The following is a 141,783-nucleotide window of genomic DNA, read 5'->3' as shown; positions in this document are numbered from 1 at the left end:
CTAAACCTATGTTTTAACTGCAAAATTAGGGGGTCGTCTTATACGCCGGCAAATACGGTAGATCTCTAAATTGCCAAAAGATTTTTTTTTAAATTATCTTTATTTAAACACCATGATTACAAATATGATCGTAGTTGTATGATTACAGTCATGTAAAGAACACCCCCTTTACCAGTGCAAGATTCCCACCACCAATTTCCCAGATCTCCCTCCTCCCCACCCCACCCACACCTGTACTCGAGACAGGCTTTCTATTTCCCTCATTCATTCACATTGTTATGATAGTTTTTAGTGTAGTTATTTCTCTAACTGCACTCATCACTCTTTGTGATGAGCTTCATGTCATGAGCTGCACCTACATGAGTAAATGGGGGAAAATAATGGTTGGGACTGAGACAGTAAAAGATTAGAAATGAGCTTTGTAGGGCAGTATCAAGGTCACAATGCAAAATGGATATTATGCATATATAAACTATATGTATATAATACTATCAATATATATTGTACGCGTGGGGGCACTAGGCCCGCGTGGTATTTGAAATGGAGACCAAGGAGAAAAAATTTCCAGTGACTGTCCTAACAGAAACCAGTGCTGCAACGGCCCGCCCTCCTCCCAAAGCGTATTCCCATTAGTGTATGGAGAGAGAGGGGGAAAGCCTATTGACTCCTACAGAGTCCACCTGGTCCAGCACCCAGGGAAGGCCTGGAGTCCAGAGGAGAAAGAGGGACGGCTGGGGGCCTGCCAGGCCTCCCAGCACTCACCAGGCTAGGGAGAAGGCCTCGGGCATGGGGACTCCCCAAACCCCATACCTGTCAATTGCCAAAAGATTTTATAAGTTTGTTGCTAGTTCTCTTACTTTTGTTCCTGAACATTAGGTGGCTTCAGATACACTTTGGCATCTAAATTGGCATGTTCCTACAGGATGACAGTACGAAAATTGTAGTTGTGTGTTCCTGCGCAGTGCTCAGGAATTCCGAGCATTGTTGCTGATATCAAGGCCTATGTGGGGTGGGTTTTCAGCTGCTAGGGCTTCCGGAAGTATGAGAGGGGCAAGTTAGGGTTCCCTCACTTACTCCAAAAAAGTCCTGGTGATGTCAGCCTGAATACCAGTACACCTGGAATTTTGGTCAGATTGGTGTCTGCAGAGCCACAGATGAGTAGCAAGACAAGGCCATTGGCAAAGAGGCAGTTGTGGGTGATGTGTGCAGCAGCTGTGGCTTCACAAAGAAGGGACTTGACTCACTTTTCCTAAGAGTGCCAGTTTTCAGCTACGTGGCTGGTGTGGCCATCAGTGTTCATGGCTTGGTTTGCATCTCGTTTGAGAACAGAGTGAGTCTGTTGGGCTGGCAGAATGCATGGCAATTGCTTTTAACATTATTTTTTATTTTATTGTTGTTCTTTTAAATAATATATTTAAGCATCATGGTTCCAAACCTGTTTGTAGTTGGGTTTCAGTCATAAAAAGAACACCCCCTTCACCAGTGCAACCTTCCTGCCACCAAGGCTCTCCATCTCCCTCTCTTCCACCCTTAAGCCTGTTAACAGTTTTTGTTTGTTTTTTGGTTTTGGGGCTCAAGGGTTACTACTGGCTGCTACTGGCTCTGTGCTCAGAAGTCGCTCCTGGGAGGCTCAGGGACCATAGGGTTTGCCGGGAATCGAACTGAGTTCTGTCTGGGGGTTGGCCACATGCAAGGCAAATGCCCTACCACCACTGTGCTATTGCTCTGGCCCCCTGTTAACAGGTTTTTTTGTTTTGTTTTGTTTTGTTTTGATTTTTGGGTCGTCATACCTGGCAGCGATCAAGGGTTACTCTATGCTTAGAAATCGCTCCTGGCAAGCTCGGGGGACCATATGGGTTACCAGGATTCGAACCACTGTCCTTCCACATGCAAGGCAAACGCCCTACCTCCATACTATCTCTCCAGCCCCCTGTTTTTTTTGTTTTTTTTTTTTTTTAAATATGGAATGCTTCATGAATTTGGCGTGTCATCCTTGCTCAGGGGCCATGCTAATTTTCTTTGTACCATTCCAGTTTTAGTATATGTGCTGCAGAAGTGAGCACTCCCTAACTGTTTTTTGTTTGTTTGTTTGTTTGTTTGTTTTTGGGTCACACCCGGCAGCGCTCAGGGGTTACTCCTGGTTCTATGCTCAGAAATCGCCTCTTGTAGGCATAGGGGACCATATGGGATGCCGGGATTCGAAACACCGTCCTTCTGCATGAAAGGCAAATGCCTTACCTCCATGCTATCTCTCCGGCCCCCCCTAATTATTTTTTAATGGTAGTAGGGAACTTTACATTTTTCTTTTTTATGAAATGGGAATGTAGTATTTAAGTTTCCCCACCACTTGAAATATTCTCTATGGCTAAAGTAGCATTTAGATTAAAGGAGGGGCTGGAGCAATAACACAGCAGTAGGGCGTTTGCCTTGCATGTGGCCAACCCAGGACAGACCTGAGTTTAATCCCCAGTATCCAAAATGGTTCCCTGACCCTCTTGGAGCAATTTCTTAGTTTCTCCGGGTGTGGCCCCAAAACCAAGAAAAAAAAATAGATCTTAAGGGAAACATGGGTTTAGCTGTACATGTTTATACTCTGTAGTATAGCTTAGAGTGAAAAACTCTGAAGGGACTTGGACACATTGAAAGTTTTAGAGGAGGCACTCCTTGCCCTGCTCATTTCTCTGTGTCCACCTCACTCGAGCATCTGTCTCCTGAAGGACACACAGATCCTTCTCTAGACTTGTGTCAGCATGTTAGGTCTGGGAATGATGTAGAGCTGACAGGTGGTGTTAAAATAGTCTGAGTAAGATCTTTATTTATTTATTTATTTATTTATTTATTTATTTATTTATTTTTGACGGGGGTCACACCTGGCTCTGCACTCAGAAATTGCTCCTGGCAGGCTCAGGGGACCACATGGGATGCGGAGACTCGAACTGGGGTCCTTTGGGGTTGCTGCGTTCAAGACAAATGCCCTGCCGCCATGCTATCTCTCCGGCCCCTGAGCAAGATCTTGATTGGCTGCACACACGAATGAAGGGTGTTGAAATGCCTACTTATCCTTTTCTTTCAGGTGGTAGCAAAGGAAGCCTGGGAGAACCACAGATTGAGGAATGACTCTGTGATTGTGGACACCTTCCATGGCCTCTTCAAATCTACTCTGGTTTGCCCAGAATGTTCGAAGGTGTCAGTGACCTTTGACCCTTTTTGCTATCTAACTCTCCCATTGCCCTTGAAGAAAGATCGAGTTATAGAGGTCTTCCTGGTTACTGCTGATCCTCGCTGCAGACCTACTCAGGTGAGAGACTCTGACACTCTCTTGCCACCCCTGGCAAGACCCTCTGGTGAGATGGCTTCCATCTGTGGCATGGGAAACCCTGCACTCAGCTCCTTCTCTGCTTTTCACTTGCCAAAGTCTTTGTCTTAAATCATTCAAGACATTGTACCTGTCTTCATCCTCCCTCTGAAGTAACTTGCTTGGCTAAGGGTCCTTAAATCTTTGTGGGTTGGTTTTGGGGGACCACACACAGTGGTGCTCAGGGCCTTACCCCAGGCTCTGCACTTAGAAATTATACCTGGTGCTCAGGGAGCCATCTTGGGTGCTGGGGATTGAACCCAAGTCAACTGTGTGCCAGGCAAGTTCCCTACCTGCTGTATTATCCTTCTGGCCCTAGGTCCTTGAGTCTGAATGTTGGGGAACCAGAACTTTGGTCTGATTCTCTGCTTAATAAACAAGGAATACCTGGTGAGGAAAAAAGGCCAGATTAGAGTACTGACTAGCAGCTCTTAGTATCCAGTCCTGCTAATGCTCATTACATGACAATATTGATTAGCTTTCTCTTATTGGGTTTTTTTTTCTCCAATTTTTTTTTTTTTTTTGGCCCACACCCAGCAGCACTCAGAAATCACTCCTGGCAGGCTGAGGGATCATATGGGATGCTGGGGATCGAATCTGGGTCTGTCCAGGGTAAGCAGCATGCAAGGCAAATGCCCTATCGCTGTGCTATCACTCTGGCCCCCTGTTTTTTCAAATATTTTTGGTGCTAGGCATCAACTCCAGGGCTTCTCATCTTTGTGAAACATGTCAAATATGAACCACCTACCTTGGCATTATTTTCCTTCTTTCTTTTTTTTTTTTTTTTTTTTTTTTTTTTTTTGTGGTTTTTGGGTCACACCCGGCAGTGCTCAGGGGTTATTCCTGGCTTCATGCTCAGAAATTGCTCCTGGCAGGCACGGGGGACCATATGGGACGCCAGGATTCAAACCGATGACCTTCTGCATGAAAGGCAAATGCCTTACCTCCATGCTATCTCTTCGGCCCTAGTTTCCTTCTTTCTGAAGAAGCAGCACATGTGAACTGTTTCGCAATTTGTACAATTTTTAAAATTTTAACATTCCTTCAAAGGAATTTGTGAAGAATTTCAAATTTCTTTTTTTTTTTCGGTTATTTTTTTTGTTTTTGTTTTTGTTTTTTGATTTTGAGTCACCCCAGCAGCGCTCAGGGGTTACTCCTGGCTTTACACTCAGATATTGCCCCCGGCAGGCCCCGGGGGACCATATGGGATGCCAGGATTCGAACCACCATCCTCCATGCAAGGCAAACGCCTTACCACTGTGCTATCTCTCCGGCCCTGGATTTCAAATTTCTAAACAAAAAAAAAATTATTATTTTGTTTTTGCCACTACACCTAGGGGCAAAACCAGGGATTTTGATTTTTGGGATTATTACTGGGCTTTGCACTCAGGAATTACTCGTGCAAGCTCAGGGGACCATACGGGGTGCTGGGATCGAACCCGGATCAGCTGAGTGCGAGGCAAATGCTCAGGTTCCAGATTCCAATTCTTGTTTTGGTTTTTGGGCCACACACGGCAGTGCTCAGGGGTTACTTCTGGCTGTCTGCTTAGAAATAGCTCCTGGCAGGCACGGGGGACCAAATGGGACACTGGGATTCGAACCAACCACCTTAGGTCCTGGATTGGCTGCTTGCAAGGCAAATGCCGCTGTGCTATCTCTCTGGGCCCCAGATTCCAATTCCAATTCTTTTTTTTTTTTTTTTTTTTTTTTTGGTTTTTGGGCCACACCCGTTTGATGCTCAGGGGTTACTCCTGGCTATGTGCTCAGAAATCGCCCCTGGCTTGGGGGGACCATATGGGACGCCGGGGGATCGAACCGCGGTCCTTCCTTGGCTAGCGCTTGCAAGGCAGACACCTTATCTCCAGCGCCACCTACCCGGCCCCGCGATTCCAATTCTTTAAACAAAAATAAATGGGTCTTTTGGAGGAAAAGAGATGATTTACCCAGAATAGACTAAGTGTTCTAATTTAAAAGACTTGTCGATTTTTTATTTTATTTTATTTTTTTTTGGTTTTTGGGCCATACCTGCCGGTGCTCAGGGGTTACTCCGGGCTGGCTGCTCAGAAATAGCTCCTGGCAGGCACGGGGGACCATATGGGACACCGGGATTCGAACCAACCACCTTTGGTCCTGGATCGGCTGCTTGCAAGGCAAGCGCCGCTGTGCTATCTCTCCGGGCCCGACTTGTCGATTTTTTTGGGGGGTGTTTGGGTTTTTGGATCACACCTGGCGGTGCTCAGGGGTTACTCCTGGCTCTACACTCAGAAATTGCTCCTGGCAGGCTCGGGGGACCCTCTGGGATGCCGGGATTCGAACCATCGTCTTTCTGCATGCAAGGCAAACACCCTGCCTCCAGGCTTGTCGATTTGTTGGTGACTCATCTGCACTCTGCCCTCCCTTACTGTGCCCTGCTTCTGGGAGGTCACTTCTGCCTCCTGTGATTCCTCCAGCGCATCTTCCCCCTTTGCAGAGCATCCTGTCACCCTGCCAATTTCTCTTTGTAGTACCGCCTGGTGGTGCCGCTGATGGGTGCTGTGTCCGATCTCTGCGAGGCGCTCTCCAGGCTGTCTGGCATCGCTGTAGAAAATGTAAGCCAGGGCGGTAGGTGGCACTTCGCCTAATGGATAAGCGCTATATTCCTATCTATCCATCCATCCATCCATCTACCCATCCACCCATCCACCCATCCACCCATCCACCCATCCATCCATCCATCCACTCACCCACCCTACCAACCAACCAACCAACCAACCAACCAACCAACCAACCAACCAACCAACCAACCAACCAATCTGGTAGCGCTCGGGTTACTCCTGGCTTAGAAATTACCCCTGGCCTGTTCGGGGGACCATATGGGAAGCCGGAAATCGAATCGTCATCTGTCCTGGGTCGGCTGCATGCAAGGCAAACGCCCTACTGCTGTGCCACATCTCTGGCCCCTGGGGTGGTTTTTTTTTTTTTTTTTTTGGTTTTTGGTTTTTGGGTCACACCCGGTGACACTCAGGGGTTACTCCTGGCTATGCGCTCAGAAGTCGCTCCTGGCTTGGGGGACCATATGGGACGCCAGGGGATCGAACCGCGGTCCGTCCTAGGCTAGCGCAGGCAAGGCAGGCACCTTACCTCTAGCGCCACCGCCTGGCTCTGGGGTGGTTTTTAACTTTGATTTTGTTTTGTTTTCTTGGGCCAAACCCAGCAATGTTGGGGATGGAGTAAAGTGGGACGGGGGTGGCTACTCATTCAGGAATTATTCGTGGAGGAATGTGGGGGGAATCCAATGGGATGCCAGAGATTGAAGTCGGGTTGGCTATGTGCAAGGCAAGCGTTTTACCTGCTGTACTATTTCTCTGGCTCCTTAAATTTGACTCTTAGCTCTCTTCCATAGGCCTTCTGACACTCACTGTGCACATTGTAACTAGGACCGTTTTTCTCTCAGTCCCAGGAAATACTGTATTTTCTCCAATGAGCTCGCTTTAGTCATAATCACTACCAGCCAGCAGTAGGGGATGAGGGATGTGCTCTCAGCAAGCCGCATTGCCCACAGCACCTCTTCTGTTAGATGAGAAGCTGGAGGTTTTTTCCTTCCTTAAACTCCAGGAGTGACAATATGACTGGATCTATTTTATTTATTTATTTTTTATATCTGGACCACACCAGGTGGTACTCAACTTTCTTCTGGCTCTGTGCTCAGGAATGAACTTTTAGAGGGCTCCAGGGGCTCTATGAGATGCCTAGAATTGAACTCAGGTACAAGACATGCAAGACAAGTGTCCTAGCTATTATACTACCTATCCAGCCCCCCAATACAAACTTGTTTTAAAACAGTTGCCTATCCTGAACTTCTTGCTGAGTCTGGCTTTTTTTCCTAAGTCTGGGCAAAGCAAAGACTTTTCCTTATGTGAGATTAATATGCTCTAAACCCTTCAGTTCCCTTGCTGGTCCTCCCAACTCCTTTTAGACCCACTGCTTTTTTTTTTTTTAGGAAGTCATGGTTTGGTCTGTTTTATTTTATGCTAAGGGTTTTTTTTTTTTTTTTTTTTGGGTCTTTGGGCCACAGCTGGTGACGCTCAGGAGTTACTTCTGCCTGGCTCTGCACTCAGAAATTGCTCCTGGCTTGGGGGACCATATGGGATGCCAGGGGATCAAACCTCAATTCATCCTAGGTTAGCACATGCAAGGCAAATGCTTGTGCCACTGCTCCGGCCCCTGCTAAGGAAATTCCAAAACCTTTCCTTCCCAAGGCCCCTCCCAGAGGCTCTGTATGGCCACAGTTTCTGGTCTACATGCAGTTCCTACCCTTCCATTCATTCAAGGTCAGGTTCCAGCATAAAATTCAGACCCATGAACACCTTGTTTTTTTTGGTGGTAGTTGTGTTGCTCTCCATGTGCCTAAAAAATCTTTGCTATTCTGAATTCTTAGATGGTGGTCGCCGATGTGTATAACCATCGATTTCACAAAATTTTCCAAATGGATGAAGGTTTAAACCACATCTTGCCTCGGGATGACATCTTTGTGTGAGTACTTCGCAGTTTTTGCTGTGGAGGTCAAGGGATCTATGATAAAGGTACCTCCATGTTGGTGTCTCCCACGCGGGAGTTCTGGTAGTTGGTGCTTGGGTGAATTTGCTCTGGTCTTTGGGTATAAGATGTGGGAAGCCATTGGTGCCAGGCACCTACTTGCTTCTTTGTTTTTTTGTTTTTTCTGGGTCACACCAGCAGCACTGAGGGGTTCCTCCTGGCTCTACGTTCAGAAATTACTCCCCCAAGCTCGGGGGACCATATGGGAAGCCGGATTCAAACCACTGACCTTCTGCATGCAAGGCAAATGCCTTACCTCCAAGCTATCACTCCGGCCCAGGCACCTGCTCATACTAGTTAGATATTTAAGATGACTCCTCATTGTGGACACAGCCTTTTCTCTGTAGTGATGACCAATTTAAGCCTGTCCCATGCTTCTGTCAGAAACGTCTTTCTCTGGGCCTGGAGAGATAGCACAGTGGCGTTTGCCTTGCGAGCAGCCGATCCAGGACCAAAGGTGGTTGGTTCAAATCCCGGTGTCCCATATGGTCCCCTGTGCCTGCCAGGAGCTATTTCTGAGCAGACAGCCAGGAGTAACCCCTGAGCACCGCTGGGTGTGGCCCAACAAAACAAAACAATACAAAACAAAACAAAACAAAACAAAAAAAAGAAATGTCTTTCTCTAGAAGAGACACATGGGGCCTGCGAGGTGGCACTAGAGGTAAGGTGTCTGCCTTGCAAGCGCTAGCCAAGGAAGGACCCCACAGTTCAATCCCCTGGTGTCCCATATGGTCCCCCCAAGCCAGGGGCGATTTCTGAGCACTTAGCCAGGAGTAACCCCTGAGCATCAAATGGTGTGGCCCAAAAAACAAACAAAAAAGAAAGAAGAGACACAGTTGTGTGAGGAAAGAGGGGGACAGAAGACATGTTGTAGTGGGAGGGTCTGAGCTTTTTTTTTTTTTTTTTTGCACAAGCAGTTATTCCTCAGGCTTGTGCCTGACACCATCGATCTCCTTAGAAATGTCAGGGAGAGGGGCCGGGCGGTGGCGCTGGAGGTAAGGTGCCTGCCTTGCCTGCGCTAGCCTAGGACGGACCGCGGTTCGATCCCCCGGCGTCCCATATGGTCCCCCAAGAAGCCAGGAACAACTTCTGAGCGCATAGCCAGGAGTAACCCCTGAGCGTCACCGGGTGTGGCCCAAAAACCAAAAAAAAAAAAAAAAAAAAAAAAAAAAAAAAGAAATGTCAGGGAGAATTGATTTAAATAGCATTTCTCTCTTCCCTCCTTTCCTTATTCCCCCCTCCTTCCTTCCTTCCCTTTCTTTTTCCTTTCCTCCCTTTTCTACCTCTCTCCTTCCCTGCTTCCTTTATTTCTTTTTTCTCACTTCCTTGTTTCTTTTTCCTCCCTTTCTCCTGCCTTCTTCCTTTTTTCTCCCTTCTTCCAACTCCTCTTCCTCCTTTTTTCCCTCCATCTTTTCCTCCTTTCTTCTCTCCTTTCTTTCTTCCCTCTCTTAAAGAGAAAAAAATAGCATTTCTCATGTGCTGCATTTTCTCACTTCTTTTTTGTTTGTTTTTGTTTTGGGGCCATACCTGGCTGCGCTCAGGGATATCTCCTGGCTCTGTACTCAGAAATTGCTCCTGACAGGCTCGGGACCATATGGGATGCCAGGGATCATCGAACCAAGGTCCTTCCCAAGTCACCCACCTGTAAAGCAAACACCCTACCGCTGTGCTATTGCTCTGGCCCTGAAAGATTACATTTTCTTCTTTTGTTTTGGGTGGTCCACACCCAGCGTACTCAGGGCTTACTTCTGGCTCTGCACATGGAATCACTTGTGGCAGTACTCTTCACCATAGGGGATGCTGGGATTGAACTCAGGTCAGCCACATGCAAGGCAAGTGCCCTACCTGCTGTGTTATCTTTCCGGGCCTACAAGCTAGAGCAACATTTGTATTAACGTTGGCCTAAGCCTGTCCCAGTCCTTTATTTCCGAGGCCACTGAATTTAGTTGTGTGCTTCTTTTTCCTTGTGGGACTGGGTGGAATGTGATCTTTCTGTCCAGAGAAACTTGAATGTGGTATTTTGTTTTGTTTTGTTTTTGGGCCACACCCAGTGACGCTCAGGGGTCACTCCTGGCTCTGCACTCAGAAATCGCTCCTGGCAGGCACCATATGGGATGTGGGAGATTGTCCATCCCAGGTCGGCATTGTACACGGCAAGTGCCCTATCATTGTGCTGTCACTGTGGTCCCTAGCTCTTGATCTTTATGCTGAACCACATGGTCCTTCCTTAGTGCATAGCTTAACTTTTTGTTTGTTTTTTTTGTTTTTGGCTCACACCCAGCAGCTCTCAGGGGTTCCTCCTGACTCTATGCTCAGAAATCGCTCCTGGCTCAGGGGACCATATGGAATGCCGGGATTTGAACCATTGTCCTTCATGCAAGGCAAATGCCTTATCTCCATGCTATCTCTCCAGCCCCAACTCTTTTTGTGTTTTTCCTAGCACTCTCCCTACATATACTAAAGTCAGAACTGCTTGTCAAGTATCTGGTGATCGGTGTATGTTTGGATATATATATATTATTTCTTTTGCTTTTTTATTTTCTTTTGGGTCACATCCAGTAATGCTTAGGGCTTATCTTGGGTCTGCACTCAGGGATTACTCCTGGACAACTTGGGGGACCATATGGGATGCTGGGAATTGGACCCCGGTCAGCTGTGTGCAAGGCAAGTGTACCCACTGTACTGTCTTTCTGACCCCCCAATTGCCAGCAATTTTGGTAACAGTTGTTCCAGGATAAAATGGCTATAAATCATCTCAGTCCCATCTCTTCACTAAGGCACTTCTTTCCTGATCAGATTTTTATTTAGCAGTTTCTTTCTCTCTCTCTCTTTCTCTCTTTCTTTCTTTCTTTCTTTCTTTCTTTCTTTCTTTCTTTCTTTCTTTCTTTCTTTCTTTCTTTCTTTCTTTCTTTCTTTCTTTCTTTCTTTCTTCCTTCCTTCCTTCCTTCCTTCCTTCCTTCCTTCCTTCCTTCCTTCCTTCCTTCCTCTCTCCTTCCTTCCTTCCTCTCTCCTTCCTTCCTTCCTCTCTCCTTCCTTCCTTCCTCTCTCCTTCCTTCCTTCCTTCCTTCCTTCCTTCCTTCCTTCCTTCCTTCCTTCCTTCCTTCCTTCCTTCCTTCCTTCCTTCCTCTCTCCTTCCTTCCTTCCTTCCTTCCTTCCTTCCTTCCTTCCTTCCTTCCTTCCTTCCTTCCTTCCTTCCCTTCCCTTCCCTTCCCTTCCCTTCCCTTCCCTTCCCTTCCCTTCCCTTCCCTCCCCTCCCCTCCCCTTCCCCTCCCTCCCCTCCCCTCCCCTCCCCCCCTCCCTCCCTCTCTCTTTCTTTCTTGGTCACACCTGGCAGCACTCAGGAGTTCCTCCTGGCTCTATGCTCAGAAATCACCCCTGCAGGCTCGGGGGACCATATGGGATGCCAGCATTCGAATCACCGTCCTTCTGTATGCAAGGCAAATGCCTTACCTCCATGCATCTCTTCGGCCCCAGTTTATTTCTGATCCTTCAAATACTGGATGTTTAAAACTCGTTTATTTGTTCTTGAAGAATGATGCCAGCCAGTTAGTGCTAAAATCTTGTTTCCACATTTGAAATAGTCTGAATGATTTTTTGGGCAAACATTCTTCTGCAGTATTTGGTTTTAACAATGAGCCAGGCACTGAGAATGGTTAATTTTGCTTGTTTATTTTTGGATCAATACCTGTCAGAGCTCAGGGGTTACTCCTGGCTCTGCACTCAGGAATTTTTCCTGGTGGTGCTGAGGTGACCATATGGGATGTCAGGGATCAAGTCCCCATTGATCTTGTGCAAGGCAAGTTCCCTACCTCTGTATTTTCTCTCCAGCCCCTGAGAAGGGCTTTTTTTTTTCTTCTTTTTTTTTTTTTTTTTGGGTGAGGTGGGTTACACCTGGCAGCACTCAGGGACTACTCCTGGCTCTACGCCCAGAAATCGCCCTGGCAGGCTCAGGGGACTGTATGGGATGCCAGGATTCAAACCACCGTCCTTCTGCATCTAAGGCAAATGCCCTACCGCTGTGCTATCTCTCCAGTCCCAGAGAAGGGCTTTTTAAAAGTTGTCCTTAGTGGCAAAAGATGAACTTGGTAGATAGGACACCTCCTCTGTGCCTGGAGTGATGGTATTGGTGATGCCCATTGTCTGGGACCCACTTCTGTTTCTGAATGAGGGAAGGATCACTGAGTCTTAAGACGTAGGATGTGTTGTGTTACTCTGTTTGGGATTCCTGACCTCTAGAATTGACCTGGAAGTGGGTTACCCACCTTTTCTGCTCGAGAGCACTCTATAGTATCTCTATAGGAGTGCACTCCTATAGTATCTAGGCGGCCTGGTCTCAAGTACCTGAAGGTCTTCTTTCAGGCCCTTATGCAGAGCTGCTGTTGAATGCTATGTCTTTTGTTTGTTTATTTTGGGGCCTCACCCAGCAGCGCTCAGGGCTTACTCCTGACTCTGAGCTCAGGAATCACTCCTGGAAGGCTCAAGGGACTATATGGGATGCCGGGATCAAAGCCTGGTCAGCCACGTGCTAGGCAAATGCTTGCAAAACCCGCTTGCTATCACTCCAGCCCTGAATGCTCTGTCTTTTGGTTGACACAGGTACGAAGTCTACAGCACCTCCACTGATGGCACCGAGTATGTGACGCTTCCAGTCTATTTCAGGGAAAGAAAGTCAAACCCTCCGAGCACCTCTTCTGGAGTGGTACTTTATGGACAGCCAGTGATGGTTTCTGTCCCCAAGCATAAGCTAACCCTCGAGGCTTTGTACCAGGCTGTCTGTGAGCGTATCAGGTTAGTCCTGGGGAATGTGATTTGCAAAAACGAAGACCAAGGATGAAAGATATGACTCAGAACGTGTCATGATATGTGTCAAGATATGACTTGTATGTGTGTGGCACTGTGTTGATCCATGACTGTGCATAGAACCTCCTCCCATTACCAACCCCAGAACCTCTGCATGTAGCTCAGATGGCCACAGAGCATTGCCCTATGCCAGTGGACCTATACACTCAATCATCAGGGCTGTATCCAAACTGGCTATGGCAGATTTCAGATTCTCCCCCCCCCCCCCCCCACTTTCCCCAAGAGTTCTGGGGATTGAACTAGTGCCTCAGATATGCAAGGCCATTTGCTTGACTACTTGACCACTGAGTTTAAGACCTGCCTCTAATCTGGCCTGGAGTTTCTCCATGTTTCTTATCTACCAATTTTACTTTCTTTTGGGTGGGGGTCCACACCCGGTGGCATTCAGGGGTTATTCCTGGCTTTGCGCTCAGAAATCACTCCTGGCAGTAATCGGGAGAACATATGGGATGCCCGGATTTGAACCACCATTGGTCCTGAGACTGCTGCTTGCAAGGCAAACACCCTACCACTGTGCTATCATTCTGGCCCCTCATTTTTACTTTTAATTTGGTGGTCCCTGGTATTGCAAACCTAGGTCCTTAATAGCTGAGCCAAATAGTATGGTGGTTTCTTTTGGGGAAATACAAAACAAAAATATTTCCCAGAACTCCCCAGAAATAATCAGTTGCCTCGCATTTTGAGTGCTTCTTGGATCTCTGGTGTGTAAGCGAGGGATCAACAGGGGCACTCTCTTAAGATCCCTGGTTGCTCTTAGAATGCAGTAGTGGACTAGGGACATAGTTCAGAGGTCTTTTTTGTTTGTTTGTTTTATTTTTGGGCCACACCCAGTGACACTCAGGGGTTACGCCTAGCTATGCGCTCAGAAATCGCTTCTGGCTTGGGAGACCATATGGGATGCCCAGGATCGAACCACGGTTCATCCTAGGCTAATGCGGGCAAGGCAGAGGCCTTACCGCTTGCACCACAGCTACGGCCCCAAGGTTCAGAGGTCTTAAATGCATGCTTTGCTTATGAGCACTCTAGGTGTGTTCCCCTCTCCCCACAAAAACAAAAAACAAGGAAGCAGAAACAGTCCTATAATTTTAAGCACAGTACCGTTTGGATGGAACAGGTCTTACGGTAAGCACTGTGACAGGAATCATTCTCTATTTCCTTGGGTATTGCATCTTTCACACCCAGTGTGACAGTTTATTTTAGACAGTCTAGTGCTTTGTGGTTTTGTTTCTTTGGGTCACACCCTCTGGTGTTCATCCATTTATTGCACCATGGAGCTAAGCTGCTCCTGGTTTATTCCTCGGGTTGTTCCTGAAGGTGCTCAAGAGATCATATTATGTTGAGGGTTGAATCTGGGCCTCCTGTATGCAAAGCCTGTGCTTAGCCTCATTTCCTCCTTGAGGAAATTTTTGAGGGGAGAAGGAAACACTGATTCTTATTTAGAAATTCAAAGGGGGGAGATGTGCTTGGTCACCTAGTATCCAGGCAACTCATGTGCCCGGGAGAATTTTTTTGAGGGGGACACACCTTGTGTGCTCAGGGATTTCTCTTCACTCTGAGCTCAGGAATCATTCCTGGTGGGGCGTGGGGAATCATGGGATCCAAGAGATGGAACCCAGGTCAACTGTGTGCAAGGCAAGCATCTTACCAGCTGCACTATTGCTTTGGCCCCTGCGGAAATATATTTTTAAATGATAGTGCCACGTGGTAGTCTTTTAAGGATCATCGGTAACTTGATAGATGGATACTCTTAGGAACTTTCAGTTTTCTTTCTTTATTGGGAAGATTTTGGGCCAGATCCAGACACGCTCAGGGTCTCCAGGCACATATTATCTGGGATTGGCCACCTGCAAGTTCAGCACCTTTTACCTCTTGCACCATCTCTCCAACCCCCTTCAGTTTCTTGAAATGATGAATCAGCAGATGATTTAAAAAAAAACACTTTTAGGTAGATTAGTTGCTTTGCAAGTAGCTGAGCATGTAATTTTATGAACGATTTTTTCCCTACTTGGAAGTAGGGAGAAAAACAGATCAATGTTCCAACTAACCTTTTTTTTTCCTTTTTTTCTTTTTTTTTCAAGCCGCTATATAAAACAACCTTTGCCTGATGAATCTGGCAGCTCGCCCTTGGAGCCCGGGTCCTGCAATGGCTCCAGGGGCAGCTGTGAAGGTGAGCGCACGCCACACTATGGGCTGTGACTGACCAAATCCCTCCTGTCTTCCCTCTTCCAAAGGTGGTGTACATGTGGGCGAGGGGGGGGGCTCTGAGGCTGGGTTGGGGGCGCTGCCTAGAGAGCAGACTTGGGAGCTTTGATGGCATCGCTCAGACAGTTCCCATTGCCCCGATTTTTTTTCCACACCCTCTGCAACCCTCCTTTGGTTTCTCATCTAATATTCTTGAATACATAGGCTGAGTTTTGTGTCTCAGACAGTCTGAACCTCGCAGTCTAGAAGAAATGGCCCAGGGTCCTGAGGGAGGGTCACAACTTGTTTCTGATCTGCTGAGATGACACAGTGGCCACCAATTCAGGATTTCCTTCTTAGTCAGGCCTCTGTTAGCTGAGCTGTTAGCTTGGCCCTTTCCAGCCAGTCAGAGTTTTCTCTTAGGAATTTGTGTCTTTGGACCTGGGAAACTGGGTCCAAACTGCCAAGTGTTGAACTCACTCTAGGCAGCTCTTCCTATGTGAGAAGAAAATCACAGTCCAAAAAGCAGTGAGGGGTTGGAGAGATGGGACAAGGGGGAAGGTACTCACTAGCCTTGTATGTGGCTGACCCTGTTTGGTTCAATCCCTGGCTTCCCATATGGTTCCTCAAGAGTGATCTGAGCACAGAGCTAGGAACAAGCCCTGAGTAATGCCAGGTGTGGTCCAAAAACTAAAAGCCTTAAGAAGGGCTGGTAGATGAGAGGCTTGAGTTAGGGCCATAGAACTTCCTGGCCTTGCTCTGGGAGAAGCCTACAATCAGGAACAATTGTTCCTGAGCTCCTCCAGGCATAACCCCCCCCCCAAGGCAAATTAAAAAAAACAAGATGGGGGGGCCGGAGAGATAGCATGGAAGTAAGGCGTTTGCCTTGCATGCAGGATGGTGGTTCAAATCCCGGCATCCCATATGGTCCCTGAGCCTGCCAGGAGCGATTTCTGAGTGCAGAGCCAGGAGTAACCCCTGAGCGCTACTGGGTGGGACCCAAAAACCAAAATAAAACAAGATAGGGGCCAGAGAGATAGCATAATGGTAGGGCCTCAGAAGTGGGTGACCCAGGACCAATGGTGGTTCGAATCCCAGCATCCCATATGGTCCCTGAGCCTGCCAGGAGTGATTTCTGAGTGCAGAGCCAGGAGCAACCTGCTGAGTGCCGCTGGATGTGGCCCAAAAACCAAAAAGGAAAATGAAAAAAAGTTGACTTTAATATATGTTATTTTATTTTATTTAGAAACTTGGGGGCTGGAGAAATAGTAAACGGGTAAAGCACTTGCTTTCCATACAGCTGACCTGGCACTACATGTCATTTAAACCTGCTAGAATGATCCCTTTTGGGTATGGCCCCCAAACCAAAAATAAAGAAAAAGAAGTTCTTTCAAGGGTTTTAGTTTGTTTCTTTTATGGGCGTGGACACACCCAGCCCCATGGCTTGCTCCCGGTAGTGCTTCGGGGACCAATTGGGATGCTGAGGATTGAGCCTGGTCAGCCACATGCAAGGCAGGTGTCCCCCGCTGCACTGTTTCAAGCCCCTGAAATGTAGTTTTTAATGTCGAAATCCCAGCAGATCGTATTCATATTGTTTTTTACTTGTGTGCCAGGAGAAGATGAAGAAATGGAGCATCAGGAAGAAGGTAAAGAGCAGCTCTCAGAAACCGAAGGAAGTGGCGAGGAGGAACTGGGAAACAACCACAGTGAGACCACCCAGAAGAGCCGAGGCCAGCGCTGTCCTAGGAGGCTTTTTACCTTCAGCCTGGTCAACTCCTATGGAACAGCCGACATTAATTCACTGGCCACAGATGGAAAACTACTTAAACTCAACTGTAAGTGCTTTTCTCGAACCATCCACCTTGGACTGTCAGGGACCTAAAACTGTTTTGAAATCCTTGCTCATAGTAATCACTTTCTTTTTTTTGTTTGTTGGTTTGGTTTTTTTGGGGGGTCACATCTGGCAGCACTCAGGGGTTACTCTTGGCTATCTGCTCAGAAATCAGTGCTGGCAGGCTCGGGGACCAAATGGAATGCCGGGATTTGAACCACCATCCTTCTGCTTGCAAGGCAATGCCTTTCCTCTGTGCTATCTCTCTGGCCCCAGTAACCACTTTCTTAAATTTAGTGATCTCTGTGTTGCTCCATGAACGACGCACATGTCTGAACCTTGGCGTGGAGTCCCCTAAGGATTCTGAGGTCTGGTTTTCCGTCTCCACTCCACTTTATGTACCTTTATTCAGCTTTTTTTCTCCTCTGTTTTTGTGCAAGGCAAATACCTTACCATTGTGCTATCACTCTGGCCCTTCTTAACTCGTTTTGACATGGAAACTAAAAGCATTTTTGGGGCTGGAGTGAAACACTGTGGTGGGGCATTTGCCTTGCATGCAGCCGACCCTGGAGGGACCTGGTTCAAATCCAGGCACTCCATATGGTCCTTTGAGCCTGCCAGGAGCGATTTCTGAGCACAGAGCCAGAAATAACTCCTGAGTGCCTCTGGATGTGGCCCCCAAACCAAAAACCAAAAGAAAAAAAAAGAAAGTAAATGCATTTCTATTGTGCAAAGAGCTTTCATGTGGGGTCACAGATATAGTATAGTAGGTAATGCACTGGCCTTGCACGGTGCTCACCTGGATTCATCTCCGCACTCCATATGGTTCTGAGCACAGTGAGAAATGAACCAGAGCGCAGAGCCAGGAATAAGACACCCCACCTCCCCAAAAAGCAGCAACAACAATTATGAGTAGTCAAGAAATAGAATTCATGGGGCTGGAGCCATAGCACAATGGGAGTGCGTTTGGCTTGCACGTGACCAACCCAGGTTCTATCCCATCTTGTGCCCTAAGCCTGCCAAGAGTGATTCCTGAGTGCAGAGCCAGGAAGAAGTAACCCCTGAGCACCACTGGGTGTGGCCCCCTATAACTCTTGGTCACGTATTTCATTGACTGCTTGTCAGGTGGTTCCATTTACTGAGGATTGCTCTGTAGTCGAGAGGAGGGAATCCTACAGAATACTGTGAATTGGGAGTAAGAATGGACAATGAGGGGCTGGAGAGATCCACAGCAAGCAGTAGGGCATTTGCCTTGTAAGCGGCAAACCCAGGGATTTGAATCCCGGCGCCCCCTATGGTCCCCCGAGCATTCCAGCAGCGATTCCTGAGTGCAGAGCCAAGAGTTGACCCCTGAGCGCTGCTGGTTTGTGACCCAAAAACTAAAAGAAAAGGGGCCGGAGAGATAGCATGGAGGTAAGGCGTTTGCCTTTCATGCAGGAGGTCATCGGTTCGAATCCCGGCGCCCCATATGGTCCCCCGTGCCTGCCAGGAGCAATTTCTGAGCCTGGAGCCAGGAATAACCCCTGAGCACTGCCGGGTGTGACCCAAAAACCACAACAATAACAACAAAAAAAAACCTAAAAGAAAAAAAAAAGAATGGACAATGAAGGTGGCAGCACAGGTTGGGTAAGGGGCTGTAGATAGAATCCTGTGTCTTGAAGCTGAATTCTTTCTTTAAATTTGCTAAATTTGGGGCTGGGTGGTGGCACTAGAGATAAGGCTCCTTCCTGCCTTGCCTGTACTAGCCTTGGACGAACCGTGGTTCGATTCCCCGGTTTCCCATATGGTCCCCCAAGCCAGAAGGGATTTCTCAGCGCATAGCAGGAGTAACCCCTGAGCATCACCGGGTGTGGCCCCCCCCCAAAAAAAATTGCTAAATTTTCTTGCTCCTCCCCCATTCTCCCTCCTACCATCTTTTTTCCTCCCTTTTATTCAAACCCTTATTCCCCTCATTCTCTATCTTTCTCTTCCACCTTCTCCTTCCTCCTTCTCTTCATCCCTTCCCCCTATGTTTAACATACCAATTTTATTGTCAGTTTAGAGAGATTGTAAGTTCTTATCTTAAATCAGAATTTCTACTTACCTAACATTATTATAATGTCATGACATGTTTCTTTTTACTAAAACCACCATGAGATACTGCGAAAAATGTTGATAATTGAGTTTTGATCATACAATGTTCTAACACCTATCCCTTCACCAATGTTCATTTTCCATCACCAATTTCCTCTCCCTCCTCTCTCCCTCTTTTCTACCACTCTCCCTCTCTCCCTCCCTCCCTTCCTTCCTCCCCCTCTGTTGTCCTTTTAGGCACCATATCTCACTTTTTTGTTTGTTTTTTTGGTTTTTGGGCCACACCCGTTTGACGCTCAGGGGTTACTCCTGGCTATGTGCTCAGAAATCGCCCCTGGCTTGGGGGGACCATATGGGACGCCGGGGGATCGAACCGCAGTCCTTCCTTGGCTAGCGCTTGCAAGGCAGACACCTTACCTCTAGCGCCACCTTCCCAGCCCCCATATCTCACTTTTTATTGTTTGGGGCCACATCCAATAGCCTTGGAGGATTACTCCTGGCTCGCCTCTCAGAAATTGCTCCTGGCAGGCTTGGCGACCATATGGGATACCGGGGATTGAACATGGGTCAGCCTAGTGCAAGGCAAACGCCCTACCCACTCTTCTATTGCTCCAGCTCCCGTGTCTCATTTTTTTGATCACTTCCTGTCTGTGTTCTGGGAACCATAAGTAGTGCTGGGAATCAAACTGTTGAGGTTGATTGTGTGCCTTAAACCCTGTACCTTTCTGGTCCCTGATTAGTTTTTTTGTTTTTTGTTTTGTTTGTTTTTTATTTTTGCCATGCCTATCAGTGCTCAGGGTTACTTTTGACTCTCCACTCAGGAATCACTCCTGGCAGGCTCAGGGGACCATATGGAATACTGGGAATTGAACCCAAGTCTGCCCCTTGCCAGACAAGTTTCCTATCCACTGTACTATGTCTCTGGCCCCTATATTTTAGGTGGGTTTGGGGGTCATACCTGGTGACTCTTGGATTACTCCTGGCTCTGCGCTCAGGAATTTCTGGCTGTGCTTGGGGGATCATATGGGGTATCAAGGATCAAACTTGGGTTGGACATGTGCAAAGACAATTGCCCTAACTGCTATTGGTCCAGCCCCATCTGACTATTGTCTTTTATTTTGCTATCAATTGTGGAAGTATTGGGGTACTAGGGATTTAATTCAAGACCCCCACTTGCAAAGCATGCACTTCAGCCCTGGCTTTTTTTTCCTTTTCTGTTTTTGTTGTTACTATACATCTGTAAATTTTTTGTGTTTATTTTTTTTTGTTTGTTTTTTGAGGGGGGGAGGGAGTTGGGTCACACCTGGTGATGCTCAGGGTTTATTTCTGGCTCTGTGCTCAAAAGTCATTCCTGGCATGATCGAGGGACCATATGGGATGCCAGGATTTGAACCATGTTTCTTCCTGTGTTGGCCCCGTGCAAGGCAAATGTCCTACCTCTGTGCTATCACTTCGCCCCCACTAATTTTTTTTAATTCACGACTTTATTGAGATTTAAAAATCTCTATCTGCTTCTGTGCAGTTCTTTCCTCTTAATGCAACTTCCATCTCTGTAGTATCTACCTGCCTCTCATTCCTCAGCTTTTCACTTTGTCTCTGTCTCTCTGTCTCTCTCTCCTCTTCCCCTTCCAGGCTATGGTCTAGAAAATGCCTCCAGGGGCCACAGAGCCTGTCGAAACATCACTTTGTTTCATCCCAGGTGTCAGGTTTTCATAGGGTTTAAAGCCTGGGACTAAATCTGTTCTTGACAAGTATGCATTTTTTTTTTTTTTTTTTTTTGGTTTTTGGGCCACATCCAGTGATGCTCAGGGGTTACTCCTGGCTGTCTGCTCAGAAATAGCTCCTGGCAGGCACGGGGGACCATATGGGACACTGGGATTCGAACCAACCACCTTTGGTCCTGGATCGGCTGCTTGCAAGGCAAACGCCGTTGTGCTATCTCTCTGGGCCCGACAAGTATGCATTTTTAGTTTCTGTGTGATCAGTGCTTCACTCTTGTGGATGAAATCCTTTCCAGGGATTGCAGGGGTTTAGCATTGCTTTTGACACTAATAATGGGGAAGCAGGTGGTGTCAGGGGCAGATCAGAAGATATTACTACTCTTGTCCCCTCTCTTATTGCTATTAAGTAATGAGTGATTGGTTTTCTGCAGCTCGATCCACGTTGGCCATTGATTGGGATAGTGAGACCCGGAGCTTGTACTATGATGAACAGGAGTCTGAGGTAGGTCACTTGGGATCCTTAGTCATTGAAGTGAGTCATTTTTGCTCTGGTTTAGTAGTAGCTAAACATTTTTTGATTAAGAACCATTGGGCTGGAGAGATAGCACAGTGGTAGGGGATTTGCCTTGAACACAGCCAAACTAGGATGGACCAGCATTACATATGGCCCCCAAGCCTGCCAGGAGTGATTTCTGAGCACAGAGACAGGAGTATCCCCTGAACCTGAGCACTGCCAGGTGTGGGCCAAAAACCAAAAAAAAAAAAAACAAAAAAAAACAAACCACTGAGCCTTTGAGCTGTAGATAGTACAAAAGTTTTGGCGTTTGCCTTGTATGTGGCCAACCTAGGTTCAATCTCTGCCACCCCACACAGTCCCCTGAACATCATTTGGAGTAATTCCTGAACAGAGAGCCAGGAATAACCTCTACATATCACTGGGTGTGAGCCCAAAACTGGAAAATAAAAAAATGAAAACAATACTGGGGTCAAAGAGATAGGATAGCAGGTAGGATGTTTGCCTTGAGTGCAGCTGACCTGGGTTTAATCCCTGGCACCCCATGTTCTTTGAGTACTTCCAGGAGTGATCTTGAGCGCAGAGCCTGGAGTAAGCTCTGAGCACAGCCTGATATGAATCCCCCTCAAAAAAAAAAAAAAAAAATAGGACCAGAGCAATAGTATAGAAAGTATTGCATTTGCCTTGAATTAAGCCAACCTTGGGTTCAACCCCTGGCATTCCTGTGATCCCCAATCCTGCCAGAAATGACTTCTAAGCACAGAGCCAAGCATAATCCCTGAGCACCACCAGGTATGGCCCCCCGAAAAAAAATTTTTAAAATGCTCGAAGATTTTGTGGTTATGTGTGCAGAGGCTCCAGAAAGTACATTGCATTGCTGGTGTGAGGCCTTGACTGTGAGATCTTCTTTCCCAGCAGAATTTTCTTTCTTCCTCGTAGGCCTATGAGAAGCACGTGAGCATGTTGCAGTCGCAGAAGAAGAAGAAGACAGCAGTGGCCCTCAGAGAGTGCATCGAGCTCTTCACCACTATGGAGACCCTTGGGGAACACGACCCCTGGTATGTTGTTCCCACAGTCACCATATGCCCCAAGATCTGCTGGGTCCCTTGCCATTTCCCAGCCCTACAGCATGGGTTTTTCTCTCTGAATTGTGTCTTCCAGTCTAGGACAGCAGTGACCATGCTTTGGAAGGTGGCTTAGAGACCTGTCTGTCCTGAACACTGTTGTCTCACAGGCCACAGTGGGATTGTCACCTGGGTCCCAGATTGTACTGGTTCCTTGCTTCCCCACTGAGTGAAGCTTTCTCTCCTCTCGTTTCAGGTACTGTCCCAACTGTAAGAAACATCAGCAGGCCACAAAAAAGTTTGACCTGTGGTCTTTGCCCAAGATACTGGTGGTCCACCTGAAACGTTTCTCCTACAACAGATACTGGAGAGACAAGCTTGACACTGTTGTGGAATTCCCAATCAGGTGGGCCCTGGCAGTGTGATCAGGAACATTGAGAAGCAGGTTGAGGGGCTGGAGCAGTGGTGCAAGCAATAGGACATTTGCCTGGCATGCACTAACCTAGGACAGACCGCAATTCGATGCCCCCGGCATCCCATATGGTCCCCCAAGCCAGGAGCGTTTTCTGAGCGTATACCCAGGAGTAACCCATGAGCATCACCGGGTGTGGCCCCCCAAACCCAAAAAGAAATAAAGAGAAAAAAGCAGGTTGAATATCTATGTACCGGTTGGCAGAAGATTCTGCCACAAGGTTCTTCTGTATTAGCCTGTGTGTGGCTGGGCTCTGGGAGGCCAGATGCTGGCTCCCCTCACCTCCTCATCCTCCACATCTGGGGAAAGATTCTCTGATCGGAGTATTTCCCCCTTCATTTCCCTTACACCTCGTAATGAGTTGGTGTTCCTGAGGGCCTGAGCTCAGGGGAGCTGGACGAAACAAAGCTGCTCTTCCTTGCCTTAAGTAAGGCAACCAGAATCATCTATGAGGTCCTGAGGTGCCACAGTCTTGTTCTTTCTTTTTTCCCCCAGAATAACCAGCCATCTACTAAATATCAGGTCTAGAATATCAAATTTTTACCACAGATATTTAGGGGTTTTGTACAAACTTTATCCATTTTCGTTTTGTTTCATTTTATTTATTTATTTTTATAAAAAAATTTTTTTATGGTTTTTAGGCCACATCCGGTAACGCTCAGGGTTTACTCCTGGCTATGTGCTCAGAAATCACTCCTGGCTTGGGGGATCATATGGGACTCTGGGGGATCGAACCACAGTCCGTCCTAGGCTGGCGCACACAAGGCAGATGCCTTACACCCTGCGCCACCACTCTGACCCCTATTTTATTATTATTTTTGATAATATCTTTTTTTTTTTTTTTTGTGGTTTTTGGGTCACACCCGGCAGTGCTCAGGGTTTATTTCTGGCTCCAGGCTCAGAAATTGCTCCTGGCAGGTACGGGGGACCATATGGGACGCCGGGATTTGAACCGATGACCTCCTGCATGAAAGGCAAATGCCTTACCTCCATGCTATCTCTCCGGCCCCTATTTTTGATAATATCTTTATTTAAGCACCATGATGACGCATATGTTTGTAGTTGGCTTTCAGTTATAAATAAGAACACACACAGTTATAAAAAAGAACACACACACCATACACACAGTTATAAAAAAGGATACACACACACACACCCCATGGTCTTGTTTTCAAGGTGAGACAAGACTGCATATGAGGAGCCAGAGCTGTGGCACAGTAGTAGGGCGTTTGCCTTGCACGTGGCTAACTTAGGACGGACCGCTGTTCGATCCCCCAGTGTCCCGTATGGTCCCCCAAGCCAGGAGCGATTTCTGAGTGCATAGCCAGGAGTAACCCCTGAGCGTCACTGGGTGTGGCCCCAAAACAAAAACAAGACCGCATCTGAGATAACACTGGCTGTTTTGCACAGGACCCAGGGTTCAGAGTATCATTGGCACAGTAAAATAAGTCCACAATTTAAGGTTGTTGCACATAATGTGAATTCTTAAAAGCTGTGTGGAGGAGGTTGGGTGGATCAAATAATATATATTATTGGAGGAACTTAAGTAGTGGTGGCATTCATGATATATTCCTGTATGTTTTGGAAGTTTGAAAATTTTTTTTTTTTTTTTTTTTTGGTTTTTGGGCCACACCCGGCGGTGCTCAGGGGTTACTCCTGGCTGTCTGCTCAGAAATAGCTCTTAGCAGGCACGGGGGACCATATGGGACACCAGGATTCGAACCAACCACCTTTGGTCCTGGATCGGCTGCTTGCAAGGCAAACGCCACTGTGCTATCTCACCGGGCCCGGAAGTTCGAAAATTTTAAAATGAGGGGATTAAAGTGGAAGGAGAGGTGGCATGCCTGGCAGATGTGAGGCCCTAAGTTTGATCATTGGCACCACATGGCTCACTCAAGCATATAGTCTGTGTCTCCAAGCAGTGCTGAGGTGCCAGGCCGAGGCCTGCCTTGCTAGGTCAAGAACTGTTGGCAGTTGTCTTGCTCTTCCCCTCCCCTTTTCAAAGTTTTGTAAAAAGCAAAAAGCATTCTGGAGCCTGTTTTGGCTTTTATTTTATTTTACTTACTTTCAGTTTTTGGGCCACACTTGGCAGTGCTCAGGGTTTACTCCTGGCTCTGTGCTCAGAAATCACTCCTGGCAGGCTCGGGGACCATATAGGATGCTGAGGATCGAACCCAGGCCTGTCCTGGGTCAGCCACATGCAAGGCAAATGCCCTACTGCTGTGCTATCGCTCCTGCCCCTGGTTTATGTTTCTATGGTAATTTGTTTCTCTACGGTTGATGCAGCCTGTTGTCTGGTCCCAAAGTCCCAAGGCCTTTCTTACCATTGGGTGTGGGGTGTTTCAGAGCAAGAACCCTGGACCCCATGGACCACGACCTATTCATTCTTTCTCCGTGTTTTTATTCCTCCCTTTTTGCTAGCATGTTCCATAAAAGGGGTTGCTGATTCTTCTGGGTTCTTTCTCTGAGTGAGACAAATTTAAGAGTGACTTTTGTGTTTTGTGTTCAGAGGTCTGAACATGTCCGAGTTCGTCTGTGACCGGTCAGCAAGGCCATATGTGTATGATCTCGTTGCTGTATCCAATCATTATGGAGCCATGGGGGTTGGCCACTGTAAGTATAGGTACCTGCTTTCTTATTTTAGGGGGATCTTCCTAAGCTACTCTGGAGTTTGGAGCCCACCAGCAATCTTTGATCAACAAGGCCAGGGACCTTGAGAGTTCATGCTAATCATAGATGTTAAGTATAGCTAGACAGGCCTCAAGTTTCAGTCTTTCTATTGTTGCCCCTCCATTCTTATCATTTTAATTTTTAAGTTTCATATGTTTTCTCCAATAATCCCACTTCTGAGACTTAATTATATCTTTCTGTTCATAACCCTAAAATATTATTGTCTGCTTGGTGGATGGGCCCATCCATATGAAAGAAAAAGAATGGCCGGAGCAATCGAATAGCGAGTGGTGTGTTTGCCTTGTATGCGGTTGACCCAGATTTGATTCCTGGCATCCCATATGGTCCCCCAAACCTGCCAGGAAAAGTATCTGAGCACAGAGCCAGGAGTATCCCCTGCGTGCCACTGGGTATAGCCCCAAAACCAAAAAATAAAGAGTGAGAGAGAAAAGAAAAGAACACTGTGCTCTAGGGACTGTAGTGTTAGCACAGCAGCTAGGGTGCTTGTCTGAACACAGCCGATGTGGGTTCGATTCCCAGCATCCCCTATGAACTCCCTGAGCCTGCCAGGAGTGATTGTTGAAAACAAATCCGAGTAAATCCTGAGCATCTCTGGGTGTGGCCCCAAAACTTAAAAAAAAAAAAAAAAAAAAAAAAAGAACAGTATACTCTTTCTTGTTTTTGTTTTTGCTGCCATGCCTGGCAACAGTGCTCAGGCCTTACTCCTAGTAAGGAATCACTCCTGGCGGTACTCAGAATTGAGTCCAGTCGACTCCATGAAAGGCAAGCACCCTACCTGCTGTGCTGTCACTCCAGGCCCCCCCCCCCCCCCCGAGTATTTGATGGAACCAGTGGAAATTGCTGCACAACTGCATTGTTATCCAAGTGATAACACAACAGTGGCAGTGTGTGTTTTGCATGCAGGAGGCTCAGCTTCAGCCTCATGACAGACAAAAGGGATGGGGAATGTGAAAGGAGATGACAAAATGTCATTTTACTTTTAATTTTTGCTCTATTCCACTGAATTTCTATTAGGTACACTTTTTGTTGTTGTTGTTGTTTTCTTTTTAGTTTTTGGGCTATACCCAGTGGTGCTCGGGTTAGAAATCACTCCTGGGCCCGGAGAGATAGCACAGCGGTGTTTGCCTTGCAAGCAGCCGATCCAGGACCAAAGGTGGTTGGTTCGAATACCGGTGTCCCATATGGTCCCCCGTGCCTGCCAGGAGCTATTTCTGAGCAGACAGCCAGGAGTCACCCCTGAGCACCGCTGGGTGTGGCCCAAAAACCAAAAAAAAAAAAAAAAAAGGATGATCTTCCCTTTTCATCAGAGTGCTCAGAAGCCCCCTCAATTCTTCAGTAGCTGCAACTTGACCACATAGCTACTTCTGACTATAGGAGAAGTTGGGAAATAGGGGCTGGAGCAATAGTTACAGCGGTTAAAACACTTGCATATGTCTGGCCGGTTTCAGTCCTCAGAGTCCAGTGTGGTCCTGAGTGCTGCCAGGAGTAACCCTGAGAACTGGCAAGTATGGCCCAAAATAAATAAATAAAATAAAGTCAGGAAATAAAAATTGAGACTGAAAATTTAAGCCATGGTGAAGTGGCAGTTTATAGTTTCATCACATCATATCCTGCAACACCTTTATTTTTAACCACAGAGTTAATTTTTTTTTTTTCCCTTGGGGTTTTGTGTCTCACCTGGCAGCGCTCAGGGGTTACTCCTGGCTCTACGCTCAGAAATCGCTCCTGGCAGGCTTGGGAGACCATATGGGATGCCGGGATTCGAACCACTGTCCTTCTGCATGCAAGGCAAATGCTCTACTTACATGCTATCTCACCGGTCCCGTTTTATCTACTGTTTAGCATATAAACATCTCATCAACAAGCTCTTAGCTCCCTCTGCCTTAATTTTCTTTTTTTTTTTTTTTTTGGTTTTTGGGCCACACCCGGTGATGCTCAGGGGTTACTCCTGGCTATGCGCTCAGAAGTTGCTCCTGGCTTGGGGGACCATATGGGACACCGGGGGATCGAACCTCGGTCCGTCCAAGGCTAGCGAAGGCAAGGCAGGCACCTTACCTCTTGCGCCACCACCCGGCCCCATGCTTTAATTTTCTCTTCCATCATACCAGTCTGGTTCTGCAGGGTCCATCTTTGGTTCTATAATTGGAACGTCAGGAATGAAAGCTCAGATTTTCCAAATACAGAACAGGGGAACAGGCCCTGGGTCCTCCCGCATCTTTTCGTGTCTTCTTCCCCACCTCTTTATACAAAAGGCATTGCAGTAAGGATTGAATGGGAAATAGTTTACCCACAGAACAGGCTGAGTAGAAGCCAAACCAAATGCCCTTTGATTAGCTCTATAATTAATAGCTCATGTACATTTTATGCTAATTTTAGTTACTAATACCTCCACGAAAATAATCTGGTGTTCTGACTACTTGTATGCTGCATAGGAAGGCAGCTATGTTCACCACTGCAATGCAGTAGGGAAGAGCCAGTAAGAAAGGGTTAGGTGATTGAACTAATAGATAACATCTGAGGATTTTTTTCTTATACTTCTATGACTTGAGAAGATGCATAAATAATAGTCAGGATAAGTGCAGATATTTAACTATATGACTCTTGTGAATAGGTACTTAGTGTGCTGTTACTTAGAGTCTGAGTAGAGCAGAAAGTGGGCAACCACCAAGCTTTCTATTGGAAACAGTATAAAATCAAGATCAGAAATGTTGGCTATGGGAAATTGGGGAATGCTTGGACCACTCAAGGAAATGTTATTCAGTCCCAACATTTTACTTGTTTTTTAAAATTTATGGGGTTTGGGACCACACCTAACAGTACTCAGTACTGCTTCTGGCTCTGCACTCAGGATTTGCTACTGGTGGTGGTTTGAGGAACCATATGGGGTGCTGGGAATTGAACCTGGGTTGGGCATGTGCAAGGCCCTACTCGCTGTGCCCCAAGACTGGCTCCAAGATTCACTGTTTAGAAGGAATATAAATGCAAGACTTCTTGTTTCCGTCCTGCATGCCAATGGTTCAGTGTCTCTTTGTACCAGGATAATCCCTCTAGGCTCCAGAAGCAGTAAGAAGCAAGAGCAGCCATAAGCCTAGGTCAGGTGGGAGAGTTTGACTTGGTGTGTTTGAGAATGGTGTTTTTTTTGAGGGGAGGGGTTGGGTTTTTTGGGTCACACCTGGCGCCACTCAGGAGTTACTACTGGCTCTATGCCCAGAAATCGATCCGGGTAGGCTCAGGGGACCAGATAAGATGGCAGGGACCGAAGCCAGCTGGCCACTTGCAAGGCAAATGCCTTACCTGCTGTGCTATTGCTCTGGCCCCAAAATATCCATTCATTTTATGGATCCTAGCTCTGTCTTATTGCCCAGAGTTATCCTGAAGACTGGCTTGATTTATTTTTAGGGGGGATGTGTGTTATAATTACAGTTTAAACCATATGGTCCCTGATAGTTCTGTCTCCTCTTCCCTCTTCCTCAGAGTGTTTTGAGAAGGAATAGATGAGTTGTCTTTTTTGGTTGTTAGTGTAAATTTATAAATTTTAACATGAAGGGCCAGAGTGATAGGTAGGGCACTTGCCTTGCTCATGACTGACCTAGGTTCAATCCCTGGTACCCCAGAGTCCCAGCTCTACTAGGGTGATTTCCTCCCTGAGCATAGAGCGAGGAATTGGCCTTGAGCATCATCGGGTGTGACTCCAAAACAACAAAAAATGAACCTGAGGCCCTTTGTTATTCCATATTTGGGGAGAAGATGTTATTTAGCACAAGTCTAGCCAATTTAGTGTATTTTTCTGTTGTTGACTTGGCAGACACTGCTTATGCGAAGAACAAACTGAATGGGAAATGGTACTATTTTGATGACAACAACGTGTCCTTGGCCTCTGAGGATCAGATAGTGGTGAGTAGGCCCTGATACCTCCCCTCCCCTTTATGGATCAAAGCTGGGGTGCTCTCTTCCTGCCTGACATCGTCATAGGCCAGAGGGAGTGGGATGCTGTGGGGAGGGTCAGCTTCCTGTTTGTTTTTCTTTTCTTTTCTTTTCTTTTTTTTTGTTTTTTTTGTTTTGTTTTGTTTTTTTTGGGGCACACTCGTTTGATGCTTAGGGGTTACTCCTGGCTAAGTGCTCAGAAATCGCCCCTGGCTTGGGGGGACCATATGGGACGCCTCGGGGATTGAACCGCGGTCCTTCCTTGGCTAGCACTTGCAAGGCAGACACCTTTCCTTTCCTTCCTTCCTTTCTTTCTTTCTTTTTGGCTTTTTTTGGGCCACATCCAGCTTGCAAGGCAAACACCCTACCTCTGTGCTTTCTCTCCGGCCCCTTCTTTTTTTGGGGGGGCCACACTCAGTGATGCTCAGGGGTTACTCTCCTGGCTATGCGCTCAGAAATCGCTCCTGGCTTGGGGGACCATATGGGACGCCGGGGGATTGAACCTCGGTCTGTCCTAGGCTAGCGCATGCATTGCCTTACCGCTTGCACCACCACTCTGGCCCCAGCTTCCTGTTTCTTACAGCTCAGCTTCTTCGAGGCTGGATGTTAAAGGCCACCTGCCTGTCTCCAGGAGCCATCCTAAGAAAAAGGGCTTTGTGGTGGTTCTTATGCATGCATGGTGCAGGGCAGGGTGGCATATTCCTGCAAATTGTGGATGTCAAACATTAGAAGAAAACTATTGGGGCTGGAGAGATAGCATGGAGGTAGAACATTTGCTTTGCATGCAGAAGGACAGTGGTTCGAATCCCAGCATCCCATATGGTCCCCTGAGTCTGCCAGGAGCGATTTCTGAGTGTAGAGCCAGGAGGAATCCCTGAGCACTGCTGGGTGTGACCCAAAAAGAAAAAAAATTAAGTTTCCCAACCAGTGAATGGACTTTCACGAACCTCTTTTTATTTATTTTAGACAAAAGCTGCTTACGTGCTGTTTTACCAGCGTCGAGATGATGAATTTTATAAGACACCTTCACACATGAATTTTCCTGGATCTTCGGATGGAGGAATGAGGCCCAGTAGCTCACAGCAGGGCTTTGGGGAGGACGAGGCGTGCAGCATGGATACCAACTGATGCGGCCACCCCGCTCACCTGTGTCATCCCCAGGGAACACCTGTGACACTCTGAAGACTGTAGTATTCGGTCTAAAAACCAGATGAGAAAATTCCCTTTTATGAGTGGAAGAAAAAAAATGCCCTGTTTGCTCAGAAGGTTTTCTTTTTCTTAAATAGGTGGTGAGAAATTTCTTTAAGGCCTATTGAGCTGCAGAAGGGGGTTGGGAGTGGGAATGTACGATGCAGCAATGACTGATGAATTCCAGAGAACGGAGAGAGACACTGTAGTGGAGAACGGGACAGCCAAAAACACACCTGTGCTGGCCGTGCTGCCTTCCTGGATTTCTCATTCTGGTGCTGACTACTGGTCACCCCAGTAATCTGCCCACATAAACCAAGCTTCAAGTAAACTACATGTCCCCCTTTCCCTTGCTGTGCACTGAGCCAGGTTTCTGATTCCCTCCAATTTAGTCTCTAAGGCCACACCCACTTTTCTTTCTGTCTTTTTTTTACTCCTGGCTATGTGCTCAGAAATCGCCCCTGGCTTGCGTGGACCATATGGGACCCCGGGGATCGAACCGAACCGCGGTCCTTCCTACGCTAGCTAGTGCTTGCAAGGCAGATACCTTACTTCTAGCGCCACCTTTCTGGCCCCTTTCTGTCTTTCTTTTGGTGGGGGGATCACACCAGGTGGCGCTCAGGGGTTGCTCCTGGCTCTGAGCTCAGAAATCACTCCTGGCCGGCTCTGGGGACCATACGGGATGCCAGGATTCAAACCACCTTCCGCCCTGGGTCAGATGCATGCAAGGCAAATGCCCTACCTCTGTGCTACCTCTCTGGCCTCCACTTATTTTTCTTTTGGGGCCTATGAGGCTCAGGGCTCACTCCTGGAGGAGCTGGGAGCTATAAGGTACCAGGTGGAACCAGTGTGCAAGGCAGATGCCTTAACCCAGGTACTCTGACCTATTTGAATTCTCTTAGAATTTCCCATCTTCTTCCTTCCAGTGAAAGGGAGATACTTGGTGTAAGATTTCTGCAACCTAGTGGTTCTGTTTTTGCTTTCCTTTTATACCCCACAGGTGCTCAGTTCTGCCCACAGTGCCATGGCTCTGGCCCTCAGCCTAGTCGTTTTGTTTTTGGATATTTGGGCCCCACCTAGCAGTGCCCAGGAGTTACTCCTGGCTCTGCACTCAGAAATCACTCCTGGCAGGCTCAGGGGACTATATGGGATGCCGGGATTCAAACCGGGGTTTGTCCTGTATTGGCTGCGTGCAAGGCAAACGCCTTAAAGCTGTGCTATCCCTCCGGCCCCTGCCGAGTCGTTTTGTAACATCCCCTTCTTTGAATTGACATCCAGGGGATCTATCTACATGGATCTCTCATTCCAACACTGCCTCACTCTACACCGAACTGCTGTGACCTGTGTCCCACTCCCCCCAGTCCTTGCCAGCTCAGGAGACGTGGTGGGGTCGTCTGGTGGCCCCTTCCCCACTCTCCTGGTGGGCTGGGGCCTTTGCCACCACCACCTGGTCGCAAGCTCCTTCCTGATGCCACCCTACCAGGGAGGCAGGCCAGGCCCTGGCAGGCGGGTGGAGATGGGGCCAAGCCAGCCCTGACCTTTAACCCGAGGGGGGGAGGGGGGAGTCGTGGGCTTGCGCGCGGGCCAGGGGCTCGACCGACCGACCGTTGGTGGCCACGCTGTGGGTGAGGACCGGGCCATGGACTCCGGCCTGGGAGGGTGGCCGGCCTTGGGGTGCGGGAGGTGGGTCTGTGAACCCAGGGGTCGGGTCCGATCGTTGTGGGGGGCCTGTGCGACTTTGGGGGGCTGCCCGGTCCTCCCTGCCCTTCCCTCCTCCCCCGGCCCCCCAGCCCTGAGCGTTTCCATTGTGTTGCATGGCAAAGACGCGGCCGATCGCTTCGGGGCGATGTCCGAGAAGCTGAAACGATGCAGGAAGGCGCTGACGGCGGCCATCGACCGGGCCTTCGAGGGGGCGGCCCAGGGGGGCTCCGTCCGGCAGGGCCTGGGGCTGGGGCCGGGGCTGGACGTCGCCCCGCCCGGCTTCTCGCTCCCCCTGCACCGGCTGCACTGCAGGAGGCATCCGCCGGCACCCCCGGGGTCCCCCGAGAACGCGAACGCGGGCCCCGGCCTCGCCCCCAGCTACGGCCCGCTGAGCGCCAAGCCGCACGCCTCGTGCCCCCCACGGAGGCCTCTGGCCAGCAGGGAGAACGTGCTGCTGCACCCCTCCGTCGGGACCCCCGAGCCCCACTTCTGGAGAGCGGCGGGAGATGGGGAGAGCTGGAGGAAGGACGGCCTAAGGTGATTCCAGGAGGGTCCTTTGGCAGTGGACGTTAGGGAGGCCCCTGTGAACGAAGGGACCAGCCGTGACGCCCCACTCGACGCCCCTGGGGAATCAGGCATGCTTCAGAATCTCACACACACACACACCCATCATCAGGCTTCAGAATCTCTCATACACACACATATACACACACACACACACCCATCATCAGGCTTCAGAATCTCTCATACACACACACACACAAATTTTTTTTTTGGGGGGGGCCACACCCAGCAGTGTTCAGGGGTTACTCCTGGCTGTCTGCTCAGAAAAAGCTCCTGGCAGGCACGGGGGACTCTATGGGATGCCAGGATTCGAACCAACCACCTTAGGTCCTGGATGCTGCTGTGCTATCTCTTCGTCCCCCCTCCCCAACACACACACAATGTGAGCGTGGGTTTTGAGTGGCACACTGGTCATGAAAATCTCTTGCAGTACTTGAAGGGTTAATGAATAATGTTCACTTCAAAATTGTGTGTATGAGAGAGAGAGAGAGAGAGAGAGAGAGAGAGAGAGAGAGAGAGAGAGAGAGAGAGAGAGAGAGAGAGAGAGATCTGCCACATTTTTAACTTATGCCTCAAACTTTTTTTGTTGAGAGGTGGTCACTATGCAGCAGTACTTGGCTCACTGCTGGCTTTGCACTCAGGGATCACTCCTGGAGATGCATTGTGCATCCTATGGATGCTGTGATGTGCCACTGTACAATCTAGCCAACCCTAGAAATAAAATTCTTTTGAGGGGCCGGAGAGATAGCATGGAGGTAAGGCGTTTGCCTTTCATGCCGGAGGTCATCGGTTCGAATCCCGGCATCCCATATGGTCCCCTGTGCCTGCCAGGAGCAATTTCTGAGCCTGGAGCCAGGAATAACCCCTGAGCACTGCCGGGTGTGACCCAAAAACCATAAAAAAAAAAAATTCTTTTGAGGGGGCCATGCCAGGCAATGTCAGGATTTACTTCTGGCTTTATGCTCAGAGATTACTCATGGTGCTCAGGGGACCATAAGAATATCAAACTGGGGCCCGGAGAGATAGCACAGCGGCGTTTCCCTTGCAAGCAGCTGATCCAGGACCAAAGGTGGTTGGTTCGAATCCCGGTGTCCCATATGGTCCCCCGTGCCTGCCAGGAGCTATTTCTGAGCCGACAGCCAGGAGTAACCCCTGAGCATTACCAGGTGTGACCCAAAAACCAAAAAAAAAAAAAAAAGAATATCAAACTGAAGGGGCCGGAGAGATAGCATGGCGGTAAGGTGTTTGCCTTGCATGCAGAAGGTCGGTGGTTCAAATCCCGGCATCCCATATGATCCCCCGAGCCTGCCAGGAGCGATTTCTGAGCATAGAGCCAGGAGTAACCCCTGAGCGCTGCCAGGTGTGACTCCCCCCCCCCCCAAAAAAAAAAGTCAAACTGAGGGACTGGAGTGATAGCACAGCAATAGGGCATTTGCTTTGCACACAGCAGATCTGAATTCGATTCCAGGCATCCCATATGGTCCCCTGAGCCTGCCGGGGTGATTTCTGAACACAGAGCCAAGAGTAATTCCTGAGCACCACTAGGTGTGGCCCAAAAACAAAACAAAAAGAATGTCAAACTAAACCCCAGTTGGCCCACTGTGCTATAGCCCTGGCCCCAAACAGATCTTTATCCTAGTGTCAATTGCTTCACTGGGGAAAAAGTCTAAATGGATTCCAGGTCCTACTTCTTGGCTGATTAGTTTCTGTTCCCTTCCTCTACCCAGAACTTTTTAGATTATTCGAGTTAAGTTCTCAGATCTTTTTCTTTGGGGGTTGGGGGGTGCAGGGTGTGGGCCACACCCGGTGACGATCAGGGATTACTCCTGGCTACAAGCTCAAAAATCACTCCTGGTTTAGGGGACCATATGGGACACCAGGGGATGGAACCGGGGGATGGAACCGTGGTCCATCCTAGGTTAACTCGTGCAAGGCAAATGCCCTACTGCTCTGCGCCACTGCTCCAGCCCCTTCTCAAATCTTTTCTACCTTGATCTGGGACAGGGATGATCATAAAATAAAATTAATATATTTTTCTTCTTTTTTTTTTTTTTTTTGTTTTTGGGCCACACCCGGCTGCACTCAGGGGTTACTCCTGACTGTCTGCTCAGAAATAGCTCCTGGCAGGCACGGGGGACCATATGGGACACCGGGATTCGAACCAACCACCTTTGATCCTGGATTGGCTGCTTGCAAGGCAAACACCGCTGTGCTATCTCTCCGGGCCCATATTTTTCTTCTTGTTAGGGTCACACCTGGCGGTGGTCCTCGGGTTACTCCTGGCTTGCACTCAGGAATTACTCCTGGTTGAACCAGGGAGCCATAAGGTTATGCCAGGTGCAAGGTTGGCCTGGTGCAAGGCAAAACACCCTGTGCTAGTACCCACAGTAATAGCATTCTGGCTCCCATAGACTAAGTCTACCTCAGGATGACTTGCACTTGAATGTGGTCTAATTTATTCATACCGCAGCATGTTAATAGTGCTGCCATCTTGGTGTTTGCCATCCCATAGGCAGAGAATGAGAAATTAATATAACAGATTGAACATTGCCAGTATTTTTCTGGCACCACTCACTGTCTGTCATGCTCTTGAGTCATAAATTCAATGCTGTTAGTTAACCACACTAATCTAGCACTTTCCATCATTTCTCTCCCATCTTCAGTGACAATTGAGTCACAAGTAATTTTGTGATTAAAATAATCTAAAACTGGGTTTCTGGGTTGAGCCATAGCACAGCAAGTAGGATATTTGCTTTGCACATGGCTGGCCCAGGTTTGATCCCCAGCATCCCGTATGGGTTAGTCCCCTGATTCTGCCAGAATTGACTTCTGAACACAGCCAGGAGGAACCTCTGAGTGCTGCTGGGTGTGTCACCAAAGCACAAAAAGCAAAAGACAAAAAAACTGGGCCTAAGCAATATTACTGTGGGAAAGGCACTTGCCTTTGCATGCTGCCAGCCTGGGTTTGATCCCCATCATCACATATGGTTTCCTGAAGAATCCCTGAGCACAGAACAAGTAGAATGCCCTGAGCACCACTTGGGTGTGGCCCCAAAATAAATTGATATAAACCTGATTGTTACCTTCGATATTTGCTTGAAAGAATATCTAATTAATTTTATTTTGGGGTGGGGCGGGCTACAGGAGAGATATGGATAAAGATTTGAAGGTTGATTCAAATATGCCTCTCAGCAATTCTAGTCAAGAGGTCGCAAAGGATCTGCTTGATATGATCGGTGAGTAGAGAGCCATTCTTGAAGGACAAGCCTGTTAGTCACTCACTCCCTGTCACCAATCATCCTTGGTGAGAAAACCAAAATAGATTTGTTTTGCTGGTGACAGGTTCTGTGCTGAGAGAGCCTGGAGGAGTGGCAGTGACACTACCAGGTCATTTTATAAGTGACTCATTGCAGCACATCCCTAGTGGCAAGTCCCAGACACCCCAGGACTTGGTGATTCAACTTAAGAGAAAGCATGACATAAGCAAAGAGGAGAAGAGAGGGGTGGAGATTGGGGTGCAGAAGGATAGGGAGTAAACTAAGATTAAAAGGAAAATACAGGGGCCAGAGAGATAGTTCAGTGGATAGGGCACTTGCCTTGCACGAGGCTGTCCTAGGTAACATCACCAACATTCCATTATCTGGGCACATTACCAGGTGTGATAAAATAAACAAGGGAGGCTGGAGAGATAGCATGGAGGTAAGGCATTTGTTTGCCTTGCATGCAGAAGGATGGTGGTTCAAATCCCGGCATCCCATATGGTCCCCGGAGTCTCCCAGGAGCAATTTCTGAGCATAAAGCCGGGAGTAACCCCCGAGCATTGCTGGGTATGACCCATAAAAACAAAAAAAGAGGGGGCTTGAGAGGTAGCGCTAGAGATAAGGTGTCTGCCTTGCAAGCACTAGCCAAGGAAGGACTGCGGTTCGATCCCCCAGCGTCCCATATGGTCCCCCCAAGCCAGGGGCAATTTCTGACTGCTTAGCCAGGAGTAACCCCTGAGCATCAAATGAGTGTGGCACAGAAACCAAAACAAACAAACAAAAAAGAAAACAAAAAGAAATTAAGAATGGGGCCGGGCGGTGGCGCAAGAGGTAAGGTGCCTGCCTTGCCAGCACTAGCCTAGGACGGACCGCGGTTCGATCCCCCGGTGTCCCATATGGTCCCCCAAGCCAGGAGCGACTTCTGAGCGCATAGCCAGGAGTAACCCCTGAGCGTTACCGGGAGTGGCCCAAAAACCAAAAAAAAAAAAAAAAAAAAAGAAATTAAGAATGTTTATTTTGTTTATTTTGGGTCACACCTGGAAGTGAGTTCTTAGAAGTTACTTCGGGCTCTGTATTCAGGGATCACTCCTGGTGAGCTTGGGGGACTCTAAGGGGTACAGAGTTTGAACTTGGGTTGGCTCTATGCAAGGCAGTCCCTGCCTACTGTCCTATCTCTCCAGTCTCACTTTATGCCTCTTTAACCTTATGGCAAATTTCCTTCTGAAACTCTCACCAGGCCAATTAAAGTGAATGTTTTTATTTTTTTCAGACCATACAAACATCCGAACTATTGAAGAGCTGGCTGGAAAACTTGAATTTGAAAATGAATTGAACCGTGTGTGTGGCCACTGTGAAGATTCACCCTTCAAGGATGAGGCGTGGGCACTGCTGGTGGATGAGAGTCCACAGAAGGTCTTGGAGGCTGAGCCCAGGGGCCTCAAGCCGGCCTTCGATGATCACAACATTGTGGAGACTGTGCTGGACTTGGAAGAAGACTACAATTTGATGACCTCTTTTAAGTACCAGATTGACTAAGGGCTGTGGCCTCAGTGGGATTCTTGGCACCAGGAGTGCGGCTGGGCCTCTGTGCAAATGGTGAGGTGGTTGTTGCAAAGTGTTGGCAGGATCTGATTTTCCCCCTTTTCCATTTGTGGTTCCCTTTTAACAGAGGGCCCACTTTGTTTATTCTGTTACTTTGAAATGTTTAATATTGATTTTTTTTCTCATTTTATATCTTGAATGAGGGATTTTTTTTGAGTTTTATGCCTTTTTAAAATAAAGTGATTATACAAGACTGGTGGGCTCCTACTGTGTATCTTTGGTTTCATTTTCATGGGTTCCTGGAAAGTGCTGGGGCCACATTCACGGAGGCCTTTGTATATACAACCCAAGCCCAATCCCCTCCCATGCCAGTGTATCATGGCAGAGAGGGTCTGGCTACACTCTGGCCCTTGCTTCTTGCTTCTATTGCACAAGGCTCCTTTTCCTTGAAGGCCTAGGGTTCCATGTGGTTCCCATAGCAGCGACCCTTCTGAAATAAGATGGGGAGTTGTGGGGCCAGGCCTGCACATCTGATGTCAGCACAATGTCAGCAGAGGTCTAGAGGCTTGGTTCTATGGGTTCCTTCATCGGCTAAATTAGCAATGATTGATAGCTCCCTGGAACCCTCCTGGGTTCACAGAGGAATGTGGGGGTGAGGACACTGCCAAAGTGGCTGTTTGTAGAATCTAAATCCCAAACAAGGAGTAGGGGAAGAAGGCTGTGGAGGGAGGCGGTGGACCTGCTTCACCACGGTCTGGTAGGTTTTTTTTTGTTTTTGTTTTGTATTTTGGGTGATGCTCAGGGGTTTCTCCTGGCTATGTGCTCAGAAATCACTCCTGGCTCGAGGGGACCATTCGGGATACCGGGGATCGAACTGTGGTCCATCCTAGGTTAGTGCGTGCAAGACAAATGCTCTACTGCTTGTGCCACCATTCCAGCCCCAGGGTCTGATAGATTTTCATGATTTACTTTGTCAGCGAAACTTCCCTTGGGGGTGTCTGGAACTGCCCTGCCTGAGCTGGTGGGATCCTCCTCTGGGCCCAGCAGAAGGTTCCTTCCCCCAGGCTACCTCACTCTCAGTCCCAACAACCATCCTCTCAGCAAACACCCCAACTTTGAAGAGGAGGGACAGGAACCAGGAGGAGCAAGAAGCACCCTGGAGTCCTCAGCTCCCCTGCAGAAGCAGGGGTGGGTTGTCTGATTGGAGAAGTGACTAACTGTAAAAGGGCAAAACAAAGAAAACGCTGTCTGATGTCACTCACACGTGGCACAGAGAACAAAACCAACTAGAAGTGAATATTTGGGCTCTAAGACCAGTCAGTAGTCCAGAAGGGAAGGAAGAGAGCAGCCATGTGTGGTGACAGATAGAGCCAGAGGTAGCCTAGAGGCACAATGATTTTCAATGATGCTCCTCAGAACCTCACTCACTGCTCTTCCGGTGTTACTTTAGTCAGAAGTAGATCACAAGCTGGTCTCAAAGCTCCATGTGTAAATAATATTTGTGCTGATATGGGTACTCATCAGGGAGAAGGTGAATTAAACCCCAGAACCTCTCAACCCTCCCCCCAATGTGGTCCTTTTCGGTGAGTCAGGCTTAGTGATGCACTTTCAAGGGCTGGAGTTAAAAGGAGAAAATCTGGGGACCAGAGTGGTGGCAAAGCGGTAGGATGTTTGTGGTTCGATCCCCTGGCATCCCATATGGTCCCTAAGTCAGGAGCGATTTCTGAGCGAAGAGCCAGGAGTAACCCCTGAGCATCACTGGGTATGGCCCACAAACAAACAAACAAACAAACAAAAATTTTCTCTGGGGAAGTCTAGAGACTATGTTGGTCAAGACAAACCTTGACTGGGGCATTTTCTACTTCCCTGATTAGTATTCAACACATTAAAAATGGGACTAGGGGGCCAGAGTGATAGCACAGCGGTAGGGCATTTGCTTTGCTGACCTGGGTTCGATCCCTGGCATCTCATATGGTCCCCTGCTGCGGACTGTTTTATCCTGATGAGATAAAAAGTTCCTAAGCATAACCTTAGTGAGTTCATTTTCCCACTGGAAGTCAAGCGGGAGCACGAAGAGGCGAATATGGAATAATGAATTTTGAAATATGAAATGAATGAGACCACACAGAATGCATGGGGACTTGCGTCTAGAAAGACGAAGACAAATTTATTTTTTGAGCTGGGTAGCTTTTAAAGGTTGAGGTTTGGAATGCAGGGTGTAATTTTTGACATCAAAGAAAGTGGGAGATGGTTAGGGAAACAGAATGAAAGACTATGGCTAAAATTTGCATATTAAAGAACCGATACTGAAGGTGAAAAAAAGTTTTGTTTTGGGTTAGCTTTGTTTTGGGTAAGTAGGAGAAACCAGGTAATTTTCAGGGAAGTGGGAAGAGAGAGAAATGTTTTAGAGTTTTGGGGAAAAACTGAAAATTGCTTTACCATGAGCTAAGTTTTGGGAAAAACATGATCTTGGCGCCAAAGTAGCAAAGATCACAAGAGCTGGTCAGTGGGAGACTTTTGGCGGGATTTGTACTGTCCTCCTTTGTTAGAAAGAATTACTAAGGCCTGATTTCTAATATTGGTCAAAAATAAAGAGAGAGATAGTTACAGCCACATATTAGAATTATGGCCAAACAATCCACGCAAAGGATCAACTGATTTTGACTGCTCTAAGCGGGCCTTTTTGACAAATAATTCTTTTTCAGGAGTGCAACACTTTTCTGATGTGTGTGCCCTTCCTGAGTGGGGCGCAACAGTCCCCCAGCTTTCCAGGAGTGATTTCTGAGTGCAGAGCCAATAGTAACCCTTGAGCACTGCCTGGTATGGCCTCAAAACAAAACAGATGGGACTGCAAAGTCTGCATTCAGGAATCATGTTTTTTTTTGTTTGTTTGTTTTTGGGCCACACCCTGTGACGCTCAGGGGTTACTCCTGGCTATGTGCTCAGAAGTTGCTCCTGGCTTCTTGGGGGACCATATGGGATGCCGGGGGATCGAACCGCGGTCCATCCTAGGCTAGCGCAGGCAAGGCAGGCACCTTACCTCCAGCGCCACCGCCCGGCCCCAGGAATCATGTTTTTAATCCCTGATGTATCACATGGTCCCCCAAACCTGCCAGAAGCTCTCTTTGAGCACTACTAGGCTGGTCCTCTCTTCTGACGCCAACAAATATAAATATATCTAAAGTGAACACAGTTTTATTTTATGCATTTTTAGTTTTTAGGCCACCTGGTGGTGCTCAGGGGTTACTCCAAGAGGGTTGACTGCATTCTAGGCAAGCACTTAACTTCTGTGACCTCCCTAGATTAGAATTTTTTGTTTTGCTTTGGGGCCACACCTGTCAATGCTCAGGGATTACTCTTGGCTCTTCACTCAGAAATCACCGCTGTGGGCTGGGGTGGTGATGCACATAGGATGCCAGGATAGAATGCAAATCAGCCGTGTGCGAGGCAACTGCCCTAGCCACTATAATCTCTCTCCAGCCGCCTGAATTTACTTATATATAGGGGCCATCCCAGCACTGCATATGGTGCAGAGCCATGCAGTACTGGTGATGGAGCTTATGGCTTTTCTTCATAAGCTAGCTAAGAAACCTGAACTGTATTCCAGCCTAAAAATTGGGTGTATTGTTTGATTTTGTGAAGTGACATCTAGTGTGCTTAGGGCTCTGCACTCAAGGGTCAATCCTTGCTGTTCTCAGGGGACCATGTGGGGTACCAGGGATTGATCCTAGAGCATTTACTTAAAAGGCAAGCAAGCACTTTACCCAGTGTACTTTCTCTCTGGCCTCAAGATTTTTTTTGTTGTTGTTTTGTTTTCTTTTATTTTTTTTATTTATTTTTGTTTTTGTTTTTGGGTCACACCCGCAGTGCTCAGGGGTTATTCCTGGCTCCAGGCTCAGAAATTGCTCCTGGCAAGCACGGGGGACCATATGGGGCACCGGGATTCGAACCGATGACCTCCTGCATGAAAGGCAAACACCTTACCTCCATGCTATCTCTCCGGCCCCTGTACACAATTTCTAAATTGTATCCCTGGCACTGTGCACAGCCTGCATGGCCATCAGAGATCTCCAGCATCACAAGCAAATGTGCAACTTCCACGCTACTCAGAATATGCCATGAAATTCATTGGTTGGAAACATCTTTTTTTGGGGGGTGGGGGTTCACACCTTGTAGCGCCCAGGGGTTACTCTTGGCTCTGATCTCAGAAATCACTCCTGGCAGGCTCAAGGGACCAAATGGAACGCCTGGGATCGAAGCAGAGTCTGTCCTGTTTTGGTTGCATGCAAGGCAAATGCCCTGCCACTGTGCTATGGTCCAGCTTCAGTGGAAACATCTATGGATGTAGCACCTTGGATTGGTGTTTAGAATACTAGTTCTCCATCCCAGGGTGTGTTCTGGTTCTTCCTAACTGCACTGCAACCAAGAGTTATAAGAGCACCATAGCAGAAGTAAATGACCCTGATGAGCACACAACCAAGTATGCAACCCCCAGTTCGCACAACAAAGCAACAAAAAATGAAGGGAAGGGGGACCAGAGCAGTGGCACAAGATAGGGCATTTGCCTTGCATGCGCTGACCTAGGACGGACCGTGGTTCGATTCTCTGGCATCCCATATGATCCCCCAAGCCAGGGGCAATTTCTGAGCTCATAGCCAGGACTCTGAGTGTCACTGGGTATGGCCCACACACACACACACACACACACACACACACACACACTGGGTATGGCCCACACACACACACACACACACACACACACACACACACACACACACACAGAAGGAAGGGAGAGAGAGAGAGAGATCCATGTTTATCTCCACTAGCTCATAGCCAGGAGTAACCCTGAGTGTCACCGGGTATGGCCCAAACACACACACACACTAAAAGAGAAAGAAGGGAGAGAGGGAGAGATCCACGTTTATCTCCACTAGTCAGCCTGGGCATCCCTCACAGGCACTTGCCAAGCTGAGGCCCAGGCATGAAGATTCCACAGGTGCTGAGTCTTACTAAGGGTATTCTAGTGCCAGCAGCTCTTGGCTTCTTAGAGTTGGTTCATCTGAGGGCTTTTGCAGAGGCAGTTGCAAGGAACGGGAACCCAACCCTTGCCTTAGAAGACTGAAATCAGAGGATTTGTTTTTCTGCCTCACCTCGTGGTAGAAGTGATGGGAGAGAGGGGTCAGGAACTCACTGACAGGGCTAGCTCTGCAAAACTGTTAAATAGAATTAGGATTTTCCACAAGTAATTAATTCATCCTGGAAGCTCTGGGTGAGGAGCTCCACTCCTCCACTGGAGACGTTGTTTCAATAAAACTGTCAAGCTGTGAGCCTCTAGCTGCTGACCAATACAGACAATTAGCAGGAAGCTAATTGCCATTCCTAGGTTGACATCTGCTCCTGTCTCCATGTCCCCGGCTCTCTGAGGTAACCTAAAGAGACCTGCCTCCCCTCTCCTGTCTAGGGTTGCCAGCAGATAAGTGCTCCTTGGCCCAGAGCAGGGATTTGGAGAGAGATTCTGTCTCCAAGGGTTTTGCTGGAGGGAAAACATGGCTTTTGAACATGTCTTTTTATAAAACTTCCTTAGATTTTCAGGGAACTGGGAGCAGGGACTTCTTGAGGAGACAGGGATAGTCATATTTGAGAAGCTAAAAATGTTTTACGTCATTTGGTCTCTCCCCCGCAGTTCATCTTGGCAAGCCAAACAATCACTGAATTGTTTCCGTGGAAACACCAAACTACAGTTTGGATTAGCAGAATCAAAATAGAAACAAGGCTGCTTCGAGAATAAATAGGAGCTTTGAAACCTGCTAGTGGCACTGCAATTTAAAGCTACAGCATAAGGCATGTGAGAAGCTGGGTCCACCTAGTCCAGTAAGAAGGTTCCAGGTCCCTGGCTATGTGTCATTTGTGTTGCTGCCTAAAACAGCAGAAATCAGCTATCGGCACACAGGGAGACATTAACACTGCATAAGGCAGGAGCTAGACTGAAAGCTCCTGGGAGAGGATAGGGAGCTGGAGAGGAAGGCAAGTAAGAGGAGCAGGAAGAAGATAGATAATGACAGTGAGGGTCCAACCCAGAGCAGAGCCACTACTAAGGCACCCAGAACATCAGTTCTTTTGAAAGGACCAGTTTGAGGTTCAAGGATGACTTAGAGAAAGTCTGACTCTACCCCGGTGTCTGTCCACATTGGGTTGTTCCCCACACTTCCACTCACTGCTCTCTGTCCAAATAACATGGTCTAGGTCTAGTTTGGACTCTTCCTGAGTGAGTGCTGAAGGCACCTCATGTAAGTACCTCTACCCTGTTTGCTCCAGTCAGCATATTTGGGCACTGGGGCTTACGTGGACTTCTTGAGCCTCTTCTCCTCAGAAGGGGAAGAAGAGACACAACTGCCCTGCTTCCTTGGCGTTCTAGACCTTACCTTTCTAGTTCAGGGAAGACTCCAAGGAAGGAGAGAGACACATCAAGGAACCTTTCCACCCAGGAACGCGCTGGTAGGACAGTGATATTGTCTTGCTACTGAAGAGATTGTGATTTAAGGTTTGCAAACCAGAGTTAATTCAGGCCACTCTCTCCGGCAAGTGTTCAGGGGCTCACCTTGGGTAGAAATGGTAGCTTCTCTGAGGCACAGGACAGTTTATCTGACAGTGAAGGCAGTGCAAGCATGCAAGCAAAGGAAAATGTGCACCTGAGCGTAGATGGCTGTTGAAAAGGTCATCATAAAAGAAAAGTGCTAAAAAAAGAAAAAGAAAAGGCCACCATCCAAACATGCTGAATCTCTGGCAACTGACTTTCCCCCCAGGTTATGTGGGGGACATTAATATTTTAGATTCCAGCTAAATATTTATAGAGGAAACAAAGTTTTACTCAGGAAGTCTTCTTGACAATGGATTCTTGCTCTGGTGGAGAAGAACTCTGTCCTTGACCGGCTGGAAAATGTTTGCTTTGATCAGTTTTGGCCGAAGGCCCAGCATGAAAAAAAATTTCAACACTACTCAAACTTTGGAAGAAGCAAGTATTGTTTTGAGGGCAAGGAAAGTGGTGTTTTCTGAGCCTGTGGATAGAGAAGGGTGGGTGGGAACTGGCTTGAGAGAGTAGAATGGATACCTCAGAGGAGATCCACTATCAGGAACCCTGTGGAGATTTTGTAGATAAACTATAGAAAAGGGAAGTTGCAACCAAAGCTGCTTTTCAGGACAGAGCTGCAAAGAACTAATTAAGTCAATTCCTGCCATCAATCAGCTCTTAAATATTTTTCTTAAATTTACACACCATGATTATGAAGCTTAATAATTCAGGACATTCAATATTTCATCAAGGAGCTTTTTAGTCAGACACTCACTGTGTTATAAGGTGAGAGTGAGGACAGGCTGATATTGATGACCTTGCTTCCCAAGTTAAACATTTTGTTGGACAAAATATCTGATAGTATTTAACATTAATGCATCATTTCAGAGAAAATTTTAGGATAAAAGGACCTCAGGGTGATGATGGGTACGGTAAAACAAGTTCTTTCAGGACTGGCAAGGTCAGAAAAGCCTCAGTAGAGGGACAGTTCATTTTTTTTTTTTTTTTTTTTGTGATTTTTGGGTCACACCCAGCAGTGTGCTCAGGGGTTATTTCTGGCTCCAGGCTCAGAAATTGCTCCTGGTAGGCACAGGGGACCATATGGGGCGCCGGGATTCGAACCGATGACCTCCTGCATGAAAGGCAAACGCCTTACCTCCATGCTATCTCTCCGGCCCCGACAGTTCATTTTTTTAGTGTGTGCATATGTGTTTGTGTTTGAGAGGAGGGAGGGAGGGAAGGAGGAAGAGGGAGGGAGACAGAGAGAGAGAGAGAGAGAGAGAGAGAGAGAGAGAGAGAGAGAGAGAGAGAGAGAGAGAGAGAGAGAGAGAGGGAGAGAGAGAGAGAGAGAGAGAGAGAGAGAGAGAGAGAGAGAGAGAGAGAGAGAGAGAGAGAGAGAGAGAGAGAGAGAAAGAAAATAGTGCTTGGGGGACTATATAGGAGTACCAAGGATTTAACCCAGGTTGTTTGTATGTAAGGCCAGTGACCTACTTGCTATACTATTGTTCTAGTCCAGAAAGGTTATTTATTTATTTTTGGTTTTTGGGCCACACCCGATTGCTCTCAGTGGTTACTCCTGGCTTTGCGCTCAGAAATCACTCCTGGCAGGCTCATGGGACTATATGGGATGCCAAGCATTGAACCCAGGTTTGGCAGATGCAAGGCAAATGTCCTACCGTTGTGCTATCGGTCCAGCCCCCAGAAAGGTTATTTTTTATTTTGGGGCCACACCTGGCATGCTCAGAGCTTACTTCTAACTCTTGGTAAAGCTCAGGAGGATGGGTCATATAGGGTGTCAGGAATCAAACCCCGATCAGCTATGTGCAAGGCAAGTGCTCTATCACTGTCCTCTCTTTTTCTCTGGTCCCTGTAGGAAAGTTTAGTTTTTATTGTATGTGTGGGGCACACCCATCAATGACCAGAGGTTACTCCTAGCTCTGCACTCAAAATTTGCTCCTGGCATACTTGGGGGATTGAACCCAGATCAGTCGAGTGCAAGGCAAGCACCTTACCTGCCGTATTATATCACTCTAGCCTCTGTAGGGGACAGTTTAAAGTAAGACTTTCATGTCAGACAATCAGATGCTATAATTAGCTTCATGTATCCTCTCACCAGTGGAAGCCATGTCAGAGGGAGGACCTTTGGGTGGCTCTCTGGGTCTTCAGCTGGCCCACAGACCACCTCCATCACCGCTCTATCCGTCCTTGTGGAGCCACATTACTTAGCACCCGAAGAGCCCAAAGCAGTGTGTGCTCTAGGGACGTGCTGGGTTGTGTCACGCTCACCAAATCTGGCAGGAACACAGTAGTTAAAATAAAGTCTTAGAAATAAAATAAGAAACAGAATATCCTTTTCCTGATATATGCCAGAGACCGGCAGTGTCATTTTACTTAACCTAGCTTTGTTAGTTTACTGTTCATTCCCCAAAAACACCCAACTCATGGGATAGTGAGTCACTCTGACCTTTGACTTGGTGACACAAAATGAAAAAATACCAGATTTCATAACTTGCAGCAGAACCAAAGAGGTGGGGGTCTTGCTATGGTTTTTCCATGTAAGTGTCCTCAATGAGAAGGCCATAGTCATAGATACCAATGGAATTTTATCGAGGTCTAACTTTGAATTAAAATGGTCAAATATTGGGGCCGGAGAGATAGCATGGAGGTAAGGCGTTTGCCTTTCATGCAGGAGGTCATCGGTTCGAATCCCGGCGCCCCATATGGTCCCCCGTGCCTGTCAGGAGCAATTTCTGAGCCTGGAGCCAGGAAAAACCCCTGAGCGCTGCCGGGTGTGACCCAAAAAATCCAAAAAAAAAAAAAAAAAAAAAAAAATGGTCAAATATTGAACTTTACAATTTAGAATAGTAATATTTTGAGTGCTTACTTTGGCAGCATATAAACTAAAATTGGGATGTTATAGGGGCCAGAGAGTATAGTATTTGTGTTGAGCAGAGCTGACTGGGGTTTGATACTAGCATCCCATAAGGTCACCTGATCCCTGCCAGGAGTGATCTCTGAGTATAAAGTCAGAAAGATTAAACCTTGAGCACTCCAGATGTGGCACCAAAACCAAAACCAAAAAAGGAACAATATTGGGGTCGGAGAGGTGGCTCTAGAGGTAAGGTGTCTGCTTTGCAAGTGCTAGCCTAGGATGGACTGCGGTTCGATCCCCGGCGTCCCATATGGTCCCCCCAAGCCAGAGGTGATTTCTGAGCTCATAGCCAGGAGTAACACCTGAGCATCAAATGGGTGTGGCCCAAAAAACAAAACAAACAAAAGGAACAATATAGAGATTAGTATGACTAGCATGGAACTTTGTGTCAAGGATGAAACATTCCATGTAAATGTGTCATATATCTATATACACACATATACTTTTTGCTGCCAGTAGCTGGGATCACTTCTGGTGGTGCTCAGGGACCTTATGAGGTGCCAGGTAAGAAACTGGGTAGACCTAATGAAAGGCAAACACCCTACCTGCTGTACCATAGGTCTGGTCCCTCAAAAATGGAAAAATTGGGGCCAGAGTGATAGTAGTGGAGCCAGAGTGCTAGTACAGTGGGTAGACCTTTTGCCTCGCACATGGCCAATCCAGGTTCAATCCCCGGCATACTATATGGTACCCTGAGCCCACCAGGAATGATTTGAGTGAGAGTCAGGAATAACTCCCCCCCACCCCGGGGCCAGCGAGGTGGCACTGGAGGTAAGGTGTCTGCCTTGCAAGCGCTAGTCAAGGAAGGACCGCAGTTCCCCAGCTTCCTGTATGGTCCCCCCAAGCCAGGGGCAATTTCTGAGCACTTAGCCAGGAGTAACCCTTGAGCATCAAACGAGTGTGGCCCGAAAAACCAAAAAAAAAAAAAAGAAATAACCCCTGAGCACTTCCAGGTGTGCCCCCCCTAAAAGAGGACATTTTAGAAGCTGTTTAGCCTACATGGAATTTTACTTTCATTTAGAAATAGGGGAAAAAAAAGAAAAAGTTTGAGTTGAGTGTTACTATTCAAAAATCTATCTTGTGAGACCTGGAGAATAAAGATATGCATCTTATTTTCCAAATTAGAAAGAAGTTGCAAAATAAACAGAAAAAAATTATGCTCTTAAAAGCTTTATCTTTGATTTAATTTTTTAATGAAATACATTAAAATATTCATAAAATTCAGCAAGACAGAAAGTCAGGAATGAAAATTTCAAATAAGCCCATGGTTCTCCATGGTGATACAAGATGATGTCTCAGTTTTTAAAAAACAACATATCAACAAACAGGAAAAAAAAAAAAAAGAGATGTTGTTGCCTAGGAATAGTCAGGTTCTACCTATCATTTATTTGGTGAATGTCACTTCTTGTCAACTGGCAACTTTCCCTCTATTTCTGAGCTGATAGGAAGACTAACACTGGACTGCACTCTAACCACTGACCTAAAAAGGCAACCATCTCTCCCCCAGCCCGACAGCAGCACCAGGATGGCCTAGGTTTCCCTAGCACTGCAGAGCCCAAGCAACATCGCATTCTTGGGCCTGTGTGCCGACTTGCTTCTGGTTAGCCAAGAACTGCTGATGGCTGTCCCTGGACCTCCTAAGAACTACTTGGGAACCTACTTGTCTCCCCCAAAAGACCAAACCCAAACCACAAACACTGATGACAAAATGGAATAAAGTGTTTTTTTTGTTTGTTTGTTTGTTTTTTTGCCACACCTGGCGGCGGCTCTCAGGGGTTACTCCTGGCAGGCACAGGGTACCATATGGGATGATGGGATTCAAACCAACGCTGGTCCTGGGTCAGTCACTTGCAAGGCAAATGCCCTACCGCTGTGCTATCTCTTCGGACCCCCAGAATGAAGATTTTTTAAAAACCCTGAGGCTTGGGTTGATAATAGTCATGCGTAAGGAACAAAAACACTGATGGGGAGTCAGACTGCTGTAGTTACAACTAGGGGAGAACCCGCAGAGAAGCTGGCCCTTTTATAAAAAAGTTCCTCTATGGGACTGGAAATATAGCACAGCATGTAGGGTGTTTGCCTTGCATGCAGCCGATCCAGGTCGAATGGTGGTTTGAGTTCCAGCATTCCATATGATCCTGAGCCTGCCAGCGGCGATTTCTGAGCGCAGACCCAGGAGTAACCCGACTGCGCCAGGGTATGACCCAAAAACAAAAACAAAAACAAAAAAAAAAAAAAAAGAAAGAAAAAAATCGTTCCCCTAAGTCCCAGAGTAGGTGCTGCCCTTGCTCTCATCTCGTCAATTTCTTTCCATAAATAAGGGTGCACTTCCTCATGCCCTTGTAGCGCTCCCCGACTCACACTAACATCACCCCAAAGGCCTCTGACCTTGAGGGTCCCAAGTTGGTTTTTTTTTTGTTGTTGTTCGTCATCTCAAGTGTGTATAATTGTCTTTCCAGATAAAACTAATAAACTGTCAGTGAAATAACTGTGGACTGATCAGAAACTGAGCTTATCAGAAACTGTCATCACTGCTATCAAAAGTCAGGTTATAGAGCAGATTATTTTCTGGTTCCTTACATAGCGGAGAGTCGGAACTGTTAAGGCCGAGGTCACTGAACCAGCTTATCTGGTGGTCCCTTTGGGGACTAATGTCTTGACAAGAATGCCCAGTGGGCTGCAGGCAGTGCTCTTCTGCTCTTTTACTAAGCATGACACTTTCTCCTAGAGCAGGGTCCAGGTGCGTGATGAGGTCAAAATGCACCTGTTTCTTCTGGTGGGTCCTTTTAAGAACAGTACCTGCAGGCTTAATCTGTTTAGAACTGAGACCACATGTATTGTTCAAAGTTTGCTCCTGTCTCGTGGCACATGACCAGCCTCTGTAGGCTTTCCTGGGCTGCTGGTGCTTACCTTTCCTCACTATCCCTCTGGTTCTTGTTCTGCCTTTCTTGTCTGTCACCAATTCTTGTTCACAAGAGTCAATCAAAAGCACATCTTGGATATGACGCTTTTGAGAGTTGCTCTTAATGCTGGTTGCAAGATTGTCTGAATTCAAGGGTACAAGTGGTGAGGCTCCTTGGGAATATAGGTCCAAGTCCTCAGGAAGAATGCTGTCAATGCTGAGGTTCTTAGAGATGGCGTTAGTCCTAGTACAGTTCTTTCCAATTGTCTGCACTGCCTGGTCCTTTACATTCTGCTTTACTTTACCTGTTCCAACTGCCAGCAACACAGCCTCTTCTTCAAGGGCATCATGCTGAGCTCCCTTATCCCAGTCACTTAAGTTTCCAGGTGGTGGGAAGTCCACATTGAGGTTCTTAATGGCAAGCTGGGCCTGAACCTGTTGCAAAGCTGAGTCCTTAGATGCACAGGCTTCCAGCCTGGTGAAACTGAGGCTCGGGGCCAGACAGGCTGAGGTCTGGGAAGCACTATCTTTCATGTGCCTGGGTTCTTCAGGGCGTGAGATCAAACTCTTGAGCTCTGTTAAGACACCTGGCACATTCAGCTGGCATAGCTGCTCTCCCAGCTGTTGCAAATCCTTACTCTGCTGGGCTACTAGGACTTCAAGGTGCTCTAGTTTAGACTTCATTTCCACAAACTCTGCTTGTCTCTGAAGAAAGGCAAGAGAGGAAAGATGAGGTGGGGTAGTGCAACTCAGAATGTCTGATGAAGAGCCAGAGAGATAGCATGGAGGTAAGGCATTTGCCTTGCATGCAGGGGATGGTGGACGAAATCCTGGCATCCCGAGTCTGCCAGGGGTGATTTCTGTTTTTTATTTTGTTTTGGTTTTGGTTTTTCGGCCACAGCCAGCGGTGCTCAGGGACTACTTCTGGCTGTCTGCTCAGAAATAGCTCCTGGCAGGTATGGGGGACCATATGGGACACCGGGATTTGAACCAACCACCTTTGTTCCTGAATCAGCTGCTTGCAAGGCAAACACCACTGTGCTATCTCTCCGGGCCCCAGGGGTGATTTCTGAACGTAGAGCTAGGAGTAGCCCCTGAGCGCTGCCTTGTATGTCACCAACCCAGGACAGACTCCGGTTCGATTTCCGGCATCCCATATGGTCCCCCCAAGCCTGCCAGGTGCGATTTTTGAGCACAAAGCCAAGAGTAACCCCTGAGCACCGAGTGTGACCCAAAAACCAAAACCAAAAAAGAAAAATCCCTCCGGGTAGGCTTAGGGGACCCGATGGGATTCTGGGAATCAAACCAGGGTCCATCCAGGGTTGACCGCATGCAAAGCAAAGGCCTACCACTGTGCTATCACTCCAACCCCCTTTTCTTTCCTTTTTCATTTTTAAGGCTATATTTGGCAATTCTCAAGGATTATTCCTGATTCTGCGCTCAGGATTCACTCCTAGTGGTGCTCAGGGGATCACAATATGAGATGCTGGGAATCAAACCCAGGTTTGCCCCATGTAAGGTGCCTCTAGCCCATGTTTTATTTTTATTTATTTATTTATTTAGGTTTTTGGGTCACACCCGGCAGCGCTCAGGGGTTCCTCCTGGCTTTACGTACCGAAATCGCTCCTGGCAGGCACAGAGGACCATATGGGATGCCGGGATTCGAACCACCGTTCTTCTGCATGAAAGGCAAACGCCTTAACTTCATGCTATCTCTCCGGCCCCTCTAGCCCATGTTTATTTTTTAATTTTTAAATTAAATATTAATTATATTTTGGTTTGGGGCCACAGTTGGCAATGTTTAGGGGTTACTCCTGGCTCCGCATCCAGAAATTACTCCTGGCTATGTTTGGGGGACCATATGGAATGCTTAGAATGGAACCCAGGTCAGCTGCATGAAAGGCCTTGCTCGCTGGACTATTGCTCTTGTCTAGCTTGTGTTTTTTTTTTTTTTTTTCTTTTTTTGGTTTTTGGGCCACACCTGGTGATGCTCAGGGGTTACTCCTGGCTATGTGCTAAGAAATTGCTTCTGGCTTGGGGGACCATATGGGATGACGGGATTCGAATCACTGTCCATCCTGGATCAGCTGCATGCACTGTGCTATCACTCCATCCCCTGTGCTCTCTTGATACATATTTATTCCTTTTTACTCCCTCACATCTTTTTATTTATTCTTTTGTTTGGTTTTACATCCAGTGGTTTTCGGGTTTATTCCTGGTTCTGCACATAGGGGTCACTCCTGGAAGGGCTCAGGGTACCATATGGGTGGTAAGTATTTAACCTGGGTCAGCTGTGTGCAAGGCAAACACTCTACACACAGCACTAGTATCACTATGCTCAACCCCCATCTTTCTAAATAAGATCAATAAAACCAAAAATTTGCTTAAAAATTACAACTTTAGGGCCCGGAGAGATAGCACAACAGTAGGGCTTCTGCCTTGCACACAGTTGATTCAGGACAGATGGTGGTTCGAATCCCGGCATCCCATATGTTCCCCTGAGCCTGCCAGGAGTGATTTCTGAGTGCAGAGCCAGGAGTAACCCCTGAGCACTGCTGGGTATGATCCCCCCCAATTAGGTCTTGAGGTATAGTATAGTAGGTAGGGTGCTTGCCTTTACATTGCATATCACTCCCTAAGTACTGCTAGGAGTCATCCCCAGGCACAGAACCAGGTATAAACCCTGAACACAGCTAGGTGTGGCCCCAAACCCAATCCCCCATTAGTTACAATTTTAAAGGGGTCTCCTTGGGTTTTAGTGATAAGGTTAAAGCCATATTTGAAGGAAGAAGTGGGTGTTCACTTACAGCCTCAAATTTCTTCTGCATCTCAAGAATGGCCTGCTCCAAGTTACCATTGTCCTGCACTCTTTCTAGCAGCAGATCTTTCTGGGACCTTGATGTCTCATGCACTAAACACAGAACAAAGCAATGACAATTCACTTCATGGAACTGGTATGCACAACCTTACTAAGTAGTAACTGCATAAAGGAGATATGAAACCTGCCTGGGTCACTTGATTTTTGGAACAAGAATCCAGGACTCTATATGCCCAAATCAGCCGTGGTGAGGATAAGCAGCCAGAATAGACTTTAGTCTTAACTTGCTTCCTTATCTGAGTAGATCCTGGCCAGGGCAGCTCAACCTCTGGGGACCATGAAGCCTGCTGCCCATGTGTAAATATTAGCCTCTTCCTTGGCCCGTCAGCAGAATGACCTGAGAATATAGATATTACCACGATCCCTCTGAAGTCTTCACTGACTTTCAAAGGTGTTCCACTGACCACTGATGTCCAAAAAATTAATCCAAAAAAGCTTTTTAGGGCCCGGAGAGATAGCACAGCGGCGTTTGCCTTGCAAGCAGCCGATCCAGGACCAAAGGTGGTTGGTTCGAATCCCGGTGTCCCATATGGTCCCCTGTGCCTGCCAGGAGCTATTTCTGAGCAGACAGCCAGGAGTAACCCCTGAGCACTGCCGGGTGTGGCCCAAAAACAAAAAAAACAAAAAACAAAACAAACAAACAAAAAAAGCTTTTTAGCCACATTGCTCCAGCCCTACTACTTAGTTTTGTGGTACTTAGGGATTACTCCTGGCTCTGCACTCAAGAATCACACCTGGCAGGCTCAGGGGACAATATGGAATTAAATCTAACTTGGCCACATGCGTGGCAAACATCCTACCTGCTATGCTACCGTTCCGACCTTAGCTAGCTACTTATTTCTTTTGATGTTTAGGTAATGTGCTGACATTTATGGTATTGAAGTATAGTTGCCTCATCTCATCACCATCAGAAATCCAAATGACTATCCAACCCCTTTCCCACTGTAATCCAAAGTTTTAAGACTCATACTCCCTTTCCTTTACCCACACCACTCCTCTATATCTCTGGACTGTGTTTTCTAAGCAATTTCTCTCTCACTATGGATCTTTGCAAATGCTGTTCCCTCTTGCTTTTATAGCTGTCATCATGCCAGTCCTCTAAACTGCTACCTTAGCCAGATTAGCCTTATTTTTTTTCCTGCTCTCAGTAATTGTCTCCTGGAGAAATACATTTCTGGTCTGGTTTGGGTATTCTATCATCAGCTGGCAGCAGTATGTGTCTATCATCACTTAGTACCCTACACCCATTATTAACCTCTCATGAGCTTAGAGACCTAAATGCAACCACTCAGGACTGATACTAATTTTCTTCATTTGCTTGAAAAAACTTGACATACTTACACACATAACTTATTAATATTGAGTTGAAATTATTGTTATCTCTTGCTAAACTATAGGTCAAATAAGCTGTTTTTACCTTTATTCAACAAGTAATACATTTCTACTATAATCCAGGCTGTGGACTAAGTATTCTGAATTAAGAGTCAAAAAATAGGGGCCAGTGTGATTGAACAGTGATTGAACAGTGATTGAAAGTGATTAAACACTTGTCTTGCATATGACTGACCCCAGTTTAATCCTCAGCACTTAATAAGGATACCCTCCCTGCAAGCCTGCCAGGAGTTATCCCTGAGCATAAAGTAAACCCTGAGTACTGCTGTGTATGGCTCAAAAACTAACAAATAAAAAAAGTTTTCAATTAGCTATAATAAGCATGCCTCAGATAAACCTTAATTGGCTATGATGCTATCACTATGCAAAGCTTGTTTTTTGTTGGGGGCGGGGGTCACACCTGGCAGCGCTCAGGAGTTACTCCTGGCTCTATGCCCAGAAATCGCTCCTGGCAGGCACAGGGAACCATATGGGATGCTGGGATTCAAACCACCGTCCATCTGCATGCAAGGCAAACGCTTTACCTCCATGCTATCTCTCCAGTCCCACTTATTTTCTTTTTATTTTCTTTTTTTTTTTTTTTTTTTTTTTTTTTTGGTTTTTGGGTCACACCTGGCAGTGCTCAGGGGTTATTTCTGGCTCCAGGCTCAGAAATTGCTCCTGGCAGGCACGGGGGACCATATGGGACGCTGGGATTCGAATCGATGACCTCCTGCATGAAAGGCAAACGCCTTACCTCCATGCTATCTCTCCAGCCCCATTTTCTTTTTATTTTCTGCAGTGCCAGAGATCAAGCCCATGGCTTAACACATGCAAGTGCTGTCGACCCTAAGCTGTATCTCCAGGCTGTGACAGGTTCTTTAGTTGGTTATGTTTTAACCATGATTTCTTTGTCTTCTGTTATTAGTCAAAGTCAGGGATTTATCACATAGTATCTGTAGTACTGTAACTTTTAGGAAATATATGTATTTGGTCATTCAGATGACAAAACATATGTCCATACTTATTTAGTCTTCATCTATAGTTCCTGAATTACAGATTTCCTAAGTGTTGTGAGAATTAAGATGTCTTTTGGGGGGGCTGGGCGGTGGCGCTAAAGGTAAGGTGCCTGCCTTGCCTGCGCTAGCCTTGGACGGACCGTGGTTCGATCCCCCGGTGTCCCATATGGTCCCCCAAGCCAGGAGCAACTTCTGAGCACATAGCCAGGAGTAACCCCTGAGCGTTACCGGGTGTGGCCCAAAAACCAAAAAAACCAAAAAAAAAAAAAAAAAAAAAAGATGTCTTTTGGGGCCGGTGAGGTGGCGCTAGCCAAGGAAGGACCGCGGTTCGATCCCCCGGCGTCCCATATGGTCCCCCCAAGCCAGGGGCGATTTCTGAGCGCTTAGCCAGGAGTAACCCCTGAGCATCAAATGGGTGTGGCCCAAAAAAAAACAAAAAAATGTCTTTTGCTTATTTTCAACTATGGAAAATATCTGAGGGTAAAGTTTGGTTGCCTGAAACCCAACATAGGGTTCCAAGTTCTAGTTGTGGTGTGCTGAAAGGAGGTAAAGTGATATGCATAATACCCCTTCAATAACAATATTGCAAATCACATTGCCTAGGTCGACCTCGAGGGCAAACCCATGGCACAAGTGCCAGCGGTGGCACGCAAAGGCCTGCAGCTGGCACACGGGAAGGTCTGCAATTAAGTTATGCGGTGCGGTGGGAGGCGAGTATGCCGGTGTCTGCTTTGCAGCTCACCTGGCAATAGGGCCAGACTAGCCATTGGGAGGACCGGGCGTTATGTGGCAGTTTGAGCACTAGGGCTCAAAAAGGTTAGCCATCACTGGCCTAAGAGGAGAAAAGGAAAAGAGAGAGAGAAATGTCTGTCAAAGAGGCAAGAGTGTGGGGGGGCAGCAGGAGGGAAATTGAGGATGTTGGTGGTGGAAAATTGCACTGGTGAAGTGATGGGTGTTGGACACTGTATAACTAAAACTCAATCACCAAGAACTTAGTAACTGTGTATCACGGTGATTAAATTTAAAATTTATTTTAAAAAGTTCCAATTTTGGGGTCGGAGAGATAGCATGGAGGTAAGGCCTTTGCCTTCCATGCAGAAGGACAGTGGTTTGAATCCCGGCATCCCTTATGGTCTCCTGTGCCTGCCAGGGGTGATTTCTGAGCGTAGAGTCAGGAGTAACCTGAGCACTGCCGGGTGTGACCCAAAACCAAAACAAAACAAACAAACATACAAAAAAAGGTGCATTCTATGTCTTTGTTGAGTTTCTCTCTAGGTAGTTTAAGTTCTTTTGGAATTATAAATACCATGGTTCTACCTATGCTTAGTGCATTGTCTTTTTATAAATTACTGTTACTAAATTACGATATGATTTGGGACACTATTTCAGTTGATTCTCAGAATTAAATTGTAGATCAGAACTACATCAAACTGATTTAAATAGAAACTTAACATTTCCCCTCCCAATAAACTGTATTTTTAGAGCCAGAGAACCTGTGCTGATAATAGGACATTATCCTCTGAGTAACTCTGATCTCCAGGGAAACCAAATTCAGCCAACTACAGAATCTAGAAGCTAGAGAACTATGACCACACTGAAGTCTATTCTGAAGTGAGGGATCCCCTCAGAAGGAAAGTTCTACCTTCTAGCAAAGATCTCACATACACAGATCTAAAGTTTACCAATAAGTTTTACCCAAATTGCTCATTTTGCACATATTTCCCTAACTTATAAAATGAAAACAAAACACAGCGCTAGCCCCAAGATGGGAAAAGGAGAACAGATCTAATATTTGGCTCAGGTCTCCCAACCAAGTCATAATAAAACTTCTTTCTAATCTCAAAAGTTGATTCTATAGTAATTTTTACTTCTGTGCATTTCAGATAAAACTGTTCTCAGAGTAAAAAATAATCAAGGAAAAGATGAGACTCTAGGCTTGCTGTGTGTGTATGTGCGTGCGCGAGCGCAACTCCTGACATTACACCTAGTTCTACACTCAGGAATTACTCCTGGCCGTGCTTGGCAGACCATATAGGATGCCAAGAAGGCAAGTGCCCTTATCTGCTGTACTATCACTCTGGCCTGCCTTGTTTTCTCTTGAACATCTATCTCCTTTCTTTTCTCCCAGCATGTCTTTCTAAGCAAGTTTCATTCCATACAGACTACCTTGCTTCCCACATACACATACAAAAATGTCCTTTATAAAGGATGAGGAATACAGATTATAAAGTAAGAGAGATAGCACAGAGATAGAGTGTTTGCCTTGCACACAGCCAACCCAGACAGACTGGCATCAACTATTTCTTTCTTTCTTTCTTTTTTTGCTTTTCCTTTAGTTTTTGGGCCACACCCAGTGGCCCTCAAGGCTACTCTTGACTTACAAGACCTTATGAGATGCTGGGATTGAACACAGGTTGGCCAAGTCAAGGTAAACACCCTATGTGCTGTGCTATGGCTCCAGTCCTCCCTCCTTCCCTCCTTCCTTCCTTCCAAGTGCAAACACCCTATGTGCTCTCCCTCCCTTCCTCCCTCCTTCATTCCTTTCTTCCACCCTTCCTCCTTCCTTCCTTCCAAGTGCAAGGCAAACACCCTATGTGTTCTCCCTCCTTCCCTCTCTCCCTCCCTCTCTTCCTCCCAACCTTCCTTCCTTTTCATTGTTTTGGTTTCCCCAGACGAACACAACCAAAACAAGTAAACACAAAGTATGTGAGAGAGCCAGCAGTGCTCAGGGCTTAGTCCTGATGGGCACAATATAGGATGATGGGGATCAAACCTAGTTTGGTTTTGTGCAAGGCAAACACCCCACCCACTGTACACTGGCCTGGTATCTGACATTTCAACAAATCAAATTAGAATTATAAAACAATGGAGGGATACCTCAGAAATTTTGAGAGCAGGGGCCACAAAGATAATATAGAAGTTAAGACATATGCTTATATGTGTTGGGCCCTAGACTAATCATTGGCACCATGGTTCCCTAAGCTGGATGAGCTATCTCTCCAGCTGCAAGGAGATGTTATTTTTATGAGGCTGCAGAACTGTACAGCATAGGACTTGCATGTGTGAGGTTTTAGATGTCATCCTTGGCTCTCCATTAAAAAAATAATGGGGAAGGTGTTTGGGCCACACTTGGCAGCACTCAGGGGTTACTCCTGGCTCTGCACTCCTGGCAGGCTCGGAGACCATACAGGATGTTGGGAATTGAATCCAGTCTGTTCTGGGTCAGCTGCATACAAGGCAAAAGCCCTAACGCTCTGCTATCGCTCTGGGCCCTGAAAAACAAAACAGGTAAACAAATATGCACTAAACTGATAAATGTCCTGATATGCATTATTATAAAAGCAAGAGAATGAGGAACTAGAGATGTGGCTCAGTAATAAAGCACATGCTTGACATACATGAGAATCTTGGTTTGATTCTGATTGGAAGGAGAGCAGGGTAGGGCAGGGCAGGGCAGGGCAGAGAAGGGATGGGATAGGAAGGGAATAGAAAATAAAGGAAGGGAAGGAAAGAGATAAGAAGGGAAGGGAAGAAAGTTTTACTTTTTGGGGGTAGATCACACCCGGCAGCGCTCAGGGGTTACTCCTGGCTCTATGCTCAGAAATCGCTCCTGGCAAGCTCGGGGGACCATATAGGATGCCGGAATTCGAACCACTATCCTTCTGCATGCAAAGCAAATACCTTACCTCCATGCTATCTCTCCAGCACCCGAAAGTTTTACTTTTTATTTATTTATTTATTTATTTTTATTTTTTTTTTGGGGGCCACACTCAGTGGTGCTCAGGGGTTACTCCTGGCTGACTGCTCAGAAATAGCTCTTGGCAGGCCCGGGGGACCATATGGGATGCAGGGATTCGAACCAACCACCCCAGGTCCTGGATCGGCTGCTTGCAAGGCAAACAACCCTGTGCCATCTCTCCAGGCCCAAGTTTTACGTTTTTGTTTTTTTTTTTTTTTTTTTGATTTTTGGGCCACACCCAGCGGTGCTCAGGGGTTACTCCTGGCTGTCTGCTCAGAAATAGCTCCTGGCAGGCCCGGGGGACCATATGGGATACCGGGATTTGTTTTTTTTTTTTTTTTTTTTTTTTTTATTTTTTTTTATTTTTTTATTTTTTTGTGGTTTTTGGGTCACACCCGGCAGTGCTCAGGGGTTACTCCTGGCTCCATGCTCAGAAATTGCTCCTGGCAGGCACAGGGGACCATATGGGATGCTGGGATTCGAACCGATGACCTCTTGCATGAAAGGCAAACGCTTTACCTCCATGCTATCTCTCCAGCCCCGGGATACCGGGATTTGAACCAACCACCTTTGGTCCTGGATTGGCTGCTTGCAAGGCAAATACCGCTGTGCTATCTCTCCGGGCCCAAGTTTTACTTTTTAATATAAGTTTAATTTTATGTGTTAATAAGAAAATGCCACTGACATATGTTTCAAATACTGAATTCCTTTTCCTAAACTAAACTGGTCAAATATTTTTCCAGGATCTGGTGTGACAGTACAACAGGTAGGGTGCTTGTCTTACATGTGGCTGACCTGAATTCAATCCCCGATATACCCTGAATGCAGAGCAAGAACTGCTGGATATGGCCCAAAAACAAAAACAAAAAACTTCTAAATATCCATGTAGCTATTTGTAGTAGAAAGCAAATGTAATTATCCTACTCTAGACTAGGTCCTAAATAACAATGTTTCTTAGCAACACACAACCATCACAACCAACCACAAAAGCAGAAAATGAGAAAAGCAAGCAGACTGACCAATTTGAGATTTGGCTCAGGAAAAATCCACCTGTGACCCCATTTATTCTTTCCTTGTTCCCTGGTAAATAGATATTCAGAGTTCTCCTTTATAGGAGCTTTTTGTTTGTTTGTTTTGGTCTTACATCACATCTGGTGGTACTCAGTAACACCTAGTTCTCTATTCAGTGGTCACTCCTGGAGGGGACTGGGTATACCATATTTGGTATCAGAAAGTAACTGAGATCTGTTGCATGTAATCTAGGCACTTGAATCGCTGCTCTATCACTCTGTCCTCCTCTTACCTTCTTTATACATTTCTCATTCATGTTGTTTCCATAAGTCAGTAACTATAAGTAATGTTGCAATGATTTTAGGGGTATAGATATCTGTAACCCCTCCTCCAACTTCCTCCTATCTCACCTGGAGAGGGAGACCCCCCCATAGCTGGGAGAGGTCTGTAGTTGCTAATAAAGGTGTTGCCTCAGGAGTGTAATGGGAGTGAGTGGAGATTTAGGAAGAAGTGGCTGGAGGAGTGGGGAGTATGGAGAGACAAGAAACAGGTTTAATTTCAGGGTGTCATATAGAGCCTGCTTAAAAGGTTTAAGCTTAGAAGCCACTCTTGATGGCCAGGGCCTTGAATAAAGCTAATGTTTCCTGAAACTTCATGACTGCTGTGGATCATTTCCTTACGGGTACCCTGAATTGTGAGAACCGCCAACAGGAAGGGGTTGCAGGCGTATGGCCCAGAGCAGCAGAGAAAAGCCTCACCATCCATCCATTACCATTCAGGACTCAATAATTAATACGTAATTCAACAGATATATTTTTTAATTAGTTTTACTTATTTGGATAAATACATGTAATGAAATAGCTGCATCATGTTATATTCCTATTTTAATTTTCTAACTAATCTTTGAACTGTTTTGCATAATGGTCACACAGGCTTATATTTCCATTAATAGCATCCTCATCAATACTTATTTCTTGGGGCCGGAGAGATAGCATGTAGGTAAGGCGTTTGCCTTGCATGCAGAAGGTCGATGGTTCAAATCCCAGCATTCCATATGCCCCCCCCCCCCCAAGCCTTCCAGGAGCAATTTCTGAGCATAGAGCCAGGAATAACCCCTGAGCAATGCCAGGTGTGACCCAAAAAACAAAACCCCCCCCAAAAAAAAACCAAAAACACTTATTTCTTGCCTTTTTGATAACAGCCATTCCCAAAGTATGATGCAATAACTCATTGCAGATTTGATATGCATTTTCCCAAGTTGAATGATTATGAACATCTTTTTATATACTAGCTATTTATCTGTAGATCTTTAGAGAAATGTATATGTAGTTCATCTGCCCATTTTTTAATCAAGTATCAGCAGACTTACTCTTATTTTTGGATCATACCCTAGATAGCTCAGGGTTTACTACTGGCTCCACATTCAGACATTACTCTTGGGGGGCTCAATATCCCAATATGGGATATTGGGGATTAAATATGGGTCAGCTAGAATCAAAGTAAGTGCCCTACCTACTATACTATCTCTCCAGTCCTGCTAGACTTTACTTTCAGGGCCAGAGCAATAGCACAGCGGTAGGACATTTGCATTGTACACAGCCAACCTGGGTTGTATTCCTGGCATCCCATATAGTCCCCCAAGCCTGTTAGGAGCGATTTCTGAATGCAGAGTCAGAGTAACCCCTGAGCGCTGACAAGTGTGGCCCAACACCCCCCCCCCCCAATTATATAGGTCAGAATGATAGTACAGTGGGCAAGGTGCTTGCCTTGCATATGACTGATTTACATTTGATTTCCAGCTCACTAAGTAGTCCTTCCTCCAAGCATCACCAGAACTGATCCGTGAGAGTAAAGTCAGGAGTTAGTCTTTAACACAGCAAGGTATGGCATTAAAAAAAAACACAAAAAAACAAAAACAAAAACAAAAACAACTCAGGGCCCGGAGAGATAGCACAGTGGTGTTTGCCTTGCAAGCAGCTGATCCAGGACAAAAGGTGGTTGGTTCAAATGCCGGTGTCCCATATGGTCCCCCGTGCCTGCCAGGAGCTATTTCTGAGCAGACAGCCAGGAGTGACCCCTGAGCACTGCCAGGTGTGGCCCAAAAAAAACAAAAAAAAATTTGTATGTGGCTTACTTAGAAAAGAATTTCTCAGTATAAAATTATAAAAATGTTAAATGTTTTGGGCCAGAGCGGTGGCGCACACGGTAAGGCATTTGCCTTGCCCGTGCTATCCTAGGACAGACCGTGATTCGATCCCCGGGTGTCCAATATGGTCCCCCAAGCCAGGAGCAATTTCTGAGCACATAGCCAGGAGTAACACTTAAAGTCATGTTGAATGTTTTATTATCTATCCACTACCCATAATATATTGATTTCATATGTAATTAATTTTGGTGTTCAACATTTCCTACTTTCCTGAGACATATTTTGCTCTTTGTTGAGAGGAAATTGGGGCTATTCCTGGTGGTGCTCATGAGCTACTCCTGGTGGTGCTCAGGGGTCACTCCCAGTGCTCAGGGTACTATGTGGTTTCAGAAATCAAACTCAGTTCTTCCACATGCAAAGATACACTACCTTTTATGCTATCTCTCCAGTACATATTTTCTAATCTTGATAGCAGCATTTATTTTTAATTTACTAATAATCATAGTTTTTCAATACAACATATGCCTACTAGATGAAAGTTTTATTTTGAACTGGCTAGTCAACATTAAGCAGCATGCAGTTGGCCACGTGCAATGTAAATACCCTATACAGTATCTAACTCTACAGCACTTGTCTTGCTACTTCTTATAAGGTAATAGTCCTAAACTTCCACAGCTGATTTCCAAACAGATGAACAGTTGCCCTGTGTGTGGGATACCCAGCTTGTAAGCCAGCAGATAGTACAGTGCTTTTTGTAAAGACAGATGGGGATTAATTTCAAAGATACACAAAACGAATAATTTTTGTAAATCATGAGCAATATGTCCAATGGCATTTGAATGTTTTCAATTTGTTTAAAATGAAAAATAAACAAAAAGACAATGTAAACAAATACAGATGCAATCATCATATTGCTGTTTAGCTGAAAAACTATTGGCTTTAGACAGGTGTCGACATAATGAAAATTGTTTCTAGCTTTCTTCTGCGAAGGGTCAGCACCTTGGCTTTCTAATTAATCTAAGTGTAAATCACTAACTGTAGAGCAGGGAACTTTACAAACCACAAATTGTAACTGAAATTGATAAAGATGCTTTGATTCACCATAAAACAGTTTCTTATTGAAACAAAGGCAACAAAAGAGCAGTAGGCAACTGGAGTATTTCTAACTCCTAAGAGAGCAATGTCTCTATTTTTTTGTTTTTTGTTTTTTTTTTTTTTTTGCTTTTTTGGGCCACAGACGCTGACACTTGGGGCTTACTACAGGCTCTACATTCAGAAATCACTCCTGGCAGGCTCAGGGACCATATGAGTTGCCAGGGATCGAACATGAATTGACCATGTGCAAGGCAAATGCCCTACCCACTGTGCTATTGCTCTGGCCCAGTGTCTCTATTTCTAAATCCTTCGGGAGCATGTCTCTATAGACAACACGGTTAGCAATACATTTGGGAGTCAAGGATGCTGCTGATTCATTTCTGGCAATAAGATGAGCAATAGTGATTACACCTGCCCTGAGGCAGGCAGGTTACTGAGAGCATCTAAGGAACTAGAGCATTACCACGGAGCATTACGATAGTCCCACTGTCTAGATTAGCTTGTTTGGGGTCAGAGTTACAGTATAACTTGCGTGTGGCTGATCTAGATTCAATCCCTAGCATCCCATATCCCTCAGCACTGGCAGAAGTGCAAAGCCAAAAGTAATTCTTTTTTTTTTTTTTTTTTTTTTTTTTTTTTTTTGGTTTTTGGGCCACACCCGGTGGTGCTCAGGGGTTACTCTTGGCTGTCTGCTCAGAAATAGCTCCTGGCAGGCACGGGGGACCATATGGGACACCCAGATTCGAACTAACCACCTTAGGTCCTGGATCGGCTGCTTGCAAGGCAAACACCGCTGTGCTATCTCTCCGGGCCCCAAAAGTAATTCTTAAGCAACCCTGGATGTGGCTCCAAAACAAACAAACCATAAACAATAAAACATACACAAAAACCAGATTAGCATGCTCCATATCTCTTTGGGATTAACTTCATCTCATCTAAAAGGCTATATTGAACTTTACCACCGACAGAAACCTGGCTAAGGTCAGAAAGTTCACGTTCACTGCTCACCAGTGCCCTCTGCTGATAACCTCAAACAGGAGGCACTCACATGTTGTGACCACGGTTTCCAAAGAATCCACAATAAATTGATTTCTTGAATTGAGATGTTCCTCAGACTTTTCCATAGATGTCTGCAACTAAAGAACAACAAATAAAGAAAAAAAATCACATAGTTGTTTTACTAAATTAGAGAACTGACATTTATAACAAAAGATGTAATCAGGCTGGAGAAATAATGGGTTTATTGCTTATCTTACATGTAGCTGGTTCAATCTCCAACGCTGCATATGATCCCCAGAGTAAAAACAGGAGTGACCCCTAAGTACAGAGCCAAGAATAGCCCAAGAGTATCACTAGGCAATACCCAAATTTCCCCACCCCAAATAAAATCAAATTTAAAAAGAGGTATAGTTAAACACTGTAACTTCTACATTGAACCACAAATTAATATAATTATGAAATGTCTTAAATGTATGATGCCCAGGGTTCAGTGATGAAACAGTGTTTAGGGTGCATGCCTATCATATACACCTGGCCCATGTTTGATTCCTGGCACCACCTGGTTACCACCCAAGTATAGAATGTAGACTTGTAGATCTCTCAAGCCTTGAAGGTCCCCAGCACCATTTGGGTGGCCCAGGTATCCCCAAGCACTGCAGGAGCTGAGTCCTCAGACCCTGAACTGAGGTTGCAAAGAATTGCCTGTGGAACTCCAGATTTCCTGAACATTGTTTGAGAAGCCCCCCACCCCCACAAAATGTAAGATGTTCAAACTCTGTGGACATAGCTATACTTACCCTATCAATGCTATCTCTGACATGAAAAATAAAGTTGTATAGTGTCTCACTAGAAGAAAAAAACAAAAATATTTTTGTGAAATACTAAAACAATATGGATGGGCCAGAGTGATAGTACAGTGGGGAAGGGCATTTGCATTGCACATGGCCAACTCAGGTTCAATCCATGATATCTCATATGGTCAAGACTACCAGGAATATCTCTGGAGTACCTCTGGGTATGGCCCCAAAACAAAACAATAAAACAATGTGGAACAAAACTGATTTCCTGAACATTACAGGCTTCTACCTACTATAACACCAAAACAGTGCTTAATTAGAGTTAGAGACTGAGGAACCTTAGAACTTTCAAGGTAAACAGAACAATACAAACTTTTGCTTTGCACATGGCCGACCCAGGACAGACCTGGGTTCTATCTCTGGTGTCCCACATGGTCCCCCAAGCCAGGAGCAATTCCTGAGCATACAGACAGGAGTAACCCCTGAGCGCTGCTAGGTGTGACTCAAAAACCAAAAAGAAAAGGAAAAAGAAAAAGAAATCACTCCTGACTTAGGGGACCATTTGGGACGCCGAGGGATGTAACCGAGGTCTGTCCTAGGCTAGTGCAGGCAAGGCAGACACCTTACCACTTGCACCACCATTCCTGCCCCCAATTAACTATTTATTAGTCCTCACTCCACCTCATTCCGATTGAATTAATAAATTCTAACTTCCTGAAAGTCTTTTTTTAAAAGCATATCCTGAAAGTCTTTACAAGAGGTTTAAGAGAAAGTATAAATTGAGCTTGAGATAAAAGGACACAGGGGCCGGAGAGATAGCATGGAGGTAAGGTGTTTGCCTTTCATGCAGGAGGTCATCGGTTCAAATCCTGGCATCCCATATGGTCCCCTGTGCCTGCCAGGAGCAATTTTGAGCCTGGAGCCAGGAATAACCCCCAGCACTGCCAGGTATGACCCAAAAAACACACACACACAAAAACAAAACAAAACAAAACAAAACAGGCAAGGTACTAGATATGCACATGCCCAACCAGAGAGATGCCTGACATCCTATATGATCTGCTGAGCACTGCCAGGAGTGATTTCCTGAGCATTGCCTAGTATGACCCCAAAACTAAAAATATATATTATAATCTGTTAACTGGATATCTTACAAAAATCTACTCAGGGGCTGTAGTGGTTCAAATCCCGGCATCTCAAATGGTCCCCCGAGCCTGCCAGGAGCGATTTCTGAGTGTAGAGACAGGAGTAACCCCTGAGCACAGCAGGCTGTGACCTTCCCCCGAAAAAAAAAAAAAAGTCAATTAGGGAGGCAGAAGTGATAGGCATAGCGGGGAGAGAGTTTGCCTTGCACACAGCTGACCCAGGTTCGATCCCCTACATCCCATATGGTCCTCCAGCCTTGTCATTGTTACTAGATGTGCCTTGGGGATGTTTTTTTTTTTTTGTTTTTGGTTTTTGGGCCACACCTGGCGGTGCTCAGGGGTTATTCCTGGCTGTCTGCTCAGAAATAGCTCCTGGCAGGCACGGGGGACCATATGGGACACCGGGATTTGAACCAACCACCTTTGGTCCTGGATCGGCTGCTTGCAAGGCAAACACTGCTGTGCTACCTCTCCAGGCCCCAGGATGTTTTTCTTTAGATCACTTTTAGCTGATATTCTTTGAGCATGTAGTATTTGGCTGCATGCACTCTTTAGCTCTGGGAGATTTTCTACAATGATGTCTTTGTTGATTTTTCATGGAGATTTTCTTCCAGGTCCTCGAGGACTCCAATGATTCTTATGTTGCTTCTACTGGGTTTATCACAGATCTCTCTTTTTTTTTTTTTGTTTCTGTTTTTGTTTTTGTTTTTTGGGCCACACCCGGATGTGCTCAGGGGTTACTCCTGGCTGTCTGCTCAGAAATAGCTCCTGGCAGGCACAGGGGACCATATGGGACATGGGGATTCAAACCAACCACCTTTGGTCCTGGATCAGCTGCTTGCAAGGCAAACGCTGCTGTGCTATCTCTCCGGGCCCTACAGATCTCTATTTTTATCTGTTCACATGTTTTTAGGTATTTTTCCCCATCATTTGATCATTTATTTTAAGGCTCTTTACAGACTCTTCTGTTGTATGGAGGATTATGCATCTCATCTTCCAGCTCACTGAGTCTGACTTCAGCAGCTGTTACTCTGTTGGTGAGGCTTTCCAGTGAGGTTTTCATTTCTTAGCCTTGTTATTTCAGTTTGCAGTTTTCTTATTTCTACTTTCATATCCTCTTGATTTTTGTTTGTGGTTTGTTTGGTTCATTCCAGGGATTCTTTGAGTTCCTTGAATATCCTCCAAATTTCTTCTCTAAAGTCTTTTTCAGAGAGGCTGGTTGGGTATTCAGATCCATCATCTTCCTTCTCTAAGATAGTACCACAGTGTTCTTTGCAGGGTGGTTTCTTTCTATGTGTTGTGCTGGTGTACATTGATTAGGGGATAAGTGTAGTTGTTCCACTTTGCTCTGTGGCTGCATTCCTTGTGCTTTGGTGTCTGTGTCTCTGGGCAAGAGAAGCATGTGTTCCCCTTTGCCAACACTTATTAATTACTAATTTAAATAACATCTTTACAGGTATTGGATGTGTTTTTGAGTTTTTGGTCTCTAATGCTTAGTGGTATTGAATAACTTTTCATGTATCTGTTGACAATTTGTGTGTCTTCTTTGAAGAAATGTAAGCTCAATGCCTGGTTCATCTTTATTTTTCTTCTTGTAAAGAGATTAGTAGTGGGCAAAGATCACTCTTGGTGAGACTCATTTTAATGGTATAGTGATGTTTAGCTCCAGTAACCAGTTCCTGGAAGCCAGTAGAGCTATAACCAGAAGAGTCAGGAGAGAGGTAGAGACCACATGTAATACCAAAGATTGAATTCAGGGTCTGACTCATGCCAAGCACTTCAGCTATTTCTTCAGCCCCTTCTCTGCCCATCTTTTAACTGCATTCTTATATACTTCTGTGTATATATACACACATGTCTACATATGTATATGTACTAGGATATATACATATGTATGTATATTATCCTATATCAACTATGAGTTGCATTTTTTTTAATTTTTTGGTTTTGGGGCCACACCTAGCAGTGCTCAGGGGTTACTCCTGGCTCTACACTCAGAAATCAATTCTGGCAGGCTCGGGGGACCATATGGGATGCTGAGAATCAAACCATCCTACCCACTGTGTTATTGCTCCAGCTGCTATTCTAGAATTTTCAAGACATATACTTAAGTTTTACTCTATTTAGAAAAAAATTTTCTTGATATACAGGTCTTTGTTGAAAATATTCTTTCCACATTGTATTTTTTGGGTTTTTTTTTTGGGGGGGGTCACACCCAGCAGCACTCAGGGGTTACTCCTGGCTCTATGTGCATAAATTGCTCATGCAAGGCAAATGCCTTACCTCCATGCTATCTCTCCGGCTCTGCCACATTTTTTTTTTCTGTGTGTATTTTTTAATTAATTAGTTCTGGTTTTGAAGCCATACTCAGTGGTGCTCAGGGGTTCATCTTGTATCTGCACTCAGAAATCACTCCTGGTAGGCTTGGGGGACATAGAGGATGCTGGGAATCAAAGCCGGTTCTGTCCTGGGTCAGCCACATGCAAGGCAAATGCCCTACAAGGCAAATGTGCTATTGCTCTGACCCTGTATATATATTTTTTGAGTTGATATTTTTTTTTATTTTTTTTTTTTAGTTTTTGGGTCACACCCAGCAGCGCTCAGGGGTTACTACTGGCTCTATGCTCAGAAATCGCCCCTGGAAGGCATGGGGGACCATATGGGATGCTGGGATTTGAACCACCATCCTTCTTTCTGCATGGAAGGCAAACACCTTACCTCCATACTATCTCTCCGGCCCCGACCCTGTATATTTTTAAATTCTTTCATGTGGTATTAAATATTTTAAAAATGACTCATGTAAGCACATTTAGAGTAAATTGCAACCATTATAATTTTTTGTCAAAATAAAAATATAAGCAATTATTAAATGTATAAATATTTTGGATAGGGCCAGAGTGATTGCACAGCCTTAAGACATTTGCCTTGCACACAGCCAATACAATACAGACTCTGGTTTGAATCCCGGCATCCCATATAATCCCCCAAGCCTGCCAGGAGTAACTTCTGAGTACAGAGCCAGGAGTAACTCCTGAGTACTGCCAGGTGTGACCCCCCAAAAAAACCAAAATAAATAAATTAATTAAATATTTTGGAGGAGGGCCAGAGATATAGCATGGAGGTAAGGCGTTTGCCTTTCATGCAGAAGGATGATGGTTCAAATCCCGGCATCCCATGGAACAATTTCTGAGCGTGAAGCCAGGAGTGACGCCTGAGCGCTGCCAGGTATGATCCAGAAACAAAGCAAAACGAAACAAAAAATTTTGGAGGAGAGGTTTTGAGCTACTCTCATTGGTGCTTAAGTGTACTGTGCTCTGGATTCTGTAATCAAGAACTGCTCCTAGTGATGCTCTGGAAACCTTGAGGTGCCCTGGATTAAACCTAGGCTTCCTGCATGTGCTCAATCCATTAAGCTATATCTCTCTGGCCTCCAATGATTACATTAAAAATATTATTGCGAGGCTGGAGTATCAGTAGGACATTTGCCTTGTACACAGCTAACCTAGGGCAGACAGTAGTTCAATCCCCCCGCGTCCCATATGGTCCCCCCAAACCAGGAGCGATTTCTGAGCGCATAGCCAGGAGTAACCTGAGCATCACCAGGTGTGGCCCAGAAACAAAATAAAACAAAAATATTTTTGAAAAAAGCCTACAGGAAGAAATACCATTTTTATTCTTAAAAAATATGCCAAAAAAATAGAACAAAGTTATATAAAACAGTGTTAATGGAAGATCAGAATAAGCTGATTCAGAGGCAGACTTGAGAATCTGATGAAACCAAACTCTGCCTAAAACTCCTACTCAGTTTCAATGTACTCCCTTGGATAGAGTCTTTCTGACACCTCCAGTCAGAGAGAGGAGCAGTCCTTTGGGTTCTTAAAGCACTTGGATACAACTACTACAGTATTTATTTACAATTTTGTATTTAGATTTCTAGAAAATCAAGAAATTTAAGCAGTTACACATTTGAGTTTAATTTCTGCTTGAGCTCTTTCAGTTAGAGGTTTGGGGGGAGCAGAATTCTTTTCCTCCTCTATATCAATCTTTCCCAAAGTGGGTGATACCTACCCCCACAGTAGACACTTTTGAATCACCTGAGAACTTTGTTCACTTAAAGAATGTAGATTTGGGGCCCGGAGAGATAGCACAGCGGTGTTTGCCTTGCAAGCAGCCGATCCAGGACCAAAGGTGGTTGGTTTGAATGTCCCCCGTGCCTGCCAGGAGCTATTTCTGAGCAGACAACCAGGAGTAACCCCTGAGCAATGCCGGGTGTGGCCCAAAAACCAAAAAAAAAAAAAAAAAAAGAATGTAGATTTGGGGCCCGGAGAGATAACACAGCTGCGTTTGCCTTGCAAGCAGCCGATCTAGGACCAAAGGTGGTTGGTTCGAATCCCGGTGTCTCATATGGTCCCCGTGCCTGCCAGGAGCTATTTCTGAGCAGACAGCCACGAGTAACCCCTGAGCACAGCCGGGTGTGGCCCAAAAACCAAAAAAAAAAAAAAAAAAAAAAAAAAAGAATGTAGATTTACAGGGGGCATGAAGTAAGTTTCTGAAGGGGGCTGTAAGAAAAATAAGTTTGGGGCCGGGCGGTGGCGCTGGAGGTAAGGTGCTTGCCTTGCCTGCGCTAGCCTAGGACGGACCGCGGTTCGATCCCCCGGCGTCCCATATGGTCCCCCATGAAGCCAGGAGCAACTTCTGAGCGCATAGCCAGGAGTAACCCCTGAGTGTCACAGGGTGTGGCCCAAAAACAAAAAAAAAAAAGAAAAAAAGAAAAATAAGTTTATTTTTTTTAAACATTGTTGATTGATTAATTGGTTTTTGGGCCACACCAGCAGCATTCAAGGATCACTCCTGGCTCTGCACTCAGAAATCGCCCCTGGCAGGCTAGGAGATGCCATATGGGATGCCAGGAATTAAACTGAGTCCCTCCTATGTCGGCCACATGCAAGGCAAATGCCCTACTGCTGTGCTCTCTCTCTCTGGTCCCTAAAAAATTAGTTTAGAAAAATCAGTTTTCTCTAGAGACAGAGTGTGCAACCCTTAGCAACCCTGTTTTCTCCTCTTCCAGACAGATGTCTTACTAGGAAGAAAAAAAGTAAATTTTCTTTCTGGTGTCTCTAACTACAATAATAGAAAGACAGGCATTCTAGGAGACTGGATGAAGCTCTAGGACTACATGACAGCTACATGTAGAGAAGGGTCTAGAATATGGTGGGTAGAAGTTAAAATGTTCTCTATTTGTTTCCACTGAATTAGTGTTAAACCTTGTTTTGGGGAAGTTTTCTATGGTAGTAACTCTTGAAATTTTTTTTTTTTTTTTTTTTTTGGTTTTTGGGCCACACCCGGCAGTGCTCAGGGGTTATTCCTGGCTCCAGACTCAGAAATTGCTCCTGGCAGGCACGGGGGACCATATGGGACGCCGGGATTCGAACCGATGACCTCCTGCATGAAAGGCAAACACCTTACCTCCATGCTATCTCTCCGGCCCCTGAAAATTTTATGACATGACTTCATAATCTTATTTAATGAAAATCAGGACCCTGGTTTTTTTTTATTTTTTTTGGTTTTCTGGGCCACACCTGGCTGTCTGCTCAGAAATAGCTCCTGGCAGGCACGGGGGACCATATGGGACACCGGGATTCGAACCAACCACCTTTGGTCCTGGATTGGCTGCTTGCAAGGCAAACACCGCTGTGCTATCTCTCCGGGCCCAGGACCCTGGTTTTTATAGTTTTACTTTTTATTGTTTTGTTTTGTTTTTGTTTTGGGGTCACACCTGGCCACACTCAGGGGTTACTCCTGGCTCTATGCTCAGAAATTGCTCCTGGCAGGCTCAGGGGACCCTATGGGATGCTGGGATTCAAACAACTGACCTTCTGCATGCAAAGCAAACACCTTACCTCCATGCTATCTCTCCGGCCCCTACTTTTATTTTTTAAATGTTTCTGTTTGTTTGGGAACCACATCACTCCTGGCAGTACTCAGAGGACTGTGAATAGTTCTGGGATTAAACTACAAGGCAAGTGTTCTGCCCATTGTACTACCTCTCTGGCCCTGACCCCTGAATTTTAGCCTCATTCTCACCCAAAAATATACTACCACTCAGATGGGTCAGAAGAGCCCAGATCTGTCAAGACATTGCCAGGCTTCCTTAGGGAAGTTATATTGACTTGCTCAGGGATTACACCTGGCTTTGAACTCAGAAATTATTTCTGGCAGGATCAAGAACCATCTGGGATGGTGAGAATCTAACGCAGGTTGGCTGCATGCAAAGCAAATGCCTTACCTGCCTTGCTATTGCTCTGGTCCCAGACTTCCCTTTTTTTTTTTTTTTTTTTTTTTTTGATTTTGGTTTATACTGATGGTGCTCAGGAGTTATTCCTAACTCTACACTCAGGAATTACTTCTGGGAGTCTCAGGGGACCATTTGAGATGTCAAAGATTGAAGCCAGGTTAGATGTGTATAAGATAAACTACCCACTGTACACACCATTGGGTGTGACCAAAATATTTTAAAAAACACCCAAAATGGGGCCGGGCGGTGGCGCTAGAGGTAAGGTGCGCTATCCTTGGACGGACCGAGGTTCGATCCCCGGCGTCCCATATGGTCCCCCAAGCCAGGAGTGACTTCTGAGCGCATAGCCAGGAGTAACCCCTGAGCGTCACCGGGTGTGGCCCAAAAATCAAAAAAAAAAAAAAAGAAAACAAAAACAAACAAAAAAAAAAAACACCCAAAATGTATTTTTTTTTTCTTTTTTTTTTTCTTTTTTTTTTTTTTTGGTTTTTGGGTCTCACCCGGCAGTGCTCAGGGGTTACTCCTGGCTCCAGGCTCAGAAGTCGCTCCTGGCAAGCATGGGGGACCATATGGGACGCCGGGATTCGAACCGATGACCTTCTGCATGAGAGGCAAACGCCTTACCTCCATGCTATCTCTCCGGCCCCCAAAATGTATTTTTTTATTTCTACCAATAAGAGTCCCAACTGCTCCATATCTTTGTCTAGAACTTGGAAATGTCTGTTTTTTACTTTAAATTTTAGCTAAGTTAATAGATGGGTAGTAATATCTCATTGAGACTTAAATTTGCATTTCCAAAATTACTAATGATTTAAGCATTTTTTGTGGGGGAGACACACCCAATGGTACTCAGGGGACCATCTAGGATGTCCAGAATTGAACTTGGGCTGACTACATACAAGGCAAGTGTTTTACATGCTGTACTATCTTTCTGGCTCCTGATTTGAGCATATTTTCATATACTTATTTTCTATCCATATATTTTCTTTGCTACCCATATTTTTCCAATCTAAGTACTGCCACTTAGAGAACTTAGGTGCTATAAGCACTCTGTTCAAGAATATTAGGTGCACTTAGGGGGAGAGATAGGATGGAGTAAAATTATCCTGTATTATTTAAAACAAGAATCTATTTCTTTTAATAAATCTATTTTTATTTAAATAAGTATATTTCTATTGATTATAACCAATAATGCCTCAGTTGTCTAATGTATCCTTTACAGTCTGTTTTCACATACTAAAACTTTTGAAGACAGAGCTACTATTCTTCTCCTTAAGATCTCTACTTTGTAGTACTGAATCTGGCAAAGTGGGATTTTTGTTTCTGTTTTGGTGGCAGGGGAGGGCAAGGCCTTGGCAATGCTCAAGTAACCATGCATTGCCAAGGATCAAACTCAGGTCTCCAACATGCAAACAATGAGCTCAGGTCATCTCCCTAACCCTTAGTGTTTCTTGAGTGAATGAACAAATTTAACTAAGATCATCAACAATTATTGAAAGAACACAGTGATTATGTTATTAATTCATGATGAGCCCAATCTACTTTAAAAATATAATTATAATAAGTTAGGTAATGGCCATCCACTGTTTTATGTGTCTAAAAATCTTTTCTTCCAATGAGTAATTACTTATTTTTCCATGCAATAAAAAGTATTTTGGTGGGGGACACACCCAGTGGTGCTCACGGTGGCTCTGTGCTCAGAAATCACTTCTGCCTTGCAAATGGCTGACACAGCTTTGATCCTGGCGTTTGAGGGCTTCGTCTCCCAAGCCTCCTAGGAGTAATTTCTGAGCACAGAGGCAGGAATAACCCCTGAGCACTGCCAATTGTGACCTCTGTAACAAAAAAATAGAAAATTAAATATTTTGGGGGTGCGAGACACAACCAGTGGCACTGCATTCAGAAATCTCTCCTGGTGGGCTGGGGTAACCCTAATGAATGCCGGGGATCGAATATGAGTGGGTTGTATACAAGGCAAATGTCCTACCTGCTGTACTATCACTCTAGCCCGAAAATTAAATATTTTAATTGCTCATAAATAAATACAAATATAACAACTAGAATATTCAAGAAAAAAAAATTTTTTTTTTGGTTTTTGGGCCACACCCGGCGTTGCTCAGGGGTTACTCCTGGCTGTCTGCTCAGAAATAGCTCCTGGCAGGCACTGGGGACCATATGGGACACCGAGATTCGAACCAACCACCTTTGATCCTGGATCAGCTGCTTGCAAGGCAAATGCCGCTGCCGCCGCTGTGCTATCTCTCTAGGCCCCAAATTTGAATTTTTTTTTTTTTTTGGTTCTTGTGCCACACCAGCGGTGTTCCGGGGTTACTTCTGGCTATCTGCTCAGAAATAGCTCCTGGCAGATACAGGGGACCATATGGGATGCCGGGATTCAAACCAACCACCTTAGGTCCTGGGTCTGCTGCTTGCAAGGCAAATGCCGCTGTGCTATCTCTCCGGCTGAAAATTTAGGGCACATCTTAAAAACAATTAGCATTTTATACTGCAAAAATCAACCTATGAATTTATAAATTGGGACCAGAGACTTCAATGAACACATCCTTTACATGCAAGAAGCCTGAGTTCTGTCTCTTGCACCAATGTTCCTCCAACCATAGGAGCAACCTTCCCATAGGAAAAGCCCCTGAAGCATAAAATAAAGAAAAAAGTTAAGGAACAGAGGGGTCGGAGCGATAGTAGAGTGGTATGGCATTTGCCTTGCACACAACCAACACAGGATGGACAGCAGTTTGGATCCCGGCATCCCATATGGTCCCCCAAGCCTGTCAGGGGCTAGTTCTGAACACAGAGCCAGGAGTAACCCCTGAGCGCCTCCGGGTGTAACTCAAAAACAAACAAACAAACAAACAAAAAAACAAAAAAAAGTTAAGGAACAGAGATTTAGGCACAATAAAGACATCACTTGATACTATATTTCTGTAAGAAGTTCTTTAGCTTTTACTGAGGGACAAAACCTACTAATAATTATAAACCTATCACAAAGTCACATTGACAGGAAAGTAAATAAAGGGTATAGGGCAGGGGTCTCAAACTTGCAGCCCTCTATACAACGTTTTGTGGCCCGTGTCCGGCCTTCAAATATCACAGTATTCTCGATTATTCACTTACCGAATAATCGCAATAAAAATCGCATTAGTAAGAAAAAAAATCGCATTAAACATTCGCATACCCCTAGCAGTTCCCTTCAGGGTATGCAAATGTTTAATGTGATTTCTTATTGCGAATATTCAATAAGCGAAATCCCTTATGCGGCCCTGCCTCACCCCTCCTGCAGCCCCCAGGTAAATTGAGTTTGAGACCCCTGGTATAGGGTAATTGGTAGATGATCTGTAAAGACAAGAGTACCATCACAGTGACACTGAATTAGTTTAATACTTAGTCTCCATTTTCTCTTTCCCTCTAAAAAAATAGCTTTTCTCTTTTATTTGAAAGGTCTGCTTACCTCTCACATTCATCTTTTGCTCTTTTCGTTTTTTCCTCAAACTGTTTCAGGAAGCCTTTTGATTTTCTAACTGACAAAGGAAGAGGAAATAAACTTCCATTTTTTACATCTCCTCCAAATAACTGGGGTTTGGTCTGGTACTTTGTGAAAATACTAGGTTCACTCTGTTAATGAGAGAAATAATTCTAGCATTTCATACACAAACATGTTTATAGTCACATTTTTTGTTCAATGACAGTATATAACATTCAAGTGCAAATTACAATTCTAAAAACCAACATTGCATATGTATTTCCTTTAAATTTTATTTACAGCATAAAATTATAAAATAAATCAAATTTTTGTTAATGTTGTTTTTGCTTTACCAGTTCAAATATATATATATATATATATATATAAAATACGTCAACTATTACGGCTTAAGTTAATTATCTACATTTAGGGCAATAACTGATTAATAAGACTGAGAAAATATATTTTATGGGTGCTTTTTCTTTTTTGGGGGGTGTTTTGGGTCACACCTGGCAATGCTCAGGGGTTACACCTGGCTCTGTGCTCAGAAATCATTCCTGGCTGGCTCAGGGGACATATGGGATGCCAGGATTCGAGCCACCGTCCTTCTGCATGCAAGGCAAACGCCTACCGTCATGCTATCTCTCTGGCCTGCGTGTTTCTTTCTATTTTGAATTTGGAGGTCATATATGGTCATAATTTTGGGGCTGCTTCTAGCTTCAGTGCTCAGGGACAAAACCATGGTCAATTACAATTACAATTAAAGCACCTTAACTCTTCTATTATCTCTCCAGGCCCTACACATGTATATGTATACACACACACACACACACACACACACACACATTTAATTTTGGGCCATACCTGACAGTGCCCAGGGGTTACTCCTGGCTCTGCACTCAGAAATCACTTCTGGCAGGCTCAGGGAACCATATGGGATACCTGGAATCGAGTCCAGGACTGCCATGTGCAAGGCAAGTGCCCTAACCACTAAGCCATTGCTCCGCCCCCAAACCTACCCATATTTAAAAATATATTTCGGGGCCGGGCGGTGGCGCTGGAGGTAAGGTGCCTGCCTTACCTGCGCTAGCCTAGGAGACGGACCGCGGTTCGATCCCCCGGCGTCCCATATGGTCCCCCAAGCCAGGAGCGACTTCTGAGCGCATAGCCAGGAGTAACCCCTGAGCGTTACCGGGTGTGGCCCAAAAACCAAAAAAAAAAAAAATAAAAAATAAAAAAATATATATATATTTCATTTTATTCTTTTGTTTGTTTGTTTTGGGATCACACCTGGTGATGCTCAAGGCTTATCTTTATCTCTGGTTCTGTGCTCAGGGTTCACTCCTATGAGATGCCAGGGATCTAACCTACATTGGCCACAGGCAAGACAGGTGACCTACAAACTATATTATTGCGGGGCTGGAGAGATAGCATGGAGGTAAGGCGTTTGCCTTTCATGCAAGAGGTCATCGGTTCGAATCCCAGCGTCCCATATGGTCCCCCGTGCCTGCCAGGAGCAATTTCTGAGCCTGGAGCCAGAAATAACCCCTGAGCACTGCCAGGTGTGACCCAAAAACCACAAAAAAAAAAAAAAAAAAAAAAAAAAACTATATTATTGCTTCAACCCAGCAACCCAGATTAATGTTTTATCAATCTGTTTTTTCTCTTGAAATTTTTATGACCAAAAGTATGGCTAGACTTAGAAAACTTAACATCATTTTTGGCTCTCGTTAGGAAAGATCAAGGAACTCCATTTTTCTAGATTGCTGGTAAAAAGAAGAAAATGCAAATATGCAAGAATAGAATAGGAGTTAAAATATAAATATTTTCCCACTGCAGACTACCAAGTTAAATAAGTTAGCAATATATATTTAAAATATTGTTTAATAAAATCATCCCTAAATAGGTACAATTCTAAAACAAAATCTAACAGAATAAGTATTATATTTTTCATATAATTACTGTGAATTATGTGCAGAGAAATTCAGAAAATCATACTCACATCCAGAGAATTCTGTTGCGACTGTTTAGGATTCCTCAACTGGCCACCAAAGTCCAAGGGTGCTGACTGGGTATCTAAGCTTTCTGGACAGAACTGAGAACCAAAGAGGAATTGGGAGTCACTGAGATTAGAGTGATCGGTCTGATTACTGTCCCAGTTAGATGACTTAGTGGTCCTGAAATTAAGGGAGAAATTAAGATTATAATAAGTGAAGAAATATCCTAAACAAATAAAATAATAGTTAGCAATTAATCATTTCAGAATACTCAAGGCAGAATGCTAGCTTTTTCTGTCTTCCTGGTTCCATAAACACTGCCAATACTATTTCTAAAGAAACAAAAATTTGAATACCAGATATTTTGATTACAATTTGGGAAAAAATGATAAAAAACAAAATATTAAAGATTAATTTAATTTAATTTTGGGCCATACCTGACAGTGCTCAGGGGTTACTCCTGGCTCTGCACTCTATTATTTCTTCTATAACAATACTATGAGCAATTTGGAGATACAAAAAAATTTGGAGATGAAAGTAATACTATATTTTCAAAACTTTAGTATGTATCTCGAAGAGAATAAATAAAAATGAGAGAATAGGGGTTAAAGTACTTCTTAGGCACATGATCTACTCCAGTTTGGTCATTCATCATATATCGCTGCTCCCCAAGCACTACCTGAGCAGAAAGCCAGAAGTGGCTCTAAGTCTTGAGCACTGCCAGTTGTGGCCCCCAAACCAAAAATAAATACTTTCAACTTGCTTTTAATGTTTATCTAAGGCCAATGGTTTTTGTTTGTTTGTGTTTTAGGGCAGCACCCAGCTGTGCCCAGGGAAACATGGGATGCCAGGGATCAAATCTGGGCCAGCCACATACAAAGCTAGCTTCCTACCCACTGTGTTATCTCTCTCTAGCCCCTATAGGCCAATATATATAACATATATATATATATACATACATACATATATTTTTTTTGACCACACCTGGTGACGCTCAGGGGTTACTCCTGGCTATGCACTCAGAAATTGCTCCTGGCTTGGGGGACCATATGAGACGATGGGGATAGAACCATGGTCTGTCCAAGGCTAGCGCCAGCAAGACATACATCTTACCGCTCCATGCTACTGCTCCGACCCAATATTTTTGGTAACAAAATATTTACATTTATTTTTGTATTTTTTTTTTTTTTTTGGTTTTTGGGCCACACCCATTTGACACTCAGAGGTTACTCCTGGCTACGCGCTCAGAAATCGCCCCTGGCTTGGGGGGACCATATGGGATGCCGGGGGGATCGAACCAAGGTCCGTCCTACACTAGCGCTTGCAAGGCAGACACCTTAACTCTAGCGCCACCTTACCAGTCCCTTATTTTTGTATTTTTGAAATTAAAAAAAGTGAAATACCATGATGTACAAAGTTACAAAATTATTCACGAGTGAGTTTCTGGTGTACAATGTTTTAACACCAATCCCTTCACCAGTGTCTACTTCCTTCCAAGAAAGTTGGCAGTTTTCCATCTGCACACACACACACACACACACACTCTCTCTCTCTCTCTCTCTCTCTCTCTCTCTCTCTCTCTCTCTCTCTCTCTCATACACACTCACATACAAACACATTTTCTTTTCTTTGTCTAGGACGTTGGGTGGGTTTTAGGCCATATCCAACAGTGCTCAGGGGCTACTCCTGGCTCAACATTCAGGAATTACTTCTGACATGCTTGAGGCACCATATGGAACTGGAAATCAAACCCTGGTCAGCTGCATGCAAGGCAAATGCTCTACACACTGTGCTATCACTCCAGCCTATGTCTAGGCTGATTTTCTTTTATTTTTTTTATTTTTTTTGTTTTTTTGGGTCACATTGGCAGCATTCAGGGGTTATTCCTGGCTCTATGCTTAGAAATTGCTTCCGGCATGCTGGGGGGGTGGGTGGGGGGAACATAGGGGATGCCAGGATTTCAACCACTGTCCTTTTGATGCAAGGCAAACACCTTGCCTCCATGCTATCTCTCCGGCCCCCAATTTTAATTTTATTTATTTTTGTTTGGATATGTGTATTTTTTTTTTGGCCTCATCCAGTAATGTTCAGGGTCACTCCTGGCTCTGAACTCAGTAATTTCAGGAATTATTTCTGGTGCTGCTTGGGAGAGCATAAGGAATTCAAAAGATCAAACGGGTTGGCTGCATGCAAGGCAAACACTCTAACCACTTACTATTGCTCTGGTTCTTTCTATTTTAATTTTGTTCTGGTTTTAGACTACCCTCAATGATGTTCAGGATAATTCCCAACTCAGTGTTCAGGAGTTGTTCCTCAAAGTGCTTGGGCTACCACAGGCAAAGCACTCAAACTAGCTTTTGGAGCCTTATGACGAGCCCTGTAAGCCAGGTTTTTGGGCATGTTTTTCTTTGTTACAGAACCTCATCCAGTAGTACTGAATGCTCGCTAGTCCCTTCCAACGGTGCTCAGAAAACAATGTGGTGTCAGGAATCAAATCTGGGTTTCCTGCATGCAAAGCATACACTTCATCCTTTGAATTAACTGGCCCCTGCATCAGTTTTTTAACCCTCAAATAAAAATAGTAATACTGGGGGGTCAGAGCAGTGGAACAAGCAGCAAGGCATGCCTAGAATGAACCGCAGTTCAATCCCCCCGGCATCCCATAGTTCCCCCAAACCAGAAGCGATTTCTGAGCGCACAGCCAGGAGTAACTCCTGAGCATCACTGGGTGTGGTCCAAAAACCAAAAAATAAATAATAAAATAGTAATACTGGGTAATAATACACCCACTCTCCAAATACAGTATACTAAACCTTATAAGTATATATTATGTTAAACAAAAACTTCGTTTTTATTTGAAAGACATGCCTGGGGTCAGAGAGATAGCGTGGAGGTGGGTGTTTGCCTTTCATGCAGAAGGTCATAGGTTCGAATCCCGGCACCCATATGGTCCCCCGAGCCTGCCGGGAGCAATTTCTGAGCATAGAGCCAGGAGTAACCCCTGAGCACTGCCGGGAGTGACCCAAAAAACAAAAAACTAAAAACAAAAAAAAAAAAAAAAAAGAAAGACATGCCTATAAGAATTTGTCACTTGGGGCCAGAGAGATAACACAATGGCATTTGCCTTGCAAGCAGCCGACCCAGGACCTAAGGTAGTTGGTTCGAATCTCAGCATCCCATATGGTCCCCCTGAGTAGATAGCCAGGAGTAACCCCTGAGCATTGCCGGGTGTGGCCCAAAAAAGCAAAACAAACAAACAAACAAAAAACAAGCAAAAAATAATTTGTCGATGCTGCACAACCTGAGGAAACATGTTTTTCATTACAACACACAATGTTAAATTTAATCATGAACAGCATATTCTCAGCCAGAGCTTTCACATTATTTATTTAATTTTTATTAGCCCCCAACAGTGTTCAGGAGCTATTCCAATCTCATGAATGAAGTCGTTCCTGGGGAGCTTGGATAACACTGAAGAAGGGGATTGAACCCAGGTCTCCATTATGCAAAGCATGAAGCCCATCAAGCTATTTTTCAGACCCAGTGAATATTCATATTAATAAAATACCAACAAAAATGTCTCTAATAGTGCTCGCTTCGGCAGCACATATACTAAAATTGGAACGATACAGAGAAGATTAGCATGGCCCCTGCGCAAGGATGACACGCAAATTCGTGAATCGTTCCATATTTTTAAAAAAAAAATGTCTCTAATAGCTCTTCACAGAGTTATAAAAGTTTAATTTGTAGAAATGTTTTCTAAGATTAGCTAAGGTAAAGGACTACACACATAAAATACGAGTTGCATAATCATTTCTCAAAATAGCTAAACAGATCTCTGTAACTCTACTCTTAGGTCAAAAATAATAGTGAGCTGGGCAGGAAAAATAAAAGCTATTTGAGCCTACATATAATGTAGAATTTATATCTTAAAACTGTAACTGGAGGAGTGGGGATGTAGCTCAGTAACTTACAGTACACGCCTCTTATGTTTAAGGGTATGGGTTCAATTTTGACACTAAAAACAAAGAAGAAACACTATATCTAGAAATAAACATAGAAATTTTTCATACTCCACTTTTTTTTTGTTTTTTGTTTGTTTTTGGGCCACACCAGGCATTGCTCAGGGGTTACTCCTGGCTGTCTGCTCAGAAATAGCTCCTGGCAGGCACAGGAGACCATATGGGACACCGGGATTGGAACCAACCACCTTTGGTCCTGGATCGGCTGCTTGCAAGGCAAACGCCGCTGTGCTATCTCTCCAGGCCCCATACTCCACTTTTGTTTTTTTTACTACTATTATATTATTTTTACTACTACTTTTTTGTTTGTTTGTTTGTTTGTTTTTGGGTCACAGCCGGCAGTGCTCAGGGTTCCTCCTGACTCTGTGCTCAGATTGCTCCTGGCAGGCATGGTGGACCATATGGGATACTGGGATTCGAACCACCATCCTTCTGCATACAAGGCAAATGCCCTACCTCCATGCTATCTCTCCAGTCTAAATTTTTCACTACTACTTTTAATCATGCTGCAGTGAGGAAGGGCCATGTATTGCCAGGGATCAAACCAGTTTTTTTTCTTTTTGAATCACACTCAGCTATACTTAGTGATAACTCCTAGTTCTGAGCTCAGAATCACTCCTGGTAGGCTCAGAGGACCGTATGGGATGCCAGGATTCGAACCACCAACCTTCTGCATGCAAGGCAAATGCCTTACCTCCATGCTATCTCTCCGGCCCCTATATCTAACTCTTAAAAAACTTTTAGTGGGGACCGAAGCAATAGCGCAGTGGTAGGGTGTTTGCTTTGCACATGGCTGACCTAGGATGAACCATGCAGTTCGATCCCCTGGTCTCTCATATGGTACCCCAAGTCAGGAGCGATTTCTGAGCATCACTGAGTGTGACCCAAAATCCAAAAAAAAAAAAAAAAAAAAGAACCTTTTAGTGTCCAGTGTTGGACAAAGGGTCACTGTTCAAATAATACTCAGTTGAATTTATAATGCTTTATAATCATAATGGTAGGAAGAAGAAAAGTATAATGGCAGGCAGTGTAAACAGGGGAAGGGAAGGACGGGAATAAGCACTGTATGGGATGATTCTATTTTTGTATGTGGGGGGCGTATTTTGGGCCACACCTGGTGGGACTCGGTCACTCCTGGCTCTGTGTTCAGAAATTGCTCTTGGCAGGCTCGGGGGACCATACGGGATGCCAGGAATCAAATCCAGGTCTGTCCTGGGTCGGTTGTGTGCAAAGCAAACGCCCTACCGCTGTGCTATCTCTCAAGCCCCAACACTGTATGGGATGATTCCATTTTTTTTGGGAGGGGGGGTCACACCCGGCAGCACTCAGGGGTTATTCCTGGCTCCATGCTCAGAAATTGCTCCTGGCAGGCACGGGGGACCATATGGGACGTTGGGATTCGAACTGATGACCTTCTGCATGAAAGGCAAACGCTTTACCTCCATGCTATCTCTCCAGCCCCGATTCTATTTTTTTTTTGTTTTTTTTTGGGGGGGGCCACACCCAGTGATGCTCAGTGGTTACTCCCGGTTATGCACTCAGAAATCAATCCTGGCTTGGGGGACCATATGGTATGCCAGAATCGTCCGTCCTAGGCTAGCACACCTTACCTCTCTGCACCACCGCTCTGGCCCGATTCTATTTTTTTTTTTTTTTTGGTTTTTGGGCCACACCCGGTTAACGCTCAGGGGTTACTCCTGGCTATGTGCTCAGAAGTCACTCCTGGCTTGGGGGACCATATGGGATGTAGGGGGATCGAACCGCAGTCTGTCCTAGGCTAGTGCTGGTAAGGCAGACACCTTACCTCTAGCGCCACCATGCCAGCCCCCCGATTCTAATCAGAAGAATTTTTTTTGTTTTGGGGCCATCCCCAGAGGCTCAGGGGACCATATGGGATGCTGGAGATCGAACCCAGATCATCTGCTTGAAAGATAAACGCCCTACCCATTGTAATATCACTCTCGTCCCAGAGAATTTCTTTCTATGAAATCAAAGCAACTATAAGATATTCTTAAGTATTAGAAAATATAACTGGAAAACTTACCCAAAGCCTGAGGGGATAGTGAGCATATCTTTGATATTCCAGACATTAAAATTCATTTCTTATTAATTCTATTGAAAACTAGAAGAAAATTAAGAAATATGGATTACATTGAAGCAATTCATATTTATCTAAATGGTCATAATTTTTATTCCCCCCCCTACTATTATTTGCAGGGACCAAAGAGACAGTAAAGTGGGTAATGACGCCAACAGGTATTCCTGGAGAAGCTCAGGGATTAAACCTGGGTTGATCACATGCAATGCAATCACCCAACTCACTGTACTATTGCTCCAGCTCATGATTTATATTTTTTAAATTATTTTTTTTGGGTCACACCCAGCAGCACTCAGGAGTTACTCCTGGCTCTGCACTCAGAAATTGCACCTGGCAGGCACAGGGACCATATCGGATGCCGGGATTCAAACCACCGTCCATCCTGGATTGGTAGCTTGCAAGACAAATGCCTTACCACTGTGCTCTCTCTCCAGCCCCATGATTTATATTTTTTACATATTTTTTGGTTTGAGGTTAGAGAGGTAGTATAGTGGGCACAGCACTTGCCTTGCGCATACATGACCTGGGGTTTGATCCCCAGCATCCTATACAGTTTGCCTCGATCTTCTAAGAGTGAACCCTGAGCACAAAGCAAGAAGTAAGCCACAGCTCTAGACGTGGCTCCCTCCAAAACATACTTTAACACATATAATATTTAATTTTGTTTTTGGGGGGGCAAGGAAGATTTTTAGTCACCCACTGGTGTTTAGGTGATATTTCTGGCTCTGTGCCTAAGGATTACTGCTGTTGGTGTTTAAGGGGGCCATATATAGTGCCAGGAATAAAACTGGGCTTGAACTGTGTGCAACGTAAATGCCTTAAATCCTATACTAACTCTCTGGTCTCAAACAGAATTTTTTCAGTTTTAGGATTGACAATCCCAAAATCCCCTGGTAGTGCTCAGGGATACATGCAGTGCTGGGGATTAAACGTGGGCCTCCTACATCAAAACATGTGCTCCAGCTTGTGGGGCTATTTCCCTATCCCCTAAAACAGACATTTTTGGTTTTTGGGTCACACACGGTGATGCTCAGGGGTTACTCCTGTCTACTCGCTCAGAAATTGCTCCTGGCTTGGGGGACCATATGGGACACTGGGGGAATCAAACCCCAGTATGTCCTAGGTTAGCACGGACAAGGCAAGTGCCCTCCCACTTGCACCACCACTTGCTCTGGCCCCTAAAATAGACATATTTTTTTCAAACACATTTTAAAGGAAGTAATCACAATTTTAAAAGGCAGCAAACTGGGGCCAGAGAAATAGCATGGAAGTAAGGTGTTTGCCTTGCATGCAGAAGGTCAGTGGTTCGAATCCCGGCATCCCATATGGTCCCGAGCCTTCCAGGAACGATTTCTGAGCGTAGAACCAGGGGTAACCCCTGAGCGATGCCAGGTGTGACCCAAAAACAAACCAACAAAGGCAGCAAACGAAAGTATGCTAAATATTATATTACAGTTGATACAGCTAATATTCTGGTATTTAGCATGTAAGAGGTGAAACCTAAGAATTAAGAACTAAAACTTGGGGCTAGAGCAATAGCACAGCAGGTAGGGCATTTGCCTTGCACATGGTTGACCTGGACTCGATCTTCCAGCATCCCATATGGTCCTCTGAGCCTACCAGGAATGATTTCTGAGCGAGGAGCCAGAAGTAACCATGAATGCCACTAGGTATAGCTGCAAAACAAACACAGACAAGAACTAAAACTTCCCTGAAAGAATCTGAGGACAGGGCTAGAGTGTTATATAGCTATATAGCACAATGGGTAGGGCATTTGCCTTGCCAACCTGGATTCAATTCCTGGCATCCCATATGTCTTCCCAGCACTGCTAAGAGTGATTTCTGAATGCAGAGCCAGAACCCCTGAGCGTTGCAGGATATGCTCCCCCTGAAAGGAAACTGAAGACATAGTTCTGATATGTTCAAAATTTAAAAATATTTCAAAATTGGGGCCGGCGAGGTGGCGCTTGAGTTAAGGTGTCTGCCTTGCAAGCGCTAGCCAAGGAAGGACAGCGGTTCAATCCCCTGGCATCCCATATGGTCCCCCCAAACCAGGGGCAATTTCTGAGCGCTTAGCCAGGAGTAACCACTGAGCATCAAAGGGGTGTGGCCCCAAAAACCAAAAAAAAAAAAAAAACCTTTCAAAATTAAAGTAACAATACAATTAGGTGGGCCTGGAGAGATAGCACAGCAGTGTTTGCCTTGCAAGCAGCCGATCCAGGACCAAAGGTGGTTGGTTCAAATCCCGGTGTCCCATATGGTCCCCCGTGCCTGCCAGGAGCTATTTCTGAGCAGACAGCCAGGAGTAACCCCTGAGCACCACCAGGTGTGGCCCAAAATCCAAACAAACAAAAAAAAAAAAAAAAAAAAAAACAGTACAATTAAGTAAAATCATAACCAGTCATCAAATAAAGAATGAGATGACTTTAAATCCCATCTTTCATCTGTCCAACTCCATTCCATTCCTTTTTTTTTTTTTATTTTTAGTTTTTGGGTTGTACCTAGCGGCGCTCAGGGGTTACTCCTGTCTCTGCGTTCAGAAATCATATCCATGTGGGATGCCAGGATTCGAACCACCATCCATTCTGGGTTGGCTGCATGCAAGGCAACCACAGTGCTATCTCTGCAGCCCCTATTTTTTTTTTGAGGGGGGGCACACCCAGCAGCACTCAAGGATTACTCTCAACTTTGAGTTCAGAAATTAGTCCTGGCAGATTCTGGAATCCCTTCACATTATTAGTTCTCATCTAGGGACAAAGCTAAAAAAATCTATTTTCCCACTATTTATTTTTTCCCACTATTTTAAAAAGTCTTTCTGTAAACATTCAACAACTTCTTATCAAATTTTGCCTTTCTTTTTTTTTTTTGTTTTAGGGCCACACCCGGTGGTGCTTGGGGGTTACTCCTGGTTCTGTGCTCAAAAATCACCTGGGCAGGGTTGGGGGATCAGATGGGATGCCGGAGATGGACAGGGTTGGCCGCTTGCAAGGCAAACACCCTACCCGCTGTGTTAACACTGACACCAATATCCTATCTTTTTTTTTTCTTGAGTACACATATCAACCATGTTTCTGCTTGGTCAGCAAATCTACTCTCCACTGAAACTTCCATTAAGGTTTGCTAGTAACTCATCCTCATCTTCCTTTATCTCTTAACAACATTTATCATTCTTTCCCCCACCCCATTAATGTTTTTTTTTGGTTTGGTTTTGTTTTGGTTTGGTTTTTGGGCCACACCCGGCGGTGCTCAGGGGTTACTCCTGGCTGTCTGCTCAGAAATAGCTCCTGGCAGAAACGGGGGACCATATGGGACACCGGGATTCGAACCAACCACCTTTGGTGCCGCTGTGCTATCTCTCTGGGCCCCAGTTAAATTTTTTTTTTACATTTTCTAATGGTGGTGTGCCTCGTGATTTCTTTCTTTTTTTAATGGAAAAAAGGTGCCTTTGGGGCCGGAGAGATAGCGTGGAGGTTAGGCGTTTGCCTTGCATGCTGAACGGTGGTGGTTCGAATCCCGGCATCCCATAGGGTCCCCAAGCCTGCCAGGAGCCATTTCTGAGCGCTGCCGGGTGTGGCCCAAAACCCAAAAAAAGAAGCGTGCCTTCGCACAAAATGGTCGCAAAAACCCTGCTCTGTACAATCGCTGTGGCAGCTGCTGAGGGAAACGCGCAAGCTGACGTGATGGTGTTGATGAAGAGGCCCACGGGCTCTGCTGTGAGGGCACTTGCGGCTCCGCCTCAGACACAGGGAACTTGCAAGCTCAAGTGAGGCACTGATGGACCCTGCAGGCCTGCACATCTCGAGCTGCGAGGCACTTCCGGTCCCTCCTCAGACACCGAAAACCTCAAGTGAGGCCTTGATGCCCTTCCTGGTCTTCTCAGCCACGAGGTGCGAGGCGCTCCGAGGCACTTCCGGCGGCACTTCGGTCCCTCCTCAAACACCGGAAACGAGTGAGCTGAAGTGAGGCTTTGATGGCCCTTCCGGGTCTTCTCAGCCTCGAGTTGCGAGGCGCACTTCCGGTCCCTCCTCAGACACCGGAAACGAGCGAGCTGAAGTGAGGCGTTGAGGGCCCTTCCGGGTCTTCTCAGCCTCGAGGTGCGAGGCCCTCCGAGGGCACTCCCGGCGGCACTTCCGGTCCCTCCTCAGACACCCACCGGAAACGTGGCCTTCTCCTCAGGCTCCGCCTCCCACTCACCTGCCAGGAAGGAGCCGGCTCCGGAACAGTGCTGCCTCGGTGCCAGAGCCCACGCGGAATGTCCCTGAACGTCGCGCGAGCGAGCGAGCGCCTGGGCTTCTGCTTCAGGCCGCGGCTCTCAGAAGCAGCTTCTCTCCACACAGAAGCAAATAAATGGCGGCTGGGATGGCCCAGGGAGGCTCCCGGGAACTCTGCGAGGGCCCCCGTCACCCGGAACCTATCCTCGGGGTGACCCGGAGGATCTTCACCCCTGGCCCCAACGCGCTGCCAACCTCCGCCTCAGGCAGCACGTGCTCTTCCTGCCTGGAGATCAGGCAGCGAGGACTCCCTACGCATGGGCGCCTCGGATCCCGGAAGCATATGAAGCCCCGCCCCCTAGCGTGCCCCAGCCAATGGGGATGGCTCCTTGGTTCCTGGCCAAGCAAGGACCCCCGAAGCATATGAGGCTCCGCCCCCTAGCACAGCCTAGCCAATGGGGATGACTCCCTGGTCATTGGTGCGTAGCTGCGCCCCTAGCACGCCCTAGCCAATGGGGATGGCTCCTTGGTCCCTGGCCAAGCAAGGACCCCCGGAAGCATATGAGGCCTAGCACGGCCTAGTCAATGGGGATGACTCCTTTTTACCTGGCCAAACAAGGCCCACAGCCCCGCCTCTAGCACGGCCTAGCCAATGGGGTTGACTCCTTGGTCCCTGTGTGGCCAATCAAAAAAATCTCCTGGAAGTTGTGCAGCCCCGCCCCTAGTACAGCCTAGCCAACGGGGATGGCTCCTTGATCGCTGGCCAAGAGAAGACCACTACCCCTGGAAGCATGCATAACTCTGCCACCTAGCATGCCCTAGCCAATGGGGATGGCTCCCTGGTCATTGGCCAAGCGAGGACTACTCCCCCTCCCAAGCATGCACAGTTCCGCCCCCTCGCATGCCCTAGCCAATGGGGATGGCTCCTTGATCCCTGGCCAAGAGAAAACCACTCCCCCCGGAAGCATGCGTAGCACCGCCCCCTAGCACCTCTAGCCAATGGGGGTGGCTTCTTGGCCCTGGACCCGCCCCTTTACAGCCAGGGACAAATGGTTTTCAGGCCTATAAGGTTTTTTTGTTTTATTTATTTATTTATCTATTTATTTATTTATTTTTGGTTTTTGGGTCATACCCGTTGGCACTCAGGGGTCACTCCTGGCTCTGTGCTCAGAAATCACCCCTGGCAGGCCCAGGGGATTATATGGGATGCCGGGATTCAAGCCACTGTCTGTCCTGGGTCAGCTGCGTGCAAGGCAAATGCCCTGCTGCTGTGCTATGTCTCCCGTCCCAGGGCCTATAGTTTTAACCAGGGGGTCTGGGTGAGGTCTGGAGCCCCATCTTGCTACACTCACTGCGTGCACCACACCTAGACCTCATGAAAAGTACCTTCCTACCTCCACACTCACAACCTAATACCCATCAATAGCACCTCAGTCAAAACAGATCTTCCCATCAGGTGCTGGACTTTTACAACTCACCAGGTGTCAACTACCTTGGTAGTTGCGGTAGGAGGTTGCCGGGGACAGAGTGAGGGTTGTTCAGAAGGACCAGTCCGCAGGGAGGTGCCATGTAGTCAGCTTGCACACAATGGTTGGAGAGAGCACAAGAATTAGGGATTGATGTTTGCTTTGCATGTTGTCCAACCCAGTTGGATTCTGACACAGTACCTTGAGCAGTGCCAGAAGTGGCCCCAGAGCACCATCAGATGTGCTCCTCCCCCAAAAAAGAATGTATAACATTATTTCTCCTGATCTCCAGGCAGAGATATGTAAAGCTGTAAAGCCTGTGATCCCAATGAGCACCATGTACTAACAACAAAACTCACAAAGGGGGTTACTACCATGCAAATCCAGCAGTTGAGAAAGTAAAACAACTTTGTGTTAGCCCCCTCATCACTACAACTAGGGAAAGGGAGAAAAAGGGAGGAGCCAGACAAATAGTTCAAAGAGCTGGAGCATTGCTGGGTGTGGCCCCCAAACATACAAACAAAGAAGTGTTAAGGCTGATTATCAAAAGCCAAGAATTCAGGGCCATACCAATAGTACTGTGGGTAAGGCACATCCCCAGCTGACCAAAGTTCACTCCCTGGCATTGCATATGTTCCCCTGAGCACCACCAGTAGTTACTCCAGAGCTAGAAATAATACTTGAGCACCACCGGGTGCTCAAAAGACTAAATAAATAAAAACCACCCAAAAGACTAAATACATAAATAAATAAAGGAAAAGAAAAGTCACAAGTTCTTCATAAATAAAGACGTTGGGCCAAAATGATACACAGTGGGTAGGGCATTTGCCTTGTACGCAGCCAACCCAGGTTCAATCCTTGGCATCCCATATGGTCCTCTGGGCACCACCAGGTATGACCCCTGAGCACAGAACCAGGAGTAACCTCTGAACAATGCTGGGTGTGACCCAACCCCACCATATAAATAAATAAATATGTGTTAGTGCTTTGGCCAGAAAGTTTGGCCTCTGACAAGCATAAATATCAGCACCACAGCAAAACCAGGGGGATCACAGCCATCACTTATACATATGTCCCAACTAAGAGTGGAAGCCCTGGTGACCACATGGGTGTGGTACATGCAGACATACATATGCACTCAGTCAAATTATTAACAATTTAATAATGCAGGAGTGACCCATAAAATGATTTTTTATAATTCATTGACTGTGAGTACATCGGACTCCATTGTGGAGCCTTATAGATAGACCTCTATGGGGCCGGAGAGATAGCATGGAGGTAAGGTGTTTGCCTTTCATGCAGAAGGTCATTGGTTCAAATCCCGGTGTCCCATATGGTCCCCCGTGCCTGCCAGGGGCTATTTCTGAGCAGATAGCCAGGAGTAACCCCTGAGCACCGCTGGGTGTGGGCCCCCCCAAAAAAAAGGATCTCTATAAGGACTCTCCATGGCTCTTCAGTTAAAGAACAGTTTTTTCATGAGGAAGTGAAAACTGAAGGAAGCACAAAGAGGTAGAGGGTTGGATCTGCCTCTGTAATCAGCAGCATTATGCAGTCACGGACCCTTTTATCACTAAGCAACAACAAGCTGAGTTCCAAAAATTCTCTTTTCTCAGAAGTAGTCTCAGAAGATAAGAGGACGTTTGCCCTTTCTTCTCTCTTCCTGGAAGGATGAAAAGCTATATCGTAGGCTCTTGGGTAAGAATGCATTTATGAACTAATCCTGGCCCCTGGCCCTATGGTAGGTCCTAAAATTTGAAGAAATCATGAGAGTAAAGCCAAAAGACCTCCCCCCTCCAGATAAATTGGTGAGAATCCAGGCTGCTTGGAGTACAATGAACTTCCCATTTCCTGAGGTAGCATCCTGAGGTAACCCTGGAGCTTGACTTATTCTTTCAGACCCTTTTACTCATCACCCCCCTATGTCTTCTAGCCTTCCCATCTACTCAGATATTCGCTTGATTCCAAAATTGTGGACTGACCATTCTCTAACCTGGGGTTATCTTAAAGACAAAGATTGTTTTCCTCCATCTCTATATCCTACGCCTAGCTCATTGTCATTATCTGGACTATAAAAATGACCAAGTACTGTTAAACTTAACTGAAGAGAGTGTCAAGGCTGTTTGACAGTAAGAGGATGGATAAGCAAATCTTTGATGGGATAAAAAGACAAGGGGGCTCCCAATCCTATGATCCTTGTGAAGTCATTTTGGAACAGGTTTTTCTGTTCAGGACTATAACTGAGGAGGATTAGATGCACCTTCAGCCTTAGGAAGTTCTCAATGAAAAGTTTGTACTTTGAGCCTTTGCTTTTGCTCTTTATTCTATTGTAGAAATGCTTAGTTGTTGCTAGAAAATAATACAGGATTAATGCACTGACCTTGCAGGTGGTCAAACCTAGTTTGATCACCAACACTATACAGTCCGCTGAAAACCAGTAGGAGAGATCCCTGAACACGAAGGCAGAAGTCCTTTCCCTTCCTTCGCATATAGTCCTGCCGGGTGAGCCAGCAGAGTTGAGGATGGGTGAGACCCTTCCACTGGCTCTTCTGCACAGTTGTGCTACTTCTTCGAGTCATTTTCTGGCCTGTGGCCCCTAACTTTTAGGACTGGTAGGGTGGGGGTTTTGGATGGGATTCACCCTCCTGCCTGCCTTATTATAGTACAACAGTGGCTTCTATGGGCACTACAGAGGTCAATTCAGGAGTGATGGTGCTCAAGAATATCGCCTCGCAGCCAAGCCCCAGCCTCCAGACCTGTTCCTGCAGCGATGCCAGGTACACAACAGCCCTAGGGATGGGATAGCCGGTGTGGGATGTGGGTAGATTTCTGCTTCTCAGATTCCGAGAGCATCCCCTCAGCCTAACCACAGATCAACTGATAAGGGTGGTTCCAGCCTTTCCCTGGGACACACATGAGTCTTTGTTAGGGTCTGGAGTTAAAGGATGAGACCAAATAATTGAAAATAAAGATTTCTTCTGTCTACCAACAAGCTATCAACTGATTGATCAATCAGGGCTACCAGGAGTCACAAGCCATGTATATAGGGCTAGCTGTCTGTCTGATTTCTCTTCTGTTCTTTCTTGTCTGATTTTTCTTCTTTCTTTCTTTCTTTCTTTCTTTCTTTCTTTCTTTTCTTTCTTCTTCTTTCTTTCTCTTTCTTTCTTTCTTTCTTCTTTCTTTCTTCTTCTTCTTTCTTTCTTTTCTTTCTTCTTTCTTTCTTTTCTTATCATTTTTCTTTCTTTTCTTTCTTTCTTTCTCTCTCTCTCTTTCTTTCCTTCCTTCCTTCCTTCTTTCTTTCTTTTTTTTTTTTGTTTTTTTTTTTGGGTTTTTGTGCCACACCCGGTGACGCTCAGGGGGTTACACCTGGCTATGTGCTCAGAAGTTGCTCCTGGCTTGGGGACCATAGTGGGACACCAGGGGGATCGAACCGCGGTCCTCCAAGGCTAGCGCAGGCAAGGCAGGCACCTTACCTCCAGCGCCACCAGCCCGGGCCCTTATATTTTTATTTTTTTTTTTTTGGTTTTTGGGCCACACCCGTAACGCTCAGGGTTACTCCTGGCTATGTGCTCAGAAGGGTTGCTCCTGGGGCTTGGGGGACCATATGGGACACCAGGGGGATCGAAACCGCGGTCCTCCAAGGCTAGCGCAGGCAAGGCAGGGCACCTTACCTTTAGCGCCACCCCCGCCCGGCCCCTCCTTCTTCTTCCTTTCTTTCTCTTCTTTCTTTCTTTCTCTTTCTTTCTTTCTTTTTTTCTTTCTTTCTTTTTTTCTTTCTTTCTTTCTTTCTTTCTTTCTTTCTTTCTTTCTTTCTTTCTTTCTCTCTTCTTTCTTCTCTCTCTCTTCTCTCTCTCTCTTCTTTCTCTTTCTTTCTTTCTTTCTTTCTTTCTCTCTTTCTTTCTCTCTCTCTTTCTTTCTTTCTCTTTTTTCCTTCTTTCTTTCTTTTTTCCTTCTTTCTTTTTTATAATTATCTTTATTTAAATTATTTAATTATTCTTTCTTTCTTCTCTCTTTCTTTCTTTCCTTCCTTCCTTCTTTTTTCCTTCCTCCTTCCTTCCTTCTTCCTTTCTTCCTTCCTTCCTTCCTTCCTTCCTTCCTTCCTCCCTCCCTTCCTTCCTTCCTTCCTTCCTTCCTTCCTTCCTTCCTTCCTTCCTTCCTTCCTTCCTTCCTTCCTTGTTTTTTGTTTTTGGACCACACCTGACTGCACTCAGGTGTTACTCTTGGCTATGTGCTCAGAAATCACTCCTGGCTTGGGGGACCATATGGGATGCCGGGGATCAAATCCAGATCCATTCTGGGTCAGCCACGTGCAAGACTTGCTTGTGCCCACTGGCTTCGGCCCCAAGGCTAGATTTCTTGGTGGCTCTATGAGTGCTGTTTCTCTACTCCCCCACACCTCATTGTACTACTCTCTGTACAGGATCCCTCTCCCTTCTATATCCAAACAAACTGACCTCCACATACAAACCCCCGCCCAAGTCCCACATTTACTGGAGCTATCTATATGTTTTTACCACTTTGGTGGGAAAGGAGCCCCCAACGGAATAGAATTGAAGATGCATGTAAAATTTTCCCCAAGAGTTCTCCCAACTGCCTGGGTAGGGAGGGAATAATGAACTTCTCACCAGGCTCCCACAGCTGTGAGAACAGAACTCAAACTAGTGGGAGGTAAATAGATTATCCTGCCACTGTGAAAATAGAGGGTTTTCCACAGTCAGAGCTGCCTGACAACAGAAGCATCCATTTTCTAAGATTATGTGTGAACTTTATAACTGAGGATGGATGTGGGGGAGAAAATTTGCAGGTCAATTAGAACTTATACCAGGCGCCCACAATTTTCTTCAAAGTAAGGATTTTTGGTGCAGGGACTGGAGAAATAGTACAATTGGTAGTGCACTTGCTTGCATGTGGCAACCCAGCTTGGTCCCCAGCACCCCATATGGTCCCCTGAGCACCATTAGGAGTAACTCCTGAGTGCAAAGCCGGGAGTAATCTCTGAACACTGATGGTATGGCTCAAAATATTGAAAGGAAAAAAAAAGATTTTTTGTGGAGATCATTATAGATCATAAGGAAGGAGTAAAGAAAGAATAAGACATTGTTTTATATTTATACTAGTCTGGCACCCTCATATTTCAGAACTAAGGTATATCACATACCATATCACAAGATTTTATCTATTTCTCTCATTAAAATGTTCCCCAGTTTTCCTTGTAGTTGTTGTGTTTTAATATAATTAAAATCTACAACAATATATCCGGGGCCAGGGGAGATGGCTCAGACACTGGGACACATGCTTTGCTTGTGTGGGTCCCTGAATTCCCTCTACTGCATGATCCCCTGAGCCTTGCCAGGGAGTGATGCCAAAACTAAAAATAATAAACTGTTATTATCTATGTAGGTTTGTGTCTTCCCCATCTCTGTCAGTTTACCATGCCACATCATAAGGTTCCTTGTTGCTGTACCCTTCAGTCTCCCAATTCGCTCTATTGACCCTTCTAACTCCTGGCAGCCCCCAATTTTTCCCAAATTTACATTCAAACTAATGTCACCTTAAAAAGATGTTCTAAATGGGTGCTGGTAAGAAAGTAAAGCAGCATTGGTGCTTGCCTTGCATACTGAGCTGAATTCAAACGACATTCCATATGGTTCTCTGAGTCTCACCAGGAATTATCTCTGAGCTCAGAGCCAAGGAGCAAGCCCTGAGCACCTCTAGATGTGGCACCAAAAAAAATTTCTAGGGGCCGGGCGGTGGCGCTAAAGGTAAGGTGCCTGCCTTGCCTGCGCTAGCCTTGAACGGACCGCGGTTCGATCCCCCGGTGTCCCATATGGTCCCCCAAGCCAGGAGCGACTTCTGAGCGCATAGCCAGGAGTAACCCCTGAGCGTTACCGGGTGTGGCCCAAAAACCAAAAAAAAAAAAAAAAAAAAAAAAGAAAAAAAAAATTTCTAGCTTAATGTTAACAAAAATAGCCCCTAGGATCTCTTAATAGCATTAAGTGTTTCCCCACCCCCTTAAAGAAAGTAAGAAAGAAATCAGGGCGGAGGGCGCAAGTGATAGCAAATTCAGTAGGGTATTTGCCTTGCATGTGCCAATTCTGGTCAATACCCCACATCACCCTACCTCCGGCATCTCATATGGTCCCCTGAGCCTGCCAGGAGTGATTTCTGAGCACAGAGTCAGGAATAACCCCTGAGTGCCACCCAAAAACCAAAAAAAAAAATTTTTTTTTCAGGGTAGATAAATAGTATAGAGATTTAGACACTTTTCTAGCTTACAACTGGAGCCACAACAATGGTTAAAAGAAAAGACCAACACACACCACCAGGTGTAGTCCATGAACACAGAGCCATGTGTGACATCTGAGCACAAAAACCAGGTATGGGGGCAGGAGAGAGAGCATGGAGATAAGGCGTTTGCCATGCATGCAGAAGGAAGGTGGTTCGAATCCCAGCATCCCATATGGTCCCCCGAGCCTGCCAGGAGCAATTTCTGAGTATTGAGCCAGGAGTAACCCCTGAGCGCTGCCAGGTGTGACCCAAAAACAAACAAACTAACAAAAAGAACCAGGTATGGCCCCTGAGCTTCCAGTGTGACCTCTATCACCAAAAAACGAATTATGTTGAGAGGAGAGCACTAGTATAGGAATTAAGGTCCTTATCCTACATGCAGCAGACTTTTTTTGGGGGGGTGGCTACACCCACTGGCACTTGGGTTACTCCTGGCTCTTCACTCAGAAATTACTCCTGGCAGACTTGCAGGACCGTGGGATTCTAGGGATGGAACCTGGCTTGGCTGCGTGCATGGCAAATGCCTGCCCACTGTGCTATAACTCCGGCCTATGTAACAGACTTACATTTTATCTGACACTACATTGCATATGGTCCCTTGAGCACCACCACTAGCAGAAGTGATCTCTGAACACAGAGCAAGAAATAAGCCCTGAGCACTACCAGGTGTGTACCTCACCAAAGGGGGGAAATGGAAAGAAAAGGAAAAAAAAAATCAGTGTTAAATAAATGAAGCAATATTGTGCACAACTTTTGGAGACTAATCTGCTTGTTTCGTTTGGGGCCAAATCCAAGGTTTAGTTCTGACTCTGCTTAGGGATCTCTTCTAGCAGGGCTAAAGGACCATATGGGTTGCCAGGAACAACCTTAAGTCAATTGTGTGTAAGGCAAGTGTTTTATCTGCTGCATTGTCTCCCCAGACCCTGGAGACTGATTCATACTGCTTAACATTATTTCTCAGAGATTTTCCTGTTATGTGTATCTGTAGCTTATTCCCTTATTATTTTGTTGTGGTGGTGGGGGTAGTAGTAGTGGTGGTGTTTTTGGGGGTCGCACCCAGTGGTGCTCAGTGAAGCCAGGGTTACTCCTGGCTCTGCACTCAGAAATCACTCCTGCTTTGCCTGCTGTGCAATCGGTCTGGCCCTATTCTATTTATTTTTAATTGAGTACCACTTTATGATATGTAGGTGCCTGTTTGTTTAATCATTCAAAATTTAAAAGGTATCTGGACTGATTCCAGGGTTTTTTTTGTTTTGTTTTGTTTTTTCGGGCCACACCCATTTGATGCTCAGGGGTTACTCCTGGCTAAGTGCTCAGAAATCGCCCCTGGCTTGGGGGGACCATATGGGATGCTGGGGGATCGAACCATGGTCCTTCCTTGGCTAGCGCTTGCAAGGCAGACATCTTACTTCTAGCGCCACCTCGCCGGCCCCTTGATTCAGGTTTTGATTCTCATAATATAAAGCTGTTATGAACATTTGGGTGCATGTGTTTGGGGTGAATGAAGGTTCCTATTCCTCTGGAATAAATACACACCAGGACAATTGCTCAGTGATGTGATTTATTGCATTCTCATTTTTATTATTGTTTTCACATTTTCCCTTTTGTTTTGCTAGCTGTTGTAGTGGTAACCTGAGACTTGCACACACACTTGCTGCACTTGCAAAGACAGTTGTGTTGCTCACTGTAGAAGTGAGCATCATACACTTTTGGAGGAGGGCTTTGGGCCACCCAACATCACTCAGGGGCTACTCCTGGCTCTGTGCACAAGGATCACTCACGGAGGAGTTCAGGGAACCATATTTGGTCCTAAGGAATTGAACTGGAGTCAGCTACATGCAAAACAAGTGCCTTGCCCCCTCTTCTATTTCTCTGGTCCCACATTTTCATAGTTTGTGTTTGTGCCACACCCTGGGGTACTGAAGAGGACCAAATATAGTGACCAAGTATTAACTTAAGACCACATGCAAGGCCAATGATCTACCCGCTGTACTATCATTCTGGCCCTCTGGCCTCACTTTTAGGTTTTAGAAATGTTTTGTTAATTTTGGGACCACACCCAGATAAAGCTCAGGAGTTACTCCTGGCTCTGCACTTAGGAACTGCTCCCTGGTGAATGGATGCCAACAATTAAAGCTGGTTGGCCATGTGCAAGGCAGAGACAGCATGGAGGTAAGCATTTGCCTTGCTATGCAGAAGGTCCGGTGGTTCAAATCCCGGCATCCCATACAGTACCCTGAGCCTGCCAGGAGTGATTTCTGAGCATAGAGCCAGGAGTGGGCCCTGAGTGCTGCCCAGGTGTGACCCAAAAACCAAAAAAAAAAAAAAATTCTACCTGCAATACTATTGCTACTGCACGGCTGGCCCAACTTTAATAGAAAATATGATCCAGTGAACATTCTTAGCCTGCTGGTTTGGTTAGCTCAACACAGAGTATGGTGTTGAGCCTCAGTTGGTACTAAGAAAGTCACACATTTTTAGGTTTTGTTGCTCACACATGTGCCTGCAAGTGGTCATGGTGGCTTGTGCCCCATCTAGCTGTGGTGTGTATCTGCACATTCTTTTTTTTTGTTTTTGTTTTTTTTTTGGTTTTGGTTTTTGGGCCACACCCATTTGACGCTCAGGGGCTACTCCTGGCTATGCGCTCAGAAATCGCCCGTGGGCTTGGGGGGGACCATATGGGACGCCGGGGGATCGAACCGCGGTCCTTCCTTGGCTAGCGCTTGCAAGGCAGGACACCTTCCCCTCTAGCGCCACCTTCCCAGCCCCATACATGCACATCTCTGTTTGTAGAATTCAGTAGAGGGATATTATGGTGCTTATATGCTTATATGGTAGCTTATATGCTACCAGGAATTGCCACCTCTGGCTACATGTGTGTTCATGTCTTTCGGTATTCTGGTGCTTGCATACTTCAGTTGCAGGGCTCAGACTCCTGGCTGTGTGGACAGATTGCATCCTCTATTGCAACACTGGGAGTCCCAGACAGCAGCATCCTTGAGACATGTAGGTAGCACTGGGGCAGATTTTAGGCTCATGCTTCCAAGACAGGCACTTTCAGGCACTGACCTACCTCCTGGACTTGTTTTAAAAATAAACTATTTTATATTCTCACAGGTAGTGTATGAATGAACAATTTCTTTGCAGTATCACCATCATTTTCAGTCATACCTGGTGGTTTCCTCAGGGGTCATTTCTGGCTCTTCACTCAGGACTCACTCCTCACAGCTCAGGGGGACCATATGGGATGCCGAGGGGATCGAATCTAGATTGGCCTCATGCAAGGCAAGTGCCCTATCTGCTGCATTATAGCTCTGGTTCCTCTATTATTATTACCATTTTTTATTTTAACTTCTCTGTTGGTTTTAATTGACATTTTAATTTTTAATGATGTTAGGTAACTTTGCATGGATTATTTATATAATGGTGTATGGTTTGTTTTGCCTGTAAATTCTCTTCAATGAAATGACTCCAGATCTTTGCCCATTTCTAATTGAATTGTTTTGTTTTTTGTTTTTGTTTTGCTTGTTTTTGATTTTGGGGGTTTTTGGGCCATACCCAGTGATACTTAAGAGTTATTCCTGGCTATGCGCTCAGAAATCACTCCTGGCTTGAAGGACCATATGGGAAGCCAGGGAATCAAACCATGGTCTGTCCTAGGCTATTGCAGGCTAACTGCTTGTGCCACTGCTCTGGCCCCAAGGATTGGTATTTTACTTTTGAGTTATGAGCATCCTTTTTACACTGTAGATGTTAATTATTTAATGAATATGTAGCTTGAAGATATTCTTTCCCTTCTGCAACTCTTCTCCTCTTCACATGGACTTTCTTTATTTTCTTTTTTTTTTTTTTTTTGGTTTTTGGGCCACACCCAGCGGTGCTCAGGGGTTACTCCTGGCTGTCTGCTCAGAAATAGCTCCTGGCAGGCACGGGGGACCATATGGGACACCGGGATTTGAACCAACCACCTTTGGTCCTGGATCGGCTGCTTGCAAGGCAAACGCCGCTGTGCTATCTCTCCGGGCCCTTCACATGGACTTTCATAAAGCATAACAATAATATTTATTTTAAAAAAAGATTTAATTTATTAGGCAAATAGGGCAATTGCCTTGCATGCCTAAGTTTGGTCCCAAGTACCCTCTTTAGACCCCTTACCACAAAACCAGAAGTAATCCTTAAGCATTGCCAGGTGTAGCCAAAACAAAAAAAAAATTCATTTATTAATTTTTTCTTGCTTTTGATGTCAAGACTAACAACTTTCTGCCTTTTGTGTGTGTGTGTGTGTGTGTGTGTGTGTGTGTGTGTGTGTGGTTTTGGGGTCACACCCGGCAGTGCTCACGAGATACTCCTGGCTCCATGCTCAGAAATTGCTCCTGGCAGTCAAAATTATGACCTTCTGCATCAAAGGCAAACACCTTACCTCCATGCTATCTCTCCAGCCCCACAACTCTCTGCCTAACTCAAATGTTGGTGTGCAGAGAAACTGGATCATTCATACATTCCTGATGTATGCAAAATAGTACCAACACTCTGAAAAACAGTTTCACAGTTTCTCTTAAAGACTAGACATGCAACTACCAGCAGTTGCATCGGCTGGCAATTGAAAATATGAAGATTTTTCAGGGCTGATGAGATAGTACAATGGGAGAGTACATGTCTTGTACATGGGTGATTTGGGTTCGATTCCCATCATCTCCTGACACCTCCAGCAATAATTCCTGAATGCAGAGCCAGGAGTAACTTCTGAGCATCACTAAGTGTGCCCCCACCCCCAAAAAAAGCTAAATAAAAATATGAAGTTTTTGGGGCTGGGCGGTGGCGCTAAAGGTAAGGTGCCTGCCTTGCCTGCGCTAGCCTTGGACGGACCGAGGTTTGATCCCCCGTGTCCCATATGGTCCCCCAAGCCAGGAGCAACTTCTGAGCACATAGCCAGGAGTAACTTCTGAGCGTTACCGGGTGTGGCCCAAAAACCAAAAAAAAAAAAAAAATGAAGTTTTCCTTCTATTTTTTTCTAAAGGGTTCTAGGGTTTCCGTTCCTGTCAGGTTAGCTTTCTTTATAGGCAATGAAAGATAAAGCCAAGTGGCTCCCTATGATGTTTCCTCATGAACTTCCATTCCACTGGAGACTACCACCAGCTGTCTTTAGCAAGAGGAGCAAATAGGAGCGTGTTAAATACACAGTTCACAAATTCAACCCTGAAATTCTGCCTCAGGAATCTGGAGGAGAACTAATTCCTGTCTGCTATCTGGGAACTGACTGTCAGTTATTACTCATACCTCAACCTAACCAAGCCTGAACTCATCAGGAACTTTGTTCCAGTTTGCTGAAAGAAAAGCTGAGTCACTGGGGAAGAGGGGGTATGGGGAAACGACCATGCACCAAGGTTGGGTAGAGGGTCTTGTGAGAGATTTCTCTGAGGTCTAAAAGCTTGAGGAGTATGTCTCTTGGGAGAGAGGGTATGGTCTTGTGCTGTCCCCAAATGGTCCAGAGAAAATGCCCTGGGGGTCTTCTGCACCTTTTTGCTGTTTTTTTCAGCAAACATATATTGAACACAGACAGGCACTGTTCTCACTGTTGAAGATGCAGATGTGGGCAAGACAATGATTTATTTATAATAAACTTGTTTTAGTCAGGCACATCAATGAGCTGTAACATTGTGATAATCATATATAGAAGATGAAAAATGAAGAGTTGCAATGGTGGAACTACTAGTGTGAAGCCTCATCCCTCCATTCTTCCTAGGTAACTTGACCTTACCTGCAAGACCCCACCCATTTCCTGGGAGGGGTCTTGGAAAAGGTAGATAAGGCCTTTGACCCAGGGGATTAGGCCCTTTTTTGCTCTTTTGGTCTTTTGCCAGCATGGAGGTCAAAGGGAAGATGGCTGAAAGGAGTTAAGATGCATGGCTAGCTAAGAATGGCTGAATGCTTTAAAGGTTATGATATAGGCTACACATATGGTGGATAGGGCATGAATAAAGTTGATGTTTCCTGATGCCTGTCTCTGGATGAGTCTGATTCCGCCGTTCACTTAAACCTGGGACCCGCCAGCTGAATGGGGATTGCGGAGCCACGTGGCCTGGGATGGCAGAGAAAAATCCCTCCATCCATCCATCTCCATCCAGCTCCATCGTTAATTATTTAATGCAACACTAGTGTAGTATTCAGGAAGTGAGACTAAATCATGGACAGCTTTGAGAGGGGTCCCAGGCAAAACAAACAGGTGATGCAAGAACCCAAGGTGGAGGAGCATGTGGCGTGTTTGAAGAGTGAAAGGAGGCCGATATCACTGGAAGTAAAAGTGTATTCGATCTCATTTGTGTGTATGAACCACTAGGAAGAGTTTGGTTTTCATAAACATGAATTATTGTGGATTTCCAGCAATCAAGGGAAATAACCTGATTTAATCTATTAAAAGAATGAGTCTGGGGGCCGGAGATATAGCACAGCGACGTTTGTCTTGCAAGCAGCCAACCCAAGACCTAAGGTTGTTGGTTCGATTCCTGGCATCCCATATGGTTCCCACCCACCCCCCATCCCCATGCCTGCCAGGAGCTATTTCTGAGCAGATAGCCAGGAGTAACCTCTGAGCACCGCTAGGTGTGGCCCAAAAACCAAAAAAAAAAAAAAAAAAAAGAATAAGTCTGGAGCAGGAGGGATAGCATGGAGGTAGGGCATTTGCCTTGCATGAAGAAGGATGGTGGTTCGAATCCCGACATCCCATATGCCAGGAGCGATTTCTTTTTTTTTTTTTTTTTTTTTGGTTTTTGGGCCACACCCGTTTGATGCTCAGGGGTTACTCCTGGCTATGCGTTCAGAAGTCGCTCCTGGCTTGGGGGGGACCATATGGGACGCCGGGGGATCGAACTGCAGTCCATCCTATAGCTAGCACTTGCAAGGCAGACACCTTACCTCTAGCGCCACCTTCCCGGCCCCACCAGGAGCGATTTCTGAGTGTAGAGCCAGGAAGAACCCTGAGCACTGCTGGGTGTGACCCAAAAACAAAACAAAACAAAAAAAAGAGTCTGTCTTTTAAGAAGACATAGACTGGGGCCGGAGTGGTGGTGCAAGCACCTTATCCTTGCCCGTGTTTGCCTAGGACAGATCATGGTCTGATCCCCCAGCGTCCCATATGGTCCCCCAGGCCAGGAGCGATTTCTGAGTGCATAGCCAGGAGTTACCACTGAGCGTCACTGGGTGTGGCTCAAAAACAAAAACAAAAAAGAAGACATAGACTGAAGGGACAAGGTTGGGAACAGGTTTCCATAGAAAACTCTATTGTTTTGGTGAGAGAGAAAGGTGACTTGGATCAGAGAAAACAATGTCAGGTAGAGCAGTGCCCCATCCAATCCACGTTCAATTCCCAGCATCCCCCAAGCCTCCTCTGGCCCCATGCTGCTCCTAGATTGGGGTCAAAAGCCAGGATGACAAATTCCAGGAGAAATGTGCTGAGTTAAGTTGGGTCTGCCTTTTAAGTTGTTGACAGTCAGGGACAGTTGCTCCTGGAAGCTTCCCTCTGTCGAGCGAGGGCTCTAAGGGAATGATGTCAAGGAACTACATTTTCCCCCTTTCACTTTCTCTCTCACTGTCTTTCAAGGAGCCAGTGAGACAACATTACTTCTCCAAGCATGACAACCGTACTTCCTACGACAAAGTGAGTGTTGAAGAGAGGAAGCCTCCTGTTAGGGTAAAATTGAGGTAGGGTGGAGGAGACCAAACATTCCCAAATGGGAGGTGGCCTGACACAGAGAGAGGATTTTTGTCTCCCAAATAGTCTCTGTCATAGCCTATCCCTGAATAGAGGGAACTCTGCTCTGGGATTCAACTGGCCCCTGACTATGTGTACACAACTCAGGGGCCACTAACTTTCTGGGATCTTTATCCTGGAATGGAAGGAATTAATAGGGAGGCAGGCCATAAAGGTCTAGGTACAGGCCAGGGTTAGGTTTAGGAGAGGTCAATAGAAGGGGCCTGGTACCCAAATTGTGACCTGACTGTGGACCTTTTGTGAAGGGTCCCTACTGGATGCTGCAGGGAATCGGGAGGCGGAAAGATCTACAACAACTGTGGCAGCAACACAATTTCCTGCGCTGGGCACCCTGTGAGCTGGAGTTGAGTCAACAGCGGCCCCATGTGTCCTCCTACCAGACCAGTTTCCAGAAAAAAACAGGATTTAGTGACTTCCCTCAGCGCCTTGTCCACTTTATACAGCTCCAGACACCCAGTATCTATACCACGTATCAGCAGAACTTCTGTCATCCCTTCCGAGATGGCCACTATGGAATCAACGAGGTACAACCCAAAACCCTTGACCCCACAACCCCACTGTCCAACCTCCCGGATATCCCAAGGCGCAAGCAACTGCAGCACACTACTTTCATAATGGGGTCTCAGAGTGTCTCAACTGGTCCATTAAAGAATGACTGGTATGGAGTCGGTCTGTACTTGCAGCCCAGGAAAGCTGAAAAGCTGGAAAATACTGCCATGTCCTGCACCTGGCCCCTGTGTTGTTGTGCCCAGTGTTGGATGCCTGGCAGCCTTGTCATTGAGAAGGGAATGACAAATGACATTTGACAAATGACAAAATGACAAAAAAAAACAACAACAACAACACAGGAGGCTAAGTTTTCGTAAGTATTACGATGACCACAGCAGATGGGATCAAGGACCCCCAACTCTCTTCTCGTAGCATGCCCAGCTATGAGCTTCAGCACTGAGTACAGTTGCCTATGGGATGGCCATAGAGGTGGCCATGTACCCAAGAGGTGCCTTCCCTACAGTTGTTTTGGAGGATTCCTTTCCCACGATCTACTTTCTCTTTGATAAGCTGGAGGGCATCCTCCCATGATTCTGCCATGTGGTGTTACTTTCTTTCTTTCTTTTTTTTTTTTTTTTTTTTGGTTTTTAGTTCACACCTGGCAGTGCTAGGGGTTACTCCTGGCTCTGTGCTCAGAAATCGCCCCTGGCATGCTTGGGGGACCATATGGAATTCCAAAATTCGAACCACCATCTGTCCTGGGTTGGCTGCATTCTAGGCAAAAACACTCTACCGCTGTGCTGTCTCTCCAGCCCCTGGGGTTACTTTCTGAGAGTTTCTCTGGGTCACCACCCTGAGATCCATGACAGCAGCACAGTAGGGCAGGCTGGTAGTCTGATGGCATCATAGAAGCAGCTGTGGTTTTATAGACTAAGACACCACCACTAACTCCGTAGGGCCATGAATCAGTATCCAGTAAGCTCCTTTTGGACCTGTATCTCTGGAAGACTCAAGGGAGCACAAGCATCTATACCAGGGGCCAACACACCAGATATTACCAACACTTTTACTTCCACATCTTAACTCCCTGCATCCTCACAACAGCCCTGTGAGGTAGGTGGGGCCAGCAAGGTTTCGAAGTACCCCCATTTACAAATGAGGATTACTGAGGCACAGAGAGGTGAAATGACTTTCCAAGGTCACAGCCAGCAGGTTGTACAGGCCCAAAAGCTAACATTTCTCTGGCATTCTAGAAGTCTCTGCATCCTGCTTCTTTCTTCTGTTTCTGGTCCCCATCCTCTTTGAATGCTTCTAGTACCAAGGGGACTCCAAGGCAGGTTGCTAAAGGCTAAATACTTTAGGAACACTCATTTGGGTGGGCCAGTCCTTATTCCATTCCAGGTAAAGCAAGTGACCACATGAGGGCAGAGAGGTCAGCTCTCCCCCTCCTAGCTACTTCCCAAATGGAGAGAGGGATCAGTAGGTTCCAGAGCAAGGGTGGAGCAGCAGGAATGGTCCATGAATAAATGGTGGTAAAGGTAGGTGTAAGCATGTGTGTGGTCTTATTGCTAAAGACAGAGCCCCCCCAAGTCCCCAAAGCTGTGTCTTCAGTGCTTACTCCTGTGCCTTCCCCCACTCTGATCCCACAGAGCCGACAGTGACCTTCCTTAGCAGCAGAAGCGGTCACAGGATCTGCCGTGTGGTACCAAACTGCCCCAAATAGACAGACATTCAGACCCCATCACGAAGACACAGTGCTTCCACAGCTTGACTGGGACCCTGGGCCACACCCCCAATGACAAACAGTCGGGGCCCAGCCTGCAGACTAGAGCAGGAGCAACGAGCAGTGGGGGAATGGCAGGCAATGACTCCCCAGCGCCTCGTCGAGCCAGCTGAAGCCTCCACAGAGCCCAGAGGGCAACGGTTGATTTCCTGCAGGAAAGGAGACAGAGGTCAGACTCTAGTTCAGGCTCCAGGGGTTCCAGGTCTTTGCTCTTTGATCCCAAAGCATGGCCCAAGCATCACCCTAGAAAAGGCTTGAATCAGTCTTGCTCCTCTCTGTGCCCATTCACCAGGGGTTATTTACCATTGAAATTGTCTATTCATAGCAGCTATCATTTGCCCCATTGCTTTTCCCCCTATATCTGTGCCAAATAGATACTCAGGAATGGAGGAGAACCCCTCCCCAAGAGCTAGCTCAGATAGATCAGATCCTGCCCAATTCAGATTGAATAAGGGGTGATCACAAAACCCTGCCCCCTGGGGTCCAGAGTGATAGAAGAGCAGCAGCTAGGGTACTTGCCTTGCATGCAGCTGACCTGAGTTCTGTCCCCCACATCCCACATAGTCCCCCATGCCCAGTAGGCATGATTCTTGAGCACAGAGTCAGAAATAAGTACTGAACACCATGTGTGGCCCAAAACACAAAAGCCAATAAACAAAACCCCCAAAGTCATGCTCCCTGGATTATTACAGAGGGAGAGCCCCCCCCCATCACTAGCCCCCAGACTCACCAAGGCCCCCAATGGCCACAATGTGGCCTCCCAGAGAACCAACCACAAAGTCAGCTCTCTTATCCCTCATGCGCAGGCTACGGGGCAGTCTGGTCCAGGACCCTGCAAGAAAGTAGAGGTCAGACATCGACTCATTCACACTGCACCCTCCAGGTCACTAAGTCAACCAGTATCCCAGACAGCCCCTGCTCACCATGCTCCAAGTCGAACATCTCCACAGTGTTGACAAAGTGTGGACGGGAAGTAGAAATTGTGGGGGCCCGGGCTGCTGCAGGCCTCCCAGGCTAAAGGACGCTGCCTTCGGCCATGGCACAGCCAGCAAAGGCCCTGCGGCTGGTCAAGCTTGGGGTGTCTGGTCCAGGTCCGGGCCTCCAGATCAAAAGGCCTCAAAAGCAGTCACTGGGAGTTTGCCTTGGCGGCCCCCTGCCAATGGAATTCAGACACTTGCAGGGGAGCCCAATGGCCTGCAGGCTCCTCCTCCTCCTCCCCCTCCATCACCTGCACCCCCCCAGCTACCTGCACAACCGAGACCCGCCAGCAGCCTGCCCACACACAGATCCTCAGGTACCAGAAGGTAATTTGCCAGTCCCCACAGGCCACTGGCGATCAGACCCTCACGAAAGACTTGGCTCAACCCAATATAAGCTGCTTTCATCCAAGACAATCAACTGGTTCCAATCAGCTTTATGGAAAGGAATTCAGGGTGCAGTACCTCTTCCCCACATCCCCAGGCCCCTTACCTAGGACATAGATCTTGTTCCCATGTAGGAAGTAGAGGCCCCCGTAGCAGGGGGTGTGGAGGGCATGGAAGGCAGCGAGAGGCCAACAGTCCCGACGAGTTCATAGACCCGAACCTGGGCCTGGGGGGCCGTGTCAGGGCCCATTTCCCCCCAGAGCATACACCATGCCATCTGCATAGAAAATGAGTAGTTCAGACTGTATCCTCAGTTGGCCAAAGCACCCCACTCTGAGAGCTACCTTGGTAAGGTTGGGAGGTACCTGGGACCCATGTGTTTGTGGTGTCCCCCTCCAGTAGCAGAAACCCTATTGCCGGCTCGGAGGTGCTAAGGGCTAGGAAGGAGCTAGGGTTCCCTCTTGCTGACCAAGACCCTCTCTCAAGTTAAGAGCAGGAGGCAGCTGATCTAATTTCTAATTTTTGTGTCTGTCTCCCCTGGAGACGCTATGGCAACCAAGTCTGGCATCCAAGCAAAGACTGGTGGTCAGACCTTTAGGGACACAGGTGTTGAGGGCATCCCCTCAAATAAGGGAGGGGATAGATAGTTTAAACCAGGTTATTGGGGCATATGGGAATCTTCTGGGCTTGGAGCTCAGACAGGGGAGGGGCACTCTGGGGATCAGCTGGGAGCTGGGAAAGAGGCTTAGGGTATTGCCCGACAGGGACAGGGGTACTAACCTAAGTCTTTCTGTCCAAGGGACACTTCCTACCCTTTTAGAAGAGGAGGGTCTTGCCTTGTAACACACTCGGGGGTCAGCTGGGACATGTCTGGGGCCTTGGAGAGATCATTCAATCTCATCCAGAGTCTGGAGTATTTCCATGGCAACTGTCCCTAGACCACTATGGTCTTTTGTCCACCTCAGGCTCCTGAGTGTGTATGTGTGCATATGGGGAGGGGAGAATCTAAGCACTGGCTGGGCTCTGAGCCAAGGCTCTACTCTGCTCCCCTCCCCAGACTATTTATAACTGGCCATCCCCTCCCAATCTCAGAGAGGGGGACTTGGGGCAAGGAGGTGCTAGTCTGGAGCCCCTTCTAGGCTCTTCCTCCCATCTCCCAATTGGAAAGGGCAGTTAGGGCTGTTAAAAAGCCCAGCTCGGAGTGAGGCAGGGCAGGACACATCCAGGGAAACCAGGCACAGGTTACATCTCTGCCCAATCTGAAAGGGGAAAAGGATCCCTGTGAGAAAATGGGAGGGGAACTGAGGCACTGGAGAGTCCTTCGTTGCAAGTCCACTCACCTCTCTCCACAAGTTGCGACCCCCATAGCTGCCTGAGGGAGGGTGGCACGCGCTCCCAGCGGCCCTCGTCGGTCAGGAAGGCCTCCACAAGCAGCCACAGGGCTCTGGGCCCTCATTCCACACCACCCACCACTAACACCTGCTTGCCCAGGACCACAGCAGCTTGCACCCGCTCGGGCAGTGGGCAGAGGGGCTAGTGCCAGCCATGTATGAGAAGCCCATGTCCAGTGTTTTCAGCAGTGTCCAGGGGGCAATCCAGTGCGGCCACAGCCCCCCAACACTAGCAGGTGCCCATCCTCATATGCCACGGTGCCATACACACGGCATGTGGGCATGGGTGGGAATACCTGCCAGGCAAAGGCCCGGCCACCTCCCGTAGCCATGGTCTTCACCTCCAGGCCATGCTATCTGGTCATGCCGCAGATCTGGTGAGGCGCATGGTGACGCCTCACCTCCACGCTACAAAGTGATGGGGCGACAAGGGGAGTCTGACAGTCTGGAGACTCTGCTTTCACCTGGAGAAGAGAAGGAACACAGGGTCAGGGCCACTGCCCAGCCTCTCAGACTGAAGGAGTAGTTGGCAGTGTGTCACAGATGGGAAAAGCAGAGGAACACCGGCCCTGCTGGCCAGCACACCAGACTTCAGACACCAGACAACTTTCCCCTTCTTATGGCGCCTCATGGCTCCTCCCACCCCCTGCCCTCAACTAGGAGCTTCCCAATAGATCTGGGTCAAGGTGGGAGGTAAAATGACACCACCCAGGCCCCCTTCTTTTTCCCTCATGGGTCTCAGCCTAGGGGTCTGCACCAGCAATCCTCACTGTTCCCTCCCTCTGGATGGCTTCCAGCGTGCCCCGGGCAAGTCATCAGGCGTTGGCACCTGCCGCCAGGGATCAAACTCCAAAGTACCCTCCCCATCCTTTGGGGCCCACTCCATAGTCTCTCTATCCCCACCAGCATGAGGCTGAGATTCCAGGCATTTGGGACAAGGAGAGCAGGGTGCTAGGGTGCCACATTTCCCCTCACAGACTAACCTCAGGGTGTTGCCCATGCCAGCTCTTCGGAGGCCAGCCTTTCTAGTGTCCAGAAAAAGGAGGGAGTTGATTTTGGATCCTTGAGCTAGCACTAGACTAGGGTCCCAGAACCCAAGGCAGGGCGTTTCCAGCAGAAATGGGCATCTGGACTTTGGGGTTCCCTCCTAGCCTATCCCTGAGCTTCCCAGCATCTCCTTTCCCCCCAGAGGTGTGAGGGCCTTCAGGGTCCCAAACTTCAGCTCTGGGGGGCTTGGAGGGGCGGGTCCAGATGGAAGCACTTAGGATTCAACACCCCGAGCCCCCCCACATCCCCCTAAGCACGGCCTCCGTGGGACTCACCGGCGCGGGCTAGGGCGTGGGGTCCGCGGTGCGGGCTCTGCGGGTGCGGGCTGTGGTTGTGGGGCTCAGGCCGGCTTCGTGGGGCTCCCCACTGGGCTCCAGAGCTGGGCGGGGCCGGACAGGTCCGCCCCTCCTCTCCTTCCCACCCCTCCCCGACTCAGGGAAACCTCTCCCAGCTTTAACCCTGCACCTGCCGCGCCTGGAGCAAGGACCGGGAGACCCACCGGCACGCGCAAGCAAGGGTTGCACAGGCCAGCAGACCTGCTGGACCCTGGGCCTGTGCAGGATCTGCGATCGGGCAGGGGCAGACATTAGTCTGGCACAGGCATGATGGTGATGGGGCCGTGCTGAGGACAGCCCCGCCGGGAGCCCCGGGCTGCGAAGGAGAGAACCCGCAGAACCCGAGACACAAAAGCTCCAGCTCATCCCTCGTCCAGGGAGCCCTCAGGAATCCAACACAGGCTTCACGGCGGCGCCCTCTGGAGGCCACTTGGGGCGTGGTGGCCTGGGTCTCGGGTAATGGCACCCCCTCATGTACCCCCAAACACACCACCCCAGGCTGAGGCGCTCTTCTCCTGGCACAGAACTGGGCTCAGAATTGGTCCCACGAGGCACACTGAGGCTAGGAAGTGGTGGTGATGGTGGTGGAGGTGTTGGTGCAGACAATGGGAGTCTCAGGTCCTCCCATAGGGTAGGATAGGGAGTTTTGTTTTTGTTAGGGGGTCGGGAGGAGGAGAGACAGGAGTGGGGTTTCTCAGAACAGGGGATGAGTTAGAGCCAGAGACCCTAAGACCTCCAAGGACAAAGAATCAGGTACCTCTGGTCAGTGCTGGAGAGGTGGTGGGAACACCAGCAGAGATGTGGCCAGGAACCAGGGGAAGAAGACAATAATGAGGAGATTGAGATCATCAGTATCAATAATGATATCATCAAATCATTTACCACTGTGTTTTGGGGATTCTAGGGAGCCAGTGTAGAACTCAGGTCTCATACTATGACCAGTCCAACTCAGCTCCCACAGAGCAAGGATGCTCATTTTTAAATCTCCATCCAGTACAGGTTGAGAGCTGTTTAGGGATAGTGATTCCCTAGCCTGATTACTAGGTTCCCTGGAAGGGGGGCAGAATCTTCTGGCATAATCAGAAAATCTCAATCCCTCTTAAGGACTGGCAATTGGAGTTAGTTGACCTCCATGGAAATAGTGTGAAGACCAGTCGCAGATACTGACTTGGAGGCTTGCTTCCACCCTCCCATGCCACTTCGCCTCTCCTAACTTTGGGCATGGTACCAACTTTTATGGGGAATTCACAGAGATCTGCAGAACTGATCACCTTCCTCAGTATTCCCTTCTCTCTTTCAACCCCCCCTTTAGATACCTTCCAGGACTCCAAATTCCTCCAGTCTTTCCTCCTTCACTCATCAAACTCCTTTTTTTTGGTTAAGTTTTTTGTGGCATACAGGGGGTTACTCTTGGCTCTAAGCGGCAGAAACCACTCCTGGCAGGCTGGGGGACATATAGGATACCAGTGATCTGATAACCTCTGGGTGGGCCATGTGCAAGGCATGTGTTATTGCTCTTGCCAAATACTTGAAACCATCTGCTCTCACAATCTCAAATTGCCCTGATCTCTACCACCTTATATTTGCTGCTCCACTGCCCCCAAAATGCAAGTAACCATAGGGATCACTATGGAGCTAAAATTAGGAGAGTCCTATGGGATCTTTATCTCAACTAAATTTTTTATTTTTGATTTTTGGGTCACACCCAGCAGTGCTCAGGGATTACTCCTTGCTCTATTGCAAGGAAATCCGCTCCCTGCAGGCTTGGGGGAACCATATGGGATTGCCGGGATTCAAACCACCGTCCTTCTGCATGCAATGCAAACACCTTACCTCTCCATGCTCTCTCTCCGGCCCCCTCAACTATAATTTTGTTGTTGTTGTTTGGGGGAAATACCAAGCAAAGAAGGGGCTTATGTCATCCTGGCTCTGGTCCTTAAGTTACCTTCTGGTGATGCTCAGAGGACCATATGTGGTGGTTAGAATGGAACCAGGATCGGCTGTATACAAGGCCCTCTCCAGCCTTTTTGAAGCTTTATCCCTGTGATCTTGGCTTTCTCCTGCTCTAAGACTTGCTTCTGAGTCTTATAGAGACTATGCTTCCTTTCCTTTCCCAGGAAGTGACTTCTCAAGATTCAGCACTGACTTTTCTTGAGTCACTGGTTTACTCATGTCTAGATATGCACCAGATCTCTCTGTCCAGATCAATGTGACAGCCTAGGCTCCATTTATTCAGGGCTATATAGATTTCCAGTGAAGATGAAGATTCTAGTATCTGGGATGATTTTGTTCTTTCCCCACATATTCTGCTCCTATCTAATTGTCAATTATGCCTATAAGGTTAGAATCCACCAATTTCCAGGTTCAAATTAGACTTTCTCCCTGTGAGTGCTCTCAGCAAGTGCTATCATGGGGCATAATGAGAACTCTAGATAAAGAAGAATCACCCTGTAGAATGGATCAATAGAACAGTGGGAAGGGGCATTTGACTTACATATGTGATAGACTGGGATTCAATCCCCAGGCATCCATAATGGTCCCAAGAGCATCTTCAGAGAAAATAGTTCATGAGTGCAAGGCCAAAGAGTAACCCTAAGTAACCACTGGGTTGTTAGCCCTAAAGCAAACAAAAGCCATACAAACAGAAGGAATCCACCCTTTATTCAGTTAAGCATCTAACTACCTCATGAGCTTTATTCCCACCCTTCGCTAGTTCTCCCATTTTTTAATGTCTGAAAGGAACACACCACAATGGATTCACTTTTCTTGATCCTCCATTTACCACTGATTTCTGAACAACACTAGAAAGGGATCCCCTTTCAAGGGACATACCTCAGCTACCACCATCTTTGTATACTCTGTTTACTTTGTAAAATTAAAAAATAGGCTGGTTTTTTTTTTTGGGGGGGGGGTCACACACGGCAGTGCTCAGGGGTTACTCCTGGCTCTATGCTTAGAAATTGCTCCTGGAAGGCACAGGGGACCATCTGGGATGCCAGGATTCGAACCACTGTCCTTCTGCATGCAAGGCAAACACTTTACCTTCATGCTATCTCTCCGGCCCCAAATAGGCTGGTTTAATCCTGAGAATGAGTAACTAATTCTCAACTCTAAATGGGACAGAGACAGGATACAGTAGTGATACTGCTGTGATATTACCCTATTGAAACAATTGGGGACTGACATTTAATTTCCCATTAAATGCTAAAGTGGTACTTCTAAAGTGCACTGCTAAGTCAGCAGCTCTTATCCTTATTCCTTTCCTTATCCTGGACAATGGACTAGAAGCACTGATACAGAGGAGCACTAGAATTGCTTTTTGGGGGCCAGAGCGGTGGTTCAGGCGGTAGGACATTTGCCTTGCATGCGCTAACCTAGGACAAACTGCGGTTTGATCCTCTGGTGTCCCATATAATCCCACAAGCCAGGGGTAATTTTTTTCTTTTTTTCTTTTTTTTAACCAGGGCAATTTCTGAGCACATAGCCAGGAGTAACCCCTGATTGTCACTGGGTGTAGCCCAAAACAACAAAAACAAATAAAAATAAGAATTGCTTATTTTTTCTGCAAGAAGGCTATGTTTAAAGGCACTGAATACTCCAGTGTTGAAGCCCTGAAAAGCTCTGTAGCACTAGGTGAGAATAGATGAGACCGAGGGTATAGTAGGATGGATATTTATCTTCCACAGGAGTATCCACCATATACGTAGGGAAGTCCAAAACAGTCAGAGATCCATGGAGAAATTATCTATCCACCCTCCTGTGATTGGCCATGGGCTCTCATTTATCCCTAGAAACCTACCATACTTGATACCATTGGACATGTCAGAGTTCAAGAATTGTGGCAGAAGGGGCTGGAGCAATAGTACAGTGGGTAGGGCATTTGTCTTGCATGTGACCGACTGGGGTTTGATCCCAGCATCAAATATAATACTTTGAGCCCCCCCAGGAGTAATTCCTGATCACAGAGACAGGAGTAATCCTTGAGCACTGCTGGGTGTGGCCCCTCAAAAAATAATTGTGGCAGTGGGATTTGACCTGAGTGCATATGCCCCTACAGTTCATCCATAGGAAGTAATTCAGAATTCCCTGTCTGGAGTTAAGAGCCGTTGGTAAGTATTGTGGAGACAATTCTGACCCCTCTAGTTAATATTGACTGGTGTCTTTTCATCATATGGTGGTGGTTGGGGAGTTGACACTATAACAAGGACCCCGTTACTGCCTTTGGGGTATATATGGAAAGACTGAGATTGCAGTCTCCTGAGTGAAAGGGCAGGAATTCTGAGCAGATTTAAATTTGGAGACAAGACTTCCTGCCATTGTGAAGTAGAAGCTAGTTAGGCGGTCTTCAGATCATACCAGGTATACTTTCGTAGACAAGTGCATTTGAGCCCACACTAATTTGCTAGGACTCTCAGATTCGATATGTTCAACTTCTGTCCATGTATACATCTGCCAGCCGTTTCGTGCATTGGATCCCAATCTCCGGAAGATAGCAATGGCCTATATCCTTATTAGGAGGCCCCTTTCCCAAAACCCAAGTTGGGGCACTCCTCCTTGTTCTCTAGTGTCCCTGTGGAAACAAACTCCCTCAGAGGCGACAGGTAGAAAATAGCTTTGGACCTTGGCAGGGAACTCCTTAGGATCCACTCCCAAATATCCTGTTACTACCAAGCCTGCCTCAATGAAAATGTCAGTCAGCGGGCCCTGAACCTATTGTTCCTAGTCAGGTGCTATCCACCTGGTCGACTTTGTTCTGCTTCCATTGGGCCTGAGAATTACTTGAGAGTCTCTCTCCCTTTCCCTGCAGAGCTGGACTCAAGAGCCCACCCAAGTGGCCACCACCTCCAGGGACCTCTCCATGGCACCCACCTGCCCTGCCCTAGACTAGTGTAGTTAGTGTGTGTAGGTGTGTGTGGGGGGGGGGAAGCCCAGGGTCAAAGGTCGAGCCGGAAGCGGAAGTGCAAGGCACTTCCGGCGCGCAGCGGGCGGCCATGTTGGAGCGGCGGAGGCGGCGCAGAGGCGCGTCCTGGGTCCCCGCGGCGGCGGCGCCGGTAGGTTGGGGCCGTGGGCCTAGCCGCGCGCCGTGGAGGGACTGGGCTGTCCGGCCGGCGGCAGGCCGGCGTGGAGATGGGCCCGGCGGCCGCCCCGCCCCGCCCGAGCCCGCGCCTGCCGCCCCCCGGCCGGACCCCAGCCCCACCCCCATCCTGCACCCCGAGACCCCACCCTCGGTTGCACACCGGCCTCGCGCCTCCGAGCCCCCCACTGGCACCCCGAGACCCGACTTCAGGGGTGCGTTCTCCCAGCCCGAGAGAGCGCGTGCCTGCCTGCCTGCCTGCCTAGATGGGGCCTCTCTTTTGGGGGGGGTCTCCCCACTTTTTGGATCAACTTCTACCAGCCCCCCCATCTCTCCCCCCAAATTGTTGTTTTGGGGAACTCTGCCTAGATGGGGCCTCTTTTTTGGGGGTCTCCCCTCTTTTTTTTTTGGATCAACTTCTACCAGCCCTCCCATCTCTCCCCCCAAATTGTTGTTTTGGGGAACTCTGCCTAGATGGGGCCTCTCTTTTTTGGGGCGTCTCCCCTCTTTTTTTTTTTTTTGGATCAACTTCTACCACCCTCCCCAAATAGTTGTTTTGGGGAAGTCTGCCTAGATGGGGCCCCTCTTTTTTTTGAGGTCTCCCCTCTCTTTTTTTGATCAACTTCTACCAGCCCCCCAACCCCCCCAAATAGTTGTTTTGGGGAAGTCTGCTTAGATGGGGCCTCTCTTTTTTTGGGTTTCTCCTTTTATCAACTACCAACCCCCTTATTCCTCCCAAATAGTTGTTTGGGGGAAGTCTGCCTAGATGGGGCCTCTTTTTTGGGGGTCTCCCCTCTTTTTTCATCAACTTCTACCAACCCCCCAAACCCCCAAATAGTTGTTTTGGGGGAAGTCTGTTGGAAAACTTAGATCCTTCTTCCCAGGGGTGCAGAGCTAACTGGAAGCATTAATAATTCCCCCGGCTCAAACTCAAAACCCACCCCACCCCAAGATCTGTGCCTAAGGGGGAAAATAGGCCCCCTTCCTAGGTTACAGCTCACAGTCTTCTGGGAGCTTTACTTTATAACCCTTGGCTGCTGGTGCTTTTGGGGGAATTAAAAGGAATAAAAGTGGGGAAACACGAGGGGAAGCCAACTGTAAGCAAGGATCATGTGTGCAGGCTGAATGGCCCCTGGAGAAGGACCATGCCTGACACACCTGAGGATCCAAGAATGTTTCCAAAGAGCCCCAAAGCGCTTCCTCCTCCTGAGGATTCTAAAGACTTGGTTTGCTCCTTTTGGGCTGTGGGAGGAAACCTTAGAAAGGAGGTTCCATGCCCTGGGGACCTACCTAATCCCAGCTGATCTTTGAATGCTCCAGTGCAGCTGGAGCTGCCTCTGGGTACCTTTTTTTTTTTGCTGGGTGGGACACTATATTTTTGGGTTTTTTGTTGTTTTTGGGCCACACCCATTTGATGCTCAGAGGTTACTCCTGGGACATTATATTTTTTTTATGATTGAGGGCCATAGCCTTTTTAGGGAAGCCTGGGACTATTTGTTTTGTTGGGTTGTTTGTTTGTTTGTTTTTTGCCGCCCCCCCCCCCCCCAGGTGCTCAGGAATTACTCCTAGTGGACTCCCGGGACCATATAGGATCCTAGGTATAAAACCTTGGTTAGCCATGTGCAAGGCAAACAACCTACCCGCTGTACTATTGCTCTGGCCCCCAATTTGGATGTTCTTTAAACATTTGTCTGGACTGTACTATGTCTATGGTTCACCAAACTCTAGTTAGTATAACTCAAATCTCTTAATGTCCACCTCATTAACCATTCTTCTTGGGGCCTTTCGCATCCACTTTTAGACCCTAGACTTGCATAATCTCCAGACTGATTGCTTAGAGATGGGTCATTAGTATCTGCTGCTCATCATCTTTTAGTTTCTGTTGAAGGAAAGTCTGGCTTTTCCCCCTAGGGGTTGTGTCCTTGATTAGTATTAGAAATTGGATCATCTTTGGAAACTCTGAAAGCAGAGTTTCTGGTAGACTTGATAATAACCCCTGTGGGTGGGAGATGGAGATGGACGTTGAGTTGGAAGTCTAGATTCTCCAACCAAGGCTGGAGAACTTCAAGGTTAATGTTGCCCTGTTTTCAACCAGATATCCTAGCCCTGACCCCCAAACTCCATCCACAAGTATGTCTCACTCTCATTTGGGATCTGTTACCTGGGAGCCTCTTTTCTGCTTATATTTCTATTTGGTCTTTCCCTACTCATCACTTGTTCTAGCTAGGTGCTATCTCTCTCAAAATCCTTCCCTTGGGGCTAGAGAGCGGTAGGGCGTTTGCTTTGCAAGCAGCCAATAATGACTGTGGTTCAAATCCTGGCATCCCATATGGTCCCCTGAGTCTGCCAGAAGCTATTTCTGAGCACAGAGCTAGGAGTAACCCCTGAGAGCACAGCTGGATATGAGCAAAAAAAAGAAAAGTCAACCCCAGGCCCATTGATTGAACTTGATGCTAGTGTGCATTTCCAAGGACTTTGGAGGTGTCTCTGCCTTGCCTTCTGTATAGGTCAGCTTGAGGCCAGTGTTGCAGGACTGAGTATAAGTCTAGGTGTGGTGGTGCTTCAGAAAATACAGAGATTGTGAGGGCCAGAGAGGTGGCACAGAGGTTAGGACACTTGCTTTGTATATGGTCAACCCACTTTCAATCCTCAACATCCTATATAGTACCCTGAACACCACCAGGAGTGATTCCTTAGTGTAGAGTCAGGAGTCACCCTGAACAACACAGGGTGTGACACAAAAAAAATTAAAGGCATCCTGTTTTTATTCCCAGGAACCCAATAGTAGGGTGGACACTCTGATGAGATTATGGGTTATGAATGCTGAAGAAGGCAGCTTTTTAGTATTAAAGAGATAGCACAATAGACTATGAAGCTTTTCAGGCAGGGACCTGGATTTGATCCCTGGGATTGCATAGACTTGAACACTGCTCGTGACCATAATAAACACACTCTCCTCACCCCCATCCAATAAAAGTAGCAGCCTCTGACCCATACAGACTGTTGACACCTTTTTCAGTCATCACCTTGACACTTTTTGTTTGTTTTGGCCACACCTGGCTCTGCTATCAAAAATCACTGCTGGCAGTCTTGGGACCATATGGGATGCCAGGGACTGAACCTGTGTTCGTCCAAGGTCAGCCACTTGCAAGGCAAAGGTCCTACTGCTGTGCTACCATTCCGGCCCCTACCTTGACACTTCTATGGTAGGTCAGAAGACCAGCTTTGTCTCAGGGAATAGTACATGCTAGTCATTCCCTTCTGTGTTAGTGGCTATTACCATGGTGGGTACAGGTCTTGGTTGTCCCTTTTCTCAGTGTCATTCTTATCCTCCCTTTTCCTCTTGCTTTGAAGGTGCTAAGCGCTGGTTTGTGGATTCCCAGTGCAGTCTGCAGTGCCTAATGCCATGAGCGTGGTGGCGCAGCATGTGGAGGAGAAAGCTGTGCACTCCTGGTCACGGATCTCCACAGCAGGGAAGAAAGCCTTGGAAGAGGCACTGCTTGTTTTTAACCCCATGAGCCAGGATCTGAATGCCACAGAGGCCCAGCTTGTTGCCTTCCTGCAGGGCCTGCGAGAAGATGGCTTCCAACCGACTATTCTGCGCAGTGGTGATGTCTATGGCTACAGTTCATGCACAGCTAACCCCCCAAGCCAAACAAAGCTGCAAGCGCGTGCCCCAACCCCAACCACCACCTCACATCCAGTCAGTGCTCCTCAGACTACCATGCGGCTGCCTGCAGGTCGGGCCACACTGCTACCCATGCCTCTGTCTGGCAGGCTTTCCAAAACATCCACTCCAGCCCTTACCAAGCATGCTACTACCAACTTGTTACTGAGCTCCCTGAAGCAGTCAAGTGCCAGTCATGCCCGGGGTGCAGCAGTGGGCTTCCCTGCTCACCTCTATCCAGGTGTCTACCCTGCCATGCGGCTCTCTGTTGTCCTTGAGGCTCTTGTTCCACTCAAGACTCCCATGCCCTGCTTGGGTGCCAAACACAAGGCACAGTCATTGAAACTCTCACTTGCAGGATCTCCCCTCAAGTTGAGAAAAGGTCCAGGGAAGAGGCCAGAGAACTCCCAACCCAAAGCTCTTAGAAAAGCCACAAGCAAGGGTCCCAAGTGTCTGACTCTGAGTGGTCCCAGGTCCAGACAAGGCACTGGACCTCAAAACAAGATCCACAAAACCACTAAGTCCCTTGGCGGCCAGCAAGTGAAAGGTGACTCTGCCCTGAGCACCAAAACTGCCCAGACCAGGGAAGCTCAAACACCGGCCAAAACTGCCCATTCCCAGGCCAAGGTGGCTCGAACACAGGCTAAAGCTGCCAAGGCCCGAGCAAAAGCCAAGGCGGCACAAATCAAGGCCAAGGCCAAGATAATCAGGATCGGGGCCAAGGCCAAAGCAGCCCGGATCAAGGCCAGGGCCAAGGCAATGCAGGCTCAGGCTAAGGCAATGCGGGCCAGGGCCAAAGCCAAGACAGTGCAGGCCAAGGCCAAGATGGTGCGGACCCAACCCAGGGGGAAAGGCAGGGGCAGGCCAGAGGGGTCTCTTCAGGCCAGGACTGCCAGGAGAGGTCAGAAAGGCAGCCCCGAGACTTTGGGACTGAAAAGGAAAAGAGCTGAGGAAACAAAGGATCTTCCTCCCAGGAAGAGAACACGGCGAGGGCCCCGATCCCCTAAGGCAAGGCCAGGGCCTGGAATAGCAAAACTGCTGAAATTCCGGCCCATCAAGGTGGACAGGCAGTCCTCGGATGATGAGGTGCGGCAGCAGGCTCAGCGGATCCTCTGCGTGAACCTCTCCCCTGTAATCCAGCTCCAGCCATTGCTGCCGTACTCAGCATCCACCCTGGTTCCTTCACAAAGCAAGGTTTGGGGAAACTGAGCCCAACTGTCTGGCCAGTGGCACTGTGTGGATTCCACAACCCAAGGACTTCAGGTGCCTCACCAGGGCCCTGGCAGCCACCAGCCTCCTTTCAGGGACTGGAGGATATGGGGCTGGGTGGGTGGGCGGGAGGGGCTTTCTCATGGCGCGATGCACTGTGACTTGTTACTCTTCAAGTTGTATGTTCACTGTTCCGTCTATCACGTTTTATACCTTTCCACTGGCCAGTCTTTTTGCCCACCCTCTAGGGGAGGTGCTTGTGTGCGTATTCATGAGCATGTAGGGAATGGCAGCAGGAACAGGCTGCCTGAGTGTGCTCTTGGGCCTGAGCAGGTCATCTCTGTGGGTGAAAGGATTCTATGAAAAGGGTCAGCAACCAGTCTATGGAGATGTGTATCTGGCTGAGATGATGGGGCAAGAGCCAATGTCGTCTACGCTTCCCATCCCTTGCAGCTTTTATTATCCTGATAGACAATGTGGAAGGACAATAGATGGTCTGTGGGGAACCTTGCTGCCAGCACGTTTTTTAGGTCAAAGCAAAGGGAGTTCCTGGTGCTATTTCCTAGGGGCAGAGCAAACAGACTGGCCTTGTCTCCTAGCCTGTTCTGGCTGAAACCATGGGGCTTTGCCTCGGCTTGTCTGAGGTTGGGTTGGGCCTAAACTGGCTGAAGTACTTCAGCCTCTCCCCTGCACTCCTTCCAGGAGAGTGACTAGTCTTACCCTACTTGCTTAGTGCAAGAGTTTGGAGGTCGATTTCAGAGAATTAGGGAGAAATAATATGCCTGCTATAAAGCGTGGTTTTACACACACACACACACACACACACACACACACACACACACACATTGTCCCTTATTTTATTTTATTTTATTTTTGGTTTTTGGGCAACACCTGATGACGCTCAGGGGCTACTCCTGGCAATGCACTCAGAAATCACTCCAGGGACTATATGGAATACCAGGGGATAGAACCACAGTCCCCTCTAGGTTATGTGCTCAAGGCAAATTGCCCTACCACTTGTGCCACTGCTTCCGGCCCCTTTTTTAGTTTTATTTTTTTGTTTGTTTGAGTTTTGGGCCACACCTCACAGTACTTAAGGGTTACTCCTGACTTTGCGCTCAGAAATCTCTTCTTGTGCAAGCTGGGGGACCATATATTATACTACTGTGCTGTCACTCTAGGCCTATTCCCCCCCCCCCCTTTTTTTTTGGTTTTGGGTCCACAAACATGTGACGCTCAGGGGTTGGTTACTCCTGGCTATGTGCTGAGAAATCGCCCCTGACTTGGGGGACCATATTGAGACGTCGGGGGGATTGAACCTGCGGTTCATCTAGGTGAGTGTGTGCAAGGCTGTTTACAAGGCCCTACTGCCTGTGCCACCTCTCCAGCCCCCATCCCTATTTTTAAAAAGAATAATAGCAAAAAACGGGGTCCTCCAGGTATTCAGCTTCAGTTGCCCTCATTGGCTAAAGAATTTTTCTTCTTGGGTGGGAGAAGCATCCAAGCAATTAAGCCAGGAGAATATCTGTAGTTCTTTTTACTGGTTTTCCACGTGCTGTCTAGTCCCAGGGTCAACCTCACTTTGTCCTCCCAGAGAGGAGGGTGGTCCCTAAACCCTAAACAAGGACTAGTTTCCTCCACCCACATTCCAATCCTTAGCTGACTGACCATTATTTTTGAATGCTGGCAGGGAGTGGGGTTATATTCCCAGGGACCCTTAGACCTCTAGCGGCTTTTAGGGATAGGGATTGACACTTCATTTGAATGGGAATCATTTTCTCTGTCTTGTTAGTCTGAACCCTGGCCCACTAGCTCCAGCTGCTTTGATATTGGGAGTCAAGTTGAGATGTTCTGCTTGCTTTCTGGTGCTCCTCCCCATCTGCTTCAGGTTACTGTTACTGAAACCCCTGGGTGTAGGACTTCCTTCAGTTCTGAGTCCCCCTGGCTGTCAGCAGCACTGAGGCTACAAAGTCCTGTCCCTCCTAATCCTGCTTTCATTTATCATGTGACTATGGAAGATTACCTGAGGGTCACACCCAGCTCCTTCAGATTAGCCCACTGGGAAGAGAAGCCCACTCTACATCTTCTTTCCCAGGTTGGAGTCCTGTTTCCATTCAGGACCCCCAGCTGAATTAGGCCCTTCCTGTCAGTTCTGCTGTTACTGCCATAGATGGGTGAGGAGTTGACATTTTCACCAAGAACCAGTCAAAAAGTTGAAACCTAGGCCTCTTGGTATGTTGGGATGTGATGATGGGGCTTATTTCTGGGATCTCTACTCTGATGACTTCCCTTTCTTGGGTAGCTCCCTTAACAGTTGTCTGGGAAGTCCTGAACGTTCCTCAACACCGCTGCAATAGCAGCAGCTGCAACCCGCCTAGTGGCAATCTGATTATTGGCCATAGCCAGACTTTTAACCTTTTCCTCCTATGTCCTCCATGGCCCTCCCTGAGCTCCACTGTATTGTCAGTGTCCTACAGATGGAGAAGACATTGAAGGTTTCTGGGTTTTCCTGGACAGGGGTTTGAGCTCATTGCTGAGACTACCTGTGTATCTTTTGCTCAATTTCTTGGGCCTTTCCCCAAGACTTAAGAATTGCTTCTAAGGGGGCTGGAGAGATAGCACAGCGGTAGGGCATTTGCCTTGTGTGCACCCAATTCAGGAGGAACAGTGGTTCGAATCCCAGCATCCCATATGGTCCCCCGTTCCTTCCAGGAGTAACCCCTGAGATCCACCAAGTGTGAACCCCCCCAAAAAAATTGCTTCTGTGACTAAGGGAAGCCATGACATTGAGTGATTTTCCAGAATGGCTGGAATAGCAACAAGACCTGGTGGCAAGCGAGAGTAGTGAGAGTGCCAGTGTGTCATCATTCTGTAGGCTCAGGGGCAGGACCTCGTCCCTTTGTGGGTCCAGGTGTTGAGAATGCCATCGTCCAGCTGGACCTCGAGAGTATACCTTTCGGGGCGGGCGGTGGCACTAGAGGTAAGGTGCCTGCCTTGCCTGCGCTAGCCTTGGATAGGACTTGCGGTTCGATCCCCGCGTGTCCCATATGGTCCCCCAGCCAGGAGCAACTTCTGAGTGCATAGCCAGGAGTAACCCTGAGCGTCACCGGGTGTGGCCCAAAACCCCCCCCCCCAAAAAAAAAAAAGAGTATACCTTTCACTTGATTCAATTCATAACATTCAAGGTAACCCAGAGTCCTACACCAGGGTTGGTTTCTACCTGCCACACCACCAACTTGTTCACCCTGGGTGACCTACAGATGTTCCCATGCTGTCCTCAGACTTTCCACCCATTCCTCGAGCATTTGGTGAACATGGTCATTCCTAGCATGTATACCGAAATTTGCCCACAGCTGCTCAGGCCTCTTTCCTGAGATCCCTTCTGCCGCCTGGCCAGCCACAGAGGGCAAAGATCTCATCTGTGACCAGCATTACTCATATTGAACCTGCCACAGAAAGCAATTTGCGGTCAGGCCCAGAGGAAGGGAGTTGGGGGACCTGAGATGAAACAGGTAGCTCAAAATTACATTATCCGACTGTTTTGAAGAGGACCCAAGTCAACGTTCTGTTTTGGGGAGAGGGGGCGTACCTGTTTGACACTCGGGTTACTTCTGGCTCTACGCTCAGAAATCACTCCTGGGCCGGAGAGATAGTATGGAGGTAGTACGTTTGCCTTTCATGCAGAAGGACAGTGGTTCAAATGGCGGCATCCCATATGGTCCCCCGAGCCTGTCAGAAGCGATTTCTGAGCGTAGGGCCAGGAGTAACCCCTGAGCGCTGCCAGGTGTGACCCCCCCCCAAAAAAAAAAAAACAAGAACCAGGGGCCTGAACGGTGTGACCCAACACACCGCCCCAAAGAAAAAACCAACAACACAAGAACATACAAAGCCCAGTGATCTAGAACCTCAGCAAATGAGGGCCAGAGTAGGACAGACCCCAGTGTAGCTTTTTCTCTGGTTTCCGCTCACCTTACTGAAGTTTCTAGTAGCTATTCACTCAGAGCCCAGGTGCCTGAATTCTGCTATTATTACCCCTTATGATCAGGAGAGATACCAGTGGGAAACTATAAGAAGGGCTGGAGCGATAGCACAGAGCTGGAGTGTTTCCCAGCATCCCAACTTGGCTGTTAAGTTGTTTTAATGCTGAGTGACTACACGCATGTGCTCCTACATATATTACTAGAGCAATAGTACAGCAGGTAGAGCGCTTGCCTTGCACACAGCTGACCTGGATTCGATCCTTGGCATCCCACAAGGTCCTGAGCCTGCCAGGCGTGATTTTTGAGCACAAAACCAGGAGGAGTAGGAGTAACTCCTAACTCCACCAATTGTGGTTCAAAAAGAAAGAAAAGGGAAAACTATCAGATTGCTAATGAGGGCTAATTAGAGCGGTAAGAGAGAAATCATGATCTTACCTCTTCATCCATGTGAAGATTTTCTTTAATGCCTGTTGAGCCTGATAGGGGCACTTGAGCCCTGCTCAATAGGGAACAGATAAACAAGGCATCTCTTTCTTCTTTTTTTTTTTTATTATTTTTTTATATTTTATTTAAACACCTTGATTATATACATGATTGTGTTTGGGTTTCAGTCATGTAAAGAACATCACCATCACCAGTGCAACATTCCCATCACCAATGTCCCAAATCTCCCTGCTCCCCACTCAACCCCCGCCTGTACTCTAGACAGGCTTTCCATTTCCCTCGTACATTCTCATTATTAGGACAGTTCAAAACATAGTTATTTCTCTAACTAAACTCATCCTTGTTTGTGGTGAGCTTCATGAGGTGAGCTGTAACTTCCAGCCCTTCTCTCTTGTGTCTGAAAATTATTATTGCAAGAATGTCTTTCATTTTTCTTAAAACCCATAGATTAGTGAGACCATTCTGCGTTTCTCTCTCTCTCTCTCTCTGACTCGCTTTTTCTTTTTTTGGTTTTTGGGTCACACTCTGTGGCACTCCTGGCAGGCTTGACATATGGGATGCCAGGAATCAAACTGGAGTCTGGGGTTGGCCTGTGCAAGGCAAATGCCCTTCTGCTGTGCTATCACTCTGGCCTGAAAGTGAGAAAGAGATTAACTTTTTTTTTTTTTTTTTTTTGGTTTTTGGGCCACACCCGGCGTTGCTCAGGGGTTACTCCTGGCTGTCTGCTCAGACATAGCTCCTGGCAGGCACGGGGGACCATATGGGACACCGGGATTCGAACCAACCACCTTTGGTCCTGGATCGGCTGCTTGCAAGGCAAACGCCGCTGTGCTATCTCACCGGGGCCCGAGATTAACATTTTATGCATTTGGCTAGGTAATGAATCTATTTCTAATTTGGAAAATGTGATTGGAAATGGAATTTTTTTACTTCACTGGAGGAAATGGTTTTAGTTTTTTTTGTGGGCCACACCCAGCTATACCCAGGGTTTATATTCCTGATTGTATACTCAGGGATCACTCCTGGCAGGATTAGAGGATCTTGTAGGGTGCCAGGGATTGAACCTCAGTCAGTTGTGAACAAGGCAAGAGTCTTATTACCTGGCTGTACTATCTTTCAGTCCTAAGGGGAAAGCAAAATTTAAATACCTAGAAATACCAGAAGTAGCATATCCAGGCAACCATGAATGTGCTAGTCTCAGCTCAGGAGAAATAGGACGATGGGAGCAATACAAAGGCTGTGGTCATCCTAAAATGATCTACTCAGAAGGACAGGACTGGGGTCTCCCATGGCCATAGGTGCTAGGAGCATGTCTGAGGTGCCTTCTCATCCCCATAGTTCTTGTGATTAGCCTCCATGGTCAGCTTCTCCAAGCTGCACATTCTGGGGACAGGCCCCAGATAGCCTCAAAAGGACACCCCTTCTACTAATATGCCCTCTATGAGCTTGTGGCCCTAGGGCAGGCTGCCTATGTCATGCCAATCCTCTGAGGCCTAGCCTTCGGCTCCAGCCATCATGGAAGGAATTTTGAGGACTGGAAAGGACCTCCTGTGGCTTGGAAGGTGGGCAGGCTGGAAGACGGCTGGACAGTCTCTTCTTGCCCTTCTCCCCACCAGGTGCATGGCCTGAGTGTCTGCCTCCACTACACTGCTGGTGCTCAATATGATCACTGCCAGAACTACCAGGGCCACCCTAGCGTGCAGCAGAGTCCAGGCATCCCCATATCTGTGTCAGTAGGTGCTATGCAACATTGGCCCTGCATTAGCCCACTCCGTAATAATTTTACTTGTTATGCCCAGAATGTGGGCTTGCCTGCAGTTGCCACTTTGTCAACACCCTATATATATATGGCATCTGATAATGTGAGTGGAAGCATACGTGATCTTGGCAGCACGATACAACCCAGTGACATTGTTTGCTCTGCTGGCCCTTCTATCAAGATCTACCAAGATCTCTGTGAGGATCCCCATTCCCCACACACCGCAGACACAAGCCTTCACATCTCAAATCCCCATGCTGACCTTTCAACTCCATGGTGACCTCTGACCTAACTCTCCTTCCTTCTGATGCCTGATCTAGCCTATGACTGTCACTGTAGATGCCTTAGGAGGGGGTTTGTGTGATCCTCACACAGGTGAGACTTGGGGCCTCCTCTGGGCAGTGTCACTGCAAGCCCATGTTCTATCTAGAGTCACTGCTGCGACTCCTGCTAGCCTAGTCACTATGGCCTACACTCCAACAAAGGGATGCCAGTATGAGTCACTCTAGGAGTGGTTCCCTACTCCCATATTATCTTTATTCTGCCAGATGTCCCATCAACAAGCATCCTGAAAGCCCTATGCCTTAGCTTGCAGATGCAACTTCCAAGGACTGGTCCCTGGCCCACAAGCCTGTGATCCCTCCAGTGGTGCCTGTTATTGTAACCATTTTGTCACTGGACTATAGCCATTGTATGGTAATTTTTGGGGGGCGGGGTTTGGGTCACATCCGGCAGCACTCAGGGGCTACTCCCGGTTCTGTGCTCAGAAATCGCCCCCAGCGGGCTTGGGGACCATATGGGATGCTGGGATTTGAACCACTATCCTTCTGCATGCAAGGGCAAACACCCTACCAGCTGTGCTAATCTCTCTGGCCCCTGTCTGGTGAGGTCTTGATGCACCTTCTGGTTTAAACTTTGACCTTGGTTTTTCTGAGTTTCTATAAATTAAGACTGTCATCAGTGAACTAACCCAAATCTGGCAAAATGGGTTTGGTTCCACTGCCTGATCTGATCACTAGGGTGAGCGCCACATTGGCTAACTGAGGCCAGCTTATGCTTTCATGGGGAAACTTTGAAGACAAGGGAAAGAAAATAACCTACTCCAGTATTATAACTAGATTTACAATTTTTACATGGTTCAGAAATACCTCAACAAGCTGCTGCACATGTTTTGCATGCAGGAAGTCTAGGTTTGACCAGCATCACATGATCCAATTCCACTCCCCAGCACAGCCAGAGAGCAACTCCCAGGCACCACCAGGATGAGCTTCTAAAACCAAAATAAGGGGCAGGAGAGATAGCATGGAGGGTAAGGCGTTTGCTTTTCATGCAGAAGGTCATCAGTTCAAATCCTAGCGTCCCATATGGTTCCCCGAGCCTGCCAGGAGCGATTTCTGAGCATAGAGCCAGGAGTAACCCCTGAGCGATGCCAGGTATGACCAAAAACAAACAAACAAATAAATAAATAAATAAAACCAAAAATAATAAAGGTTCTCACAACAAAGGTGTTTGGAAGAATAATCCAAGAAACAATGCTCCCCATCTTGCCCCTAATTGAAAAGTAGAGTCCTGGGCCCAGAGAGATAGCACAGTGGTGTTTGCCTTTCAAGCAGCCGATCCAGGACCAAAGGTGGTTGGTTTGAATCCCGGTGTCCCATATGGTCCCCCGTGCCTGCCAGGAGCTATTTCTGAGCAGACAGCCAGGAGTGACCCCTGAGCACTGCCGAGTGTGGCCCAAAAACCAAAAAAAAAAAAAAAGAAAGAAAGAAAAGAAAAGTAGAGTCCTTGGGACCAGGGCAATAGCACAGCGGTAGTTGTATTTGCCTTGCGTGTGACCGATCCAGGACAGACCAGATGTCAATCCCTAACATCCCATATGGTCCACCAGGACTGCCAGGAGATATTTCTGAGTGCAGAGCCAGAAGTAATCCCTGGGCACTGCCAGGTGGGGTTCAAAAACAGTAGAGTCCTTAATTTTTACATAACCTGTAATAAAACTTTCAATTCACCCCAATGAAGCCATTGCAGAAGTAACTGGTGTTGCCCCAACCCACCCTGCCTTCAGTCACAAATATTCATGTTCTACGTGTGCACTCACCTTCACATGTAGGCAGTTACTGCCTTTCTTTGTCCAGCCACATATTTTTGCCTTACCCTCTCACAGCCTGAGTTCTGGCATCTGAGCATTGGCTGTCAGACCTTTGACTGTGACTTTGGGGGTGCCTGCAGCAACAGGTACTGGGCAATTCTGGGGGACGTGACAAGAGGAAAGAATGAGGAACTGACAGTCCCTCACACCCACCAGTGCAGGTATTATTCCAAGGGCCTTTGCCTGTGCCACCCACACCTGCATGGCCGTCACTGCCAGGAGCTCCAGTCTGGGCACTTCTGTGCTGCCCTGGACCAGGCTACAGCTGAAGCTGAGCATGGACTGAGCCTCCAGCCAGCCAGACACTTGGTTACCTGTGAGTTCTGAGCTGGACCTAAGGTGGAAGGAAATCAAGGGTCAGAGGAAAACGTAGTTTCCATAGAACAAAAAGGCTGCTCAGGGTATACAAGGTTTCTAAGTATGGGAGGGGGATACAGCAGGGAGAGGGGCTCAGCGTGGTCAAACATTTGTTGTCATGGACAGAGCCTGAATTCCCAGAACAGTGTGGGAGGAGATATTCCAGCCAACTACCCCGGTTGGCTCTGACCCCAACTTTGAAGACAGTATGAGCCTCAGTGTGGCTGTACCCCACCCCTACCACACAAGGTGAGTGTAGCAGAGCTATCAGCTTTCCCAGGTGAGGAACCCTAGAGACCTGGACCAGCTGACATGACAGTAACTGCTCTCAGGAGAGGATGGAGCCCAAGCTCTGGGGAAAGTCTCTGGAATTTGGGGGGACTGGAAACTGAGATCCTGAGGGTTCTTAGTTTTGAGGTGGTCTGGGCCTGGGAATCTGTCTCATCTCCAAGCTCTAGATACAGCCCTGCATGTGCATCAGGAAGCTGAACCTGCAAAATGCAGGGTTTTACTGTGGTCAATGGGTCTAGCATCTCTCTGCAGGCACCCACAGTGTCTCATGCCCAAAAGTATATTTCCCTGAGCTGTGTGACTCAGGTCAGTAATATGGGTGCCAGACAAGTATATGGTGATCCAAGTGATAGGGATAGGAAGAGTCCCATGACTGCTGACCCCTGACTGTTGGCACCTGAAGACTGGCAGGCATTGGCCAGGGTCCTGGCCCTTTCTCTATCAAGCTTCACCTGCTGTATCCATCTACCTTCAAGAGCAGCTGATGCAGGTAGCCAGACACATAGGTAGACACATCTGTGACACAATGCCAACATCCAATGATGCTCTCATATGTTTGAAATAATACATAACTGTGTGTGTGGGGGGGAAATCCCCAATATAGAATATCATTTCTAGGGCCCGGAGAGATAGCACAGCGGCGTTTGCCTTGCAAGCCAGACAGCCAGGAGTAGCCCCTGAACACTGCCGGGTGTGGCCAAAAAAAAAAAGAATATCATTTCTAATAGATCAGAAGAGGCTCTCAATACAAACAAAAAAATAAGAAAATTGGTCTTTTCCTTTGGTTGTAGGATGAAATATTGAATCCAGTAATTGAAAGGTCAGAATGGAACATTCTTAGAACCCCATAATTGTGACTTTCCCCTACCTGCACCCCACTCTTCAGTGCTGTGACTATCCAGACACTTTTACTTTGAAGCAGGAACACACTACTTCATAACTCTGCATCTATTGAGGACTAGAGGGTACAGAGACTTATATAGGGCACCATTCTGCTGGATTCAGTGAGATCCTCGGAGCTCACCCACATCCCTGGGAGACATAAATTATAGCAGGACAATATGGATGCAAGATGATCAGGGAGTCAGGGTTCCAAGACCTGGAGTTGTGACAAGAGAACTGAGAGCAATGGGGGGTAGGGTGAGAGGACAAGTGTGAGACTGATGGAGAGCATGTGTTGGGTGAATGTATGAGTGTGAGTATATGTGTTGTGTGGGTGAGTATATGTAAATGTATATGGGTACATGTGAGTGGTTATATTGAATAAAGTCCTTAGGTTCAGGGGCTGGAGAGATAGCATGGAGGTAGACGTTTGCCTTGCATGCAAAAGGATGATGGTTCAAATCCCGGCATCCCATATGGTCCCCCGAGCCTGCCAGGAGCGATTTCTGAGCATAGAGCCAGGAGTGATCCCTGAGCACTGCCAGGTGTGACCCCAAAGCCAAAATAATAAAGTCCTTAGGTTCAAACACCAGAACACTGGAAAGACGCGGGTCTGGAAGCAAATGATGGTCTGGAGAATAATTCACACGCGTATGCATGGAAGGAGAACGAAATTTTCAGGAGTTCCCCCATGTTTGCCCTTCGTTCCTAAGAAGCAACCTGCTTCATGGAGGTCTGGAATCAAAAGAGCACAACTTCCTCTCAATCCCAGTTTTTAATCTGAGGGAAAAGACCATACCTGGAGGTGGGACCAGGTGGTCTCAACATCAATCCAAGGTGCAACATTGAAAAGTATTTCCGGGGCCGGAGAGATAGCATGGAGGTAAGGCGTTTGCCTTTCATGCAGGAGGTCATCGGTTCAATCCCGGCGCCCCATATGGTCCCCTGTGCCTGCCAGGAGCAATTTCTGAGCCTGGAGCCAGGAATAACCCCTGAGCACTGCCAGGTGTGACCCAAAAACCAAAAAAAAAAAAAAAAAGAAAAGTATTTCCAACTAATGAATAACAAGGTGTATACTGAGTGAGGTAGAATTAAATCAAGCCCAGTAATCCCACAGGTAGGTGTGAGTAAATGTATGTGAGTATGAGTGTGTGTGTGTGTGTGTGTGTGTGTGTGTGTGTGTGTGTGTGTATGAGTGTATATGGATGAGTATATATGAGTGTTTGTGACTGGCAAAGGGATTTAAGCAAATAAAAGCACATGCAAAGAATGGAAGGTGAGAGGGCCAGAATGATAGTACAACAGGTAGGGGCTTGTGGATCATTTCCTATTAGTTTTCTCTAGTTAATGTTTCCAATTGCATGATGTTTTACTGTGTATTTTAATGTAGTAGCCTGTTTTCAAACTGTATTTTCTGTATAAATGTTCTCGTAATTTTGTTTAGGGAAGGTTAATGAAAGGTACTGGGATGTTTCAAGATAAAAGTGCTTGGTTAAATAAGCATTAAGAAATTTTAAACAGGGGGCCCGGAGAGATAGCACAGCGGCGTTTGCCTTGCAAGAAGCCGATCCAGGACCTAAGGTGGTTGGTTTGAATCCCGGTGTTCCATATGATCCCCCGTGCCTGCCAGGAGCTATTTCTGAGCAGACAGCCAGGAGGAGTAAGCCCTGAGCAATGCCGGGTGTGGCCCAAAAACCAAAAAAAAGAAAAAAAGAAAAAAAATTTTAAACAGGGTCGGAGGGGTAGCATGGAGGTAGGGCGTTTGCCTTTCATGCAGAGGGAATCCCGGAGTCCCATATGGTCCCATGAGCCTGCTGGGGGCGATTCCTGAGTGTAGAGCCAGTAGCTCCTGAGCACTGCTGGGTATGACTCAAACCCCACCCCCACCCCCCAAAAAAAAGAAAGAAATTTTAAACTACAGGTGTATTTTGCAGAAAAGTTCTGTTTATGGAAGAGGCTGATATTTTAATTTTCACTTTAAACTGTTGCTTTGGAAATATTAGGGTTCACGCCTGTGGCTGGCAGAAGTCAAAAAAACAAAAGCTTGTCTTTTTTTTTTTCCAACAAAGAACCCAGAGATGTTACCCACACACACACACAACTTCCTTCTAATCTCACTTGGAGAGGGAGACCCTCCTAACAATGGGGTTGCCTGAGAGGTTTGAGGGAGATTCAGTGGGAGAGGCAGGAGAAGAAGCCAGAGCTGGAAGAAGCAGGATGAGGAGATGAGAGACAGAGATGCAGAGAAGCTGTTTAGCTTAGAAGCAACACATGGTGGCTAGGGCCTCTAATAAAGCTACTTGTTTCCTGATTTCTACTGACTGCTTGTGGATTATTTCCTCACCGCTACCCTGAACCCTCAGACCCATGAGCTGGAAGGGGGTGCAGGTGCCTGGCCCGGCCGAGAAAGTCCTTACCATTCATCCACCATCATCTACCTCCATCCAGGACTCTTATTAATTTAATTATTACAACAGTAGGATACTTATCTCTCACCTACCTAACCAGGGTTCAATCCCTGGCACCCCATATAGCCCACCAGGAGTAAGATCTGAATACAATTGGGTCTGTCCCCTGCAAAAAAAGGGTGGAAGGGGGTCAGAGTTATAGAATAGTGGGGTGGGTGCTTGCTTTGCATGCAGACAAACCAGGTTTGATCCCCAGTATCCCTTATGGTCCCCTGAGCATTCCAGTAGTCCTTGAGCACAGAGCCTAAGCAATGGCATTTGTGGCTGTCCCTACAAAAAAGGATAAGAAGGGCCTGGAGAGATAGCACAGCGGTGTTTGCCTTGCAAGCAGCCGATCCAGGACCTAAGGTGGTTGGTTCGAATCCCGGTGTCCCATATGGTCCCCTATGCCTGCCAGGAGCTATTTCTGAGCAGACAGCCAAGAGTAAGCCCTGAGCACCGCCGGGTGTGGCCCCCCCCCCCAAAAAAAATAGGATAAGAAAAGGGCCAAGCCGGGCGGTGGCGCTGGAGGTAAGGTGCCTGCCTTGCCTGCACTAGCCTAGGACGGACCGCGGTTCGATCCCCCGGCGTCCCATATGGTCCCCCAAGAAGCCAGGAGCAACTTCTGAGTGCATAGCCAGGAGTAACCCCTGAGCGTCACAGGGTGTGGCCCAAAAACCAAAAAAAAAAAAAAAAAAAGAAAAGGGCCAAGGAAAATCACTGAAGGACTAAAGCACATTTGTTGCATGTAGAGGCCCTCAAATTCAATCCCCAGTACCACAGGTCTCCTGAAGCACAGCTGGTAGCCCCTGGATGTATTGTTGATAGCACTACTAGGGAAGGGAAGATCTCCCAAAAAGAGAAGGTGATGGGGCCGGAGAGATAGCATGGAGGTGGTGCGTTTGCCTTGCATACAGAAGAATGGTGGTTCAAGTCCCGGCATCCCATATAATCCCCCAAGCCTGCCAGGAGCGATTTCTGAGTGTAGAGCCAGGAGGAACCGCTGAGCCCAGAGAGAAAGAAAGAGAGAGGGAGGGAGAAAGGGAGGGAGGGAAGGAGAGAGGGAGGGAGGGAGGAAGGGAGGGAGGGAGGGAGGAAGGAAGGAAGAAGAAGGAAGGAAGGAAGGAAGGAAGGAAGGAAGGAAGGAAGGAAGGAAGGAAGGAAGGAAGGAAGGAAGGAAGGAAGGAAGGAAGGAAGGAAGGAAGGAAGGAAGGAGGGAAGGAAGGAAGGAAGAAGAAGAAGGAAGGAAGGAAGGAAGGAAGGAAGGAAGGAAGGAGGGAGGGAAGGAAGGAAGGAAGGAAGGAAGGAAGGAAGGAAGGAAGGAAGGAAGGAAGGAAGGAAGGAAGGAAGGAAGGAAGGAAGGAAGGAAGGAAGGAAATAAATTAGGAATTCTGGGGTCTAACCAGAAGGATGGAGGACACAGAGTGATGTTCAGGGCCTATTCTGGGCTTCTGTGCCTGCAGTTCTTCACACTTGGCCCCTCCCAGCACAAGAGTTCCTTGAGAATGGGCCTAGGCCACAGCTCCAGACACAAGGGGCACAGGCCAAAGTCTATCTTATGGATCTGACAAAACTGTGAACAAAGAGGTTTATCACTGCCAACAGTGTCTTATCTGCATAGCCAGGTGCACAGAGGCACACAACGTGTCCATTCATGCTGTCCGTGTGGCAAGAGCTCCCCTGATAATGGCCAGATCCAAAAGGTCCAAGACAAAGGCAGGACTGGCACCGCCGGCCTGACCCCAGAATGGGGTTTCCATGGTAACCATCCAGGCAATGTAGGGGCAGTAGTAGCATGTGGGCCAGGCCCCAGCTTTCTCACAGTGCTGGCCCATGGTGTGTCATGGCAGACCCGGCAGATCCTGTCATTGGGTGGCATGCTTCAGCACGCTCATTGTACACACATGCCTAGAAGTGTAGGAAGCCCCACCAGCCCAGGAGGCAGTGGTCACAGCAGCAATCTGCCTGACATGTGCACTGGCTGTTCATAGGGTGACAGATGGCACTTGTGGCTCCTTCGATGTGATAGTGACATTCTGTGGGAAATGACAGTGATCAAGTTACATAAAGAAAAAAGATAATCCCCAACATACAATCAACTAATCTTTGATAAAGGGGCAAGGAATGCAAAATGGAGCAAGGAAAGCCTCTTCATCAAGTGGTGTTGGGGTAACTGGTCAGCCATATGCAAAAAAAGTGAACTAAGGGTCCGGAGAGATAGCATGGAAGTAGGGCATTTGCCTTGCATGCAGAAGGACTGTGTTTCGAATCCCGGCTTCTCACATGGTCCCTGAGCTGCCAGGAGCGATTTCTGAGTGTAGAGCCAGGAGTTACCCCTGAGCGCTGCCGGGTGTGACCCCAAAACAAAAATAAACAAAAAGTGAACTCAGACCTCCATCTAAAACCATGCACAAAGATCAAATCTAAATAGATTAAGGACCTTGATATCAGACCCAAAACCATGTGGTATATAGATTAGCATGTACAGCATATACGTAAAACACTCTATGACATTGAGACTAAAGGCATCTTTAAGGAGGAAACAGCACTCTCCAAACAAGTGGAAGCAGAGATAAACAGATGGGACTACGTCAAGCTAAGCTTTTGCACCTCAAAGGAAATAGTAACTAGAATACAAAGCCTTCCCTCTTTCCCACACAGGGGCCTGAGAGATAGCACAGTGGTGGTAGGTCATTTGCCTTGCACCCAGCCAATGCAGGACAGATGGTGGTTCGAATCCCAGCATCCCATATGGTCCCTGAGCCTGCCAGGAGCGATTTCTGAGCACAGAGCCAGGAGTAACCCCTAAGCACCGCCAGGTTTGACCCAAAAATCAAAACAAACAAACAAACAAAAAAACAAAGGTCAGGGCCTGGAGAGATAGCACAGCAGCGTTTGCCTTGCAAGCAGCTGATCCAGGACCAAAGGTGGTTGGTTCGAATCCCAGTGTCCCATATGGTCCCCCGTGCCTGCCAGGAGCTATTTCTGAGCAGACAGCCAAGAGTGACCCCTGAGCACTGCCAGTGTGGCCCAAAAACAAACAAAACAAAACAAAACAAAACAAACAAACAAAAACAAAGGTCACCCACAGAATGGGAGTATTCACCCAAAACCCATCAGATGAGGGGCTAATATTAAAGATTTACAAGGTGGGCCCGAAGAGATAGCACAGCGGCGTTTGCCTTGCAAGCAGCTGATCCAGGACCAAAGGTGGTTGGTTCGAATCCCGGTGTCCCATATGGTACTGACAGAATTTAACAAGAGGGTTGGGTGGTGGCGCTAGAGGTAAGGTGTCTGCCTTGCAAGCGCTAGCCAAGGAAATACCGCAACCGCGGTTCGATCCCCCAGTGTCCCATATGGTCCCCCAAGCCAGGAGCAACTTCTGAGTGCATAGCCAGGAGTAACCCCTGAGCGTTACCGGGTGTGACCCAAAAATCAAAACCAAAATAAAACAAAACAGAATTTAACAAGAAAAAAACATCTGGGCTGAAGAGATAGCATGGAGGTAGGGTGTTTGCCTTGCATGCGGAAGGATGGTGGTTCAAATCCCGGTATCCAGGGCTGGGCGGTGGCGCTAGAGGTAAGGTGCCTGCCTTGCCTGCGCTAGCCTTGAATGGACCGCGGTTTGATCCCCAGTGTCCCATATGGTCCCCCAAGCCAGGAGCGACATCTGAGCACATAGCCAGGAGTAACCCCTGAGCATCACCAGGTGTGGCCCAAAAACCAAAAAAAAAAAAAAAATCCCGGTATCCCATATGGTTCCCGTGCCTTCCAGGAGCAATTCTGAGTGTAGAGCCAGGAGTAACCCCTGAGCGCTGCCGGGTGTGACTCCCCAAAAAAATCTAAAAAAAGAAAAAACATATAACCCCATTAATAAGTGGGGTTATTAAGAAGAAATAAACACTTCCTCAAAGAAGAAATGGCAAAAAAAAACAAAACAAAACAAAACAAAACATGAAAAAATGCTCCACATCATTAATCATCAGAGAGATGTAAATCAAAACAATGAGGTTCCATCTCACGCCACAGAGATTGGCACACTTCACAAAGAACAAAAACAATCAGTGCTGACAGGAATGTGGAGAGAAAGGGACTCTCATTCACTGCTGCTGGGAATACTGTTTAGTGCAACCTTTCTGGAAATCAATATGGAGATTCCTCAAAATACTGGAAATTGAGCTCCCATATGATCCAGCTATACCACTCCTAGGGATATACCCTAGGAACACAAAAACACAATACTTCACACCTATATTCATTGCAGCGCTATTTACAATAGCCACAATCTGGAAACAACCAAGATACCCCTCAACAAATAAATGTCTAAAGAAACTGTGGTATGGGACCAGTGAGGTGGCGCTAGAGGTAAGGTGTCTGCCTTGCAAGTGCTAGCCAAGGAAGGACAGCGGTTCAATCCCCCAGCGTCCCATATGGTCCCCCCAAGCCAGGGGCAATTTCTGAGTGCTTAGCCAGGAGTAATCCCTGAGCATCAAACGGGTGTGGCTGAAAAACCAAAAAAAGAAAGAAGAAAGAAAGAAAGAAAGAAAAAAGAAAGAAAGAAAGAAAGAAAAGAAAGAAAGAAAGAAAGAAAGAAAGAAAGAAAGAAAGAAAGAAAAGAAAGAAAAGAAAGAAAGAAAGAAAGAAAGAAAGAAAGAAAGAAAGAAAGAAAGAAAGAAAGAAAGAAAGAAAGAAAGAAAGAAAAGAAAGAAAGAAAGAAAGAAAGAAAGAAAGAAACAAACAAACAAACAAACAAACTGTGGTACATATACACAAAATGGAATATTATGCAGCTGTCAGGAGAGACGAAGTCATGAAAATTTTCTAGACATGAATGTATATGGAAACGATTATGCTGAGTGAAATAAATCAGAGGGAGAGACATACAGAATAGTCTCATCTATGGGTTTTAGGAAAAATAAAAGACATTATTGTAATAATACACAAAGACAATAGAGATGAGGACTGGGTCATGCTATGAAACTCACCATGAAGAGTGGTGAGTTTTTAGAGAATTTAGTGAATTTAGAGAAGTAACTACACTAACAACTATTATGACAATGTTAATGAGTAAGAGAGGTAGAATGCTTGTCTCAAATACAGACAGGGAGTGGGGGAGAAGCAAGGGGGGCATAGGTGGTGGGAGTGTTGCACTGGTGAAGGGGGGTGTTCTTTTTATGACTGAAACCCAACTACAATCATGTTTGTAATCATGGTGCTTAAATAAAGATATTATTTTGAAAAAAAAAAGTGAAATAAAAAAAGATAAGTGGTCTCAAACCCCATACCTGACCCACTTAGCCTGAAGGCTCACTACTGCAGCTGACGGGCTCAAAACCATAGAGATCACAGGTGCAACTGATTATGATTTTTTGTTTTTGTTTTTTGTTTTTATTTTGGGCCCACATCCAGGAGTGCTCAGGTGTTAATCCTTGCTCTTCGTTCAGAAATAACTTCTGGCAGGCTCAGGAGATTATACAGAAAGCCAGGGATCGAACCCAGGTCATCTGAGTACAAGGCAAATTTTCCTACCTGCTATGCTGTTGCTTCAGCCCCTACAACCAATGTTAGAACAGCAAGGGCACTTGGGCACAGTCAGTGTTTAGTAAACCTGAGGGTGGTACTCACAGGCAGTCAGGAGAGAGGGCATGGTCCTTTGAACCTCATGGAGCCTCCTGCACCGTCTCTGCAGTCCCTCCAGTCAGTGTCCCACACTCACCCAGGAGGTCTCCCCATAAAGTAGGGCTGAGATGCTGCAGATAAGACTGGTACAGGCAGGACCAGAGAGATAGCATGGAGGTAAGGTGTTTGCCTTTCATGCAGAAGGTTGGTGGTTCAAATCCTGGCATCCCATATGGTCCCCTATGCCTGCCAGGGGCAATTTCTGAGCATAGAGCCAGGAGTTACCCCTAAGTGCTGCCCAAAAGCCAAAAACAAAAAACAAAACAAAAAAGACTGGTACAGGCTTCAGGCATGGTGCTGAAGGAACCCATCTTCCCTAGTCATGGGGTGACACTGACCTGTCCTCTGTCTATACCCTGATCCTCTGTAGGCCCTTACTGTGACTACTGCTCCTCTGGCTACTTTGGGCACCCGTGGCCAGGAGGAAACCCCTAAAGAAGCCCAGGCTGGCCCGGCCAGTACAACAATATTGATCCCCATGATCCCACTGCCTATGATACCTACAGTAGGCACTGCCAGAAGTGTCTGCACCCTAGCCATGGGCGTGGCTGTGCTGACTGCAAGCCTAGCTTCCATGGCAGTGCCCTGTTCCCTCAGGGCTACAGATGTGAGTATGTGGGTGTGGTGGGGTGTAAGGTTGGTTAGGATCTCTTCAAGCCCTGCCAAGTCTTTTCTCTTCCAGGTTTCAGCTGTGACTTCTTTGGGCACTATACGGGCCTGGTGTCTACCTACAGCTGACTCCTGCTTTTGCAGTCATGTCAGTGGCAGTACTCCCGGTGCCCTCACACAGTAGGGCAGAACTGCAGTTGCTGTGCCCCCCTCTTCAGGATCTGGGGAGGACCCCAGGACTGTGAGCCCTGCAACTGTCACTCCCTGCACACACTCTACAGCCTGTGTGCTACCTAGTAAGTGAGCCCATGTGGCAAAGCAGGAGACTGTTGCCAGCAGCAAAGGAATGTGCACGCCTAGGACTGAGCGTGGCTCATGGCCTATCCACATGTTCATGAACCATCAGAACTGGTGGGGCCGGAGTGGTGGTGCAGGCCGTAAGGCGTCTGCCTTGAGTGCGCTAGCCTAGGACAGACGGGGTTTGATCCCCCAGTGTCCCATATGATCCCCAAACCAGGAACTATTTCTCAGTGCATAGCCAGGAGTAACCCCTGAGCGTCACCGGCTGTGGCCGAAAAACAAACGAACAAAAAAGGAACTGGTGCATGGATGCAAACACCCCTGTGTAAGTAAGTGCCTCTGTGTGTGATGGTGACTGCAAGCTGATGGCAGGCCCTGTCACAGCACCCAGGAAACAGCGTGTAACAACGTGTGCCCAGAAAGTCTTGCATTTGTCTATGGACCAGCCCACTACGTACACACTGCATCAGCGGGCTGACTGGGTATGCTGAAGAGGAATTTATTTATTTATTTTTTTATATTGGGGCCACACCAGGTGATGCTCAGGGTTTACTCCTGGCTATGCACACAGAAATTGCTCCTGGGTTGGGGGACCATATGGGACACCAGAGGATCAAACCATGGTCCATCCTAGGTTAGCATGTGCAAGGCAAATGCTCTACCGCTGGTGCCACCTCTCCGGCCCCGCTGAAGAGGAATTTAAGGAGGTGAAGGCAGGGGTGAAGGCACAGCGGATGCAGGCAGAGATCAACACTCTTAGGGGCCAAGACATATGTGAGTGGGAACTAAGGGAAATGAGACCTGAGAGATTCAGGGAGTCCCCCGGGTGAAGAGGCCAGAAGTTAAGATTCCAAAGGTGTTTGGGAGACAGTGTGGGAAGGTGGAGGCTGACCTAAGGGGTCATACCAGAAGGACATTAGGAAAATATCCTTGCTGGGCATAGGTGTGGTGCTGTGGGGGTACAGGCAGGACTTTGAGCAGGGACAACCAGTGTGGGGGTGCTCCCTCTCTTCAATTGGGCTTTCTCTCCCCAGTGAGACTTTTGGTTCCTGATTATTGCCTTGTGTTTCCTTTGCTGAGGTGACAGGACAGTGCCCCTGCCAGGATGGATTTGGGGGCCATCCATATTCCCGGTGTCAGGTGATTCAGAGCAGGAATGCAGAGATCACATGATCCCTTCCCTGGTTTGAGGCTTCCCTGAAGAGTCAGCATAGGAGGCATAATGGGGTTCCAGAGCCAAAACACAGCATGGTCCTGCCTGTTTCCTTGGAAATCTACAGAAATACATGTGAGGGGAACCGGAGAAATAGCATGGAGGTAGGGCACTTGCCTTGCATGCAGAAGGATGGTGGTTCAGGTTCCGGCGTTCCATATGGTCCCCCAAGCCTGCCAGGAGTGATTTCTGAGCAGGGAGCCAGGAGTAACCCCTGAGCGCTGCTGGGTGTGACCCAAAAAACCAAACCAAAACAAAACAAAAAAAAGAAATACATGTGAAACTTGTTCTTGGTGTAGTGCTAGCAAAACTAGCAGGGTATGCTGGTTGGGCCTTTGAAGTTCTGTGCTATTTTCCTGCCCAAAGATTACCAGGTATAATGATCTGTGGCCATAGAAGGTGCCTATAGCAGTTCTGAGAACCAATATAAGATGTCACCTCTTGCTTACACAGTGCCACGGTCATCCTCAGGATCCTTAGAGGTGAGGAACTGAATAGGCCTGCTGCTCTTTGCCTTGACCTTCTCTATATTCCACAGCCTTGTCTGTGATCTACAGGGTTTCATGTTACCCAGCTGTGAACTACACACAGACACCTGCCTCTGCAGAAAGGGCATTTCTAACATATGATGCCATGCATGTGCCCCTTGCACCAGAGATGCCTTCCCTCACTGCACACTTTGGCCTCAAGTGTTTCCTCCCCTGGGAACAGCATCTGGTGGTACTCTAGAGGCAGCTGGAGGATATGACCTAGGAGGTGGCCAGCCTATGCCAGAAGAGGCCTGGCTGTGGTGTTTGGGCTCAAGGTGTACACCTGGAACCCCTGAAGAGGACACTCCAGTAGGCCCAGAATCTCCTGGGGACTCTTCTAATCACTGTGGGGATGTGATGCGGCTGCAGCCAGATTCAAACAAGGGGTGTGTGTAAGATGACATCCAGCTATCAACCCCACACAATGGTGTTTCCCCCATCTTCCTCATTCTTTAAATCTCTTTCTTTGATATGTAAAAGCCCACTGTATAGGTACTTTTGTCTCACTCTCAACTTTCCCCCTCCTGGTGAATGGGTGTTGATAGAATAAAGAAAAGTCAGTTTTGGGGCCCGTGAGGTGGCGCTAGAGGTAAGGTGTCTGCCTTGCAAGCGCTAGACAAGGAAGGACCGCAGTTCTATCCCCCGGTGTCCCATATGGTCCCCCCAAGCCAGGGGCAATTTTTGAGTGCTTAGCCAGGAGTAACCTCTGAGTATCAAATGGGTGTGGGCCGAAAAACCAAAAAAGAAAAAAAAAAAAGTCAGTTTTGGCTGGGTGCTGGGAGATACCATGAGGGAGAGAGAAGCAATGAGAAACCACCGACTCCTTGACTTTCCTGACTGGTTTGATGTACTATTTTTCCTCCACTAACCTCTTTTTTTGTTTGTTTGTTTGTTTGTTTGTTTGGCCACAACGATTTGACACTCAGGGGTTACTCCTGGCTATGCGCTCAGAAATCACCCCTGGCTTGGGGGGACCATATGGGGATTGAACCGCTGTCTGTCCTATGCTAGCGCTTGCAAGGTAGACACCTTACCTCTAGCGCCAC

At 46.9% G+C, this 141,783-nt stretch overlaps 6 protein-coding genes and 2 non-coding genes across 9 annotated transcripts in view; 5 read left to right on the top strand and 3 right to left on the bottom strand.

The window, feature by feature from the left end:
- USP4 (ubiquitin specific peptidase 4) overlaps window positions 1–30,798 on the top strand; it is a 55,079-nt gene extending 24,281 nt beyond the window's left edge. The window contains exons 11-22 of one of the 2 annotated variants that reach the window (XM_049777331.1): window positions 3,074–3,298; window positions 5,860–5,943; window positions 7,773–7,867; window positions 12,527–12,718; window positions 14,869–14,957; window positions 16,585–16,806; window positions 21,028–21,098; window positions 22,050–22,168; window positions 22,431–22,580; window positions 25,156–25,259; window positions 29,143–29,231; window positions 30,228–30,798. In XM_049777331.1, coding sequence (XP_049633288.1) covers window positions 3,074–3,298; window positions 5,860–5,943; window positions 7,773–7,867; window positions 12,527–12,718; window positions 14,869–14,957; window positions 16,585–16,806; window positions 21,028–21,098; window positions 22,050–22,168; window positions 22,431–22,580; window positions 25,156–25,259; window positions 29,143–29,231; window positions 30,228–30,389 — 1,602 coding nt within the window. In that variant the 3' untranslated portion in view covers window positions 30,390–30,798. The other variant, XM_049777332.1, reaches the window with a different exon arrangement.
- On the bottom strand, window positions 1,956–2,063 carry LOC126015286 (U6 spliceosomal RNA). Its single transcript, XR_007498165.1, has one exon. It is a non-coding gene; the product is annotated as a U6 spliceosomal RNA (small nuclear RNA).
- A 1,497-nt stretch (window positions 30,799–32,295) lies between the features above and the next one.
- C7H3orf62 (chromosome 7 C3orf62 homolog) lies at window positions 32,296–37,538 on the top strand. Its single transcript, XM_049777413.1, has 3 exons — window positions 32,296–32,687; window positions 35,859–35,950; window positions 37,245–37,538. The coding sequence occupies exons 1-3, from the start codon at window positions 32,296–32,298 to the stop codon at window positions 37,508–37,510; spliced, it is 750 nt and encodes a 249-aa protein (XP_049633370.1). The 3' UTR covers window positions 37,511–37,538.
- Window positions 37,539–49,531: 11,993 nt separating this feature from the next.
- IHO1 (interactor of HORMAD1 1) lies at window positions 49,532–84,010 on the bottom strand. The gene is made up of 7 exons (XM_049777356.1): window positions 83,955–84,010; window positions 77,894–78,068; window positions 75,880–76,043; window positions 64,974–65,022; window positions 64,226–64,313; window positions 52,726–52,829; window positions 49,532–50,623 (listed from the first exon to the last, which is right to left on the bottom strand). The coding sequence occupies exons 1-7, from the start codon at window positions 84,008–84,010 to the stop codon at window positions 49,532–49,534; spliced, it is 1,728 nt and encodes a 575-aa protein (XP_049633313.1).
- LOC126014997 (U6 spliceosomal RNA) lies at window positions 81,477–81,583 on the top strand. The gene has a single exon (XR_007497908.1). It is a non-coding gene; the product is annotated as a U6 spliceosomal RNA (small nuclear RNA).
- A 7,316-nt stretch (window positions 84,011–91,326) lies between the features above and the next one.
- Window positions 91,327–104,393, top strand: C7H3orf84 (chromosome 7 C3orf84 homolog). Its single transcript, XM_049777696.1, is given in 5 exon segments — window positions 91,327–91,380; window positions 92,346–92,459; window positions 103,568–103,624; window positions 103,984–104,337; window positions 104,340–104,393. Coding segments are annotated over 5 exon segments (606 nt in total). The 5' UTR covers window positions 91,327–91,353.
- Window positions 104,394–105,826: 1,433 nt separating this feature from the next.
- KLHDC8B (kelch domain containing 8B) lies at window positions 105,827–109,224 on the bottom strand. The gene is given in 15 exon segments (XM_049777448.1): window positions 105,827–106,147; window positions 106,149–106,159; window positions 106,741–106,842; window positions 106,934–106,982; window positions 106,985–107,029; window positions 107,031–107,087; window positions 107,089–107,121; window positions 107,123–107,163; window positions 107,481–107,579; window positions 107,582–107,624; window positions 107,626–107,651; window positions 108,715–108,724; window positions 108,726–108,766; window positions 108,769–108,877; window positions 108,879–109,224. Coding segments are annotated over 15 exon segments (1,074 nt in total). The 5' UTR covers window positions 109,098–109,224; the 3' UTR covers window positions 105,827–105,958.
- A 5,912-nt stretch (window positions 109,225–115,136) lies between these two features.
- On the top strand, window positions 115,137–120,172 carry CCDC71 (coiled-coil domain containing 71). Its single transcript, XM_049777366.1, has 2 exons — window positions 115,137–115,198; window positions 118,576–120,172. The coding sequence occupies exon 2, from the start codon at window positions 118,628–118,630 to the stop codon at window positions 120,095–120,097; it is 1,470 nt and encodes a 489-aa protein (XP_049633323.1). The 5' UTR covers window positions 115,137–115,198; window positions 118,576–118,627; the 3' UTR covers window positions 120,098–120,172.
- Window positions 120,173–141,783: the final 21,611 nt, after the last annotated feature.

The sequence above is a fragment of the Suncus etruscus genome, chromosome 7 (assembly GCF_024139225.1).
Source record: "Suncus etruscus isolate mSunEtr1 chromosome 7, mSunEtr1.pri.cur, whole genome shotgun sequence".
NCBI lineage: Eukaryota > Metazoa > Chordata > Mammalia > Eulipotyphla > Soricidae > Suncus > Suncus etruscus.
This window is presented reverse-complemented; position numbering and strand designations above follow the sequence as displayed.

Bases quoted from the DNA above. Each gene is read 5' to 3' on its own strand.
- IHO1 (XM_049777356.1), bottom strand. From the start codon at position 84,010: ATGAATTTTAATGTCTGGAATATCAAAGATATGCTCACTATCCCCTCA. The intron at 78,069-83,954 runs GTAAGTTTTCCA...CCTTAATTTCAG, and splicing joins ACTATCCCCTCAGGCTTTGG to GACCACTAAGTCATCTAACT. The intron at 50,624-52,725 runs GTAAGTGAACAC...GCCTTTCTTCAG, and splicing joins TGCAGAAGAAATTTGAGGCT to AGACAAGCAGAGTTTGTGGA.
- CCDC71 (XM_049777366.1), top strand. From the start codon at position 118,628: ATGAGCGTGGTGGCGCAGCATGTGGAGGAGAAAGCTGTGCACTCCTGG.
- C7H3orf62 (XM_049777413.1), top strand. From the start codon at position 32,296: ATGTCCGAGAAGCTGAAACGATGCAGGAAGGCGCTGACGGCGGCCATC. The intron at 32,688-35,858 runs GTGATTCCAGGA...GGCGGGCTACAG, and splicing joins TGGAGGAAGGACGGCCTAAG to GAGAGATATGGATAAAGATT. The intron at 35,951-37,244 runs GTGAGTAGAGAG...TATTTTTTTCAG, and splicing joins GGATCTGCTTGATATGATCG to ACCATACAAACATCCGAACT.